This window comes from Anoplopoma fimbria, chromosome 18, assembly GCF_027596085.1.
Source record: "Anoplopoma fimbria isolate UVic2021 breed Golden Eagle Sablefish chromosome 18, Afim_UVic_2022, whole genome shotgun sequence".
NCBI lineage: Eukaryota > Metazoa > Chordata > Actinopteri > Perciformes > Anoplopomatidae > Anoplopoma > Anoplopoma fimbria.
Window position 1 is genome coordinate 8118768 of NC_072466.1, and position 121896 is coordinate 8240663.

The 121896-nt window shown below is 38.8% G+C and overlaps 3 protein-coding genes and 1 non-coding gene across 4 annotated transcripts; 3 read left to right on the forward strand and 1 right to left on the reverse strand.

The window, feature by feature from the left end:
* Window positions 1-8102: 8102 nt before the first annotated feature.
* trnal-cag (transfer RNA leucine (anticodon CAG)) lies at window positions 8103-8185 on the forward strand. The gene has a single exon. It is a non-coding gene; the product is annotated as a tRNA-Leu (tRNA).
* A 32238-nt stretch (window positions 8186-40423) lies between these two features.
* blk (BLK proto-oncogene, Src family tyrosine kinase) lies at window positions 40424-47851 on the forward strand. Its single transcript, XM_054619140.1, has 14 exons — window positions 40424-40516; window positions 41641-41727; window positions 41908-42007; window positions 42162-42192; window positions 42757-42847; window positions 42961-43059; window positions 43172-43275; window positions 43393-43539; window positions 43952-44104; window positions 44207-44386; window positions 45194-45270; window positions 46093-46243; window positions 46909-47040; window positions 47238-47851. The coding sequence occupies exons 3-14, from the start codon at window positions 41909-41911 to the stop codon at window positions 47438-47440; spliced, it is 1467 nt and encodes a 488-aa protein (XP_054475115.1). The 5' UTR covers window positions 40424-40516; window positions 41641-41727; window position 41908; the 3' UTR covers window positions 47441-47851.
* Window positions 47852-58100: 10249 nt separating this feature from the next.
* fndc4a (fibronectin type III domain containing 4a) lies at window positions 58101-75148 on the forward strand. The gene is made up of 6 exons (XM_054618913.1): window positions 58101-58176; window positions 63749-63864; window positions 65798-66002; window positions 71337-71426; window positions 73555-73688; window positions 75107-75148. The coding sequence occupies exons 1-6, from the start codon at window positions 58101-58103 to the stop codon at window positions 75146-75148; spliced, it is 663 nt and encodes a 220-aa protein (XP_054474888.1).
* Window positions 75149-82658: 7510 nt separating this feature from the next.
* On the reverse strand, window positions 82659-121026 carry si:dkey-71h2.2 (low density lipoprotein receptor adapter protein 1). The gene is made up of 10 exons (XM_054619074.1): window positions 120942-121026; window positions 101378-101520; window positions 98999-99111; window positions 91941-92055; window positions 91441-91513; window positions 90463-90549; window positions 87963-88090; window positions 86758-86792; window positions 84192-84220; window positions 82659-83534 (listed from the first exon to the last, which is right to left on the reverse strand). The coding sequence occupies exons 1-10, from the start codon at window positions 121024-121026 to the stop codon at window positions 83488-83490; spliced, it is 855 nt and encodes a 284-aa protein (XP_054475049.1). The 3' UTR covers window positions 82659-83487.
* Between the last annotated feature and the right edge of the window lie 870 nt (window positions 121027-121896).

Here is a 121896-nt window from a genome sequence, read left to right on the forward strand (position 1 = left end):
CTTTTATTGGGCCCACAAACTGACATCATGAGTCTGGACCCGTTGTCCTGCACCAGCAGAGTTTACTCAGCGTGCATCCTGAAAAGCAGACGCACTAATGATTTAGATGAGTGATGTTAAAAGTTCAGCGTTGTGAGAGAGCCCCTTTTAACAGCCACTGTGGAGCATAGACAAAGCAAACCAAGCTGTCTGATGACAGCTAGTGAGACAAGTCATAGTATAGTATGTTGAAAAAAGTGATTGAAAAAGTCAAAGTATAGTATGTTGAAAAATGTGATGAAAAAAAGTCATAGTAAACTATGTCGAAAAATGTGAAAAAAGTCATAGTATAGTATGTCGAAAAATGTGAAAAAAAGTCATAGTATAGTTAGTCGGAAAATTCATGGGAAAGATCACAGTAAAGTATGTGAAAAAATGTGATAAAATAGGTCATAGTATAGCATTTTGTGATTGTAAAGTTGGCTGGATCATAAAAAATGTCATGAAAAGCCATTGTATGGTGTGTTAAAAAATGTCATTGTATTGTATGGTATATTAAAAAAGATAGTATTTGATGTCATGAAAAGACACTGTTAAATATTGAATGTGTAATAAAAAATTCTATTGCAACCCAGAATGTTGTCAAGAGTCATTATATTAGGCCACAAATCTGTAAACAATCTTTGTCCTTGGTAAGGATCGAACGTGAGATCTGATGTGGTCCAACCAGGTTTCTGAGGGACTGAGTTAAAGCATCACACAGTGCTAGTTAGTTGCACGAAGTATGTCAGTTGTTCGGAAATAGCTGATCCTTTATGGGAGTAGAGGCACACAGGATCAAAAGATTTTACAGCTGTCCTTTAACAGCCTGAGCAATAGTATGTTATGCAAAAAAAATAGTATAGTATGTCGAAAAATGTGAAAAAAAGAAATAGTATAGTATGTTGAAAAAAGTGATTGAAAAAGTCATAGTATAGTATGTCGAAAAATTGAAAAAAAGTCATAGTATAGTATGTTGAAAAATGTGATGAAAAAAAGTCATAGTATAGTATGTTGAAAAATGTGATGAAAAAAAGTCATAGTATAGTATGTTGAAAAATTTGGTAAAGTCATCGTATAGTATGTCAGAAAATTTGAAAAAAAGTCATATTATAGTATGTCGAAAAATGTGAAAACAAGTCATAGTATAGTATGTTGAAAAATGTGATGAAAAAAAGTCATAGTATAGTATGTTGAAAAATGTGATGAAAAAAAGTCATAGTAAACTATGTCAAAAAATGTGAAAAAAAAGTCATAGTATAGTATGTCGGAAAATTCATGGGAAAAATCACAGTAAAGTATGTGAAAAAATGTGATAAAATAGGTCATAGTATAGCATTTTGTGATTGTAAAGTTGGCTGGATCATAAAAAATGTCATGAAAAGCCATTGTATGGTGTGTTAAAAATGACATTGTATTGTATTTATATTAAAAAAGATAATATTTGATGTCATGAAAAGACACTGTTAAATATTGAATAAAAGTGTCATAAAAAACTTTAATTGCAACACAGAACTTTGTCAAGTGTCATTATATTAGGCCACAAATCTGTAAACAATCTTTGTCCTTGGTAAGGATCGAACGTGAGATCTGATGTGGCCCAACCAGGTTTCTGAGGGACTGAGTTAAAGCATCACACAGTGCTAGTTAGTTGCACGAAGTATGTCAGTTGTTCGGAAATAGCTGATCCTTTATGGGAGTAGAGGCACACAGGATCAAAAGATTTTACAGCTGTCCTTTAACAGCCTGAGCAATAGTATGTTATGCAAAAAAAATAGTATAGTATGTCGAAAAATGTGAAAAAAAGAAATAGTATAGTATGTCGAGAAATGTGAAAAAAAAGTCATAGTATTGTATGTTGAAAAATTTGAAAAAAAGTCATAGTATAGTATGTCAGAAAATTTGAAAACAAGCCATAGTATAGTATGTTGAAAAATGTGATGAAAACAAGCCATAGTATAGTATGTTGAAAAAAGTGATTGAAAAAGTCAAAGTAAAGTATGTTGAAAAATGTAAAAAAAAAAGTCATAGTATAGTATGTCGAAGAATGTGAAAAAAAGTCATAGTATTGTATGTTGAAAAAATTGAAAAAAAGTCATAGTATAGTATGTCAGAAAATTTGAAAAAAAGTCATAGTATAGTATGTCGAAAAATGTGAAAACAAGTCATAGTATAGTATGTTGAAAAATGTGATGAAAAAAAGTCATACTCTAGTATGTTGAAAAAAGTGATTGAAAAAGTCAAAGTAAAGTATGTTGAAAAATGTGATGAAAAAACGTCATAGTATAGTATGTCGAAAAATGTGAAAAAAAAGTCATAGTATAGTATGTTGAAAAATGTGATGAAAAAAAGTCATAATAAACTATGTCAAAAAATGTGAAAAAAAGTCATAGTATAGTATGTCGGAAAATTCATGGGAAAAATCACAGTAAAGTATGTGAAAAAATGTGATAAAATAGGTCATAGTATAGCATTTTGTGATTGTAAAGTTGGCTGGATCATAAAAAATGTCATGAAAAGCCATTGTATGGTGTGTTAAAAAATGACATTGTATTGTATTTATATTAAAAAAGATAATATTTTATGTCATGAAAAGTCACTGTTAAATATTGAATAAAAGTGTCATAAAAAACTTCTATTGTAACCCAGAATGTTGTCAAGAGTCATTATATTAGGCCACAAATCTGTAAACAATCTTTGTCCTTGGTAAGGATCGAACGTGAGATCTGATGTGGTCCAACCAGGTTTCTGAGGGACTGAGTTAAAGCATCACACAGTCCTAGTTAGTTGCACGAAGTATGTCAGTTGTTCGGAAATAGCTGATCCTTTATGGGAGTAGAGGCACACAGGATCAAAAGATTTTACAGCTGTCCTTTAACAGCCTGAGCAATAGTATGTTATGCAAAAAAAATAGTATAGTATGTCGAAAAATGTGAAAAAAAGAAATAGTATAGTATGTTGAAAAAAGTGATTGAAAAAGTCATAGTATTGTATGTTGAAAAATTGAAAAAAAAGTCATAGTATAGTATGTCAGAAAATTTGAAAAAAGTCATAGTATAGTATGTTGAAAAATGTGATGAAAAAAGTCATAGTATGGTATGTTGAAAAATTTGAAAAAAAGTCATATTCTAGTATGTTGAAAAAGTTTGAAAAAAAGTCATAGTATAGTATGTTGAAAAATGTGATGAAAAAAAGTCATAGTATAGTATGTCGAAAAATGTGAAAAAAAAGTCATAGTATAGTATGTTGAAAAATGTGATGAAAAAAAGTCATAATAAACTATGTCAAAAAATGTGAAAAAAAGTCATAGTATAGTATGTCGGAAAATTCATGGGAAAAATCACAGTAAAGTATGTGAAAAAATGTGATAAAATAGGTCATAGTATAGCATTTTGTGATTGTAAAGTTGGCTGGATCATAAAAAATGTCATGAAAAGCCATTGTATGGTGTGTTAAAAAATGACATTGTATTGTATTTATATTAAAAAAGATAATATTTTATGTCATGAAAAGTCACTGTTAAATATTGAATAAAAGTGTCATAAAAAACTTTAATTGCAACACAGAACTTTGTCAAGTGTTATTATATAAGGCCACTTACTTATAAACAATCTTTGTCCTAGGTAAGAATTGAACCTGAGACCTTAAAAAGTCATAATATAAAAAAAAAAATCAGAGTAAATAATGACTAAAAATATGATTAAAAAATTCATAAAGAATTCATTCGTATGTTGATGTTTTTTAATAAAAAAATAGTCATAGTGAATTATGTCAAAAAAATTAATTAAAAAAGCATATAAGGTATCTTTAAATAAATTATTGATAAAAAGTCCTAGTATGACCAAAAATATGATCGAAAAATTCAAAGCATAGTATGTCGAAATTTTTTATAAAAAAAAGGCAGATTATAGTTTGTCAAAAAAAGTGATAAAAGAAGTCACAGTATAGTATGATGAAACATTTTATGAAAATAATTCATAGTATAGTATGTAAAAAATAAAAAAATCATGGTAAAGTATGAGGAGAAATATGATCAATAAATTCATAGTATAGTATGTTGACATTTTTTTATGAAAATTATTCATAGTATAGTATGTCTAAAATTTCATGAAAAAAGTCATAGTATAGTATGTCAAAAAATGTAATAAAAAAATGAACATTCAATTATTTTGAAAATAATTCTTGAAAAGAAGTCGTAGTATAGTAAGATCAAATAGATGATAAAAAAGTATAGTATGTTGAAAATATATTCATAGAAGTAAAGCTTTAGTATAGTATGTCGATTTAATTAAAAAGTCAATGTTCAGTATGTTTGAAAATGTCTTGAAAAAAGGATTTGTATGTCGAAAAAGGTGAGAAAAAGTCAGAATAGTATGACGAAATGATGATGAAAAACAGCCAAAGTATAGTAAGTCAAAAAATTTGATAAGAAAGTAATTGTAAAGAAGGTTAGGCCATAAAAAAATGTAATGCAAAGTCATAGTACGTTGTGTAAAACAAATGTCATTGTATCATATGTTATATTAAAAATATATATATTTTATGTCATGAAAGGTCACTCTACAGTATGTCGAAAATTTTTATGAAAAAGAGTAATTTTGAAGAAGGCTATGTCATTAAAAAATGTCATACAAAATCCTAGTATGATGTGGAAATTATTGTATACTATTTTATAGTAAAAAAGATAACATTTTATGTCAGGAAAAGTCAGTGTGTACTATGCCATTAAAATGTCCCATTATAGTGTGCCAAAAATCACTCTAATTATATGTCACAAAAATTAAGTGTTGTAAGAAATTGTCATAAAACATGCGATTGCAACACAGAACATGTTCAAGTGTTAATATATGTCCACCATTCACAATAGAATTTCCACTCTGGACACATATTAGTCTTCCTCTGGGACACTTATCTGGAAATCATCCAGGGACTGAGCTACAGCATCACACAGTCCTGCCAGTTGCTCTGAGGATTTCACTTGATCGAAATCACTGCTCCTTGATGAAGATCGAACACATTAACTGAAAGATCTCTGGGCTGCCTGCCTGGGCTGTAGCATGTTGTGCATATATTATGACTATTTTACCACGTTTTTTGACTTACTATACTATGACTATTTTATGCGAATTTTTGGACAAACTAAACAATTTTTTGAATAATGTGATGAAAAAAGTCATAGTATAGTATTTCAAAACATTTCATGAAAAAATTACAGTATTGTAAGTCCCAAAATTTCATGAAAAAATTATAGTATTGTAAGTCCCAAAATGTCATGAAAAAAAGTCATAGTATCGTATAGCAAAAAAATGTGAAGTAAGGGTCATAAAAAAGCATATTGAAAAATGTAATGGAGAAAACATCAAAGTATTATATTTCAAAAATTGTCGTGAAAAAGTCATAGTATAATATGTTGCAAAAATGTATGAAAAAAAGTCATAACATAGTGTTGGTACTGTTGGTCAGACAAATAAAGCAGTTTGAAGAAGCCACATTTGATGCTCAAGGAAATTGTGATTGGTATTATTTTCTGTCCTTTTACCTAAATCATTCTCGATTGTTAACAGGTCAAATGCTTGTTAAAATAATTGTAATCCCTAATTAATATTTATTAGTATTCATCAGCACAGAAAAAAAAAATGCCCTGAAAACTGTGTAAATTTCATGTAAGATGACTGATCGGTGATGCAAGTTCCTACATAGGCTACAGGGAAAACAAACCCCATTATAGCTGCTTATTCACGGATAAAGTGCGTCAGTCATGACACACAGCATTTCCGCTACCTTGATGTGCACTGTTTACTCTCAGAATGTCTGGGTGAGAGCGCTTCTGACTGACCTTGGCAATGGGTCACTCTGGCATCATTTCCACGCTCACTCCCATTCCTCAGACCTTTACGTTGCGGGTCTAATATTCGGGATGTTGTTGATGTCTGAGCTCGGAGGAATCCCTTCCTGCTGGGTGCTCAGCCCTGTTTCCTTAAAGACTCAACATCAAAAATGAGATACATGGAAATGACTCACACAGTCGTCCCAAGAGTTCAGACACTTCAACTAAAGTACCATGTTGACAGGTTCAAAACAGGATATGAGCTGGATAGGTCTATGTTTATTACAGATGGCGGACTACTTAAAAGCATTGATAGCTGAAAGCTCTGATAAGCAAATAAAGCAGCTACAGTCACGTATCCACAAGCCTAGACTCACCCACCATTGGTCTGAACTTACAGCGCTTTTCATTTACCAAAACCAAAGCTACCATATTACATAAGACTACTATTGATTCAAACATATAGGCTCCACTTATTTCATGTTTAGGCTACCTGGACACTTCAAATACTTATTCACAGCGAAAACAAAAGTACATGTTGGTAAGTTTATATCAAAACATTTTCCAGAATCACAACTCTTTTTAAGCACAATTTGCTAACTGCAAGACTTTACCTGTAGTTTGATAAATTGTGCTTACACAGCTTGCCCTTCCATAAGGCAGTTTTCCCAAGGTGTTTGGAACTAAGAATCTATAAAAACCCATTAATTACAATAGCCCATGACCTTATAGGCTAACTTGTGCCATCTATAAACTGACCAATTTCTGCTTAGTAGTAGGATAATAGGTATAGAGGAAAAAGTGCCTCTCAGACATATAAATCAAAGATTAGAACAAAATATGTCTGCTACGCTATTACATTATTGTACAACCACCATCAGTTGAATGTGTATATTTAAGTTAAAAATGAGTTTGAACCATCATTTATTTAGATGCAATTATTCTCTTAATTGGCTATAGCTGTGTGTAATCATAACCAACCTCAGATAAATAAAGAAAACTTAAGATAAGGGTAGAGTGAGATCAATAGAAGTCTTAATTCATTAAACAATTTGTCTTGTTTTTCTGCAGAACATGTCCTGCAATGCTGCTCTTTGCTCAGATTTTGCTCAATTACTTAAATTGATTGACTGCTTGCAAATGTTACATTAATCTTAGTTGCAAATTGATTTGCCAGACTTTTGAACAAAACTAAATATTAGTTCATTTGGTTTGACTCCTGGATAATCCCTGTCAAGCAGCACCATTTCGTTCCATCCACCTGGAGCCGTTCCCAGCTGACATTGGGCGAAGGCAAAGTGCACCCTGGATACAGACAACCATTCACATTCACACCTACGGGCAATTTAGAGTCTTCAATTAACCTAAGCTGCCTGTGTTTGGGCAGTGGGAGAAAGCCTTAGAGCCCAGAGGGAACCCATGCTGACACGGGGAGAACATGCAAACTCCACACAAAAAGGCTAACCCACTTCTTAAAAATGGTCTAAATTGAATTGTAGTCACTCTTTTTTTTTTAAGTCTAGAAACTACTAACAGGCTGATGAATACGGTAAAATAAAAACAAAAAAACTGCAGGCTTAGTTATTCCTAATAAAGAAATATAATCAGAGGGTTTAACATTGTTTATGAAATAATTAAAGTAAGTTTTGGGTAGTTCATACTTTAATGGCACTGAGCATGTGTACCAAAAATAAGCTCAGTAAAGTACATAAAAGTATTTTAATTTGCATATTTCTGTGTTTTTGTAATTATGTACATCTGAAGGAAGCTCAATAATTGAAGCCTTTCATAATGCACGTTTTAAAAGAGATGTGAGGAAGACATTCATGGGGATACAAATGTTGCACAACAACTTGACAATGGTCTACCTGTCCCTAGACTTGAGAAAGAAGTTGGAGGTTTTCTGTGAGTTAGCATCTAGTGGCCATGAGAGACGCTGCAGCCTACAGAGCTTCTGCATGATCTCACCACTACGCCGAGCTGGGTACTGTATGTTTCCTATCATTGCACCGGAATAACGAGATTTGACATTCAGGCTATCATTAGATGATCGCTTCCTCAATGCTAGTTATGATACTAGTCAGTAAAACTTTTTTAACATCTTTATTAAATGTATATCTTTTCACATATATATCATATAAATAATATATCATTATCATTTGTGGATATATATCATATATCGATCCATTTTCGTTCATTGTTGTTGCCACAAGTTACTTCAGGTTCATTACCTAAATATGTGCTAGTAATGCACAACGTCAGGATGGCCGAGCGGTCTAAGGCGCTGCGTTCAGGTCGCAGTCTCCCCTGGAGGCGTGGGTTCGAATCCCACTTCTGACAGACTTTTCTTTTTTGTGCTGAATAGGTTTACACACGTTGATAGTTATTACTTTAGTAGTAAAGATAATTAATGTAAGCGTTTGACTGGCGTATAGATTCTTTAAGAAAGACATGGTACAGAATTGGGCGCACACACATATCCAGATGCACATACACATTGATACCAAGCATTATAATACATATTAACATGTTGTTCTTTTTTGATATGGTAGTGGTATAACACATATGGATCAAAAACATGCAACTCTGTTAAGGGGTTCAAATAGTGATTTTTTATTATCAATAAATCTGCCGATTAATTTCTATATTAATTTATTGATCATTAGGTCTATAAAATGTTTTTAATGTCTTTAAAAATATTTTTTTGTCAGTCCAAAATCACAAAGATATTGAGTTTAATATGATAAATCAAAGAAAAGCAGAAAATCTCAATATTTGAGAGGCTGAAATCAGTCTTTTCTGCTATTTTTGCATGAACATTTTCTTTAACAATTAATTGATTAAAAAAATGATTTAGTCAACTTATTGATGCAGCTCTAAATCTGTTACATCTGTTTGGCTAAACCCCAAACATACAGATATGTGCATCTTAGAAATAATAAAACAAAACAGCGAATGAAAAACATTTTTTTAAGGAGTTTTCCGCAGGAGTTCTCTTTAAGTATTATAGGATTTGTCTAGAGCTTGGGCCTGCTACTGCCGGATAGTGTAAATGGGCTTTGTGTTTAAATGTGTGGTCAAGGCTCCTTCTCTTAGTTATATTTACATTCCCTGCACGTGATCCTCACTGTGACCTCACTGCGACCTTACTGTGTGGCAGGAGGCAAAGGTTAGAGTAACATGGGTAAAGCCTGTCTGGGCACGCATTACCATGAGACATGCACAGCTTCTTAATCGAAAATTTGAGGTTTAGCTGAACAACGGATTAACGGACAGCTTTTATACTGGCAAGTGGCACGTTTTTTTCTAAACAGTATTTTTAAATCACGCTTAAGATAGGCACCTGCATTTAACATTGAAAAAACACTTTATTATCTTCTCTTTTTTTGCTGTAACAATCATTAACTTTTATGCATAATGATTATTTAATATCTCATCATAGGAGTTCATTGTAATTACTTTTGAAGTGCCTTTTTTTGGCCTAAATTAATGCATTTACATAACAATGTAAGTTTTTGTGAGCATCATGTGCCTTTTAAGTGAGAATATTTATCACATCCTATAATCAACCTTGAACTTGGGCTTAAGTCCAACCCTTTAACTCGGGGCCAGTTATCAAGGCTTCAACTTCCTGGGTGTAGAGCTTTAGCAGGTCTGTGACTAAAATTTCCGGAGTGCAGCTGCACAGCAGGTTGCACACTAATTAGCCCTGATATTTGGAGCTGCAGCCAAGAGGGTGGGGGGGGAGTGCTAAGCCTGAGAATCAGTACTCACGTGTGAGCTTGACAGATGATGAGCTCCAGGGCTCCCCGCTGTGACTGTGATCCAAACTGCATTGCCATGATGGGACTAGACAGCTGACTGCAGACAGGAAGGCCTGCTAATCATATTTAATTCAATTTAATGCAGACTATATGTTCTGGGAAATTCTTTCTTTGTGGCACTTTTAAGCTTTGCCAGTCAGGTGTTGGATTGAGGAGTTTGATTGATTGATCACAGAAGACTGAAAGCCCTTGTATCAGAAAAGTATTTCAGAATTCAAACATTTAATAAAAAGATAAACCGTCTCTCCATGATGACCTAATTCAGCTGAGTCAAACTGATGGTGACCTCTTTCACTTGACTCGAAGGAGTGAGGGGAGGTGCCTTCCTCACACAGGAAAGCCCACAGAGAACAAAACCACCTTCTCGGCATTTACTTACATGACTCAGCAGAGGGGTCTTACTGCTATTTTCTTCCCATGAGTCAGGATACAATAAATCTGCCCTCCTCGAGTCAACTCCACCCAAACATGACACATCAAGCTCCTTAGGACTGAAGACAGATGGCAGCATGGGGGCTTGTCTCACTGTGCGTGTTTGTATAGGCTTTGAGGGGGGTGGGTGCTCCTGTGATGAAGCACTTCTTGAAACTCCCGGCATCATAGGGAGGGGATCAGCATGCCTTCCTCTGAGCCTCTGATAAGGGTAACCCTTCATGTTTTCTGTGGCAGTTCCTTTGTCCTTGTAAAAAGCGAGCTGACTCCGATTGATATTAAGATGAGGAAAGTAAAGTCTCAAAAAAAAAGCTTACAAATACAGGTGAAACATGTTTTGGGCCTTGTGACTTTGAGCCTTGTATGCATTCCACAGCAAACTGTCTGAAGAGACTTTGCCAAACAGGCAGCTATCTTGATGTTGGCCATTTAGCCAGGGGCCTCTCTCATAAGTATCACAGTGCAATGGAAAATAAAAAGGTAATTTAAATGCTGCCATTTTCCCCCATTTATCTTGATATGACCCTTGAGACAACTCTTTGTTTTCTGTTTGTTAAATGTAAATTTGTATCTGCTTTGGTGACATGGTGATGATTACATGGCATGACGCAATAATAAGGAGAGCTGGTGCGAAATGGGCAATGGACATTTTGGCTAAATATCACTTGAAAACGTCTTCTAACTGACACAGGCTCCGCCCTCTTCTGGACTCTCTCCTCCAATTAAGAGCATGAATTTCGTCCACTGAAAATTTGCAAAAATGTAGCCGGCCTATCAGGATGTTACATTTGTGATGCTTCAATGTGATGCTTCGCTGTAATGAGAGCGAGCCGTAGGCTCAAGATCCACAATGTTAAGGTCCCCGGATTCTTCTAAAGATGATGAATACGACAATATCTCATCAGCCGCAGCTGTTAACAATTTGAGTGTGCTGTGTGATGTCTCTAGTCACTGGAGGTTCTCACACCGATTCTGGGGAAGGACAGGGATGATCACATGGGTGCCCCAATGTCCATGGAAAGTCTCTGCGGATAAGCTTCGATCTGCTCCTCTCTCACCCTAAAGGACGGCTGAGACAACATGAGAGGCACTGCAGCATCACCCTCCTCACAGCCGAGGTTAATAGGGTGCACTAACAGAAGGCTCTACGGAAACGACTATCTACTACACTACATTACATTACATTACAGTCATTTAGCAGACGCTTTTATCCAAAGCGACTTACAGGAAGTGTATTCAACATAGGTATTCAAGAGAACTACTAGTCACCAGAAGTCATAAGTGCATCTCCTTTCTTAAACAAGCATCTAAGAGCATAAACCAGAGCAAAAGTATAGTGCAGAGGCAAATTACTACGAAAACAATAATTGCAACAGACTAATACGAATATAATAAGTGCAACAAACTACTACGAATAGGATAAGTGCAGTAAACGAATACGAATTCAATAAGTGCAGCGAACTGATACGAATACAATAAGTGCTAAGAGGAAGGCTCAGGGTAGTACTTCTTGAAGAGGTGAGTTTTCAGCCTGCGCCGAAAGATGGGCAGCGACTCTGCTGTCCTGACGTCAGTGGGGAGTTCATTCCACCACTGAGGGGCCAGGACAGAAAAAAGCTGTGACCGGGTGGATCGGCCTCAGGGACCTCTGAGCGACGGGGCAACCAATCGCCCCGAGGCCGCAGAGCGAAGTGGTCGGGCGGGGGTGTAGGGCTTGACCAAGGCCTGGAGATAGGAAGGAGCTGTTCCTTTCACTGCCCTGTAGGCTAGCACCAGAGTCTTAAACTGGATGCGAGCTCTTACAGGGAGCCATACTTGGTATGGGAGGGAGCGTTGGTTCCAATGAAGCAGGAGAGCCTATTATGGATCTATTTTGGATCTCTGCGTACTAAACCGATGCACTGTCTGCAAGATGTTCCGTCAGCCGGGCGATTGGTTCACCACCATCAACTTAAAGGACATACACTTGCACATGTCAAGATGGCCCGAAAACACAGGAAATGATTGAATTCCGCCTTCCAGGGGATAGCCAAAGAGTACAACAGGCTGCTGTTCCGGGAACAGCAGCCTGTTGAGGGTGTGTACAGATTGTAAAGCCGTATGAGGCAAATTTGTAATTTGTGATTCTGGGCTATACAAAATAAACTGAATTGGATTGAATTGAATTGTTTGGCTATTTCCTTGCCACACGCATCTTCAGCAAACTTGTGGACACGGCGCTGCAGCCATTGTGCATCTTTTCACGAGGGTCTTCTTTAATCTTAACGACCTCATCAACATGGTCAAGGCCAGATAATGGGCTACGTTCCACATGGCCCAATTGATCTCGCACCTAACAAAGCTGGGGTTCACAATCAACTGGAAGAAGGTCCTATAGCACACCAAAAGGTAGAGTAATGTTGTGCTCAACGCATGAAGGCTGAGGGCCACTCTAACGGGACATAGACGGATGGCCCTGCAACAGGCAGTTGGCAAACTGCGGAAGGGTGCTTGAGTGACTGTATTGACCGTCATGCAGGTCCATGGCATGACGGTCAATACAGTGGGGAACAGATGCATGACAGGATGGCCAGTTTTGACCTGGAGAAAATGTGATGCAGAACTAAGGTTTTGATGTCAGAATCTTTTTCATGGCAGTAGGAAAACCGATTGTGCTTTCACAAAAGCAATGTTGCTTATTCAGAAAGAAAGTATGTTCGTTTACAGAATGAACAGATATAGGGACGTAAAGAAAAACAGACTTCCTAAACAGGCTTCCGAAACAAACAAAACAATGTGTGCATCTGACAGTAATCAAAAGAAAATATAATGAAGCAGTACCCCTAGAAATTTTTCATAGGGGTGGCAAGAACGGGCCACTAAAAGTCTTGAGTTGGCAAACCAAAACCGAAAGCCCTTACTGAATTTCCCAAATGTTATGCTGTTGTAGTATATAGGCTAGTTGAAAACTATGTCAATATGAGATTCAAAGAAGCTCATACTGATGTACTTATGTTTCTTATTTGACAGTTAAATATATCTGATATTCAACAACTATTTTAGACTTATATTTGTACAGTTAACATTTTATGGGTAGGGGAGAATTGTTGTTGATCATAAAACATATTTTAAGTTGTATTATATTACAACACAAGTTATTGTTCTAAGAACAATTCCCACTATAATAAGGTAAATTGGTATATTAAAAAAAAAATGTCATATGTTTTTTTCATGTGTTCTCATACTCTAGTATAACATATAAACAGGTAGTATAACCAATTCAGTTTTGGATACAAAACCCAGCAGAAACTGCAGCCGTATAAGGTGGCAGATAAAAGAAGCACCATTATGCCTAGTCATAGAGTGTCACTGAGCCTTCAACTGCTTTCTAAAAGTGTTTAACTCCCTTTATGCAATGCTGAAGTCCTAGTCATGTGTCCAAAGCCTCAGCAGATTTCAGTCCAATCTCAGAGTGATTAGCAGGGCTTTTCATTCTATCCTTAGCTTCCCATGTACGTGATTAGCAGGAAGGCCCGCTTCTGGAGGGAGGCTTTTGAACTGATTTCTTGCTTGTCAGCTTGCAATACCTCTGGTGCTTCTTTGGGAGTTAGCGGTGTACATGGTGTGGCTTGGGACTTATTATTTTCACTTTGGTTCTTTTATGGTTTTGAATCATGTAAGTATACTTACTTAGTCTATTCGTTGTACATTTTGGCTAAACTGCATTATCTTGTGTATACTAATTGTTATTTGCATGACAGCAGAAATATGCACTAATAACTAAAATAACAACACTGGAAACTGCTCTTGCAAATGGTCAAATTAAGTTACGGTTAAAGTCATGTAGGGGAGTAGTTTGTTTGTGTGATTCCCACAAAGAAAGGATGCAATAATCCATGTTAAACTGGATGAACTCAGGCTGGCCTGTATGCAGGATGTGCTTTTTATTTTCCTTGTTTGAAGTTTTTTATTTGCCTCGGTTGGCAAACATGACACCTTAGGGATAAATAGCATTATTCTAGGGATCCAAGGCCACATATGTTTCCTGGTCATGGTGGATAAAGAAAAAGAAAAATACTTTTTGCATCTGCAATCCGCTGAGTATCAGTTAGTTTGCAGAATAATTTTCTCTGCCTTTAAGTAACTACATTATGCAATCTGTAGTCGACATTACTGCCTTACAGTACGGTTAGTTTTCTTTTACATACAAGTGTAACATTTTCCTGCAGCTTTTCTATTATGATCACAAACCATCCTGTGGCAGCTTTAATGTTGGCAACCTGCAAAAAGCATCTTAAAAGAAAAATTTGTATTATTAGCCATGTATGTTTGTGATTTCAAATTGGATGTTAGGCTTCGCTTGTTCCTGAGATCATGAAACATTTGACGGACAATGTCAGCGTCTAGTGTCAGAGATTAAATTATAACTGGCTATGCAGGTCTTCTTTACAAATATCAGAATTTAATTAACCAAGGACAAAATATTCTACTCAACGACAATGAAAAAGCTGCAGTATCCATTTATAGCCTGCAAAAAATTAACAGGTTATGAATGGATATTGTAGGTCCAACCTCAAGATTTAAAGGCTGAGGTTGGTAACATGTATTTACAGCAATCAATAATCTTCTACTCGCTGCCAAAATTTTCAACTAGAGTAAACACTTGCTGCTTTACTTGTCTACAACATTGCTAATACAAAAAACAAGGACAACAACAGCCAAACCTGTTCTTTATATGTGTCAGTCAAGCTTAGCCTATTTTATAGCCACAGAATTTGACTCTTTTTTTATTTGCATTTCATAGTGAGCTTGTTTGCCTTTCCATCAGGCAACAAATGAATTATCTTTACCTCCTAGCATTGTCACAGTAAGAATGCATTGTGCTCAGTGCAGATATTGCTGCTTTTTATAGGTAATCCTTGTGTTATTGATTGCAGGAAAATCTGGCTCAGGATGTATTTTCTTCAGTGACAGGGACAATCACCGAGGTAATGTCCACTTTCACTGCTAGCAAGGGCCTTAAGCTTGTTATTTAAAATCACTTGGAGGATTTATTTGCGGCTGTATCCTCATTATCCCTGTCTTCATTTACTCTTTGATCTTCTCAGCAGTCTGTACATACAGTATGTTACAGCCCTGTCATGTGTATCCCCATTTAAAATGTAGTAGATATTTACAATGGTGAGGGATTTCAACAGCTGCCCAACCGTGAAGAAATCTATATTTTGAATCTGGATCTATTTATTTTTTTTGTTTCAAATATAATAGAGTACATAAAAAAGTATATATTAAGTATGATGAGAATTTCCTAAGAAGAAAATTTAAGTTGCCTTCGACTTAATACCTCTAGATAGAAGTTTATCTTAGGGCAATGTTGTGCTAATTACACCTACAGCCTTAAAGATGTCTCTTTCTAAGGATTTTCTTTTTTTTTAGACGAGCCTTATGTCAGCCCTCAAACATGCTTGGGTGCTAATTTAGACTTAAGTACCCAGGAGCCCTACTTGGTTATCAGGAAAAGCTCAAATGCATGTGCAAGTTCACTGTCTGCACACAGGAGAAAAGGTCAAAGGACATAGGAATTCTCCTTCAATCAGTTTTTTAAAACTTTTGTTTTAATTTCTCTTCCAGCCTGGGATGAGTGGGAGCCACACAGAGGTGTGGTGCAACCCCTTCCCATGCACTGGAGAAACATGACTACCCCCTGACATCCAGCCCTCTTCTTCTGCTCACCTGAGACGACCCTTCAGCCTTGAGCTGAGAGACTACCACCCAAAATGTCCTCCCACAAACGCAACTTCCAGTGCTTCAATGCTGTAGGTGGTGAAGGCTCACACAAGTCCTCTCTCCCCTTCAAGCATTGCATCAGCCGGCTCCCCAGGATCCACCACCATGGCATGGTGGCCCATCATGAACCGCTTGAGGAATGCTACCTTTGCTCTCAGTATAGACATACCCAGGCCCTCGAAGCGTTGGACACTCAGGTCACACCTTTGTGTCACGCTCAAACCCCATATCACCACCAGTATGTTCTCAGGGGACCGACCAGGCCTGAGGAGCACCCTGTGGCACATTCAGGCCACATCCATCATCACAGGTACAATAAGAGGGTGGTGCTGGTGAAGAACAGCGACCCCTCATCCAGGAAGACCATCGTCTTGCACCGAAGCGGTCTTCAAAGTTTCGGGCTTTTCTTAGAGGAAGCTTCTGAGCTCATGCAGTACCATGTCAGGAAGTTGTGCACTCTGGAGGGCCGCAAGGTAAGGTCATCAACACCTGGAACTAGAAGGTTATGAAAAGATATGTTTAGTTTTGAAGTTCTTTTTGCCTTGAGATTCTCTCACATAACATGCTGAGTTTGGAAGTACAGGGGTTGTATGAGATTTTATTTGATTGCGTGACCAGGAAACTTGTTTTTTTCAAAAGGAAGTTTCTGTGTTTGACACTAGATTAATACAGTTCATTGTGTTTTACTGAATTGAAAAGGATGGCTGATTTTGAAATTAACCATAAATATATCAGTTGGGTTTGGCTCTAACAAAGTACTCTCTGAATATGTTTGTTTAAAGTGCTGCTACACATTACTGTTATTCATGCCTGAGAGTGGAAACCAGAGTGAAAGAGAGGCCTCTAGTGACCAGAGTGATTCCCTGCTAAATCCCAGCTGAGAGCTTTGTAAACTATCACTGCAAACACACAATTTTTAAAAAAAGACTATTTGGCAACATTCCATAAAAATAAACATATCTCTAAACTGCATTTTTATATCTTGGGTGTTTAAAAAAAATAAACATAGCGCCATCATATCAAAAGTATTCTACATATTTCCTTATTGGCTTTGTATTTAAAAAAAACACTCTCCCTCTGGACACTATATCAAACTACTACAATTATTGCCATGGAAATAAATAATGAGATTGTTTGATTAAGTCTTTCAAAAAGGTGCACGCCCCTTTATTTTTGATTTTTGATTTATAGGAAGCAGTTATGATTAATGGAAGAATATTCAGTTCCTTGTACCAGTATGATAATTTCCTCTCGGAAAAATACCGCTGTAACTAGATAATGTGCAACAGATATACTACAATATCAGTTTATGTTGCATTGGATTTAGTAGTTTGTTATAATCTAAGTCTATAGGGATACATATTTTGAGTGTGTGCCGGAGAGAATGAAACGAGGATATTCCCTCACACATACATATATCAGATTGTGGGTATCTCGCCAGACCTCATTAATCTTGGTCACATCAGAGCTATTTTTGAGAGAGGGAGGAAAAACAGGTCAATGATGAAACTCCTCTCCCCTACTTTGAAACCAAAGGTGTCTAAGAAATGTATCTTCCACAGTGGCAATTAATTATCTTCACCTGGCTTTGTGTGACCACGGATGAAGCCATTCATCTGCCTTCACCAACATTGGATTTCAAATTCAAAAATGCACTTTCATCAAAGCTGACTGTTTACTAGCAAAAATAAAAATCAACAAAACTCTCAATATTTCAGTCTATGTTTCTCTGAGTGACATGGCTGTCAGCAGTGAACAGAAGCAGCGGTATTCAATATTGTGTGTCATGAAAACGCAAAAGCAACCTTCCATAAGTTACAAAAAACTAATAGGAATGCATTTTTTTATACAATCTATTTGCTACTTCAACACATGATAAATATACATATGCAATAGATATTAAACATACATGTACATACTGATTTAATATAGTATTATCTGTGTTTCCTTGTTATTTTAGATGTAGAATACGATGAATAAGTCTGTCTTTTTAACCTCAGCGCAGTTTTTAAACAAACCAGTGTGGTTTGAAAGTGTTTCATTAGCAATTTGTGAGTAAAAAGTAGCAAAAAAAGGTGTAATCCTAAGGGACAATATGTGTTTATCAGTATGGAAACAAAATCCAGTAGCTTCTTTTATTAGGCCTTTGCAAGGAAAGACTCAGAAAAACAGGTCAGTACATACATACCCACCCCCTAGATTAGCAATTAGCCATTCAGGCTGATCACCTGAGAAGAGACTCATATTTGAATTCACCCCACTGTCATGATGAAGATGATTAGCATCCATGATGTCAGCCATCCACTTTTCTCAATCACCTCGCAATACCAGCGAGCATAAAGAGAGGCTAAGTGGTTCTGTTGCATTATACATTTAAGGAGTAGGATGTGTCCTAAAGCAAAATAAATCAAATTAATGATGTTGTGTTCATTAATTACAAAGCACAGACCCCTGTTCTGCTTGTCTATATCATTTTGTCTACTACTTTATCACACCCAGCCAGCTTGAATTACTGCTCAGCATTACTTGTGGATCCTAAAAGTCACACAGTAGCTCACCATGCAATAATACAGCGTCATTGTGACGTTTCCCTGAGATCATCCTGGATTAGGATGTTCATCTTGTCTTTGACTCACAGACTCTGCAAGGATTAAGAGCACTCAGTTGCACGAAATAGAGGGAAATGCATAGATTATAATAGTATCATCATAACACTTTTTTCTAAAAATGATTCCCTCTAGATATTTTTCTATTTGCTGTAGTCCTATATTTTAGTAAAAGAACAGACATTCACTAAAATCAGGACTACAAACTATCATCAGACACATTAACGTTACTGGACCCTTTTGATATTAAACTATATAAAAAGTAAAAAAACATACTCAATGTTATTTGAGTAATAAAAAAGTTAAAGATAAAGTAGCAACAGAACCTTAAATCTTGGTCAAATAAGAGCTACATTAAAGGATAAGTTCTGCGGGTCAGTGGGTAGAACATAACACCAACCCTGTAGTGTTTAACCCCCACTATTACCACAGTCTCATAAATAAGCTCTCAGTTGCAGGGTTACAAATGTCCACCCAATGGCATATGTTATATTATGTAAGAAACACAAGGTAACAGTAAGCCTGTGGTCCTGGTAATGCCTCTTTACAGGTACAATAGTGGCTGCTAAAGTTGTAAAACACTGAACTAGACACGCTTCATTATACTCTCTTAAGTGTACTGCATTTAGTTTCCTCACACCTACCAGGACTGATAGCCAAAAGAAAAATAAATATTTATCTTCAGCCTTTAATCTACCTGGTGAAATTCTACATCTACTTCAAGTTATGGTTTATCTATGTCATTTAATCCAAACTGTTTCAAATCAACAATCTTTGTAATCCCTCTGCTATTAGTACTTTTTATTTTTGCTATAATATTCATTCAGTAAACAGGCCCACTCTCAACAAGTACTTTCTGTTCTTCTGTTTTAGATTGACAATGTTCAGAGTCTTATGCAGTGCCCCAGTGTGCTTGTCTGTGTGGGACGTGAGCCTTCTGACCAGTCCATTGCAGAGAATTTTCTGAAAACATCTGATGACAAACCTTCGAGTGTGAGGTCACGCTACAGCAGCTGCAATGAAGAACATGGCGGTAGGAGAAACAGTTAATTATCACAGACTTCAGTTCTTAATTATGCTTTTAAAGGAATTACAAATGACAGTCTTAGCAGTGCTTCACTGGTAAAGGATCTGCAATATACACTACAATTGTATTGCACACAATGAGCTATGTCTTTTTTCTTTTTTCTTTTTTGTGTCTTGATTGTAAACCAAGGATTTCCAACAAAGAAAAGTTCCACCAATCCTCAACTGGAAACTGACAACAGCTCTACCAGGAAGTCAGTGTCATCTGACAAGTCATTACCAGATGGAACCGACTCTCCGGATAATGTAGACTCATGCCCGCACACTGGTGATGGAATGAGAGATGATGATGTAGAGAAACGGGTTCGCGTCAATAAAGATGGAAGTTTGTCTATGGAAATGAAAGTGCGCTTCCGGCTTCAAAATGACCAAACACTACATTGGTCGACCAAAGTAAGAAAGACAACAGGCGGGACCTATGAGTTCCCAAGAAGAAACAACAACCCCTGTTTTGCACAGGTCAGTGATGGAAGCTATTCAGAATCTGAAAACAATTGTGCTGGTGAGCAAGATGAAGCTTACATCACAAGGAGCTATCAAAGACATACAGAGGAGCCTCACTGTCCTCACTGCTGCCGTCACTGCCAGGATTACGACATCTGGAAAAACGTCCCAGAGACACAAGGGGCAACTCGACGCATTCGAACTTCCAGCTCAAGTGCATCGTCACATACTGTGGTCTCTAGAAAGACAACGGTTGAAAGGCAAACTAGTGAAGAGCATACAAATGAGCATATAGAACAAGTAGTGCAGAGAGAAACATGTGTGGAGCAGACTGTTGAGGCAGCTGAAATTGTAGAGTACTGCACCATCAGGAGTGGTTCCTGCTCACCCAAGTGCAAGGTGCAATCCTCCACAGCGGACAACTGTGAGGTGTGTGTCGACAGTTCCCCGAATGATCAGGTCAATGTTAAAACTGCTCAAATACCAGAGCAAAAAGAACTAACAGAATATACTTCTAGTGCATCCTCTGAGCTTCTAACAGACGATGAGGAGGATCAGGAGGATGATGTCCCACTGAGTGCTTCAAGGGCATCTTCCCTGAATAGTAAACCTGAAAGGGAAAAGACCACTGGAGGTGCAGAGCTAGATACAGCATCACCTATGCAACATTCATCCATGAGCCCTAGAACATCCAATGCTTCAGGGCACTCAAGCAAGTCAAGAAAATCCACAAAATCCCACATTTGTAATTGCAGAGTGACTAAAGATCTTGAAGGTGACTCAAAACAACAAATCAATGCCCAATCTGATGAGGAAGGTTGGAAACAGAGAGATCCACCAAGTGCCATGTCTGTCAAATCAAATTCCTCTGGCAGATCAAATGAATCTGAAGAAATACAGAATACAGAGACTGAAGAGGTAGAGGAGAAAAGATCCAAAAGTGCCATGTCAGTTCATTCAAATGCCTCTACAAAATCGGATGTTTTAGAAATCCCAGCTGAAGAAATGCAAGCACACAAGGACAAAGAATCCCAAGAAAGACCGCTAAGCAGCGTGTCTGTTAAATCCTCTAAAACTGAAAAATCAATGATATCAGAAGTGGCAGCTGAACAACATAAATCAGAGGCGGATGTTGATGAAGAACGGGCATTTAGTTCCATGTCATCAAAATCCAAAGCCTCTATTAGATCAAAGGGATCAAGTGTATCTTATCTCATAGATAAAGAACAAGATGGGGAGGAAACTGAGCAAAGGAAGACAAAAAAGGCTAACGCTAATTTTGAGGAAGAGGAGGAAGCTGAAGAGGCTGGAGAAGATCAGGAGAGAGTTCCGAGTGTCACGTCAACCAAATCAAAGACGTCTGCAAGATCTACACATTCAAAAGCATCTAAGCTTCAAGATGAAGAAAATGCTGTGGAAGATATTCAAGAGGGAGCATCTAGTGCTATGTCAGAAGAATCTGCAAGTTGTGAAACCTCTGAAATTGAGAATGCTGAGGAAGTTCAAGATACAGATGCAAGAACAGCTAGTACATTGTCAGGAATGTCGTCAAATAAAGCTGATAGTGAGGAGGAGGAGGTGGTGGAAAATGTGGAGAGATCTCCAAGTACCATGTCAGTGAAATCCATAAGGTCAAATGCATCCGCGAGGTCCAGAAACTCCAATGCATCTGAACAATCAGAAGTGTCTGATATTTCACCTGGCGATAGAGCATCGAGTGCAATGTCAGCCAGGTCTTTCAAGTCAAATGTATCAGCGACATCTAGAAAGTCAAAAGGCTGTCAAGAAATGAAAAGAGTAAATGCTGAAGAGCTAATGGAGAGAGCAACGAGTGCTATATCCGCTAAGTCTAATGCTGAAGAGGAAAGTGAAGGGAGACCACAAAGCACAATGTCGGTGAAGTCAAACATTTCCGCAAAATCTAACAAATCGAAATCATCTGAAGTTCCTAATAAAGAAAGTGATGACAATCATGAGAATGAAGATGATGGAGAGCTAACTGAAAATGATGAAGCTGAAACAAGAGCACCAAGTGCAATGTCAGCAAAATCTGCCAAGTCAAATGCCTCAGCAGTATCTACAAAATCATATATGTCAGCCAAATCAGCCAAATCAGCACAGTCAAATATGACTGCCAAATCTTATATGTCAGAACATGGAGAGAGAGCTCCAAGCCATTTGTCAACTACATCTGCTAAATCTGCTAAATCAAGTTCTTCAGCAATGTCTAAGAAATCAAAAGGTTATGCAGTTCTGTCTGAAAACTGTGGTGAGGATCCAAAAGAAATTACTGTTGAAGAGGAGAATGAAGGGAGATCAGTGACCTCAATGTCAGCACAGTCAGTTGAGTCAAGCATTTCTACAAGATCAAACAAGTCAAAATGTTCTGCTCATGTTCCAGCTGATGAAGGCTCTGAGTCCTCTGAGGATGTAAATGACGAAGAGCAAACTGCAGAAAGAGCAGCAAGCAGCATGTCAGCCAAAACAGTCCAGTCACACGTGTCTGAAATATCTATAAAGTCTAGAGAGAGAGCATCAAGTGCTTTATCAGCTAAATCAGCAAAGACACATGTTTCTACAACATCTACTAAATCAAAAGCTTCTGAGGTTCACTCTGGAAAAACTACTGGCACTCCTGATGAAGGTGATGATGAAGAGGAAGCTCCAGAGAGAGCACAGAGTGCCCTGTCAACAAAAACTGCAAAGTCAACTATTTCCACAAAATCTACTCAGTCAAAAGGACTTCATGATCCAGCTGAGGAAAATATATCTGATCATGAGGAACATGCAGAGAGAGCTCCGAGCAATATATCAGTCAGATCAGCAAAATCAGCAAAGTCCAATGTTTCTGCAAAATCTAGAGGATCAAAAGTTTCTGAAGTTCCCTTAGATGACTGTGCTGACAATCCTGAGGAAAGAGTTGGTGAAGTGGAGAGTGAAGGAAGAGCAATGAGCTCAATGTCAGCACAATCTGATGAATCAAATATTTCTGCAAGATCAAATAGGTCAAAATGTTCTGCTTATGTTTTAGCTGATGTAAGCTTTGAGAGCCCTGACGAAGTAAATGACCAAGAGCAAACTGAAGAAAGAGCAGCAAGCAGCATGTCAGCTGAATCAGTCCAGTCACTTGTTTCTGAAATATCTATAAAGTATGCAGAGAGAGCACCAAGTGCTTTGTCAGCTAAATCAGCAAAGTCTCATGTTTCTACAAAATCTATCAAATCAAATGCTTCTGAGATTCAGTCAGTCAAAACTGATGGCATTAATGATGAAAGTGATGATGAAGAGGAAGCTCAAGAGAGAGCACAGAGTGCCCTGTCAACAAAAACTGCTAAGTCAACTATTTCCGCAAAATCTACTAAGTCAAAAGGACTTCATGATCCAGCTGATGAAAATATATCTGATCATGAGGAACATGCAGAGAGAGCTCCAAGCAATATATCAGTCAGATCAGCAAAATCAGCAAAGTCCAATGTTTCTGCAAAATCTAGAGGATCAAAAGTTTCTGAGATTAAGTCAGTCAAGACTGATGACATTACTGATGAGGAAGATGATGAAGAGGAAGCTCAAGAAAGAGCACAGAGTGCCCTGTCAACAAAAACTGCTAAGTCAACTATTTCCGCAAAATCTACTAAGTCAAAAGGACTTCATGATCCAGCTGATGAAAATATATCTGATCATGAGGAACATGCAGAGAGAGCGCCAAGCAATATATCAGTCAGATCAGCAAAATCAGCAAAGTCCAATGTTTCTGCAAAATCTAGAGGATCAAAAGTTTCTGAAGTTCCCTTGGAAGACGATGCTGACAATACTGAGGAAAGAGATGTTGAAGAGGAGAGTGAAGGAAGAGCAATGAGCTCAATGTCAGCACAATCTGTTCAATCAAGTATTTCTGCAAGATCAAATAGATCAAAATGTTCTGCTCGTGTTCCAGCTGATGAAGAAAATGACACAGAGCAAACTGAAGAAAGAGCAGCAAGCAGCATGTCAGCCGAATCAGTCCAGTCACAGGTGTCTGAAATATCTATAAAGTATGCAGAGAGAGCACCAAGTGCTTTGTCAGCTAAATCAGCAAAGTCACATGTTTCTACAAAATCTATCAAATCAAAAGCTTCTGAGATTCAGTCAGTCAAAACTGATGGCATTAATGATGAAGGTGATGATGAAGAGGAAGCTCAAGAAAGAGCACAGAGTGCCCTGTCAACAAAAACTGCTAAGTCAACTATTTCCACAAAATCTACTAAGTCAAAAGGACTTCATGATCCAGCTGAGGAAAATATATCTGATCATGAGGAACATGCAGAGAGAGCTCCGAGCAATATATCAGTCAGATCAGCAAAATCAGCAAAGTCCAATGTTTCTTCAAAATCTAGAGGATCAAAAGTTTCTGAGATTAAGTCAGTCAAGACTGATGACATTACTGATGAGGAAGATGATGAAGAGGAAGCTCAAGAAAGAGCACAGAGTGCCCTGTCAACAAAAACTGCTAAGTCAACTATTTCTGCAAAATCTACTAAGTCAAAAGGACTTCATGATCCAGCTGAGGAAAATACATCTGATCATGAGGAACATGAAGAGAGAGCTCCAAGCAATATATCAGTCAGATCAGCAAAATCAGCAAAGTCAAATGTTTCTGCAAAATCTAGAGGATCAAAAGTTTCTGAAGTTCCCTTGGAAGACGATGCTGACAATACTGAGGAAAGAGATGGTGAAGAGGAGAGTGAAGGAAGAGCAATGAGCTCAATGTCAGCACAATCTGTTCAATCAAGTATTTCTGCAAGATCAAATAGATCAAAATGTTCTGCTCGTGTTCCAGCTGATGAAGAAAATGACACAGAGCAAACTGAAGAAAGAGCAGCAAGCAGCATGTCAGCCGAATCAGTCCAGTCACAGGTGTCTGAAATATCTATAAAGTATGCAGAGAGAGCACCAAGTGCTTTGTCAGCTAAATCAGCAAAGTCACATGTTTCTACAAAATCTATCAAATCAAAAGCTTCTGAGATTCAGTCAGTCAAAACTGATGGCATTAATGATGAAAGTGATGATGAAGAGGAAGCTCAAGAGAGAGCACAGAGTGCCCTGTCAACAAAAACTGCTAAGTCAACTATTTCCACAAAATCTACTAAGTCAAAAGGACTTCATGATCCAGCTGAGGAAAATACATCTGATCATGAGGAACATGCAGAGAGAGCTCCAAGCAATATATCAGTCAGATCAGCAAAATCAGCAAAGTCTAATGTTTCTGCAAAATCTAGAGGATCAAAAGTTTCTGAGATTAAGTCTGTCAAAACTGATGACATTACTGATGAAGGTGATGATGAAGAGGAAGCTCAAATGAGAGCACAGAGTGCCCTGTCGACAAAAACTGCAAAGTCAACTATTTCCACGAAATCTACTAAGTCAAAAGGACTTCATGATCCAGCTGAGGAAAATACATCTGATCATGAGGAACATGCAGAGAGAGCTCCAAGCAATATATCAGTCAGATCAGCAAAATCAGCAAAGTCAAATGTTTCTGCAAAATCTAGAGGATCAAAAGTTTCTGAAGTTCCCTTGGAAGACGATGCTGACAATACTGAGGAAAGAGATGGTGAAGAGGAGAGTGAAGGAAGAGCAATGAGCTCAATGTCAGCACAATCTGTTCAATCAAGTATTTCTGCAAGATCAAATAGATCAAAATGTTCTGCTTGTGTTCCAGCTGATGAAGAAAATGACACAGAGCAAACTGAAGAAAGAGCAGCAAGCAGCATGTCAGTCGAATCAGTCCAGTCACAGGTGTCTGAAATATCTATAAAGTCTGCAGAGAGAGCACCAAGTGCTTTGTCAGCTAAATCAGCAAAGTCACATGTTTCTACAAAATCTATCAAATCAAATGCTTCTGAGATTCAGTCAGTCAAAACTGATGGCATTAATGATGAAAGTGATGATGAAGAGGAAGCTCCAGAGAGAGGACAGAGTGCCCTGTCAACAAAAACTGCTAAGTCAACTATTTCCACAAAATCTACTAAGTCAAAAGGACTTCATGATCCAGCTGAGGAAAATACATCTGATCATGAGGAACATGCAGAGAGAGCTCCAAGCAATATATCAGTCAGATCAGCAAAATCAGCAAAGTCCAATGTTTCTGCAAAATCTAGAGGATCAAAAGTTTCTGAGATTAAGTCAGTCAAGACTGATGACATTACTGATGAGGAAGATGATGAAGAGGAAGCTCAAGAAAGAGCACAGAGTGCCCTGTCAACAAAAACTGCTAAGTCAACTATTTCTGCAAAATCTACTAAGTCAAAAGGACTTCATGATCCAGCTGAGGAAAATACATCTGATCATGAGGAACATGCAGAGAGAGCTCCGAGCAATATATCAGTCAGATCAGCAAAATCAGCAAAGTCAAATGTTTCTGCAAAATCTAGAGGATCAAAAGTTTCTGAAGTTCCCTTGGAAGACGATGCTGACAATACTGAGGAAAGAGATGGTGAAGAGGAGAGTGAAGGAAGAGCAATGAGCTCAATGTCAGCACAATCTGTTCAATCAAGTATTTCTGCAAGATCAAATAGATCAAAATGTTCTGCTTGTGTTCCAGCTGATGAAGAAAATGACACAGAGCAAACTGAAGAAAGAGCAGCAAGCAGCATGTCAGCCGAATCAGTCCAGTCACAGGTGTCTGAAATATCTATAAAGTATGCAGAGAGAGCACCAAGTGCTTTGTCAGCTAAATCAGCAAAGTCACATGTTTCTACAAAATCTATCAAATCAAAAGCTTCTGAGATTCAGTCAGTCAAAACTGATGGCATTAATGATGAAAGTGATGATGAAGAGGAAGCTCCAGAGAGAGGACAGAGTGCCCTGTCAACAAAAACTGCTAAGTCAACTATTTCCACAAAATCTACTAAGTCAAAAGGACGTGATGGTCAAGCTGATGAAGATCTATCTGATCATGAGGAACATGCAGAGAGAGCTCCAAGCAATATATCAGTCAGATCAGCCAAATCAGCAAAGTCAAATGTTTCAGTAGTATCTATGATATCAAAAGCTTCTGACATTCCTGCTGATCACATTGCTGTTTCTCCTGAAAAGGCAAATGAGGAGGAGCTCGAAGAAAGTACATCAGTAATTTCAGTCGAGTCAAATGTTTCTGAAAGAACAAGTAGGTCAAAATGCTCAGCTGTTGTTCCAGTTCAAGAACGCATTGCCAGACCTAAGTCACATATTTCGACAGTATCTATGAAATCAAATGCTTCTAAATCTCCTCCTGGTACTAATACTCCTGAGGGGAGCAATGATGAGGAAGACAGTGCAGAGAGAGCAATGTCTGCAAAGTCAACTATTTCTGAAGACTTGGATGCCCCAGCTAAAGGAAACCCTTATGATTATGTGGAAAGAGCTTCAAGTAATATGTCCATCAAATCAGCCAAGTCAGCAAAGTCACTCAAGTCAAATATTTCTTCAAGATCAAAAGAATCAAAATGTTCTGATGTTACAGCTGAAGAAAGCTTTGCGAACTCCTATACAGAGAACGACAGAGAGCAAAATAAAGAAAGGGCAGCAAGCTGCATTTCAGTCAGAACAGTTCAGTCTCATGTTTCTGAAAGATCTAAATCACGTGCCTCGGCAAAATCTACGATATCGAATGCTTCTGAAGTCTGTTCTGTCAGAACTACTGGCATTTCTGATGAAGGGAATGGTGAAGAGGAAGCTCAAGAGAGAACGCAGAGTGCCATGTCAGCCAAGACGACACAGTCAACCATGTCTGTAAGATCAAGTAGGTCAAAAGTCCGTGAAGTTCCTCCAGAAGAAAATACGTCAACTGATGAAGAAACTTTACAAAGACCACCAAGCACCCTGTCAGCTATATCAACAAGATCTGCCAAAACAACACAGTCAAATATTTCTGCAAAGTCTAGTAAGTCAAAAGCCTCTAATACTCAAGGGGAAGAGAATCACGAGGAGACTATGGAGCGAGCACCAAGCAGTACCTCCATCAAATCAACAAAATCAAGAAATTCAAATGCCTCAGCAGTGTCCAAAAAATCCAAAGCTGCTGAAGATGGCGCTAACATTGCTGATGAAAGCACTGAAGAAGATACTGAGGCGAGAGTAAAGAGCTCTATGTCAGCCAAATCAGCAAAGACAAATGTAACATCAGTATCTACAAAATCAAAAGCTTCTAATGCTCTTCAAAATGGTGAAGACGATGGTGGAACGGAAGCTGAAGAGAGAACTCCAAGTCCCATGTCAATTAAAACATCAAAGTCAGATCTGTCCCTGAGGTCAAGTAGGTCAAACGTTTCGCAACAGACAGCTGAGACACATGCTGAAGAGGTAGATCGAACAGAGAGGACTCCAAGTGTTTTGTCAATGAAGTCAACTGTTTCTGCAAGAACCACAAAGTCCAACGTATCTGAAATGACCCATATTGAAATGACTGCCCATGATGAAGATACTGAAGAAAGAGCACATAGTGTTAAGTCAAGTAAATCAGCAAAATCCAATAAATCAAAAAAGCTGATAACTTCTGAAGTTCCTACTATAGAAGGTTTGGACACTTCTCATGAAGGAAATGCTAAAGAGAAATCTGAAAGAGCTCCAAGTGCCATGTCAGCAAAGTCAAATATGTCAGTGAGATCAAGAAAATCAAAAGTATCTGATGTTCCTGCTGATGAAAATAATCTTGAAACGGAAGAGAGAACACTTAGCCCTGTGTCTGCAAAATCCACTTCTTCTGAAATGTTAGGCACATCTGAAATACCTGTTTTGACCATTGAGGAAAGTGAAGACAGAGCACCTACATCCATGTCATCAAAGTCTAAGGTTTCAGGACGTACAAATAAGTCAACAGCATCTGAGCTTCATGAAAAGAAAAGTGAAGGGCGGCCAAAAAGTGCTTTATCTGTTAAGTCAAATCTCTCTGTGAAATCTCGAAAATCCCCCAAAAATGATATATTAAAAGTTGGATTTGTGGAAAATAAGGAGGGGTCTGTTCATGTTCCTGCTGATAAGAAGACCAGCATTTCTCCAATAACTGCAGGGGAAGATGTGAATCCTGAAGACAAGAGTAAGCCCCCATCTAGTTTGCATGAGGAGGAGAAACAAGATACACTTGATAAAAGGAGTTGTAATTCTAAGACAAGCAAATCAAGCAGGCTAGACACAAAACATGAAACTGCAGAGGTTACGGCCAAATCAAAGGGTAATTCACAATCTGCTGTGTCAGAAACCTGTCAAAGTGCACAACAAACAATAGGAAATAAACATCCAGTGATGTCTCACTCAGAGTCGAAAGAAAGCGATTTGTCCCAAACTCTGTCCAGTTCAGATATCATCAAGGAGACATGTGAAACTTCAGCAACTGGAGAATCAAAATCCCATACGTCTAAGAGGACGACAAATGGTCCAATGGAAGCCACAGGCGTTGGGAGTGTCAAGGATAACAGAAGTGACAAAAGCAAGAAAAGCAACAAACGCAAACCCAACAACACAAATGCTGATGACTTTGAGCTGGTCCCATCTAGCCTTCCAAATACATCTCCTACTGAGGTAGTGAATGAATGGCTGAATTCAATACCAGCAGATGGTGATACGTGTATGTATGACATGGAGGAACTTAATGAAAACTGTGAAGGACAAAAAAATGGCCACACAACAGAGGAAATTAAAAATATGGACGATAATGAAAACAATGACTCTGCAACTGCAAAAACAACAGACACAAATGAAGGAGTTATGATGAACAGTGTCCCGAATGATGACAGCCAAACAAGCCCAGAGGCACCAAATGCAGATAATATCGGCACTCAGAGAGATAATGGCACAACAATATTCAACTCCTCGGTACAGGTGATGAAAGTACTTTTAAATCCAAAGCTCGACAGATGTAACAGTTTGCCCGAAATTTCTCCAGTGTGTGGACGTAAACTAAGCACTTCAGCTAGAGGTCTTCTGGATTGCCTTGTGAAGTTGCAGTTAATAGACCATACTCCTGAAAATGCAAACGAAAAGAATGAAAGATACCAAGAGCTCATGAATATTCTTAAATCTCTCTGGCTTTGTGATATTCCAGAAAATAAACAGAACATTTTAAAGAAAGGTGATCACCATTCTGTGGACGATGAATTCAACCATACCTCATCTTCTGGTGTGGATGTCAACAGTGGCTCTACCGGCTCCGGGAATAGTAGTGACGGTGTAAATGCTAATGTACGTCAACCACATACAACAACAGATATGGTTGAGAAAGTACAAGAAGTCTGTGAAGATGAAGCAGAAGCAGAAGCTCAGTGGACAGCTGAGAAAGATGTAGAAGGAATACATGAGGAAAAACAAAAGGAAGATGATCCAGCAACAGATGAAACAATTAGAAGCGATGATAGTCCAAGAGAACTTTCTGAAACACCACCCTCCTCGAACAACAGTTCAGGAAATGACAGTGAAAGGGTTTCTCAAAATCCTGATCCTGTTTGGGTCTTAGCCTTATTAACTAAAATAGAAAAGCAGTTCATGACACATTATATTGATGCAATGAGAGAGTTCAAGGTAAGATGGAGCCTGGACAATAATGAACAGCTTGACACGATGATAAGTGAGCTTAAACACGAGGTCCAAAAAAGAATCCAAACAAGTATAAGAAGGGAACTGAGAAAAATTCAAGGTCAAGCAGGCCTACCAAGACCCCCTAAAGAAGGGATGTCCCGTGCCTCAACCACACAAACAGAAGAGAGAAGACGGAAACTGAAGATTATGCTCGAACAATCAGTTGATCCCCAAGCAGAAAAAAGTGATGATTCAGCAACAGGCACATCTTACAGTGATCAACGCAATGAGAATGACGATGAATATTGTCCATGTGAAACATGCATTGAGAAAAAATTACATCTATGCCATCACTTCCTGCAGAAGTTATGAATGTTGCACCTGTCATTATGGACTTTGACCTGAGGAGGATTCTGGTGATGAAGAATGCTGATCCTGGCAATACACCTGCAATCACCTGTACATCTTACTATAAAAATGATACTGAAACTAAAGCAGCAGAAACATTTGTACAAAAGGTGATTGGGAACGCTCTAAGAGAAGTGGAAGAAGACGAGGTACATCGTGATACTGAAGATGACTTTTTGTGTAAAGATGCAGGTCAAGAAGATGAGTCTGAAAACATTGAAGCAGAAGATGCAGTCAAAGAATTAACTGAACAGACGGTCGCTGAGGTAGGGAAAGGCTCTCCTTTTGATAACAATGAGGAAATAAGCAAAACAGAAGATGAAGGTGCAGAAAATGAGACTGATGACATAGGCACAGTTGAAGATGAATCCTTTGTAGAGAAAGTGGGCACAGCTGAAGAAGAAATTTCAATTGAAGAGTCTATTGTTGCAGCCACAACTAAAGTAGCAGCAAATCAGGGATGGTTGTCAATAAAGAAGAGATTGCTGCCAACAATGCAGATCATTCTGCAAAGCAAGATGAGGACACAGCAGCTTATGAAGGCAGATGAGGTAGAAGCCACATCCTCAGCTGAGGAACTGTCAAAAGGAGAAGCTGAAACTGAGGATGAGATTGATGTAGAACAAGAGATTGCAGCGGACGAGTCGAAGGAAGAGACTGCTGAAGCCACCACTGCTGAAGATAAAAATGCAGAAGGGGATGATGTGGCAGCCACAACTGAAAATGAATCTGATAAAGATGAGGCTGTGGAAGTAGAGATGGTTGATCATGATGAGGAGATTCCTGCCACAAGTGCAGATGAGTCTGAAGATGAGAACGATGCAATAACTGATGAATCTTCAAAAGAACTCGCTGAAAAAGCAACAACTGAAGATGAGCTTGTTGTAGAAAAGGAGATTGCTGTTACGAGTGAGGACGAATTTAAGGAAGAGGCTGCTGAAGCTGCCACAGCTGAAGATGAAAATGAAGAAGAGGAATATCTGGCAGCCACAAGTGAACATGAATCTGACAAAGATGAGGCGGTGGAAGAAGGGACAGTCGATGATGACGAGGAGATTGCTTCGGACGAGAACAATGACACAGCCACAGCTGATGAATTGTCAAACGAACCGGCTGAAGAAGCAGAAACTGAAGATGAGATGGCAGCAGAAGAGACTGCTCTGGCCGCAACTGAAAATGATTGACAATTGGAGAAGAAGACATTCTGAAATGAGTCTGAGATTAAAACTGGCATGAATCTGACAATGAAGAAGCTGGAGAAGAAGACATTCTGGCCACCACTGCTGATGAGTCTGCAGATGAAAACAATGATACGGCCACAGCTGATAATGAATCGTCAAAGGAAACTGAAAAAGCAGAAACTGAAGGTGAGATTTTGGTTGAAAAGGAGGTTACTGGCACAAGTGAAGATGAATCAAATGAAGAGGCTGCTGAAGCCACTGAGGCTGAAGATGAAAATGCAGCAGAAGATGCGTCAGAACCAATTGCATGTGAATCTGAACATGAGGAGGCTGTGGAAGTAGGGACAATTGAAGATGTTAAAGAGACTGCTAACACCAGTGATGATGATTCTGCAGAGAGTGTATATGCCACCACAAATGAAGATGAAACTGCAGAGGAGAATGATGCAACAAGGGATGAATTGGCAAAGGAACCTGCTGAAGAACCAACGACTGAAGATGAGCTTGTTGTAGAAAAGGAGATTGCTGTTACGAGTGAGGATGAATTTGAGGAAGAGGCTGCTGAAGCCGCCACAGCTGAAGATGAAAATGAAGAAGAGACCACTATGGCAACCCCAGGTGAACATGAATCTGACATAGACAAGGTTGTGGAAGACGGGGCAGTTGATGGTGATGATGATAAGGATATTGCTGCCAAGAGTGCAGATGAGTCTGGAGATGAGAACGATGACACAACTGATGAATCTGCAAAAGAGCCAGCTGAAGAAGCTGAAAGTGAAGACGAGACGGCTGTAGAAAAGGAGATCACAAGTGAAGATGAATCAAAGGAGGAGATCACTGAAGATGAAATTACAGCAGAAGAGACTTCTGTGGCAGCCACAACCGAAAAGGAATCTGAAAGTGAGGAACATGTAGAAGAAGAGTCAAAGATAGAGCCTGCAGAAGATGAAAATACTGCTGAAGACTCTTATGTGGCAGCCACAACTGAAAATGAATCTGGCAATGAGGAAGATGTGGAAGAAGAAAAGGAGATCACAAGTGAAGATGAATCAAAGGAGGATATCGCTGAAGATGAAATTACAGCAGAAGAGACTTCTGTGGCAGCCACAACCGAAAAGGAATCTGGCAATGAGGAAGATGTGGAAGAAGAGTCAAAGACAGAGCTTGCAGAAGACTCTCATGTGGCAGCCACAACTGAAAATGAATCTGGCAATGAGGAAGATGTGGAAGAAGAGTCAAAGGAAGAGCCTGCAGAAGACTCTCATGTGGCAGCCACAACTGAAAATGAATCTGGCAATGAGGAAGATGTGGAAGAAGAAAAGGAGATCACAAGTGAAGATGAATCAAAGGAGGATATCGCTGAAGATGAAATTACAGCAGAAGAGACTTCTGTGGCAGCCACAACCGAAAAGGAATCTGGCAATGAGGAAGATGTGGAAGAAGAGTCAAAGACAGAGCTTGCAGAAGACTCTCATGTGGCAGCCACAACTGAAAATGAATCTGGCAATGAGGAAGATGTGGAAGAAGAGTCAAAGGAAGAGCCTGCAGAAGACTCTCATGTGGCAGCCACAACTGAAAACGAATCTGGCAATGAGGAAGGTGTGGAGGAAGAGTCAAAGGAAGAGCTTGAAGAAGACTCTCATGTGGCAGCCACAACTGAAGATGAACCTGACGAGGATGAACCTGCCACAAACGATGAAGATGAAAGTGCAGTAACTGGAGATGAAAGTGCTGTAGAAAAAGATGATAATGTCACAAGTGATGCTGAAGATAACAGTGCGGCAGAACAGGCAGATGTTGAAGCTACAACTGAACATGAATCTGACAAAGACGCAGCTGTGGAAGCCACCAGTGCGGATGAGTCTGGGTCAGATGATAAGGAAAATGCTGACAAAGCAACAAGTGAAGATGAGATTGCTGAAGAAGAAGAGATTGCTGTCACAAGTGAAGATGACATGAAGGAAGAAGCTGGTGAGGCCATGACATCCGAAGAGGAAAATGCAGCAGAAGATGTGTCTGTCACAAGTGAACATGAATCTGACAAAGAAGAGGATGTGGAAACAGGGACACTTGAAGATGTAGAAGAAACTGTTGCTGAAGAAGATTCTGCAGAAGGTATGGATGCCACCACAGATGATGATGAAACTACAGAGGAGCGTGATAACACAGTCAAAGCTGACGGACTGACAAAAGAACCATCCGAAGCAGCAAGTGAAGATGAGGTTGCTATGGAAAAAGAAGGTCCTACCACAGATGAAGATGACACCAGGGAGGAGACTGCTGAAGTAGTCACAGCCACAGATAAAGACAATTCGGGTGAAGAGGAAATCAATGAAGCTGATAATGAATCAAATGAAGAGGAGGTGGAAGAAACCACAGAGCTTGTGGAAAAGGATGATGATGCGGAAGCTGAATCTGCAATAGAAGAAAGCTTGAAAGCTGTGACTGAAAATGAATCAGAAGAAGACTGCAATGAATCAGCCACAGATGAAAGTGAATCAGTCAACAACACAACAACAGATGCCAATGAGACTGCAGGAGAAGAAGATTGTTCAAAAGTTACAAATGACAATACATCAAGAGAGGAACATTCAGAAACCAAGCCTGAGAATGAGACTGAAGATGTGAGTCCAGGAGAAGATGCAAATGCAGAAGAGGATAAAGAGGCTAGAGATGAAGATGAGACTCTAAGTGAGGCAGAACATGCTGAAGTGGCATCAGCTGAAGAGCTCAATGACACAGTGTCATCTGAAGAAATTGCAGAAAGCAATGCCATTGAAGATTTTGTTCAAGAAGAAGAAAAAGGTGAAGAGGGCGACAATGGCGAAAACACACGAGTGGACGATGTAAATGACGAAAATGAGGAACAAGAAACACATGCAACACAATGTGAATGCGTTGACTTTACAAATGGAAGCAATGATAATGATGAAGATGTCGGGGCCTCTGAAAAAGAGCAGGAGGAAGCTAAGGCAAACAATGAAGACTGGAGAGGAAACCAGGGAGATTCAGCTGACGGAGAAGATGAAGCAGAGGAAGATTCAGACGAATCGGACGAAGAAACTGATGGTGAAGAGCAAGATTTTGTTCCAAGCAAGACAGATAGTCAAGAGGCAGATACAAGAGCAGCTGAGAAAATGACATTAATCACACTTGATACTTTGACCAGAGTGAATGCAGAATCTGAGGATGGCGCTTATGCTGATGTTGAAGATTCTGAGACTGACATAAACAGTCAAGAAGACGTAAGAAGCCTCGAGTCAGATACTATGAAAACTATTTCATCATGAGCTGACTTAGGGATTAGTTTGCAAAGGCTAAGGGGTACTGATAGAGAGTAAATACAGTAGTAAAACTACAGTAGAACATAACAAGTAGACAGCTATTAATATTCACACACTGAGCAGTCGGAGGTCATTCTGTTTATTGTTAATCAGTCCAGAGACGACCCAACAAGAACTGTAAAGTGAAGAAAGCTAAAGGATCGTTCTAGATTATTCCAATTTTATCTTCTTGTTTTTCTTGTTTAACAAGCACTAAAGAATAAAGCACTTTGTTCCAGCATATCTCATGCTGCGACTGAACACATGCACAACAAGTACTTATCATGCAGGTGTATGAAAAAGGGAATCATTAATACTTGAATGTATGTATTACACTGTATATATGTAGGATGTTTGTATAGTTTTAATGCAAAACTAAATGCACATATGCACATATACTGTAGTTTTTCTTCAAATTACTGCAGTATATTTACACAATGTTTGCTGCTAAACATTTATTTGCAGGATTAAGCAAGTCTCTGAATGTATTTTATCTAACCTAAAGTATTCTTTGAAGATGTTTGAAAGTTAAGATTTAAAGTTATATATTTTTCTAGTTAATATTTCTGGAAAGCCAGAAAATGCTGATAATATTAATTTTGAATGTATAGAGAGCAAAACTGGATGATGATTAACATCAGTGTAAGCCATCTTCACAATCCCATCAGGTAGCCGTGTTAAAGCTTTAATTGGCTTCTATAGCAAATTAACTGGAACATCTGGAAAGAAGCAAAAGTCATGGATGGGATTTATGCATCATGACAGGCTCTCCTATTGTTCTGTATTGTAGACCATTCATCAGTGTTTATCAGTAATAAATACATTATTATTTGTGGTACAGAGGTTACTACCTTTGCTGAATGTACTGTACTTATTGTCTCTTAAATAAAAAAATACATTAAGGTCATTTTTGTTATTCGTTTGTATGACACAATTTCAAAACAAAAATCGAAAATTGGACAGACACTCTTCACAAACTCAAGCATCATACTTCTTCATTTTAAAGTTTTAAGAAAAAAAATGACATTATACAAATCACTTACCTGGTACATGAAAATGTGCCACTATCCATGTAACATCCTTGTAAAAAATATATTTATGTATTGAGTTTATACACAGTCACTGAGTTTTAGTACAACATGTCAGTGTTTTAATATTTGGAAAGATCATATTGAATGCTTCTTAAAAACAACTCAGTGTAGTATGGTGAGTGATATACAAAATGATATCTACATCCAAATGGTTGGTTTTCAGAGAATACTTGATGCTTATTTTATAGCACATGTGCCATAATTTAAAATAACACACAACAATCACAAATATTTCCATACATTGTGTAAAATTCCATAAAATTCAAATGATAAATAACTGCTGCAGAGCTGACACTGTACAACACAATTGCTGATCAACAGTGTCATCCAGATGGACTTTCTTTGCTCTATGTTACTGACAATCAGTGAAAACTAACTTTGTGGGTACGGGTTATTTTATGTGCTATAAGATACTTGAAAACATAATATATATTCAACACAAGTATAATCATCTTCTGTGGAAAGGTATGGTGAATGAGTGTGTGAGGCTGTCTACTGAGACTCCATTCACTCTCCTTCTGCTGTGAGCGCCGTTAGACAAGGCTGATAGATGTGCCTCTCTCAGAGTTTCCATTTGCAGTCTCTTGTGGTCATGTGACATACATAATTGGTGTCACTCTGATTGACTGCATACCACCACAGTCAGGGGCATGTAAAGATCTTTTTTTTTTTGCCAGCTCTAATGTGTTTACCAGCTATTAAAATGTCAACAAATAAATGAAATTGTTCCTCAGAAGGAACTGTGAAAGTAACAGTAACAGTGAGGCGTGTGTTAAATGTAAATAATGAAAAAAACACATCAGTTTCTTAATTAAATGCAATGATACCATTTCTCTCTTCAACATTTATCATGACCTCTTTCATATATCAATGCTGCACTAATGTTTGACTTGATGTGATGAAACCAATCTTCAAATCTTCTGGAAAAGCAGAGTTTTTCTTTTTTGAGGAAGCACCTGCTTGCTGGCACAGAACTATTTCCACGGTAAACACTAGAAGAGTGAGGAACGTCATCCGGAGCACAATAATAAGGGGCTTTCCCTCAGCCATAATTACCTCAGAGCAACTTGCCCCTGGAACAGCTGCACAGACCTGCTCCCAACTGCAGATGTGTCTTTTGAACTAAATGGTGTGACAGGTACTGGGAACACTGAGTTTATGCTACATACAATATGATAGCAATCGGTCATTTTATTGTACATATGAAAGTTAACAATAATAAGAAACGAAAATAATTTATTATATATATATATATATAATAAGTTTAGCAAACAAACTCAGTATGTACAGTACTTAAATGCCTTTAAATTTGCAAATAAAGCTACAAAGCAGTATCACCTTGGTGCTTGATGTCTGTTGACTAACGGAGGAAAAACAATAGTAAAAGTGAATCGCTCCCTAAACTCATGGACATCCGAGAGGAACAGCAGAAGTGCCTGGTAAATGCATGATGGAGTTCAATTGTTCCTTGTTTATTGACAATCACTTTGTCTTTTAAAGGCAAATGCAGGAGCGAGACCTTCTCTCACTGCAAGTGTGACAGAGGACAGAAACGGTTCCCACACAGACAGGAAGTCAAAGAGGGCCTCTTGTGATATAGAGGGGGATTAAAATCGAGAAACATGTGTTTTTGTGTGTTGATTTCTGTGCGTGTGTGTGTATGTGTGTGCGTGTGTTAATAAATCAAAGCTTGATAAACACAGACTGATAACTCACTGATAATATTCTAGTATATATTCAATTTACAATCAATATTTTATGTCATGAATGTGCAGTTTGACCAAACACTATCATCCACATCTGCATGTAGACACACTTTCAGACACATGCAGTGCACACTCACATTTATGACGCGAATTGAAATGGTCGTTGGCAGCATTTATGCTTTTGGCCAGGACTGCGCGATAGTAAAGGAGACCCACGCTCCCTTTCTTTCCCACCGTTGTTCAGGTTATCCTGTGGGGCCACTTATGACCCTTCTGCAGGCAGGATGCAATGTCTGGGGACCCCAGCAGGACTGTACACAAGCATCCGCCAAGCCCTGGGAAGAAAACAAGGGCTGATGGAAAACCAGAAGAAGTTAGTAACCAGGACGCACTCAATAACACTCGCCATGCACCTGCAGCATGTGTGTGTGTGTGTGTGTGTGTGTGTGGGTGTGTGTCGTTCCTTCAGAGAACTACAGCACAGCACAGTCCCCACACACAGCACAGGTGGTCCAAACAAAAACCTGTGAAGTGTTGCCCAGAGAGTAATATCCCCACATTGCGTGTTGTATAAAGCCCCCCATAGGAAACAAACACTTCCGGTGCTGTAAGATTTATTGTTCCCCGCACTTATAGGTCACAACATACTCTGAATGATATCTTCCTCACAAGGCTCTTTGATTCGTCCTTAATACCATTTAATAGTCATTTAGCATGCAAACCAGAAACGGAAGGGTCTTAATTACTGCTAGATCACTCAAGGACATAGTGTTTTGTGTTTATTGTTTCCATCGCTGAAAAAGAGGGGTGAATTTCCTCTTCAGTGCATTGTGTGGTGAGAATAGGAAAGACCTGGTTAACAGTGCTGTATGGTGTGAAAACCCAAAGCATTGTTACACTTTGATAGATTGACCGCACATCAGTTTGCAACCCCCCCCATGTCACTGACTTTGCATCTGTATTCACATCCGCACACCTTCCTCTGCACCAGATACAGATATACAAGCATTACACAACAGAAATCCCCAAAGTTCAACACTCTATTGAATGATTTCTACAGAGGAGGACAATGTAAGGGTTATCTATTAATAGAAATGGCATCAATGTAGGGAAAAGCTGGGAAAATTGTCTTGAAATGGACCAACTTTAGTAGAGTCAGGGTTTTAAACAAGACTATCTATGCCCTCTAGTGTCAACATGGGGCTCATCAACAAGCAAAAAACAAAGTATGGTGAACCTCAGCGGAATGGTTTTGTACTTCTTCCTGCTTTTTGCCTCAGCTGCTGTTATGTTCATGCACATGCAAACACATCACCTCATTATTAGCGCACAGAAGTCACTCCAAAAAAACCCGTTATTTAGCAGCTGTCTTGTATTTTCACATGCATTTGACTAACAGAGTAACTAACAGAAAATAGTTACAAGCAATAAAAATAAGAAATAAATAAAATGGTAGTAAAAATGTATTAAGAAGTAGCCTATTCACAATGTCCTTCCCTTAGAATGTCTGTCCTCTACCTGACAGTACATTATTCAATAGTGGCAAAATTATTGTTGTAAGGAGAGAAGAAAAATATATTTTAAAATGTGTGCAGATATTCCGATATTGTTACTCCATTAGAGGGTTTCAATACCAGTTCACCAGTCCATCTTGTGGCAAGAATGTGTACTGCTTTATAAAAGTACATGTATTTGCTAAGTATTAAGAAATAAACAATGCAGTGGATTAAATAAACATGTCATATGTCAGTATGTTATATAAAAATATAACTGTTACATATTACACATTTTGATGTACAACTTTAAACTTCCATCTCTTTGTAATTTGACCTTGGTTGTGCTGCATTCGTGAGTCTGAAGACTGAGAAGGAATTGCATGCATCCACTTAATTCATTTACACTTTAAAGGTTTGATCAAAGTGAACTAATTGGAGTTTAATCAGCAGGTGAGGTGATCGTTGTACTGTTTTGTTAGCTGATTTGCTGCAGATACAAGGGAGGGAATTATGGGACAAAAATAAATACACAAACTGCTATCTATTTACGGTAAACACCAAGTAGTCCCCCAGGGGAGGCCCTGGTCTTCACTGAGAGGGAGAGAGAAAGTAAAAAAAGCAGAGAGAGAGAAAGAGCACAAGAGAGAGAGAGAGAGCCGTATAGACACAGACAAGTGAGTGAGAGTGACACACTGACATGCAGTTGGTTTTCAATAAGGAAATTGAAGCCATTTTGCATCTGAAGTACTTTTGAAGACACCAGCCGGGGGACAAGTTCAAGGTATTTATCTTCTATATGTTTATCTCACGATACAGAATGCTCACAAAAGTGCAGGCAATGAACAATCATATCCAAAAGTGTCAAATTTAGTATTGAAATCAGCTGTTATAAAGTGTTAAATGGAAGAAAATTAAAAAACTTGGACAGTTGAACACTAATACAGTTTTATTGGTAGGCCGTTAAGTTATATGATAATCATAATAGAACAGCTATCATTTGGGGACAAAAATATATCATTAATCACAAAAGCAGTTACAAACTATATTGTGACATCCTACATGAAATTAAATTTATACTGAGAAAAAAATACCATTCCTTGTATGTTTGGAAAATGATGCTCAAAGTATTCATATGGTAGGGAAATGTTGAAAATGTCATTAAATATAAAGCAAATTTTCCTTTAACTTATCACATAAAAACAGATACGGGATGTATACTTAAGCTTTAAAATAACGCTTAAATAGAAATAAAGATTTTACAAAGTTTGTGTAAAAATACCGCCCCAGTTTTAATTACACCTCATTGGATATTCTAAGGGGATAAAACCTCTTTGATTGTCACCATGACAGTTCATTTATAAACGTAAGTTTTATGGGGATTTTATGACATAATTAAGTTATATAGTTCCAATGCTGACGCAAACATGCTGAAATCAAAAGCCATTCAATTAATAGCAAGACAGATAATGTGTGACTATAAGTCCAAGCCTCCTATACACATTGTAACTTTGAATTCTGGGATAAGCATTATTCCATATTCAAATAAAATGGGCTTCAATTGGCTCTTAGAACTATCCTTGTATGTGTTTGGTTGAAGTGATGTATAACAATCTTTTTTTATTTTTTAACTGCTGTTTTTTAACTGCTGCAGTTATAAGTGCACCATAAATGTAAAGCATGATGCTTTCACATTGACACAAATATTCACTGTCATCTTCTGCATGGGCCTGTAACCAGTTGTTTTTAGCAAGTTTATTTTTTATTTGTAACTATTTTTAACTCAGATATGTTCCTATGACCTTGTGATAAACTGTAAATGCAAATGATAGCACATGAAATCCACTTCCTCTTATGAGAATCGTTTTGTTTCAAGTGCATTTGTGTGAGACTTGATTCATTTTTCAGCACTGGGAATGAACTCACACAGCGGGCCCGGCAGTGGGAGAAGAGGAGTTTAAAAACAGTTCCAAAAAAGCTCACCTGCTTTATCAGGTAAGAGCTCATAAATGAACATGCTGGCACTATCTGGAGGCTCGTAGCAGCAACTGGTGGTATTTGATCATGTTATATGAACTGTGCGGCATTATGTTTCATTGTATTGTTCTATTACGCTGAGTAAATATTGTTTGTAGTATGCCGTATATCTGAATAAGATTGTCTTCATAAATACAGGATGGGCTGCGCTTGCAGTGGCCAGAAACAAGTAAAAGATGACAATTTCTACATAGGAAAAAAACTCAACTCTCAGGGCGCCAACTCGTCGAATCACATCGTAAGTAGACAACTTAAAAGAAGAAAAGCTTAACTAACTTGAACTCAGATCAAGTATAGTAATTTACTGTGATTTGACATGAACCAATCTTAATTACCTTGATGTTATTTGCGTGTGTTTTTCATTGACTGAAATGTATTTTTCTGTTCTTTAGGCACGAAGTAAAAACACCTCTTTGGATAATGGTAAACCCTGAACACAAAAGCATATAACAAACTTTCTATAAAAAAAAAAAATGGCCTGCGTTTATGCAGTCAACTGTGCAGAGAGACATTACTTGAGTTAAAGGCGGCTACATTTAGAGATTGAAATCTTGGTTGTGTTTCCTCTGTTCTCTTCTGGGGGAAAGATGAGATTGTCTTTTACTTTTCAAAGACATGCAATGTAAAAACTATGCTGTACTAATGCTTGCGCTGTATGCGTCAACTATATTTACTTATATATCAAAAGTATCAGCCACATAAAAGCAAAACATAGCTCACATTCACAATAAAAAGAGTAAATGTGCTGTTTTATTAGCATATTACTTTCGTCCACAATACCGAACAAGACACTGTCCTTTACACTTGCATTCAGAGATATTTTATAATAATGTTACTAACTTTATGACAGTCTATCAACTATAACATGGGAATGCAAGTGATAAGGGGACAGTGTGTGTGAGTCTTGTTCTTCTATATTGTTTACCATAGGTATTCTCCTTTTTCAGATCACTTTCTCTGAATTAACTTTGCTTAACTTGTCTTTAGATTACGTGTTTTTGGCACAACATGACTTCAAAGGGACCAACGACAACGATCTACCTTTCAAAAAGGGAGACAAACTTAAGGTTTTGCAAGAGTAAGTAGCCTCGTCCTACTGTCCCTAGAATGCAATGTGTATCCAGCAGCAGTGAAACAAATCACCTAGTGCTGCGAACCTGAAGAAATGTAAATGATGTGCTGTGTTTGCAGAAACGGAGAATGGTGGGTGGCCAAATCGGTGGCGACTGGAAAGGAGGGCTTAATACCATGTAATTATGTAGTTAGAGAAGATACACTGAAGTCGGAAAAGTAAGAGACAATTTCATACATACTATCAAAAATCTAAATGTTATGGAATGTACATTTGTATAGGTTTTTAATTTGTTACATAAAGTTTGACTGGTGGTTATCTCTTCTGCAGATGGTTTTTCAGGGACATGAGTAGGAGAGAGACTGAACGACTGCTTTTAGCCCCTGGAAATAAACCGGGTGCCTTTCTAGTTCGAGAGAGTGAGACCGCTAAAGGTGACTGTCATCAGCCTTTTTTTTGTGAACACACATCAGACTTTCATCGGCAAATAGAAAAACATGTGAATGTGTCAAGTTTCTTAACAACCTGTTACCTATTTTTTTCCTGCTTAGGGTCCTTCTCACTGTCAGTCAGAGATTGTGCACCAGAAGGAGATGTGGTAAAACACTACAAGATCCGCTGTTTGGACAAAGGTGGATACTACATCTCTCCCTCCAACACGTTTCCGACCCTACAGGAACTGGTCAATTATTACAGTCGTGAGTAAAAGACTTTGATCAAAGCCTGCATCATTTAAAAAGAAGCAGATCTGTGTACGTATAGGTTTCCAAATGTTTTCTTATTCGTAATGATAAAACATACATCATTGTGTTGATTTGCATTCAGATTAAGGTCACTGCTGAGAATCACAAGAAGTATGTATTGACTTTGAATTGAAGGAGGAAGTTAGACCCTTGTGATGCATGGTGCATTTCCTGTGTGAGAGGAGTGATACTGTTTCCACTCTGACTAAACCACAAGATAAAAAAGGCCTAATTATTAGAATGGCTGCCACAGCAACTTCTGAGAAAGTAGTACACACATTCAAGCTTTCTAGTTAACTTAAAGAAACATGAGTGAAACAACAGCGAAGAAAGTAAGACCAAAATATTGTTTCACGTTTTGGTGCAGGTACAGCAGACGGTTTGTGTCAGCGGCTGTATGCTCCCTGTAAGACTTTGGCGCCCGAGCAGCCGTGGGCACAAGACGAATGGGAGATTCCCAGAGACACCCTGAAATTGGTGAAGAAACTGGGGGCCGGGCAGTTTGGAGAAGTGTGGATGGGTGAGAGAAAGCGAACCAGTTCATTCTGTCATTGGCAACTTTTTAGAAGCCACGACGGTAGAGAACAGTGAGTTAAGAGCCCCGTTTTCTTTTACACTGCAGGTTATTATAAGAACACCCAGAAGGTTGCTGTTAAGACCTTGAAGGAGGGAACGATGGAGCCGGGGGCCTTCCTGCAGGAGGCCAACCTGATGAAGCAGCTGCAGCATGAACGACTGGTGCGCCTCCACGCTGTGGTCACCAGGGAGCCCATTCTTATTGTCACTGAGTTCATGATTAATGGTAAGACAAAGAGGAAGAGGGGAGATTTTTGAAGGGTGATGAATTGTGCTACAAAATATTTGATGATAGTGGTGATGATGATGATGATCAAATAATACAAAAGAAAGAAATTCTCACATTTGAGAAGCTGTGACCAGAGAAAATATATGTATTTTTGCTTGAACTTGTAATTGATCGTCATGATATTGCAATTCTGACGATAGGCCAATTCATTTTATTTATTAATCCTTGCGGCTCTACCTTCATTTCAATTTAAAAAACGTGAGCAAACCATTTACTCAACACTTGTCAGTCTTTGTTTAAGACTTCTCTAGTGAAAAAAACACGTACATGGAGTCACCACAATAAAATCAACGATTGCAATCAAATCCAAGGAATAAAAAAAAAATGTGGAGCTTAAAATATTCAATTTATTGGACTGTGTATGAGACTGTATTAGTTATATGGTCATTTTGAGTACATAACAGGTATTAGATTACACTATGCAGTAAGGTTTGTTGTGGAGAAAACTAAAAAACTATAGACATAAAAATCTAATCTAAAAATTGCAGGGTTGTTGTATTGAACCATCTTCGGCTGGTGTTTGCATTAGAGTATATAAAAGCAATAATTATACCCTTATCACTTACTAATCAATTACAGCATCACACACATATGGTTGCTTCCAGTTTAAGACACCGCATCTCTTCCTGTGTGACCTGTTTTGAGTTCTGAGTTTCTTCAAAACTAAAATTTGTCTTTGAAAATGTTGTCTTTAATTTAAGATTTATGGTGATAAAATTATCCTTCTCCTTTTCACATTTGCAGGATGTCTTCTGGACTTTCTGAAATCAGACGAAGGACAAAAGCTAAAGCTAAATAAGCTGATAGACATGTCAGCGCAGGTGGGAAACTTCACAATTTCAACAATTTGATCTCTGCAGACTTGTATCTTGTATGTGGCCTTTTCATCACATTGCCAACCCACACCTTTCAGTGATTTTTCATTTTGCCGTGGAGTGCTTTCGTATATTTAATTTCTGAACATTTTATTTACTGCTGCTGCTGTTGTTTGACGATAGGATATTAGTATTTAATAAACAGATTTTTTGCATTCTCTGCCAACCAAAAACACTACCCTTCTTCCTGACCTCAAGGGCTATTTATACACAAGCTTCCCACACATAAGCTTCCCTTTTTGACGTCTGTCATAGCACAGTGCTTTGACAACAGCTATGATGTGAATACACTTGGAAACTGCAGTAGCTGTGTGGTTTCTGTGGTGGAACTTTTGCTCGTCTGGCTTGAAAGCCTCACCCTACGTCAATTATTAACATCCGGACAGGAAAGCGTGTTATTTTTCCATTTACAGTGAGCTCCCTCAGAACTCTTTTGCCCCTACAAAAAAAGCCCCTTGACTTTGAAAGTTGGCACATCCTGTTAAACGGTCTTTGCTTCATTAAGATACATGCAAACACAACTATTCACACACACACATAGACACGCGTGCTATTGCTGCACAATTGCACCGTACACACTGATAAAAGGTGTAAAAAATCTCCATTAATTATATTGGTGCAGTGTGCTGTAAAACAGATATGGTTCAAATTGTTATTCGATCGGACAAATTAATGACCTACAGCTTAATTTCCTGACTTTGCATTTGATCTGATAATTCCTTTAAGAAACTTTTTTCCAATATTTCTCTTTTCCTCTCTATATGACAGATAGCTGAAGGCATGGCTTACATCGAAAAGAAGAACTACATCCACCGAGACGTGCGTGCAGCCAACATTCTGGTCAACGAGACCCTGCACTGCAAGATAGCAGACTTTGGCCTGGCCAGGATCATCGAGTCAGAATACACAGCTCAAGAAGGTGCAGTATGTGCAGTGTTTTCCCACATAGGACAATAAATGTATCCAGTGCCGAAGACAAGCGTTTTAGAAGTACTGAGGTCATGAGCTTAAGCCCACAATGCACCCCTCACTCCACTGAAATTAGTCAGACACCAAAAAGAAAAAAAATGAGTTTTTTTTTGCATTCTTTATAGAGTTTTTGATTAAATTAAAAAAAATTATAAAGTTAGCCCTATCCTGGAACATGAAGGTCTGAATTACATCACACAACATTAATTTGGCAGACAGTTTTGTTCAAAGAGACTTACAATAGGTGAAGAAAATAGATTTATATGCTGGAAGGGAAACCCTCTTGAATGAACAGCTAAAAGGCCTTTTTTTTCTCCTAAAAAGCAAGTTGGAAGAGCTAGCATGTGGCATAAACGTGAAATACTTAAAGGCTTTTTCTAGACTGCCTGAAATAAATCCTTTTTGTCTTAAAAGTACTTCTACGAGCCCAAACACTTAACATTTTTGCTAATCCCTTGAATTCTTGCAATCATATTACGCCACGATAAGAGGAATAATCCCCCCCCACACACACACACACACACACACACACACACACACACACACCACACATATTCTCTACAGTTCAGTAACCCAATATCTTTTGCTTTTTTTTACCCTCTTTCTGGCAACTAGGCGCCAAATTTCCCATCAAATGGACGGCTCCGGAGGCCATAAATTTTGGCACATTCAGCATCAAATCCGATGTGTGGTCCTTTGGCATCCTGCTCACAGAGATAGTCACCTATGGAAGAATACCCTACCCAGGTACGAAAAATATGATTTTCATTTCTTTCTTTTTTTCTTTTAGCAAAATGTACTTGAGCTGAAATTACATTTTCATTATATTGTTCAGAAATGCAAATGCTGCATTGTAACTTTGCAGCAAAGGAAATAGTTCAATATGATGAAAAGAAAAAAAATATATATTATATGATATTCTAAATATTATTATTTTTAATCAGGGATGACCAACCCAGAGGTGATCAGGAGCCTGGACAAGTCGTACAGGATGCCGTGTCCGGAAGGCTGCCCAAAGGAACTCTATGATATTATGCATATGTGCTGGAAGCAGAGGCCTGAGGAGCGACCGACTTTTGAATTTCTGCAGAACATTCTCAACGACTTCTTTATTGCCACGGAGGGACAATATGAGATGCAGCCATGATTAAAGAAAAGGTTTCCTGTTGATAATCTAAAGACATCAAGATGTTCTAAACAGAGACGTGGGACTTGAATGGAAAGTGGATGAGGACCAACCAAACACAATTTTTAAAAACTGACACAGTTTTTTAAATGTACGCTGATGTACGATGGTATGGAATATGGAAGTACAATATCAGTACATGCATGATGTAAAACAACCTTTGGACCTGAAGAAGTCAAGTCGGCACAGGTAACGTTACAGATGAAACATTCGCTTGGTACAGAAAGAAGCATCCTGAGATAAAATGCACAATACTTTGCACTTTTTTTTTATTCATCAGTCATCCAGCGGATACATAAAAAAGGAAGAAGCTTTTTAATGAGAATTTATACTCGCACACATTTTCTTTGTAAATAAAAATATTTACTTTACTTAAAACTTTGGTTTGTTATTGTGTTTCATGTCACATTTTATTTAATTAAAGTGCTTCAAAACATTTTCCACGTATTTCCATTTAAAGTTTTAGAAGTTACAATAAGTTTTTTCCTGAAATACTCTATCATGCACTTAGTACGCTTAACATAAAAGCTTTATAAGGAGATAAATGTTTAAAGGCTTCTATATTTTCAGCAGTGTCACATTATAAAGAAGACGGAACTCTGAGTGAGGCTATGCATTCACAGGATGTCGCAGACAAACACAATTATCACACATTAGAATCACTTCTGCAAGCAAAATGAAAGCTTGGGATTTTAATGTTTGATGATTTCACAAGTTTGACTTGTGTTCAAAAACTAGTGAATGGCAGAAAATACAACGGATGAGCGATAGCAACTCAAAGGTAAAACACTAACTTCATGACAAGTTTGTGTGAGATAGGAGTCTGCTGCCAACAGGAAGTCTTTAAAAGCAACAAACTCTAAATTACAGTAGTTTTGATCCTCTAGCTAAACCATCCGTTGGGGCCCCGGAGAGTATCTTGTAGATAAGACATAAGTGGAATGGTCGCAGAAGCCAGGAGTAAAACCCTGCCATTTCCTGAGTGGACAGGAAACAGGAAGTGTGAGTCAGCATTCCTTAAATGCCACAAAACTAGAACACCCTCACACGCCACATTGGTTGACGCACCATCATCACAGTAAGTGTTATCTGCCATAAGTCTAGAAATATTATTACTTATACTAATTATTATTGTGAAGTGACTTCATATTTCCACAACACTGGCCAGCTTTCCTGTTCAATCATCAAAACAGTCTGTAACAGCAGTTGCAAAGGTTTTTATTTTAATGAGATAAGGCTTTTAAAAATGATATATAAACTTTGGAGGGTTTCCAACTGACACAACAATAGGAGAGCTCTGAATCAACAGCATCAATTCAAAATACTGCATTCCAGCATCATATAGCTGCCACATTGGCAGTCTATTTAATATCAATCTTTCTTATGGATGCCAGAAAAGACAGTTTAATGGCAGTTTGGGCTTTTTTACACCAGCAGTGTCTTGGATGTTTACCTTCATCACTTATAGAAATGAACAATTCCACATAGTCATGTGGTTATTTTTATTTTCCTGATAAATAAAAAAATATAAATCCATACAGATTATTAATATAAAGTGTGAAATTGATATGCAGAAAGTTAGAGTCATTACTATGCTCTTGTCCTCCTGCAGAGGTCAGTGTCACACAGTTTAACATGGTGTACTCTGCTGTGAACTGCAAAGACATTGTTGTGCAACTAAAGATGTATGAAGACTTTACTTCATTTAAAACAATCTGTAAAATGATATTCCAAATTATATGTCAGCACTGTGTCAGAAGGGCTGCAGCTGCGGCAGTTGCTGAGGCAAAAACCCGGGTGTGGGAGGAGTTCGGCGAGGCCATGGAGAAGGACTTTCGAATGGCCTCAAGGAAGTTCTGGCAAACCGTGAGGCGACTCAGAAAGGGGAAGCAGGGCTTTTCTCAGGCTGTGCTCAGCAGGGGGGGAGAACTGCAGACCCGGACTGGGGATATTGTCGAGCGGTGGAAAGAACACTTTGAGGAACTCCTGAACCCAACCAACACGTCCTCTGTGGAAGAGGCAGAGTCTGAAGACTCGTCCATATGCCTGGCGGGGGTCGTTGAGGTAGTTAAAAAGCTCTTCAGCGGCAAAGCGCCAGGAGTGGATGAGATTCGACCGGAGATGCTAAAGGCTCTGGACATTGTTGGGCTGTCTTGGTTGACACGTCTCTTCACTGTCGCGTGGAAGTCGGGTACAGTGCCTGTGGAGTGGCAGACCGGGGTGGTGGTTCCCATTTTCAAAAAGGGGGACCGGAGAGTGTGCTCCAATTATAGGGGCATCACACTGCTCAGCCTCCCCGGGAAAGTTTACTCTAGGGTGCTGGAAAGGAGGCTCCGTCCGATTGTCGAACCTCAGATTCAGGAGGAGCAATGCGGATTCCGTCCTGGCCGTGGAACAGCGGACCAGCTCTTTACCCTTGCAGGTCTGTTGGAGGGTGCATGGGAGTTTGCTCATCCAGTCTACATGTCTTTTGTGGACTTGGAGAAGGCCTTCGACAACTTGTCCCTCGGGGAGTCCTGTGGGGGGTACTGCGGGAATATGGGGTACCTGGTTCGTTACTACGAGCCATTCGGCCCTTGTATGACCAAAGTGAGAGCTGTGTCCGGATACTCGGCACAAAGTCGAGCTTGTTCCCAGTGCATGTTGGCCTCCGCCAGGGCTGCCCATTGTCACCAATCCTGTTTGTGATTTTCATGGACAGGATTTCAAGGCGCAGCCGGGGGAGGAGAGTTTCCGGTTTGGGGACCAGAGAATCAAATCCCTGCTTTTTGCAGATGATGTGGTTCTGTTGGCTTCTTCAGAACGTGACCTTCAGCACGCACTGGGGCGGTTCACAGCCGAGTGTGAAGCGGTCGGGATGAGAGTCAGTACCTCCAAGTCTGAGGCCATGGTTCTCTTCCGGAAAACGGTGGATTGCACCCTCTGGGTTGGGAGTGAGTCACTGCCCCAAGCGAGGGAGTTCAAGTATCTCAGGCTCTTATTCACGAGTGAGGGTAAAATGGAGCGGGAGATGGACAGGCGGTTCGGTGCAGCGTCAGCAGTGATGCGGGCGTTGTACCGGACCGTTTTGGTGAAGAAGGAGCTGAGCCGTAAGGCAAAGCTCTCGATACCGCTTACGCCAAAAGTTCAATCTTGGTCTCATCACCAGTCCATCTACGTTCCAACCCTCACCTATAGTCATGAGCTTTGGGTAGTGACCGAAAGAATGAGATTGCGAATACAAGCGGCCGAAATGAGCTTCCTTCGTAGGGTGGCTGGGCTCAGCCTTAGAGATAGGGTGAGGAGCTCAGACATCCGGAGGGAGCTCGGAGTAGAGCCGCTGCTCCTTCGCGTCGAAAGGGGCCAGCTGAGGTGGCTCGGGCATCTGATCAGGATGCCTCCTGGACGCCTCCCTTTAGAGGTTTTCCAGGCACGTCCAACTGGTAAGAGGCCCCGGGGTAGACCCAGAACACGCTGGAGAGATTATATATCTCGTCTGGCCTGGGAACGCCTCGGGGTTCCCCAGGAGGAGCTGGAAAGTGTTGCTGGGGAGAAGGACGTCTGGAGGACCCTCCTTAGCTTGCTGCCCCCGCGACCCGGCCCCGGATAAGCGGAAGGAAATGGATGGATGGATGTGTCTTATATTTTTAATCCTTCTTTTATTTTAATCATTTTTTGAATGTTTTTATAAATGTCTATGACAGGAAATGAGAAGAGAGAGAGCGATGTAAATGACACGCAATCAAGCCCCCCAGTCAGATGAAAACTATTTTTTCTTAAATGCAGTGTTTGAATTGACTACTGAAGATGCAACATACATGCATCAAAATGCATCCTCAAAACATATGGCACGTCCTCCAACTAGCTATATTTACACATTTCTTGGTCACAGCTATTGTCACACATTCCTCATAAATCGTATTTTGATATCAAACCGTTCACTTGTGCTAAAAGTGTTTAACTGTGTACAACCTCACATATTCTATCCTGCATCGCGGTCTGATTCATTACCACTCAAGTTTCTAACTAATGGACCACCGTGCTAGCACTGTTTCTATTACAGCTATCTATATTCATTAAGTCTTTATTTGTGTTTTTTAAGTCGAGTAGATGATCTTAAACTTAAAATTCAGTTAACCTGGAAGGCTCAAAAGGAACAATTATAATAATATAGGCAATATAGGTCTTTCTTAGTGTAGAACAATTGCATTAATTGCATTTTTCTTTGCTAATTCTACTGTTTAACTAAATATAACAGTGGTGGATTATCCAATAAATATGCCAAGAATCCATCTTTTAAACTGAAATATTTTCATTCATTGCAAAATGCTGTAGACATGGGTTATGGGACGCAGCTTCTATTTGTTCATAGTGTTTAAAAAGTCACCCCACAGGCCCAGATCATTACAACATCGGTCTGTCAGCTGATGAACCGAGGAAACTACCATTAATCACGACTCAAGCTGCCGTATGATTGATAAGCAGCCTCATCTTGAAATGAGCCATAATGTTAACCCAAGATGACAAGACATGTTGGGTAAAGGTTGGGGGGCCAAATCACCCTCTCCCCTCCTTCTGTTCATCACCGCTGCCTGAGAGGAATAATGACGGGAAAGCGGCGGCTCATACATAGATTGATGAGTGATCCCTGCAGAAGGCAACACGTCATTAGCGTCCTCTGAGGGCAACCCGGCGCCGCCCTCTGGGATAAAGACGAGCACATCGCCACAGATGAAAAGAGATTTGCTTTCATCTTCTTCAATAATGGTGCTGTTCTCAATGACGTTCAATTGGGATTATGCTCCTCATAAACATGTTTTCTCTGCTGGGCTTTGATGTCATTATATTAATGGAGTCCATCAATCAAGAGTGTTTGGTCCAATAGATGCGAGGACTCTTGAAATGATGACAGAAGATGTATACCAAACAATTTGCAAAATGAGCATTTGTAACAGAACACAAAGAGATGGATTTGGAGAGGGAAACTAGAGCTTATTAACTCATGTACAAAACTTTTAAGTTTCACACGATTCACAGATTTTGTTTATTACTGAAAGTTTTGTGTATACAAAATTAAATAACCTGTTCTCGGACTTAGACTTAGAAAAAATAAATAAACCAATTACTGTTGTAACACACTTTTCAACAAATAGCCAACTTTAGGGGCTCATTTGCTCCAAATATAAAGTTTTGTTTTCCTTAAATTTAAAAACAAAATATTAAAACAAATGTTATTTGTGCACCTCATCTGTTAAGACTAGCTTCAAACAGGAAAATAGCTCTTTGGAGCAAAAACACTCTGTAAAACTAGTCAGTAGTGAGCGCTCAATGCTAAACATAAAACAAAAGAAAATGATGAAGAGGGCACTCTTTACTTGGCCTATGTTGTACAGAAATGTACAGTATACTGACTATATTCTCTTCTTTTCTCACCAAAATGAAGTATTGTTGAAGTTATCGTGCTAATGGAATTTACTTTGGTGAGGCCAAAACAAAAGCAGACACTGGCACAATTTATGGAGCATTGCCTCCTTTTCGTCCGGCTGATGGGGAAAGATTTAGGAAACCATCTTCTAGATTGATATTTCTTTTGATATATGAGTCTATGTCAACTCATTTATTGTAGGAAGCCTTAAAGCTATGAGGTAGCAGGAACCCCACCACCCCCTCAAATGTATCTGGTAATTGACCACCGACGTTTGGCTCAATGATAAACCAAGGGCACCGGTAACTATAAGGAGATTTAATTATATGTGTGCTGGTGCAGTGAAAAGTACTGAAGGATATTGCTGGCCTACACTATGTGGGCTGAAATGTTACCATTTAATTGTCTATTATACGTTCTGTCTCCACTGTTTAGCCTTTAAGGGAAGATGAAGTATCAGACTATTAAATTAATTTTGGTTTAAGTGCGAGCATCTATCTCTCAGCTAAATCAAATCTATAAAACCACATAAACCTTTCACTGGAACAAACACTCAGCTACATTTCACACAGCTGCAGACTTACATACCACTTGGTACCCTGTGTCATGAACATATGAGTCTACAGTAAGCTCACCAACGAAACAGCTCATCATCCCTTATCAGTATGCATCACTGTGCTCCTGATCATTTTAAAGATCCCCGCTGTCACCATCTCCCTTCAGCCGGTGGTTTGTGTACCAAATGTCAACGTAAATATTCATGTATGTGGCTTTGACCTTGGGTGGCTGTCTCTCTGCCTGTTTTTACATTAAATATCAAAAAGAGTAAAAATCAAGAAGAATACGTCGTAAAAGTGGAGTTGAGATGTTTTGTCAATGTGATCTGGAAATTTTCACTGATTTGCATTTTGTAAATTGTGTTTCATTCTTCTTTTTGTCCTCTTTAAAGCTGCTCTCTTCATCATTCTGAGCATATCTATTGCCTCCACATGGCTCTGAACAGCTGTAACTGACTCGAGCTAGGCAATGGTGCACATCTGGAAACATGCACTATGTTGTCGATGTGTCCTTGGGCAAGACACTTAACCCTGAATTGCTGCCACAGGCTGTCTATTGAGTGTATGCATGGGTGTGAATGGATAGTAAGAGTCCTGTTGGGTGGCACCTTGCGTGGTAGCCCCTGCCATCAGTGTATGAATGGGTGAATGATGACATGTGACATGACAAAGCGCTTTGTGGTCGGAAGACTAGAGAAGCGCTTTACAATTTACCATTTACCATCCAGCATAATGATTCAAATATTAGTCTGTAAATACCTGAGGGTCATCAGGAGAATGGACAAAATGACCTATAAACAGTCAAAGTCTGCAGTCACTTATTAAATCCCTGTCATCTTTCTGCTTTCTCATTACTTATGAAGTTCTTTTAGTGGGCACTGACCACCAAGCAATTAACATTGTGGGTCACTCCTCCTGCCAGGTGAAGTTATTTTTGGTATTTTTAAACCTTTCCTCATAACACCCTGTTAGGACGTTTTTTAAATGAAATTTAAAGAGGTTTGAAGGTGAGCCTTCTGTATTTTTAAAAGGACTCCTGCACTTTTACTTGCATAATTTATTCATTAAAGGCAAGCTCTTTAAGACCCCACCTGCATGAAATCATTCTCACGTTAAAGTGTTTGAGATTAATTCAACACTCCAGTAATGGGAAGGTAATAATTCATTAAGGTAAAGTTGTGTGTCTTAAACATGTTTTAACACACACACATAATCACTATATATTCTCTGTTTAAATCATTTCTATTATCATACACCCCCACTTATATAGTACAATAAAGGCCTTTAATGCTGAGGTGGTAGCAAACTGCTATCATGATAAAACTCCACCACGTCTACTTTTAAAGAACTTGACAGCAACGAGATTTACATCCACAAACTGCTGCATTTCTCTATGCAATCTGTAAAAAAGAAAATTAATTGCAAAAGCACTCGACATTCGAGTCTGAAAGGGAAGATATTACATACATTTTGATAAATATAACAGCGCAAGCGTAAACTTGAGTGCAACTAAAACATCAGCATTTACGTCCATTGCCTTTAGGACACAGTGTCCATACTTTCTTAATTTTTATACAATACAGAACCACACAGTCTATTTTAAAGAAATTCTCAGTTTTAAAACCTGCATGGTGTATGTGTTTCCAGGAGTGTAAGTCTGATACGGTACCACACATATAGTCATTCACAAAAGATGCTCCCCCACAGAGAGTGAAAATCCACCAATCGTGGAGAATTGTGTGTTTTTGCCCAGGGCCTGAATTCAATTTGCAGGACTCTGCGTTTCACCCAAATTACACATAACATGAAGGAGAACTCTCCCTTAATGCAGTAAACAGCTGAGCAACAGGGGCTACTGGTGCAGCCAAGCAATTATGACGAAAAACAAAACAACTCAACCCAAAATTAGAATGAAGCACAACTGAAGTGCAGGACGTGTTGAGGGCTGCTGTGCAGAACTAAAGAGCCATAAGCCTGAGTGCTGCTTGTATGGATCGCTTTGGCTCCGTTGTAAGCCGTTCATTAAATCCCTAAAAGCACACTCTCCAGTGTGATTGAAGCTTTTGTTATCGTTCCAACACCCTCCTGTTTCTTTTATTGCTGCTATAAATCATTCCCAATGATTATCTACCACTTTGATCGATTATGAAATACTTTTACTTCAAATATTATTAGGTACCTGTGTGAACTCAACCTCTGATTCCCACTTACTTCCATAGACTAGCAGCTCTTTCTTCTGACTGCCTTTAGATTACAGTGGACTCTGATGCAAATGTAGATAAAGGTATCTTCTGGCTGAATGATTTATTTTGATAAATAGAAATAATCTTAACTGATAGAGTTGTTTTTTGATTTGATAAAAGCTTTCCATAGGTTGTATTAAAATAAGTCAGTAACTTAGGGCCCATTTACATCCTCTAATACTTTCCCCTGGACTCGCTTGAACCAGTGATTAAAGTAATACAAGCAATGCTGCCCAGACTTTGCTTACACTTTGGCTGACATTACTGATAAAGATGTTGGGGCTTGTGCTGCATCAATCTGAGGTATGTTTGCTTAATGTGGGATCCGAGGATGGCTAACATCTTACAGGACACAAAAGAGACTGCAAGAGGATTTTTTGGGGGGAGGGGTGAAGAATATAAATTTCCAGCATAGTATAGTCAGCCAAAAACCCTCTCTCATCTGACAATCAGCATCATTTACTTGAAAGAATTAAGTTACTGTAGAATCAAGCACAAATCACACGTCACAGGAAAATTATTTTATCCTGAATGTTAAGCCATAATTAACCAATTTTTGAAAGGCAGTTCTTTTTTCGATTAACTGAAAACCTCTAAACTGTAAGATGACATTTACATCAAGAAAATTCAATAGATTTTGTATTACAGAGGAACTCAATACATAACTGGAAGGAGGATAAATATGCTTAATAAATAAGGTGAAACAAAACAGAAGAGATTTCCATAAGCTGACTTCTTGTATTCTTGGAAAAAACACAACTTAAAAGAACACAATCAACAAAGTGCGTGCTAACAACAATAACCCTTACGTTCCAGTGCCTCATTTTTGAGTTATACGTCAAAGAAATTGTCAGCTGTCATGGCAATGCCATTATCTAATATCTGGCTTTAACGCTTTAACAAAAGCAAAAATGTGTCTGCTCAAGCTCACAGAGGACTGGTGAGCACATAGAAACCATGGCAACGCCACACAGAGGAGGAAACAATATTTTCCTGACCACTAAAAGGTTTTGAGTGGTGAACGGACAAAGAAAGTGGCAACACATTTCTGTTTTTTTTTGTTTTTTTTAATTAACTTTGCTTATTCTTTTTTATTACAGTCATAAAATCATATTTGCATGATGGGATTCACATACCCACTCATCTTCTGATTCATCATTCTTCCATAAGTCTCCAACTCATTTGATGACTTCTTCATGATGTCATTAATAAAGACTGCAGTGAGCCTGCATGTGCTGTGAGAATCCCCGTAGACAAGCTTGTCCTATGAGGCAATGCACTCAGCTTATCAACATGATTCATCTTCTTGATAACATGGTGTGTTTCAGTAAGGGGGTGGGGGTGGGGGGGTTGCGCAGTGTGATGATGGGTGAGAAGCACAGCGACCTGCTGCTGCCTAGGGTTGTATACAAAACACACAGGCGGAAAAAAAAAGAAAATGGGCTGAATATAAAAACACTTCATGCTCATGACATTTCTCATTTCCCATTTCTCAGGTTAAATGAAGCAGAGCAATACTACAATGCCACTACACCACTACTTTTATGTTTAAATGGTCTTTTTTTTTTTTTTCTGGTAGCCAAATACATTCTGTCGTGGGAATGTCCCTTAAATGTTACAGTCATTCCACACAGCATTAAAAAAACCAAAAAAAAACCCATTCTCTAATATCAACACGTCATCTTGTGAGATAAACATAAGCTCCAGGTTTCGCTATAGTAGAATATTAAAGCAGCTGTATTCCAGGTAGGCGTGAACTGCTGCTGACACGTGGAACATTAATCATGGAAGACTGCGCCTGCACTTGAGGTGAAACGCAAAAGTGTTGGAAACCTGAAGGTCTGATGGGAGAAAAAAAAAAAAAGGACTGCGGGAATGACCAACCCCTTGCGTGCGTGAATAAACAGCCGTAAAACAGTGAGCTGCGGAGCGCCAGGGCAGACTGGAAACTTAGGCGCTGTCCGTGGTGCTGAATCGCCCCGCAGCGTCCTCACTGGGAGTCCGTGAGGGGACCCACGACCCTGTGAGCATCATTTTTTTCTCTCTCTCTCCCCCCCACCCCCACCACGACCTGTTCATACCTGAGCTCTCCGATGATGGACGTCTACAGTCACAGCCACCGCAATTAACTCGGACAACGGAGGATGAAGGACTTGTGGATTTACTGAATGAAGAATGCGAAAAATGTTTGTGAAGACATCATTTGTCACGTACTTTCAGTGGTTATCTATTTACTGACCAGCTCGAGATTTGGAGATTCAGCCAGCAGCCGTTCCTTCATTCATTCATTCATTCATTCATGCATCAACATGTTATAAAGATGACCTGCTGTGATCTAGTTGCCCTTCAAGCATAAGAGAGAGATCTGTGGTTATAATCTAAGAGGAGCAACGATCCCCCCCCCCCTCCACCGAGACATGGCTCGCCTGCTTGTTTTGGTCAACTCCGTGGTCCTGTTGCTTTTTGGCAGTGACATGTTCTTGGTAGCAGCAAGTGAGTATGAGCCTCGATTAGCAGAGGAGTCAAATCAATTATTGTTCATTTTGTAGGCTTGTAAAATTCAACACTAGCCATGCTCAGAGTATTACAAAGCTGTTTATGTTTGATAGTCTAACGAGGTTTTTTGTTGGATTTTAATCTGCACCTGGTGATGCACTTAATTCCACCTTTTAATGCGTAAACATCAAACAAGACATAATACATGTTTTTTTTTTTGTTGCTCAGGTCTACTCAGCTACTATAGCGTATCCAGTAACACCCTTTGAAAAGGATTGCAATCATGTTTAGGTTCAAGATGGGCTGTTATAGCTTTACTTTCTTTGAATGGTTTACAAAAAAAGACATGGTGTCTATTTCAAAATACCCTGTATGTTTTACATTTGGATTCATATCTATGCAATAACTGCTAGAATAACCTTGGCAGTTTGCCCTACGTATGCATTGAATTAAAAAACAATGTAAGCACGTTTACAGCTAGAAAGCTGCCATTCATATTTCCAAAAAAGAGAATCTGCACTAAAGTCACATCGAGCCTTTTCTCATTGTGTCAGCTCACTTTAGAGGCACTTGCTCTCAATCTTGTTTGAACAAAGAAAGAACATTTCATTCTTAAATCATGGCATTTTGAATAATGTGAAAATATGGAAAAGCTCTCGTAGGTGACCAGTATATATGCGGATATTCACTTTTCTTTACTATTGTACCATCGAGAGATTGATTAATCTGTAGGTGGTCTCATTTTTCCACGCTGTATATACTCCAATAATAATTTTGCATTCTTTCCATTGCCTGCTCAGCTTCAGGCTTGATGTGAATTAATCTTTCCTATTTCTGTAGCAGAAATATTCTCTCTCTGCCTCTGCATCTACAGTATCTCTGTCTTTTTATCAGCATGTCTACCTCTATCACTTCTCCCCCTCTCCTCCCAAGGGAACCGAGTCTTACATGAGATAGCGCCTCGTGAAAATCAGATTGGCACCTCACTGTATCTGTGGGTGTGTGCACTGTCGGCCTGATTCAAATTTATTCAGAGCTTTTGTCATGTTCTGCCCTGACATGTGGAACGCAAAAGCATCTATGATCTCAGGAGAGTTCTGCATGGAGCTGTCAAGAGCAGGAAAAGTCAATTAAAATAATAAACACGACTATATATTTAAATGTGGCCGTTACAAATGAGCTTCAAAGTAAATTAAAATAAATGTTGAATGCATTACTGCCAGCTTCATGCACACTATTAGACTGTGGGATTCACAGTGACATTCAGATGCAGCTCTAAATAAATTGTAAGCTTCATTGGTTCATAGTGAGGTTGTTCATTAAACGTGATAACGAAAGCAGGAAAAGAAAACATTCCAGTCAAGTCTCGCTTTGCTTACTCAATAAGTGCAATTTGCTTTAATATTTTGAGACTGTTACTAAACTGCACAATGGTGGAGGATTTGTTCTTGAAGCGTTTCATTCATCCATTAAGATTCCTTTACAACATGACATTTGCTCCAGATGATCATGTATTTAAGTCAGAATTTAGCTTCCGTTATGTAGATGTCATTGAGAAAGATTCTAGTATGATGCGATCTGCCCAAGAAAAACAATGTAAACTCACACAAAGTTTATTTTTTCTTCAAATCAGACAAGAAATACTTGACTGTGGGTGACAATATTTACACTGAGACAGTCTGAAAACAAGCATGCTTGAAAAATTATTCCCAACAACCAGAGCTTCAGGCACACGTGAACGGATTTATTGGATTTATTTGGCTGGCCAGGCTCATATCATTCTTCAAATTGGCAATCTGCTCTTGATAAACCTTGTGACACATTCTTGACAAATAGACCTTCTGCATTAGAGCGGAATCCATCAGAGTGAGGGCCAATGTTTGCTCAAGTTTGTCATTATTTTATCTGCTGTCACATGGCACACACTTTACACATTAACAGAAAATACAAACCACAGTGTGGAGGGACACACACACACACACACACACACACACACACACACACACACACACACACACACACACACACACACACACACACACACACACACACACACACACACACACACAACAGGATTTAGTTCATCCCAGATTTTACATCAGTGTTTTAGCATCATAAAGAAACATACCACTGTAGCCAATAAAATGAAAGGTACAAACTCTGTAAACAACTTGTTCATAAATTTGCTCCTACATGCTGGCCTTAATAGTCTTAGTATGAAGTAATGTTAGCTTGCTGATGAAAAGCCTTGGGGTTTGGCCAGTGATTACATTAACCTTAGACTTGCACCTGGTCCCATCTGGTCCCTCTGCCGTCAGTGAGAAAGAAGACAAAGTGCACCTTAAGGGAGGGACAGTAAGTTATTTTACTGTAGAGAAGCTCTAAAATGTAATAAAAAGTATAGACGTTAGCCACGACTGGCTGAACAAGTCCTGCCATCTTTATCCATCTACACAGCTACTTCATACTGTTGTTGCTGCACAAGATAAATACCAGTGAAGTTGAATAAGAGATGTAATCGCAGATCATATGAAGTCACTGCTCCCACATGACTTAAAAATGTGAAAGAAAGACAGGATCTCAGAAGGGATGGGAGTTTGGTGATGAAACAAGAAAAAAATGGTCTTGAAAGGCAATATGGGGGCAGACAGTGCTGCGGCTGTGATAAAACCAGCACGACATTGCTTAAGAGCTCTGCTACCAGGTGATTTGCAACACTTTGGGCCTGCGAGCAGCTGTGAGACAATGTCCCGCTGTGCAGATGATAACATTTAGACTTCCAACGACAGATGAAGCTGTTTGAAGATTGACTGGGCAACCCATCAAAATTCACGACACCTGTTATGAGTTATTGCCTTTATTTATAAGGTGTCAGTGAATATATTATCTCTCAAGGGACGAAGGCATTATACTGTTCAGAAAAGGAATTACATTACAAGCAGCTTCAAACTGTCACCAGCTTAGAGGTAATTGAGATTGAAATATGATCAATACAACAGTCCACAACCTTGGTAAACAAGTGTTTTACATTTTAAAAGGGTTAGAAGCAATATGAATTATGCACCTTTTGGAGTTTATTATGCACTCAATCATTTGGAACATTTAACATTTATTGCAGAATAATGAGCTGAGCACTAATTTATGTCATTGGCATTGTTTGTAAAATGAAGAAGCAGCTTCTTCTCTCAATCTGGAATATGCCACAGAGTACATGAGCTCTTTGGAAAAATCATTCAAAAGAAATAACTGGATTCAATCTGCAGAAGATTTATGGAGTCAAACTGGAGTCAGAATAGGTCGCTGGCTGTGCTATCACACCTTCTAGAATAAATGCATTGAATTACGATGTGTGCTTAGCATCCAGAAATAGTGAAGAGATTTAAGGGCATCATTACAGAAAGTTATACTGGACCTCCCTAGGTGCAAATGTGTATTTGCTCATGAGTGCCATAATTTAATATCTCACATCAGATGCCAAAGCAAACACAAAAAGGCAGATTTATTGCTTTTTCCATTGGCCATGCATTTCCACCTTAATGTTTTTCTAAAATAAATATATAAAATATTTGACCATAAAAAAAGCAATCTCTTCTCTTATGCTGTGAATATATAGTATAAACAACCAATAAACTAACCATGTATACTGTAAATCTGTAATTGTGATTTCGCAAGCAAATATAGAGGGCAAAATATGAGATACGTCGCTGTAACAAATCAAACTGGGCTCCTTTCCACCTGGCTCGTCAGCCGTTCAGAGATACACCAGCAATAGCTAATGTGCTGGGCTTTGGGAATACGCGATGATTCATCCTGGCAGTGCACCCACATCCCAAGAGGGTCTTACCATTTGTTTGAACAGACACACGCCTCGGCTGCTGTGACCTATTGCTGTTTTGGTCTTAGATTTAACATGACGCAGTAGCCACAAGGGCAGAGGCAGGGAGACTGAAAGCCTCGTCTGACCAGAGGGTCTTCAGATCTGCCTCAAGGTCACCCTTTGCACCAAACGCAGAGGCCATAATCGATTGTCTCCGAGATAAAAACCGACACAAGTGCAAGAAGCGTAAGAGAGAGAGAGGGAGAGATAAAAGGGGAGGCGTTGGGAGATAAGAGGAGAGCAATGTGAGAGGGACCTAGAGGGACCTAGAGCTACGCAACGGCAAATCATTTGAAATAGCTCCCTTCTTTCTCAGGTGATGTTTTGGGATGAATTTTTGTGTAAAGCACATGCCTTTGGCAGTCATCTCGAGATAACTGTGTTAAAGGTTATTACGCTCATGCTTCATGAGTTAATGAAAGCGGTTGAAATACATATTGACTAGACATTTGTCAATTAACACTTCCTTTGTACGGAACTGCAAAAGAAAGCTGCAACTAAAGATCTTACCGCCGATGAGCAGCTGTGACACTGTAGTTGCATCGCATTAGGAAGTGTGTTTTATTATGTAGCAAGTATTGTTTTCTCTAATGCCATCCTTACAGGAAACTATTATTTTTGTCATTATTTTTTACACAATAGCTGAAAATATTTTCACACACTCAGTTACTGTTTGCAACAACACATGAAGTCCATTTCAGCCACGTTAACGGCAAAAAGCCCTGGCCTCTAGGTCCCCAAATACCCGGCCAGTCCCATCCTACCCGAGCCATTGCTTGGAGACTGAAGCTGTACTGTGCCCTCTATTAGATCTGTCACACTCTGTTTCTCCTGCCCTTTGCTTTCTCGGGCTTTTGTCCCACTTTGCAATCAACGCTTCCACCGGCATCCAAATCATGATAGATGGCTGCAAAGCGACAGGGTGAAGAAAGGTAACCCTGTCCGGGGGAGATGGAGGTGAAATAGACACTGGTTACTGTGTGGCCAGGTTGACAGACAAGGCTGTTGAGAGGGGATGAGGAAATAGATACAGATACATATCTGATGTTTACGTATTGTAACATATGTGATTTTTTACTAATCACAATAAAATGCAAACATGCAGTTTATTTAAACACATAGTAACTAGATCACTTAACTGTTGTTTACTTTTAATATACTCATTTTAAATCTAATTGTTTGCCAGAGGAGTTGATACAGTTATATGTTGTTATCAGTGGCTGGCCTTTCCTTAAAAATACATGTTACAAATATTGGCCTATTTCCAAACAGTTCGAATAATTTGTTTTTCACTAAGGCTGCCTTGGAAAACAGTTGTGTTTATGACAGTTTGTCTGTTTGTTTGAATGTGAGAGCTAGTTGCTCTAAGTAATCCAATGGTTAAGAAAGTAATATCAGTGACACTACTGCACATACGCACGAAATCCAACAGTTTACTCTATTGAGATGACACAACCAGCCTGCTTTCCCAGAGTGCTGCTGTATTTCCTGTTTCCTAATTCTTCTACAAACATGACCACATAAGTTTAAAGACTGAACTTTTAATTAAAAAAGAGACACCTGTGGTGAGCTCAGAGTGCCGAAACAATGCTTGAGACTTTCCAGGTGCACTGTGGACCCATATTGTTTGGATAATTTAATATCTGGTGGGTGGATTAACAGACCCCCCTATTTCTGTTTCCGTTCCTTCAGACCGGCCACCTGCTCCCGTCAATGTGTCCGTCATGCACCTGCGGGCCGACTCGGCAACTGTTTCCTGGGAAGTTCCGGAGGGAGATATAATAATTGGTTTCTCAATCTTGCAACAGGTAAGTCCTGAACTTCTAATCAAAACTTAGGGAGATTATGTAAAGGTTGGCAGGACAACATACCCGGAAAAAAAAATGGTTTACACTGTCTAGGACATCCATGAATATAATGCAAAAAAATCTTCTTATAGCGCTGTATAATAAAAGTTATAAACATTAATGGCAGTAATCATAACAAATTAATAAGCATTTTATTATGACTTATAAGGTCACCTATCAAAATACTTCATAATTACTGGTCTTTTTGGAAGTATCACTATATATTGTAAATCCCATTGTCTTTTCAATCTTTTTACATGCATTCTAATCACGGTTATACTGCATTATAATGTATTTTAAGTTACTCATATGTTCCCTTTTTGCTTTTTTTTTTGCAAAAATATAATTAAAACTACCAGAACACACAAAACCAGAACACAGAACACACAAAACATTGTACCATTAACTTTTTACTTCATACTTGCATTATGGAAATATTATAATGTATTACAACTATGAAAGTTATAATACAGAATGATCTTTGCAAAAATAGAGTCAGTGAGTGACCAAAAATGTATTGATACTTGACCTTATAAGTGTTATGATTATTTTTATAATGTGCTTATAACTGTTATTATACAGCACTATAAAGCAGCTTATAATGTCGTTATAAGTGTATTAATAATGTATAACAGACATGGGAATCATGGAAAGTGTTACAGAAAAGTGCATTTGTTTTATTTTGGGCTATAGCGATTTGTGGTTTTGGCATTAAGCCTTTGTCATTTCATGTTGAAATTGTGTTGGCGCACCACAAAGCCAGTCTGAAGGAAGTGCACCTGGAATCCATTTTCTACCTTGTCACACGGTTGTGATGGCCTGTGGAACCCGTTAGGACAAAATGGGTGTAGAAGAGTGAAACTGATTTTTCGGGCAGCGAAAAGATAATACATCCACTGAATGAAGTCCATAGAGGTGTTTTTTTTTTGTCAGCAAATGCCTCAGTACATATCATGAGTTTGTCCAACCTATTGAGTAAGTACTGTATGCACAAGATCCTGGGTGAATAAAGATGTGTTTTTGTCTTAATGCATACTCTTAGGAACCCCTTCAAGCTTTGCTTGGCATGCAGAAAGGCAGACTAAATATTGCCTTCAAGCCTGGAGTCAGAATAAAACTTCACGACACGGTGAAATTGTCAAGGGAAAAACAAGGGGTGCAGCGGGACTATGTGAAGCTGCCAAACAGCATTTTTTTAGGCTAAAAAGATTTCAAAGGCTTAAAATAGTAAAACCAATGAATGCTAACGCTAAATGGCATATGTTGCCAAATTTGATTTCATGCTTTATGTAACTCAAAACATCATGCAAGCATTTAAGTGCGACTGATGGACTATTTGCGACACATAAACCGTCTGTTACTCATGATATGGAGCCGAGTCTGAACATGTTTGGTATGCCGGTTTAAGGATTACAGTATTCAATGCTCACGGAGAAATATCAATTAAGCAGGACCGTAAAACATAGACATCTGTCCCAAAGCCAATTCTAGTGCAGATAAGGTAGAAAGCTCACTAAGAGGAGAGCTCTGCATGCAAGCAGGAGAACAAATTATCTCAGCTTTGGGACTTTATTGCTCCAATAACATTCTGAAAGGTCAAAGACAATGTCTGAGTCTCTGAAAGCTTGAGATTCAAGGCACTTGCAGTTTAAATGAATCACAATATTGACTCCACAGTCATACTCCATATGGTGAGACAAAATTGCCAAGTGTCTTTCTCCAACGCCCTGAATATTTTCTGGTTGGCCACCTCTGTCGCACATTATTACGGCCCAAAAAAAGGGAGGCTACATGATTGTAGCATTACAGAAGATAATGTGTTCCTTAGGGACTCATTGCAGGGCGATCACCCCATTGATCAATGTATGGATTATTGTTTCCCTCTTTAAATCAGAGGCAGGAAGGACACATGCAGCGATTCATCCGGGAAGTCAACACCACCAGCCGCTCTTGTGTCCTTTGGGACCTGGAAGAAGAGACAGACTACATCATCCAGGTCCAGTCAATCGGCCTCTATGGGGAAAGCCAAGCCAGCAAGAAGGTCCATTTTCGCACCCTCAAGAAGACAGACCGCTTCCCCTCCAACAGCTCCAATCAAGGTAAGCTGCTCTGAGGTACAGGTAACGAAAATGACCTATGTAGAAGTTAATTTGAAAAAATGTGTCACTGTTTGTGTTCAAGGACAAAAATGAAGCGTGATTCAAAGAGTAGGGGCTCCTGTTTCCTCGAATACTAATAATCTAGTAAACTTTTTATGATTTTATCCAGGCCTTTAACAATACTAAAACCAACAATCAATCTATCCTGCTAACATTGTTTGTACAGTCAGAGATGTGGTTTATAGCTACTTGCCATGGTACCCAGCAGGGCTTTGAGTTACATACTAATGTTAGCTTGCTAGCATGCTTACAACGGCAATTCTAACATGCTAATGTTTGTAGTGGATTATTAACTGCCTGTTCGCCATCCATTTGGTCATTTGCACTAAACACAAAACAGCTGAGGCTGATGGGAATGTCACAAAATATTGAGCAAATTAAAACGATAATGGCGCTACATAAATGAAAAGTAAAGAGATCACGAAGGCTATTATGATTCATCCACTGGTGACCATGAATGTCAGTAGCCAGATAAATGGCGATCCATTAAATAGTTGTTGAGATATATTTGTTAGGATATTTTGAGATATGCCGCTATTATGGCCAAAAACGATTTAAACACAGAAAATACACATAAAACTGCACTGCGTGACATTTATTATTAGCACTTGAAAATATGATGGGGAATGTTAATTTTAATGAAGAAAAACATATTTGACCTAGTGCATTGGTGTGGCTTGGTTATGTGTTTTTATTAGTGTCTTTAATGGTAATTTATAGTTTCATAGCGCAGAGGTAAAAGCTACATCAGGCTTGAGATACACCGACAGTAATTCTTAGTAGGATAAATTAATTTTGTGTTTTGGTGTGTTTATGATATTTATTAATATTAACAAAATGGTAACATTTTTGGTTCGTTAGTTGTTTTTTCAACTAACAAACGAGTCTCTCCTCAAGTCAACTAGATGCTACGAAATTTGTCAAAATACAGTATGACTGATAAGGTCACAAATTGGTGACTGCATCAATCTTTTCACAGTGTTGCATCTCAGTGTGTTGTGTCTTCTTGCTGTTGAATGCTTTTAAGCACGCTGACATTGAAAATGAGGTTCAGGAAAGGCTAGGGCAGGTAACCTGAAGCCTCCTTTTACAGCGTCTCTCTGAGGGGCCTATATGCAAGTTTATTTTCTCCTGGAAACCAATTCATTATTGTCATACTCTTCAAGCATGGCCGCAAGCAAGCTCCTCTGAATTTATGCAACTCTATTTCACTACGGGTGCCTAATCAGAATTTGGATACACTCTGAAGCACTTTGGATTCAGTGTTTATGCTTATGAGCTGGAGGAAATATGGAGACCATCAACAATAGAGGATAGGTTCAGTAACTCTCAATTTCTCCCAGCACAGATGAGGATAGAATGAGAAAACGCTATTTGCTTTGTATTGTAAGTAGATGGGAAGAGACTGAATTTCTGAAAGAAACTCTTTGCAAATCTTCTCTGCTTTGGCCATGATTATGGGATTAGCCTAATACATCAACTCTTACAATAATGGCACATGCATTCGACATTGGTCTAGAAACAGGCCTGATACTTCAATTTTTTTTGTTATTATCATATGGTGTAGTTGAGGTTATGATTACAGGAAGTGCTATTGCAAGTGAATCATGTGACGTTTCTCTGCAGCTGACTCAGGTTTGGTACCAGTAGTTAAGTTGGCAAGATCGGCGAATGGGGAAAGAAACTAATTCAGGCTCAAGTTCAACACAGGAGCCTTTACACTGCCCATTAAGCTAATACAGACACCGATATTACACTCTTTTCCTGTTGCTTTATATTAATTACTCTAGAAATGTTTCTGTACTTGTATTTTAATTTAAAAGCAATGGACTTTAGAAACCTAACCAACCATCAACATTGGTACAATCCTGATCAATGTTGCAGAGTGAATCTTGAATAAGTAGGAAGGAAATGGCCATACGACTTTTGACTTATGGCCAAGACTCTTGGAAAAGAACCAGTGTGCAACATTAATCAGGATTTGACCGAGTCATCCAAGTGGGTCAGAAAAACAGCCCACTCAGTGGAAGAGCATCATTTGTAGGAGTTTGTTTTTGTAGGAGTAGAAACAATCAGTGTCAGCTTTCCATAAATCTAAGTCCAGCTCTGCTGACTTCTCATGCCCCAGTTTCAAAGTCCAATCACATTTTCTTTACGTAACTCTTCTCGTCAAGTTTAGTACTCAACCTAATTAATGATGTAAAATTACCCCACTGGTGCAATCAGTAAAAGAACATAAAGACGTAACATGCAGTGAGTAGATCACAACAACACCAGTAACACATAACTGACCACACAGGTAGAGACGTGAGCTTAAACAAAGCAGATATAAATTTAGAAATATGCTATTACTACATCAATTACACAAATTAAATTATCCTACATACTGGTTGAGACATCTCTTTTAGCCACAATATTGATTCACAGCCCCTAAGCGAATTTTCGTTATTTTATGAAAATTAAATTAGTTCCTTAACAAGCTTTTGCACTTTCTGAGAGGATGTTTGAAGAGTTTCCTTCTAAAAGAAGCAAACAACTTGATGCACCTTAATGTAATATGGTATTTTTTTGTTCAGGATCTTGCTGTTGACCATTGTTCCTTAAAAGGCTTTTTTAATCTAGTTGGCTGCGACATCACAAAGCCATTTCAGAAAACCTTTGTCACAGCCAAGTGCCTTCGATTGAAACTAAATTGATTTGCGGGATATTCCAGGCATTCCCAAGAGCTAGTGCTATGATACCCATGAATCAATAATGCTTTTATTTTTTTTCTTCAATGCAATTCTCTTTGATAATGTGATTACATATTAGTGCATCTTATATGTCACTGAATACACCTGGCCTGAACTACATTCAGAACCAATCTATTTCATATGAGGTATTTCCTGGCAAGGCATACACCAGATGTTGCTGGGGAATTTAAATTTAAATAAGCTGCTGTGATTATTTTTTTACAAAGATCAATATGTATTTCAGAAGTCTACTTTAATTTAATTAGTTCCACAGAAAGCTTTTAATTAGAGTACAAAAGTGAGGTATGTTGTGCTGCTGTCAGAGGAGCAGTGCTTATTTAAGATAAATGTTTGTTGTATGTCAGCAGTTCATTACTTTTCCGCAAATTTAAGCAATGACGTTATTATTACACTTGCAAACTAAACATATTTTAAAGAACTCAAATAGAATTCATTTAATTGAGGTATGATTCCAGCATAATGAAGGGACTTTTTGAAATATAAGCAATTTACAATGTTAGATTCATTAAACTGAAAGTGATTCTCTTTTGCTTACAGATGGAGATCTGTGATTAAAGGGGGTGCAGCTGTGATCATTAGCAGGAATAGTGGTGCCACAGTCAATACAAAAAAAATATCCAGATACCTATTTAAATGATTCCCAAATAAAAGACAGAAAGATGCTCAAAAATGCTACCTGCTGCCATTGAGCTGTCAAAGGGTTTCACATAGGAGGGCAAATAAATAAAAAGAACGCTTTGAAAGGATGGATGCCTTGAGCAGTCAAATCTAACTAGGTAGGTGGTCCCTTTAGACACAATTACTGTGTGATACTTCAAAGAGATGCAAAGCTGTCTTTGCTGAGTCAGAAGCTACACCTCGGCTCTCCCATTAACAGCAGTGACACAAAATGTATGCTGCACACGGTTTTCTTTTGACTTTGACTGATGCTCACATTTTTCCATCTGTTGTGCGTGTTTTATAAACATATACATACGAACTCCACTGTTTTCAACTGTAGTTTAAATCCCATGTTTTTAAATTACTCAGTTTGTAGGAGATATAATGCAAAAGGAAATCTCGTTTTTGTGACACCAGTACAGCACCCTTGGTGGGTTGTTTCAGGGTTTCCCGACACAGTTCCCAGCCACAAACAACACCGTGGGATTTGGGGAGAGCAGAAGGAAGGTTGACTAATTATCTCAAACACAAACTCTTTGGTGCACCGGTGGCAGCACAATCTGCTCGTCCTCCACTACAGCAGAGAATCACACGGCATATGTGAATGAAACATAACATGAAATATGTAGGATACAGCAGCAGGACATGTTATTCAGGTCATCGGGAAATTCTGTTCACTCAGTCTGTGGTATGAAACCTATTGCATCAATTACGCACATACTGAATATCAGCATGCTACACACAGTCCACATGTACATAAGCGTTTATTTTTTTCCAAATTAAGTAGGGTTATTGGCTCAACTAGAAAATGAGCAAGTAGTTCAGTTGTAGAGTGTTGCAGAATACAGAAGCCCCAATGAGTAAATTCCTTACTGAAACAGCCTCCTACCAGTAGTTTATCTAAGCAAACTCTTTTTTTCATACATGCAGAACTATTTTATTTTTCAGTTGGTTAGGTTTAGACAGATATAAGAGATGTAGGATTAATAAAGCGGAGAGCAACTTGTAAGAAGCACCAGTTGTACTTATTGTGACCTGAGTTCTGACCTTGCATTTAAGTGTAATGCACAGTCTGACTTCAACTCTGGAGAACAATGTGCAACTGGAAGGTACAATCAATATTTTGTCCTGACCTAAAGATAAAATATTTTCAAGTGAAATGATTCATGTAAAACAAAAGTCTTTGTACTTTTCTGTAATTTGAAGCTGTTTTCCACTGTGATGAACTTCTTCCCTCTCTCCACTCACATTCCCATACACACAACTACCAAGACTTATAAAAAACGTGAAAGTATTGACCACAATCCGTAATAGCTGTTATGTGAAGAGAGCTGAGTCTGGCATATGAGGCCAGTTTCTTGACAGCTTGATTCACTAAAAGAGGCAATTGGGAAGAGTGGCACTCTGGAGGAGTTCCATACAGAAGAGATATTAAGAGATAGTTTGGTGGAGTGGAAAAAGGCCCATAGTCAATCCACTTAAAGGAGGATTAATGCTACAGGACTGATTTGTGGTAATGCCCACCACATTTTCTGACTTCTATTGTTTTTGTTAAATGGCATAATAGTCATAAGAGATAAAGGAGTGTCCACTTTTGCCAGTCATTACCGACAGAATGAGGGTTAATGATCTTACATTATTAGGAAATCCAGTAAAGAGTTCTGACACTAATACTACTTTTGTGATGTTCAGTTTTTACTGACAGTATTTTAGGGTGTTATTTCAATTCTTGTTCAACTGGTATGCATATCAATGTATTTCATAAGTTGTCCCTTCCACGTAAAAAAGGTTATGACAAAATGTTCTCAGTAGTATTTAAGAGTTTGTTGACTGTACCTGTCCTGTCTGTGCTCTCTCATAGATGACCCCACTGTGCAGGGCCTGGACAAGTCCCGTCATCTACAAACAGGAGAGATGATCATAATTGTGGTGGTCTTGGTCATGTGGGCAGGTAAGTTTGCACACTGTGAGTGTGGTTGATATCAATTTAGTCTTAGGAGAAAGAAATCAAAGTGAAAGACACTTTTTTTTACAAGATAAAAAGTATGATAAACAGCAATTTACAACCTTGAATAGGATAAGCTGTTACAGATAATGGATGGACATGTATGTTTAAGGTCTTCATATTCAAGTAAATTTCCCAAACTTACTGATGTAACTAACATGAGCTTTCAAATTAATGACCTGAAGAGTATAATACAATTAAACAAATCAATAACTAATAAGTTAAATATATAGTTTAGCCCCTAAAATGTTATTCTAGGGGGTAACAGCTTGAGGTGTTGCAATAACTTCCTGTTTACATAAGTAATTGCTTCTGACTGGACGGCGCTACAGAAGTTTACTAGCCACCATTTAACACATTGCTAAGGTCTTACTGTACTAGCGTATTACATTTCTTAACATTTAATGGTTCCATGCAATTTAGTAAATCACTACTTTAATATATATTCAGCAAAATACTGTCTCTATAATAAGCTCATAGTCCTGTGTGTTATTAATGGCTTGATTGGAGATTCAATATGGTTATCTATAAATCTGACGCACAGCTTGAAATGTTATTGATCAGTTGTCGTCAATGAAGAAATTACATTAAAATCCTGCTCAATAGGCCAAAAGATAATTGGATTTTTGCCACTGGAACTGCTACTTTGTATTTATTGTCAGGCTCAATGATATATACTAATGGTGCACATCTGACAGAGCTTTCACACTGTAGATTTTCTTGTAGTTACATCAATACATTGACATACCAATCAATAAGATGCGAAGTAATGGACAGTCATCCAGAACAAGACCTATAGGATCCATGTTAAATGGAAGTTAAAGTCCGAAACCGGAAAAATAAGTCTGCCAACATTGCATTTAGGGCTTTTTTTTGTGAATGCAATGTCAAAACAACATCACACTTTTCTGAGCCTTCTCTGCAACCAAGCTCTTCATCCATGTATGACATTTCTACTCCTTTGAGGAAGTGCTGATTAATGAAGTGTTGGGGAACAATGAGAAGTGGCATATCTGACAGGCTGCCAGGAGCGGGGGATTCCCACCCCCGAGCGCCAGAGTGAGATGTTAAATAATACTAATGAGGGTAACCAAAGTAACATGGAGGCTGTGAAGAGTGGGAGTATAAGAATAAAACCACCTCATGTGGCACATTCATAATGGACTGCTCATTTGCAGGCAGTCCAGTTTAAAGCCCCCTTATTCCCCTGCAATTTATGAGGCATCAAGCACCTTCTAACATTCACAATCTACAAAAGAGAGTTGTTTACTTCTGCATTTATTCATGTATTTGTTCATTCCTGTTCTCATTAAATGTATTAGCCCTTTCTGTGTCCTTTAATCTTTTTTGTAACCTTTCACTGGTATAGAATAATAAAGTAGTTAGCAAATTAAAAATATGCAAAGACGTGTTCTGTCGGTTTCTAAAAGTGCTTAAAAATGTTGGGAAGTCTTTATAAAACATCCCCAAATTTGCAGAGCAGCTGAAATCCTGAAGAAAGTGTCACATGAAAACAGTGTTGTAATAAACTGCAATGTAAACTTGTAATTTAACCACCAAACAAACCAGTTGAAATGTGGCGATGCCTACCATGAGTCTCTCACAATGACATGTAGCTGCAATATTGCAGATCGCTCACACGCGTGAATAATAATGTGTTAAATCAATAACTTTTACTTCTCACAGCTCCCTAGTTTTCATTACCATAACCCCATATCAATCCTTTAATAATTAATGATAGCCTTCTAATAGAAATGCATAACCTCAGTGAAGCAAGGAAGTTAATTGTGAGCACACAATTGGAGGCAGAAGTGCATCTGGCGGATTGCATATAGTAGCAAAGCGAACTCCATGGAGCATTACTGCCTTCCAAGCTCTCAGATAAAGGCCGAGCCATCACACTCCCTCGGGAGCAGAATTCCATTATCCACACAGCCTTTCAACGTGCTAAGATAGAATAAGTGGTGACATGTCTGTGAGTGACAATTGCCGACCCACCACTGAATTCCTATCCTCATTTATGTGTGTGTGTGTGTGTGTTGCATGTGTGTGCCCCTCCCTCTCCTCCCCGCAGCCGTCATTGCCCTGTTTTGCCGGCAGTATGACATCATCAAGGATAACGACTCCAGCAACAATAAGGAGAAGGCCAAGCCGTCGTCAGAGAGGAGCACGCCGGAGCACCACAGTGGAGGGCTGCTGAGGAGCAAGGTGAGCGTCACTCCTCTGAATGAAGGCCCACATAAAAGGCTCTTTCAAGCAGCTGTATATGTACACACACAGCGGCTTTTCTCTGAGTGACAGTGAGCCGGCAATTCACAAACACCTCGACCTTGAAACTGAAGCAGCTCAATGGAATCCAGCCATCATTTACTTTTTTTTCTTTTTTTTTACTGGGACATGTCAAAATGTCTTCGTTTTCTGTTCTGTGTTGTGCTTTATATGAAGCACCTTCCTGCAGAAACAATTTCCTCCAGTGAGTAACATTAATGTAATCTATTATTTGTGCTCAGCCAACTCCCACTGCTGATAAGTGTCCACCTCTTTGCTACTTCACAACTGCAAAATTTGGTTATGCTGGATATTAACATGATTACTGTAGTTTTGTAGGATGCAGGTACATCTGGTTCTACCGTACAGGCTGGAACACAAAGAGCTCCAATATGCCATGATTATTGGTGGATTTATTGGGAGATGGTGCTTGATTAATAACTAAATATTTTGCCCTGTGATGGTGTTTGTAGCAGGTCCACATATACTTCTGTTGGCTTACAACGACCCAACTAGAACCTTCTCTCTCGGGCTTTACTCGTCTAGACATTCTCACATTAAATAGATTAACAGCAAGCAGCCAGCTGTTCCCGTGATTAAAATGCAAGACATGAATTGACATTTGATTAGCAAATGCAATTTGCATGTGGAGGCACGTGGAGAATACTTGTGTATGTTTAATTAGGAAATAGGTTATCCTTTAAAGGAAAAACGAATCGTATATCAAAGCAAGGAAAGTTAATGGTAACTATTTTCATGAGTAGAAATAAAATAACTTTATCTTTCCTTTTTATAAAAAATATATTTCAAATTTTATTCGCAGTGACAGAAATCTGTTCTCAATATGTAAATACTTATTACTTTATGGTATATTACTTAAACATTAACATTACAGTTAACGTTTGCATATAGTAGCAAAGCACCCTTAACTTGAATGTTAAACTACTTATCATGAACGGTTGAAAAAAATACGTGGCCAAGGGATACACATATCTACTGCTAATATGATGTATTTCTGACATAAATTTGAATGTTCTTCAATTCATACAAAACTAGGCTGTAAAAAAAAAAGAATGAAAAGAAAGATTTGGGGAAAAAGACATCACTTAATGTGTGAAATGCAACAATAAAAACACCTTTTTACTTTGAATATGCCAAAGTCTTGCAGCAGTTAAAGTGGAAATGTAGATTATTAGAAGTCTTCAAGCATTTCCAATAATATTACCTGGGTTCACGGCTCCTCTGCCAGATATAGTTTACTGTAAAAGTGTATTTGTCTTGTATGTTCAAAGTATGTCTTTATTGTAAAGGAGAAAGTAAAATAATAATTATGATTTAATTTATCTTGTCTGTTGCAGTTTCATCCTTCTGTGCCGTCTATCAACATCATCGAAGTTTGAGAAGAAGGAAGCCACATTCCTTTCTCTGTTCTACCATCAACGCATGTACCACCTTTCTCACTGATGAGGGAAAAAAGCTGGAATAAATGTGTTGTTTCTGTGGGTCATCATCAGTGATTAAGGTCGGCTGCAGCTGTCTTTGCAAAAGACATACATGCATGTACCTAGTATTTGTAGGAAAACTCTAAAGTACAGGTACACACCCACATCCACATGACCCAACACACACACATCTACACACCCTAACACACACGCACGCACACACAGTACAGTAAAGTAGCTAACAGAAACCTATTCCTGCAGGTTGATAGAACATAAACTAATGTAACCCATGGTGCAGTTAACATTGATAACTTTGCCAGGTGCTTAGTATGTTGTTGCAATACAAAACATGCAATCATCTCTGGGAAGCCGGTCTTCACGACTTTAAATTCACAGTGTATTTTTGATATTGGCATGTGCAATTAGACACCACGTCCACTGGCTATAGGCAACTCAGCTCTGAATAAACAAAACATTTTTCTTTAAAAAAACAGTATATATTATATGACTGCTGTTGGCAGATTGTTAATATGGAGAGAAAGCAAATACATGTGTTCATTTGTTAGACCCGCCACAGCGACATTTCTTAATTTTTTCTATTAATATTAAAGTGTGGATAACATTGTATTTTTTCATATTTCATAAATAACAAACATTATGTCTGTACATAAATCATTCATTTACTAAAGTTGCATGCAGGTCCTTTGCCTGTAGAAAAGCATTTGATGTGCATTCTGAGTTAGATGCCAAAAAATGGAGAAATAAACATGATTGCAGTCCTGTGAAGCTGTTCATGTTTCCTTCTATTCTGCCTGCTGTTAGAACAGGGCGTTGTCTTTTATCATCCAGCGTTTGATATCAGATCTTGCACATTTCCAGACAATTGTATTTCTTGAAGTGTAAAATAAAGCTTCTTTTGAATGTCCCATCACAAAGTTGCAGCTAATGTAATTGGCATGTGCATAACTCATTTCAAGTGCATACAAAATGCCCTTCCACACACACACACACACACTGCTCATCAACTGTCACAAATATACATTTGGTGCATTTAATGCTGGCCAGAGACTTACATTAAAGTAGTTAACTTTACTTCATGGACAAAATGCTGTCCAAGTAGAGTCACAAAAAGGGGTTGTAACGAAGGTAATACCTTAGAGTGGTACAAAATGAATTTGGTAATAATATAGTAGTTCAAATTCTCACTACTTTCATTCTGATGAACAAAATGCATATAGTGCAGAGAAGTGACACATTAGATCCTGACGGCCGAAATATTACAAACACAAAATTGTTTAGTAGAATTGAGGATCATATCATGTCTTGTTACAGATATTCAATTCAAGTGTCGGCTCTCCAGTCGAAAAGTTGCCTTGATGCTCTCAGCTCTCACTGGAGAACCCTGAGAGAACCCTATCTGACACAGGGAGAACATGCAAACTCCAAACAGAAGGCCCGTCTAGCCCGGGGAATCAAACCCGGGCTGTCTGCTGCAGTACTAATTCATTAAGCCATTTAACCTGGCCTTTAAATTAGAACATTCCTAATCAAAAATGCAATTACAGGTACCTAAGAATACAGGTCATCCTAAAACAGAGAGTGATTGCAGCCTCCTGGGGATTTATAGGTAATGTTGTACACCCTCTCTTTTTTCCCAGCCTAATTTTATCGCTGCAGACTTCTTTCCATTAGTTGTTCAGGTGATTTATGGGCTATCACTATGGCTGAGATAAGCTACGGTTAGAAGTGATCAAGAGATCCAAGTATATATTTTCATTATTGTTCTTGGTCCCATGTCTCCATGTGCAGCAATATTAGCAGCCTCCTCTGTTCTCCATATGTACTTTATTTCACCTGGAACAGAATTGGATGAACAAGAAGTATTGGTTAAATAGGTGTCAATGTTAACATTCTTCAAAATTTGCTAAAAAAACAACTTATTACTGTTGATGTTTAATGAGTTTCAGAAGTAAAGGGTTTGTTTAAGTTCAAAACACTAATGTGAAAAATATTTCATAGCATTTTTATACTGAAAATATATCATACAAATAGCAGAAAGAAGACGGATGCTTAACTCTTATGCACTAAATAACCAACAGTCGTACATCTAACTGCAACAGGAACACTTGCTAGTTATTTCCTTCCATATTGCACTTTCTCAGATGAAGTGGTTAAGGCTTTGGCGTATCTGACCTCCACAATGATTTGGCCATTTCAAAATAGTATTTGATAATTAGCAATTCATTAGTTATTAATACTAAATGAGCTGTTAATTCGCAGATCCCAGGACACAGACAAATTCACATTAGTAATGAACAGATTGCCCCAAATTTAAACAAAAGATCCTAAAATAGAATCTAATGAATTATTAATCGTTTGGATTGTGAGAATAGTTACCAAACGGTGACAGTGCTGCTTTTAACTGCAGAGTGACATAAGCGATAAAAACGTATAGTCATCCTATTCATTACACTTCATCATTACAGCAATATTCATTAAATGACACTACAGTTTGTGCATCGAAACAAGATTTGACTGGCCGCTTTAGAGTCTGATGACATGACATGCAGTATCCTGTTTGCAGAGAGCTCAGATTTGCGAAAGTATCAGGAAGACATCAGTAAGCAGTTGAAAAGCATGGAAGCAGATGGGCTCGTCATTGACTCGCCATCTCCAGTCATTCTTGTGTACTGGTCACAACAAAGCCAAACATCAAAAGCATTCTAAAAACCTAAAATTGTGAATTGTTGTCACCACACAAATGTAATTTCGCCACAGCGAATAGAAGAAGCGAACAAGCAGCAACGACGCTGTGGTTGTCAATGCAGCACATGAAGTAACACCAAGTAGTTTCTCAGTCTCCAGTGAGTTATCTCTGAAATATCAAAAGTGCCCTTTTTCTACAGCTTTTATTTGGTGCTCCCTGCAGACTGATCTCCCTCCTGAAGACAGGACTGTTTCTCCACAAAGCCTTTGTTCAACCACAAGACACGCGATCACATTGAGTTATCTGGACAGTCCAGTCCTCCAGGAGTAGAAATTGTTAAGGGAAGAGTCCTGCAGAGGCTGCAACAAGTCCGACTCATAAAAGTGGACTGGTTGATAAATGTGAAATAAATAATGTACTTTTTAAAACATATATATTTGATTAGTCATTTGAATTTACCACAAGTGATCTCTGTTGGTGCTGCATAGTCTGACAACCAGATTGAAGGCTTGCTATGATTCAGCCTCCATGTCTTTAAAAATTAATACACTATTTGCATTCCTCGCCAAACATTAATCAGACTAAACAAACACTCTAAGATCACTGGCGTCTCAGAGAACACGCACACACAAATTTGATTTGAGGAAAAAAGCCTTTATCTAAACCAAGCAGCAACCTTCGGCTCTGCCGAGTAAAGCCAATGCCGGTGTCCCAAACTTGCATTATCTCTACTGACCAGCAGGGGGCGACTCCTCTAGTTGCCAAAAAGATTCCGACTGTATAGCAGTCTATGAGAAAATGAGCCGACTTCTCACTTGATTTATTACTACAGTTAACACTATAAACATGGGTTAATGATCTGAATCCCTAGTTTCAAGTCTTCTTCAATACAGCATGATGTTCATTTAGAAAATGTTGGTCCCATTTAAAATAAGAGAGACCATAAACCAGGTTATGCTTCAGGGAGGGCTTACTGTGATCGACAGGTCGCTGCCACTACCAGAGCAGTGTACGATGTCTCCACGCCTTTCCTCCGCAGTCCAAATAAGGTAACTTCTGTTCACTGGTTGCTAAAAGGCCAGAAAGTGAAGGCCAAATAGCACAACTCAAGGCTTCAAAACTGCAGTCCAGTTTTTCAGGTAAACAAAAATATCCATTCATGTTCATTCTTAATACCTTTGGAAAATTCAGTTTAAAAAAAAGCATTTTACTTGTGAAAAAAAACAACAAGCTCCTTTTCTTCATGTTTTTTTGTCTATATAATTAGTTTAAAAGATTGATCAGTTAAAAAGTTATAGTTATACAAATAGTTCTACCTGAAATGTAATTGACTGTGTTAGGAATCAAAGTTCATGTGAACATTTTTTTTTATTTGATTGAGAGAACAGACAAGATATTGTTTCTTTGCACCTGGTATGCATTGTTTGATTTTTCCATTATGAGCAGTGGGCTGAATGAAGACACATCGATGTAATTGTGTCAGTCAGACGGACAAACAAGAGGTTCTGCTTGCTTTGGATCGACCACAGTGAGCCAGGAAAGTGTTTGAGGGAAAAAACAGTATGGATTCATACTCTTTGTTTAAACTAAAATGTTCTGGATAAATCAACCATCACAATAAAGAGAGTGCTCGTCTGCACAGCGAGCTGTGATCTTTAATTGGTTCTTTTTGAAGCTGACTGGTTGAATCTCATTATTGATCAAATTATAAAGCAATTCTGTGATCAAATCGATTGCTACAAAAACACATTGCAATCATATTGTCTGGCACTTTTGAAGGCCAAACTATCTTTGCAACTATACTGTAAATAAGAGAAGAAGGTTCTTTACAAAAGACCGGCTCCTTTAAATGGTTTTCTAGGTTTGAAAAATCACAGTTGAGTGCAATGAAATATTTGTACAAAGTATTTTATTGTGCATAAATATGTAACAAACCATAACAGTGTCCAACATTTGTACACTTATTTATTTTTAATTTTTTTACACAGTTTAGGACAACTGCTTGTGGTTTATAGACAAACTGCTGTTATCATAATAACACAACACTGTTGAAAACCCACTAATTGCATAGATAGAAAATAAGCACCTTCTTTGAAAAGTAAACTGATACTGTAAACATCAGTGGTTAATTTGGGAAAGAATAGCTTATCTGAAATTACTGAAAGCCTCAAATGTTTTCAGGCCTCAAACCCCAACAGGCTGATTTGTATTCAGTGCACTCCGGACTCAAATTGGCATGTTATACCTCCATCAGCAGGTCGGTCTGCACCCCCACCTCCCGCATGGAAAATTCTCGGCTACGACAAAAAAAACACATCCATTCACGATTTGCTGGGTATCAGTGTGCTGTACAGAGAATACTGGCTACACGAAAGAAAACTCTTCAGTTCAGCAGATCAATTCACGCCATGATACAATTTATACAGGGATTTATCCATTCTACATAATAACCCAGAGGGATTTGGCTGCAATAATAAAATCATATCACACTGCTTCTTTTTCTATGAAAATCAATTTAAAAGGGCAAAGTCTGGGTGAAGACTATATCCAAGTTTAATATCCAACAGAGACCATTATAGGTCTGTGCTTCGAATAAGAATGCAGCTTGTGGTGAAGCTGTGCAGAAGCAACTCCAGCTTTTATCCTTTCAGTAAACGTACTTCAAAACTCTGTTTGTTGGTTGTTGTTATTGAAAACCATTATTGAGCCGTAGAGCTGCTGGACAAAAGCCCATCTCCAAATATCACTCAATAGCACTGATTCAGCTGATACTGAAGCATCCACACATGAATCAGTCAATGATGGAGATGAAAAGAGTGAGAAAATTGGCAAAAATTATTTCTATACGTGAGGAAAGATGAGAAAGGTAAGGCAAAAAATGAGGACTTTGCATTTTGACAGTGCACTCTGCTAAACGGTCAATACTAAAGTGCAAACATGGCTCGATAGATTTCCATAGACGAGCTGGAGGCAATTAATGACACCCCAAAAACAGTAAAGATCTTACTATCAAAGATGCAATGGAGGCGGTATTTCAGCCAGACAGGAACAAAACAATGCAATTAAGCTTCATGGCGTAACCTGATAAAGCCATCCAATTATTCTGCAGCGGGTGTCATGACAACGACACCGAGCCCCCGCTACCTCCGCCTCAGTCATGATGCCATGAATACAGAGAGAAAGGACCACTTCAGACAGACTGGGGCAAAACATAATATCCTCCTGACAGAGAATGTCATCTGAGAGTCATCTAAAAATAATTTGCTGAGTCTTAGCAGAGCAATAATTCATATATAATAAGATTTGGGACAAAGGACGTGTTTCGTGGGACAGACTGCAGTTAAGGGAGGAAAATGTGAACCGTGTCGATCAATGTAACAAGTGATGACGGACTTGAGAACAGGATTTTGACTTAATAACTGAATACTGTACATGGGGAACTGATGGCTATGTTACAACATAAAGCAATTCCTGCAGTGATTAAAACCACATACGATTATATTTGTACAAATTGTCTAACCTAATGCAAAACATACTGGCATCTACACATTCACATCTCAACAAGAGTGATAATTTGTTTTTAAAAACAACTTTTGTGAAGCCCTGAATCCATTCATCCTACTTATTTTATAATGATACAATATGCATACATAAATTACACATAAATTGAAAAAATACAGAATAAGGAAATATGTTTCTTTTTCTCTAATAATGTGGCCTTGCCATACACTTAACTTTCCTCCTCTTAACATTACAGCATCGCTATTCTTTAACAGTAAGATCCTCTTTATGTACAGTGGCAGCTGACTGAATGAGGAAATGGCAGAATGTATAATATGTAGTCATTGTATGTTGGTTACATAAGTAATATTCATATAGAAAGTGTTGAAACTGATTGTTACAGGAATATCAGCGGGATTCTGAGGGAGAAAGGTCAACTGTTGTGTTGTCTTTACATTTGCAAACACAATCCATTGACATTGTTAACATGAAGCAAGCAAGCACATGGGTTATCAATGGAATATCAATTTTCATCACTGATAATCTAAATTTTTCGCAATATTAATGTTGTTGATGTTAATGTGTTTTGGTGGATTCAAAATTTCAAATAATAATAATATTATAATAATAATATTAAGCTATGTCTACCTTTAAGGGGCACTCCATCAATTTAACACACCAAGTTCAGTTGGTTCATCATAAATTGATACTGTGAAAACATTTGTATTATGTCTTAGCTCTCAAGTCTGGGAAAATAACCCTGATGATGTCATAGTGATGTCATCAGGATCATCTTAACTCCGCTGTCTTACAAACTGGGATCGTGAGGCTAGCTGTATGTTGTAGGAGTTTAACAGGCAGGTAGGGTCTAATAAAAGCCGCTACCGGATTGCATTATGGGATATGTTTTTGGAGCTTGAATGCACTGCTGAGACTGTGTCTGATATTCTGAAGCAAAACTAAGCTTGAAGGTTCATTCTTGACCTTCTAAGCAACATCTCATAGCCTTTGTCAGCAGATAAAGTTGCTCTGTTGTCATGGTGATTGTTCAACCTAATAGATCATTTATTTCTTATTTATTTCTCCATTATTTATTTTATTTGATGGTTTAAAGTCTTGGATACACAAAGTAAGTAGCAGTCCTTTTATCCAAGAAAAAATAAACTGTGTTTGATTTGATGGTAATGAGATATGTACACTGTGCCACATTCTGTAAATGTTTCATGTATGCTTCTAATTTCCAAGATGGATTCTGGCTTTTTCTTTAAGACACATGTTATGTTCCAATATATGAAAAGACGACATACGGGTATAGTTTGCTTGTGTCAAATTACTTTATCACACGCCGTTGCATTATTCAAAGGACTGCTTGAATCAGCACAACAAGCTGAATGATGAACGCATAATTCATAAAATATCATGACTGAAGATTTGTACCAGCTTTGCTGATGATCTCTAACGCTGTACTTCTTCCAGTGATGGCTGAGACTGGCAGCTGTTACTCTGTTAAGCAAACGGCGAGATCACAGAAAGAGATGACAGCCTTTTATGTACACACATCTCTAAACTACTTGATGCTGAGAATATCCAAATGCGTGTTATCTAAGTGGAAGGGGAAAGTGTTTTTTACAAGTTTGGATTAAAAGAAGGAGAATCCCTTTGATGAATCTTCTGTGGAACTTCTTTGAGTAGAACTATTGAATTTATGCCCATCTTGCAGTTCTGTGTAGTACATTGTGTGCACAGTCTTTCATCTGGCAGTTTGTGAGAATAAGAATATGGTGGAAGATGGCTGTTTACACTGAGTGGAGTGTTGACTGGCAGGCAGAGCAGTTTATAATATCAGGGCATCCATTCTGTCTTCTCCGCAGCAGCCGAGGAAAATCAAGCAGAGCCTCCCTGACTCAGGTTGTGCACCAGGAAGCATGATATGTTTTCTGTCGGCTCAACTGACGTATGCTGCTTTTGTGTTTTCATTCCCAATCTATTTTTCTGTGGTGCTCCAAGTTGGGCAACTATGTCGGCGTGTGTTATTTAAACTCATTGTTTCAGACGGACAACAGATTCTCGTAGGAGACATCCCCGGGACTCAGAGCTGCATCGTCAGAGACGGGTTCGGAGCAGGACTCGGCCAGTCTGCCAGAGACAGAAAGAGAGGAAGAGAGAAAAGTAATATTGCTACAGAGGTCAAAAGCAGGATATATTTATTCATCCAAGGGGTTCACAGGATATGCTTGGCTTAAAAATGTGAGAAGAAGAAAGGTTAGAATGTAGAATGACTGGAATGACTGTAAATGAGCCATCAGTGGCAGACAAGGGGAGAATACATACAAGGTCACACACAGAATTAAACTAAGCCATTTTACTATTAAAACTAGAACTTTGTGAGATATCAAAATAAATATTGATAAGTTCTAAACAAAACCCTACAACGGACACCTCAAAATAACTTATCAATAGTTGAAGATTGCAGGTAGAAAAAGTCTGTCTTTTCTTTATGTATATTCCCGATGTATTCAACAAGCTAAATAACTTGGAAGTGTACTTCCTTCAGTACAGTGTACTTTTGATGTACATGTGGAGTCCCAAATGAGCAGATGCCAGTAGTTCCCCCCCATGGAGGTCCTTAAGACATGTCAGCTCATCACAGAAGTTCCACCAAAGATGTAAACTACTTATTTAGATGATTTGCTTATTTCTGGACCATCGGATAATTAGTAGTATTCTAAACGCAAGGCCTCATGCAACATGCAATATCAAGCATGCAAATAACATGCCAGTCACATCACTTACCGGTGTCCATCTCCTCTACTTCCATGTTGCTGCATGCCAGATAGAAGAGGTTAAATTATGTTATAACACTCAGAATGTCTCTAATGAAATAGAGAAACAGTCAAGAAGCCTACAATTACATAAAATTGTAATAACCCATCACATTTAGATGAGGTTAAATAATTAATTTCCCTCATTCCCAAGCCACAAGTCAGGGTTAAGGCCAAGGTCGCAAATGAATGAAACATCTTAAATAGAAATGAAAGCATTTAAATAAACCTATTTGAACAGAAGTGTAGGTCAATAGTGTAGGTCAATAGTTTAATATACTTGAATAACTATCTACTATTACACAATTAACCCCTACCTGTGCTGATACGGTTAATTAAAAAGGGGTGGAAGTGGTTTGAAAAGTTAAAGGACTATATGGCACTGCTACTGACCCCTAAAGGATGTGCTGCTACATACAAATAAAGTGGAATAAGGTGGTTTAAAGTGGCCTCCAATGCCATCTTTATTGAAGAGGCTAAGTAGGACATTAGCACAAGAGGCCTTAAGGTAAGGGTTTTCTTTACAGGAGAGATAGCCCACAAAAACGAAAGATAAAGGATAAAAATGACACCTCTTTAATTCTCCTATCTGAAGGACTTATGTTCAAAGCTACACAAAGCTCTTAAAAGGACAGAGCAGTTTAGAACCAAACAGTTCACGGCTGTGGGAACAAAATGTAGACGAGATAGGCAATGACAATCTGTTGAATCTTTTAGTGTGCATGCTTTTCTTTGTAACCAGAGCAACATCTATTGTTTGTCCGTTGGCTGGAGCAGTTTTTAAAAGTGTGATCCCTGAACATTCGTAAAGGCGCCCAGAGAGAATAAAGACCACCACCCTCCTCTGCTGATCTAAAGGCACTCTACAAGTCACATGTCACACTGAGGAGAAGTGACAGCCGTGACAACTGAATGCGATCCAGAGTCTTCCACATTTCAGGGCAGATCTCATCCACCATTCGTGCTCCACCACAGCAGAGCCCGACATCCCTGTTGACCTCTGCAGAGGGGGTTAGCTCTAATATTCCCACAATCCTTCAGTATTTCCTGTAGGATGTAAAAAAATCTAGATCCAAGTGTCACACCTTCCTCCATTTGGAATCCACACTTCCTTTTCCCTGCTAAGAACAGCCTCAGGGATGACCTTCCTCTTCTGATCTCTCTCCACACCTGGCCACCCTTCTGTATATAATCTCTGCCTCTCATTTACCCATTTGTTTGAAACAAAGCGTTGCATGCTCCAACACAACAAACATATATTAGCCACAGGCAACACGACTTAATGAGTTGCGGTCTCTTTAATGTGTGAAGCACCATCCCTCTGCTGCTATTCTCTCTTTATGGATGGACAAAACAGCACTGCAGGACACACACACACACACACACACATATCAGCTGGTAATATGAGGAAATGGAAAGCTATGCAGAGAGTCTGGCCTATATGCCTAACAGTTTGTAGTGCATGGAGGCTCATTATCAAAGTGCACGATATTGTAAGTGTTAATATAGAACATGTTTTGTGTCTTTGTATGTCTCAGAAGCAGGATTTTTATTACACAAACAAGTTTTACCAGTCTGACTCACATTTCACCTTTTAGTCTGCAGCCTGAAGTTACCAAAACTAACTACATTCATTCTCTAATTAAGTTTTGACTTATTCTTTCTAATGGTAACACAGGTTTTTTTCCTGCAGAGAGAATTAGGAGGCAGCAGCCTCTGTCAAATTTCGTCCTGCCTCCGGCTCCCCACAAAACTCTGCCCAGTATCCTCATCGAAAACACCATTTTCTAGTGTTTTCGAGTGTTGGACTCCGTTTCATTTATGTCTTTGGTCAGGGCAGCAGCATTACGCTGATGTAGTGGCACTGTATCGTAATCAGCATAGTGAACAGGGAAGGGCGCTGCCAAGACTGCCAAAGAGGAACGAAAACAAAAGTCTGTTTGTGGCTGGACGGCAGCAAAGCAGGAACCAACCCTTTAAAATTACACAATCGCTCATTACACTTTCAAATTGAATATGTGCTTCAGCGTTTCCCACGGTAACGTCTTTGCCACCACACAAAAAAAATCATAATTTACAATACCTCAACAGTCAATGATCACTTGTACAAATACGTTTTAGCACACCACATTAAGTTACCACTCATTTATCATGTGCATCCTTTCTACTTCAGCTCATTGCCATGGATGTAATGTCATCTTTAATGCAGAGTTACCTGAGAAAAGGAGACTTTTGCTTATCCCTGTCTGTGTCTGTGAATTTCAATAAATAGCAGTCAATGTCAGTCAATGTGTCAAATTAAGTTTTTCTTATTCAAAAGAGTCAGATAGGTTACTGACAGCTGACCATCACTCTCAGTGCAACTGTCAAAATTGCTCGACAGCATTCAAAAGGTCTGTATAGAACTGGATTCAACATAAATGTGGTTTTCAAGGGGAAAACATTTAAATATTTTGTGTGCGAGAACAATACCATCTCCTTTCCTAAATAAAAGAATAAATTCCCAGTGTTGAGCAGTTGTCATAAGCAAAGGTTACCTTGAGAACGCATCATCGAGGCCATCCTCCACGTCCTGTTGAGACAAGAACAATATGAATCAATACACATGGAGAATTACTTCAAATAACAATCCTGATGCAGCTGTGGCTCTTCAATGAGTCAGCTGTTTGTCGTAACGTATTTCATCAAAGTGACACACAAATTCATTTATTAGCTGAAGAATCAAATAATGCACAACACAGGTTTTTGTTCCAATCAATGAATGAATGGCAATATTGCATGACTAATATAATATATAAACCTGGAAACATATGGATAAGGATATTTTTTGCTCTACACTCTCTGCACAAGGTTTGGGAAGGCAAGAGATCCAGCCAATTTAAATCACCTTGCATTGTTTAAATGAATGATATACTGAAAGATATCATGACATAAATATAATTCTATCCAATTTACACTAAGTAAGAGAGGAGTTAAGATCAAGACGGACTAGCTGATAAAATCTGACTCGATTAATTCTACCAATGAGAGAAAAACCCCATAAAGGGAGAATATGCAACAATGAACACAAATGGATTTGTAATATCAGCCTGTAGTGAGACATTCTAATGAATATGGTGCCACCTAGTGTTCAGAATCTGTAAGTGAACACCAGTACGGTGAATAATGGTGAGCCTCTGCAGCATAACAATTTAAAAGTTTTACAATAACTACATTTTACAGCTCAAAATCAGTGTCAGAAATAATCTATAACTCTAGGTATTTTCCCCATAAAACACAATAAAGGGGGCAAAAGAGTTGTATGTGTGAGAGTGTGTGTGTGTGATTGAATCTGGAAATGCTTAATATATATTTTATTTTCTACAGATTTTTTTTTTTTTACTGGATTACATAGAAAATAATTGCATTTCAAATATTATGAAAACAATAGAGGGAAAATTAGCTCAAAGGCACCAACTAAGTACCCTTTGACAAGAGTATATTTTATCATTTGCTGAAAAAAATCCATTTATCAAAATGTTTGTCAAATTAACTTTAAAAATGAAGAAATTCAATTTAGTAAAATTGCATTGTAACCGTATTATGGTCATGTTTAGTATATTACTTTACTGTGCTCTATCAGCCTGGCCAAAACTTGGGATAGGTGCCTCCATATCCGTCACCTAAGCATATAACCAATTTAACCATTATTTTTGGCCCAATCAAACCAATCAGCAGTTTGGAGGCGGCTGGTGTGACCTACCCAAGAGTCGTGTTTGATTGGTCGCCTTCGAGTGGGGTTACTGCGAGGCGAGGGTGAGCTGAGTGAAGCAGAGAAGAACGGCCTCCTGATCTTTTCCTCCAACCCAACAGGCTTGCGTGCCTCTGGATCTGGTGGAGGTGGCAGGTGTGGACGAGAGGTCGACAGGGACACAGGAGGTGAGACAGAGGGGGACAGAAAAAAAAAAAAAAAGGAAAAAGGACAGGATACATCCAGACACACGACAGAGAAGAGAGAAAGTGGGACTCGTCAGCTTGTACTATCTCTTTAAATCTCTCAACATCTCCTGCCTGTGGCATTCACAGCTTTCTCTTCAACAGGCATAATTTAATTATCTCTAAAACTTTCATACGCCTCTCTGTGCCGAGTTACTCCCAAAGTCCTTGGGGCTTTCACATCACATTTTCTCTCTGTCCTCGAGCCACTACCACTGGAAGTAGAGGCAATTTTAATCGAAAGAAGCTGGAAAAGCCAGCCCTTATCTAGCAACAAACTGAATAGATGATTAGGCCTCATTTAGCAGACCCCTTTAACCCCCTGAGGAGTGGAAAACATTTTGACCTATAAATGTCACGGCTATTGGGTAGTACTTAAAATCTCCAGTCCCCTAAATGACTTAATGAGTGGCGAATAATTAGGTGATTTGTACTAAGTGTGAAGTGATTGACAGCAGATAAACTGTTAGTATACTGTCTTCTGGAGGTTGTAGCAGGCTCAGTTCAATATGTAGCTAGAAGATGCTGTCATGTAAATTGAACTGAAAACCCCTAAGGAATTGACTGCTACCAACCCTGTCATGCTAGCTTGCCAAATAACTTTTGGCGAGGAAAAAACTGGAATGTCAATTTTCAAAAATGTCCCTTGACTCTAATGGGTGAATGGGAAATGGATTATATGGCTATCCACGAGTTTCTTCACAGACATTTCCACTTTATGCTAATCCCATGCAGTTCGGGCAAAAAAACAAGCTGTTTTTTTGCAGGCATTACAGAGTTTGAGGGTAAGAAATGTTAAATGTGTGTGTGAGAGGGTTCACTACAAAATTACATCGCTCATCGTTGTGTTCCAACTTGCACTAGAAAGATAATTTCAAAGTCATTATGCCACTGTCTACAAAAGCATTTACTCTACCATGTTCACCGGAAACTGATTATGAAAAGCCTCAAATCTGGAGGAATTTGTTCTTGACTCACTCTAAATCTGCATCTACCTACTGTCTCACTTTAGTGACTGCAATATATTATAGTTGTAATTTTTACAGTCAGAGTAATCTTGTCAGTGACAGGCAGTTTTGTTTCTCACCAGGCTTATACAGTAGGTTGAAATAACACAATCTTTATCCTCATCTTCCTAGAAATACAACACATGAATTCTTCAAGGCCAGTTGCAAATGTAACATCAACCTCCGCAGCACCAAAAACTTACCAAGAAGTGTGTCAAATATGAATGATCTTTTTAAAGTATTAAATATTCATAACTAAATGAACAACAATTAAAGTTAAAGTTGATTAAAAAAAACAGTGTGATGTGCAAGCACAAGGGCGGGTAGAATAAAAAACTAACTAGAATGACTGGCAGCTGATGAAGAGATAAACATGTGAGGTTGTTATTGTGCCTCAAAACTAAATGGATAAAAAATGTCCATCACTAAAAGAAGCACACCTCTCAGTAAGCTCAGTGTGGATAATTAGCTCTAGCAATCTGGTCAGAGTCAACGGTTTCTTGTGAGTGAAGCTTTGCCTGTATATACTGTCATTTAATGTGTTTACACATCTGGAAAATACAGTATCGGGGCATAATTTAAGGAAACAGCTTGAGGAAACTCAAGTGGAAACTCTAATGTCTGTGTTGTAAATTAAAAAGTAAAGACAACACATTGTGTTGAGCGGAGGATTAAATGCCAGCCGACGTCATTACAATTTCCCTGTCCTTCATGTGATGCAAAAGGGCCCAAAAACACTTCTTCCTATAGACTGACAGTGGGAAATAGACGTCTTTAACTCAGCAGATACTTTATTTGAATTAACTTACAAGTGTAAAAACTTGAACAGCTCTTATCTCAATCATTTAGTCCTAAAAGTTGTAAAATGCATCAATAGCTGAATCCAGAGTTATTTACCTTCCTCCACTCATCTGAATGTGCCTGAGAATGAGGCTGGACCAAGGGCTGTGAGGCGGGGTTACATTTATTTGCTAGTTCTCTTCCTCTTTGGGCCAAAGGATCTGGGTAAATTTATCTGGATTTTATATATTTAGAAGTCAATCATTTTTTTGTTTCATGTGCCACCGATGAACTTTCATAAGAATGAACAGGGTAGTAAATAAGTGTATTTCACAAAAATGTTCCCATCAAATCACCTGAAGAATGATGAAGTCAAGGTTAATCCTTTTACAATACAATCCCATCTCTTGTATTAGCTGTTGAGCTTTATGTGATCTGCAGAAATGCACTTTGGATGAGGACAAAATCAAATGAACTCACCTGCAGGAACACACTGAGTGTCTGTTGTCTCTGTCTGCCCTTTGCTCGCTGCACAAGAACAGCAGGTCCTGGCTTTTTTGTTTTTGTCTGCAGACAGAAAAAAAAAAAGGGGTTGTCAAAACTAAACCTAAAGAAAACTACGTGATGTTTGAAATGTATTGGTATTTTAACTTTCGGTTGTTAACAATTAAAGTTTAGTGGCAATTTCACATTCAGGAAGTGCAGTGGTGTGACATTCAAATAGCTCAGTGGAGATTGTGGAGGTTAGAAGAGTGTAGCAGCGATGAGGTACTTTTGTAGATGAACCCAAAAGTTAACATCACACTGGTTCCTTGAGATAAGCTCTGTGGCACACACAAGTTTATGATGCACACGCGTTTTGATAAAGCTGATATAATCACAAATGAACGGCAATTTTTTAAAAGCATGAGCAGAATCGGTAAAAAGCTATTGTAGCCTCAAAACAAACAACACCATGAGCGCCAGTTTCCACGACGAGACTGTGAAGGCCAACTAGTCAGAGCGATGACGTTTTGCAGTCTCGTTTATCCATTCCTTAGCAACCACCTTTTTTAAAACATGTAAAAGCATCAGAATTCAAAAGAGCGGTATTTCCTCATGAATTTTAGAGATGTAGAACAACATTTTAAATCTCTTAAGCTTGTGTTAACCACAGACCGTATTTCAGGCATCTAACCAGAGATGAGAGAACAAGAAGTGCTAAAACTCTGACTCATCTCTGGGTTTAAGGACTCATAGCTGCTACACTCTGACATTTCCCTCGGTTCTTTTGAATGTTAAACATATTCAATAACTGCCCTCCCAACTTTGCTTGAAAACCAAAAGGATTCTTTGTTAGATTAGTCACAGATTGGATGTACAAACTTTCCTTACTCATATTCTTTTCAAAACAGTTCAAGAGAAAAACCTTTTATTGATCCGTCTCAGTGTCGTCTTTCTCCTGTTCAGTGAACTTACCTTCCTGAGCAATCTCCCACAGATCGAGGGCGACTTTAAAGGCCTGGGCTACCGTTAATGTCACAGCCTGAGCCTGAAAAGAAAAGGGCAAGAATACAAAAATTCATAGTGAAATATAAAACATATGGAAAAGTTTTGATTAAATTTGGTGCTCAAGAAAATGTTTTGCTTTGACATCTTTAATCTGATTATTTAAACTGTGATAATATGCTTTGAAATTAAAATGTAATTCTTTTTTCTGCAACTACTTCTATATCTAATCTTATAAATATCTCTACATACAGACTGATGAGTTGTGAGGTGTGTTGCCACCAGATGGAGCCATACACTGTCTAGATTTAAGCCTCTTGATTCCCCAAGTATATTGCATATAAACTCAATCCTCAAACAAACTGACCGTAAGACCTGCTACAGTCCAACAGCATGTATTATATACTGTACATCAAGCTCAATACAGACACAGGTAAACACAAACAAAATCGTAAGTGATGCACACTCACAATCTTCTTCTTTTGGCAGAGAAACGCATGGCACTCCAGGGTCTCATTAAACTGACTCTGAGAGACGTATGCGAAGACCTTGTCCTGAGTTTTATCTGCTGTGCAGTACGAGATTCTGGAAGAGAAGAAAATGTTGTTCCTATTTACTAACACTATCAATTCTCCTGACATAAGTGCATTTATGAGGATAAATGAGCAACTGACCAAGAGGAACCCATTTATGAGATGAATGAATGGAATAATGGCAGATTTTTAACCCTTTGGCCTTACACACAAAGGCAGCTAAAGTGAGTTGCATGTCTGTGTGAAAGGGTAAGGGTTTTTTTTTATCTTTATTGTCATTATCCTCTACCCAAGATATTCCTCATGTCAATGTTTTGGTTTATTTTGTAAAAAGAAAAAAGGAGCTTTTATGAATTAAAGAGGTAAAATAAAACATAATGCACTACCTTGTCATTTTCCAAGTGCCTTCATCATTTCAGCTGTTAGTTAGAAAAAGAAATGTGATTTCACAGAAAAAAAAAAAATGTAAACAGAGTTGTGGGTTTTACCCTTCTATATTTGGTTTCGGGTAAGCATGGACAGCCTAGACAAAGGTCAGAATGTGCAGACAATCTACTGTGTTTTTATTCAAAGACACCTGCTAAGGGTGAGAACTGAGGACGTTTGTACAAGTACTGGTTTCTGAACTTCTTTTCTCCATCTCTCACTCTTCCAAGCACATGTAACCTTATTTATTGCAATGAAACCCAGAAAAGATGGCTGCTCTCAGTGTATTCAAAATGCATATTTTGTTAAGAGAATAGTTTTCCCCAAATGAAGCAAACATCCATTTTAATCACAGAACACACATATATACCAAATGACATTATATATAGTGTATAGGCTGCAAAGTCCACAACTTTGCTTTTTCTCTCAACCTTTTCTGTATTCATGAGCAAACCAATCATAGCAGGACGAGAGCACTGTTTTTGAATATTATGCTGATTAAGTCCCACAGCTGGGAATGGTAGAGCAGAGACGAATGAGCAGCAGTGTCATCCGTGAGAGATGCTTGGAGCTGTGAATGAGCTCTTCAATGCTTCATATTTTCACAGTAATTGTGAAGCACATTTCGTGTTTTATGCACAAAAATCTACCTAAATCCTGATACAATATTGCTTTGTGGATGCAAGGCTCAGATGGTTAAATGACCCTGAAATAAGCTGCAGGGGCATCTTAAAGAGTATGAGGTTTTTGTTGAATTCACTGTATTCATTTGTATATGCCTATATTCCTCAGAGTTTTGTCTTTTTTGTCTCTTGAGGACATCAACCAATATAGAAAGGCATGTAAAACTGCCAAAAATCTGAAATCTGTATATTGCAACTTCTGTTGAAATATCAGAATTTCTACTGTCGGTAAAGTCGTGGATTACGAATTGATCTCTGCTGTGACTATATTCCGCTTGAGACCTCATTCCCAACAGTCACACTGAATCTCTCCTTCATCTTATATCTGGTTTTCAAGAAATCCAATTGCCTGCAAATCCAGTGACAGCCATGGCCAGTTATTTTCAATGGAAATCTAAAACCAATCTAGACAAAGCAGCTCGTATAGGTCTACTGAAGCGACAGACACAAAACCGATAAATTTGTTTTTGTCCGATCTTATGCAGGCTATTAGAAGCCGTATCGATCTGGAGGTTTGTTAGCTAAACCAGCAGAGTGTGTCATGTTTGTTGCTTTAAATAGATGTGTAAATGAGCCACAGTGAGTGATGCACTTGAACTTTGACACTATAATTAAATATACATTCTACATCATGAGCTGCACAAGATCCAGATTGGATTATTTTACTTTTAGAATGCAGAAACAGAACTCTACAGGCCAAAGTTTTTGTTTTTCTCTGAATAAACCACAATTCATACGTTCTCAATCAGATTTAGATACTCAGAGTCGCTCAATGCGTGTCATCATCATCGGTATGGAGGACCAAATAAACCTGCAGTCAGGCCTGTGTCCATTTCTATACAATCTGCCGTCACTACAGTAGCTTGTAAGCCGTAAACAAAGAGGGATCTGCAGCTATTAGCCGCTCATTTTGCTGCACCACTTCAAGAGAAGCACTAAAAATAAAGTAATTTATTCGGTCAAACAACAAGCATGAAAATCACCAGCGCTCGGATCTCCCTCTCAGATTGTTTGCTGGCTTGCTCCGCTGATGCATGACCCACATTGCAATGCCCATGACACCCGGCTCAGTATTTCCCCCTCTCCCACGTCCTGTAACTTATATTTGGGCCGTAATTGCATAAAAATAAAAGGGGGGGAAAGAGTTGAAAGGGTTGACCTATTTAAGATTGGTTTCCAAACTGCTAAATATACAACTTAATGATCATCTTATTGAGACATTATCTACTTTCTGCCTAGAATATTAGGCGCAACCTGGTTTCACTGATTTCTGGTGACTTTTATAGTTTGAGCTTCCACAAATTTGCATCTTGCTGTTTGTGAACTTTCTGAATTTCAATTTGTTGTTCAATAATATTTATAACTTTATACATTATTGATAAGAAAGTAATGCATTATATACAGCACATTGGTGCAAACTAAGTAGCAGAAACTATCAAAATCCATTACTTTTAGAAACAGTAACCGTGGTAATGGTAAAGCAGTGTTCTTGTCATTCAAGCAATCAGTGTTTCAGGGCTAAACAGACAATATAAAAAACAACAAAAAAAAAAGAAAAAGTTTTTTTAATAGCTGCCATTGATTATATTATCTTTGTATTACTATATCTAAGTTCAACTTTAAAGGCACCACACTGAGCATGCTCTTAAAAGTTTAAATAAAGGTTCCACAAATGTTCCAAATCATCATTGACAGTCAGATGAGGACTGAAGTCTGAAGATACAAAGTCTTCAAACACAGCCAATGCCTGGAACTCATCCCTACTCTCTCTTATATCCAATTCTGTGTGTAGATACCCACTTCTGAGATATTTACAAATGCACTGCAACAAGACATGCTGTTTGTTGTCAATAACATGTTGTTAAAATATTGAGCAGTAAACAAACGCAACATGAGCAAATAGATTAGTGGACATACAGGGTCCGCCTGAGGAACCAAGATCCCCAAATAAGTATCAGCAAGAATCTATGACTGTAATTTGAGAAATAAAATGACACAATGGTGGTGGACATCTCCTCTCATCAATAGCAACAGTTCAACAACTAGGAATGTATCATGCAGTATGGCAAACAAAGAAAATTGTTCATTATAATATACCATCCATGTGCAAATACTGGAATCTCTTAGAAATCTCATTGGAGTGAATGCACATTTAAGATTTCATATTTTTTTTCCAAAGACACACAAGCCTGTTCCATTTACGGTCACTTCTACAGAGTGTGATGAAACAAAGGTCTCTAAAGAAATCCTTATGCTTGCACATTTCACTCGTAAAAAATAAATAAATGCTTTAATTACTGCCACCAATGTGACAAACAATGTATCGTATTCACAGAACAAGCCTTCAGCTCGAAACAACAACACCAGGAAAGAAAAATAATTGACAGCATCACAGAATTCTCACTAAGCTGGAAGAACAGAAGCTGAGCTGTCAGTCTGCATCATATCTCCAACGGGGCTCTGCGGACGGCGAGCCTTTGATCTGCTCACTGTGTAGAGCACCGCTGTTTGTGAGGCAGAGAGGGAACATCAATAGAAATATTTAAATATTTACGGTACAAAGCGTGAATGGAACTTCAAACAACAAACCCGCAAATTTTCTATGTAAACTGAATAAAGCAGATATGCCGTTTAACACAACGATGGACTACTTTTGTTCAACTTTTTAACTGGACATAAGTTTATTAATAAAAAAGACAGCATTGTTCTGAAAGAAATACATGCAAAATACATTCAAGAATGGTAGAGAAAAGACAGAACGTTGTTTAGGGGGTCCGACAGACACCTCTCACAAATCTAATGGTGTGTCAGAACAGCGTGCATCATTAACAGGTGGAGTGTCAGTTATGGTTTCAGCTCTTCGTTTCTGACCCGTATGGTGTTGCTGATTGATATGCTGCTGGTCGATCTCTGAGAGCTCCTGTCAGAATATGAATCAGTAACACCAGTGCATGGAATCTGAACACCTCAACACGTTCTGCTCATTTGGAGATGCCAGTTATACTGTCTGTATCTTGTTGATTTTTTTATTTAGAAATAAAAAATACCAGAAATAAATAAGATAGCAAGATTGTGAAAAGTTTTCAGTAACAAAAAACATGTTTAGATTCATATAAATTACTTGGATTCACAATTGAGAGATGTGTTCTCTATTTATGACTTAAAAGAATAGTTTTGCAATTTGGGAACTACACTGAAACGAGAGTCAGATGGGAAAAAAGACAACACACTCATGTCTATGCATTATGGAGCTAGTTCCAGGAGATGGTTAGCTTAGCATAAAGAGTGGAAGCAGGGGGAACCACTAGCCTGGCTCGCTCAAAAACCAATACCTCTAAAGCTCAGATATTAACTTATATCTTGTTTGTTTCATTTGCACAACAAATAATTTCAACAATTTATGTCCTTATGCAGATCTTTGTTCTTTATTTTTAATTTTTTTACCCTAACAGAGCCAGGTAAAACGTTTCCGCCTGCTTTCAATCTTTATGCTAAGCTTTATGCTAAGCTGACTCTGGTATTATAAACTTTCTATATTATTACATGAGATAAGATATCCCTGGGGACTTTGGCCATCCTAATGTAAAATAGTGTTTTACTTGTTAGAGCTGAACGTAAATTTAAACTTTATTGATTGTTGTGAGAAAACGCTCCAGTGGCAGTTTGTAAAATATTGTCATATTTATTTTGATACCTCTATTTGGTAAAGAAAAAAATACTGTATTACTTCCTATTCTCAAAAAAAACCCAACCCAGCTCTACTATTGTATAATATCATTAAACCTCCTGTGTGGTTTAGTCCTTGACATAATCCCTGCCTGCAGCAGCACTGAGAGGCAGACTTGATCATGTTAGAAGATCAAGCTCATGATAATGTAATCCGAGTGGCTGATACTGCAAAGTGGATGCACCTTAAAACGGGCTGCCAGGAAGTGAGTGACTGTCAAAGCTGCTGAATTCAATATCAGTTTGTAAAAACTTAAATGCTACTGATACAGGATGATATTCATTGTTTGTGTGGGTGTGGGTTCTGTGTGTGTTTGTGTATGTGTATGCGTGTGGGTGGATTGGGTGGGAGGGTGGGTCATGGCTGCGAGTATCTTATTTCCAATGCGATGGCATGATGCCTTCCTGTCTGTTTTCTATTCCTCACTAAGCTTCGCCTGAGGGAAACAGCCCGACCTCCAGTAAGTGTGAATACACAATTAGCTACACGAATACACACACATTTACGTACACACTCGCTGTGTGAGTTCTATACTCATATGCTCATGTGTCCATCTATGGCCACATACACACACCCCTTTTTTATTAACTTTTTCTTCCTTACTTGTTATGCACAATAAACAGACATTTGATCCATTCCCTTACATCTACACTTTCTTTCACCCTTGACTTGCTGTCTTGGCCAATAAGTGGATTATGTGCAACTAAAATAAGACACAAGATAGGAGGGGGAAGAGGAGGAATGGGGCTGTAAGAAGGTGGGGTGGGGGTGGGGTCTCATAACGGGGATAAATCAATCCTCAGTCATCCAAAGCTCTGCATGTGGCCTTTCTCTCCTGTATCATTACCCGGGAGCATTGGCAAAGACTGACAGCGCAAGTTTCAAAGTGGGCAATTAGTCGTGGGGTATTCCTGCGTTCAGAGCTCTGTTTATGTTAATATGTGCAGAAAAGAAAAAGATTCCTTTCAAGACATTTAAAAAAAATGAAAGGCGAGGAGGAGAGGAGGGGGGGGGAGATAAGGAGGGAAGGAGATCAAAGACGAGGCTGATTCCCCTGGCCTGTGGTCTGTTACCACTGATAAGGTGGATCGGGAACGGATGCAGACAGACACACACGAACACACACCAACCACATGTATCATCACACACACACACACACACATACACGCACACACACACGCACACACACATACACACACATACAGCCCTTGTCTTTATCACAGGCCGTTTTGTAATCACAATCCAGCCATATGATATTTAGACTGTAAGCCTCAATGTCAGAAGGCCCGATCTATATTACAGGATGCTATCCAGAGAGGGGAAGCCAGCCAGCAAATCACACACACACAAACACGCACAAACACGCACACACACACTGTTCACTGATTTGGTAGACTGAAAGAGGTTAGTTTTTATTGACACAGAGAGACAGTATCAGACTCCCCCCAGGCGACCCCCGCCTGCCCTTCCATTATTGGCTTCCCGGTGAATTGATCAAACATGAGACTCACAACCGGCTCGGAGCAGAAAACGGCTTTGTTCAACCCTGCAAAAGGAGTCCGAGCAATGAACAGACAGCAAAGTGACCCTAGATAGAGGATATCAGGTTCTTCATGTATCAGATGAAGCCACTTCTTTGTTTTTAGGACTCAACTTGAAGGATTATCAGCATCGTTATGATTAGATGATGAGCAATAAATCAATAAGGAATAGCAATACTTTAGTTAATTAACCATCCATTAAATGAACCAATGATAATTTATTATGTATCAAGTCATATTGGCCATCCTTATAAAGTCAGGCATTTTGCCTTTGAGGTAACTCTTTGAATATGTAAATTGACACTTTGCATGCAGTGCCTTGAATTCTTAATGCTTTGCATGACGTTTCCAATTATTTGCATCAGAGTAATAGTCCTAAATGAGGTGACTGCCACTTGTAACATGTAAAAGCACACACTTATTACATTACATAAGAATTCTATAAAACAGTAAATGGCTTTACATAACCACAATCTAAAAGTACTGGTACTGAATGGGGATCAAAACGAGTCATGAACTGTACAAATGTGCACTTTGCTCGATTGTTTGAGTCAATCAGCTCAGACACTGAGCAGGTTTCCCTTTCAAATCTATTTGAATTGAGTATTTTGTATTTACCTGTATATGGAGACGTTCTCTATGAGGTCTGTAGTCTCTGTGTCTGTCATGATGATGCCCTTCGGTGAGACCGTCAATGTTACTTTACGAAACTTCTTAGCGCTGGCCCTTGCCTGTGAACATGAAATATGAAAAACACATTTACATCAAATAGAGAACATCTCGTCGCAGAGCTACCCTGTCACTCTGACATAAATATAAGATGATCTTACTTCTGATTAAACACCCAAAAACCCCTCAAATGCTTCAGTGGCTGCCGAGCAAAATTAGGTAGCCTGCAAGAGTTGTCCCAGAAAAGTGGGGAATTTCTAAAAAGGTGACAGAGCTTTGGGGGAGGAAAGCTGCAATGTGTAGCCCAGAATGAAGGCCACACTTTGCAACTCGAGGTCGGGTTGGCAGCCGCTCACTCCCCCTGCCGCTCTGCTCCATCTGGAGTTTCAGAAAACACGGGCATTGTGCTGAGCTTGCAGTCTTTGAGGACGCCTTTCGACAATGACAATGACCTCCTTAACATGCAATTAGCTAGCAAATGAGAGCAGTTTAGTTTCACATCCAAATGGTATCGGCTTTAGAATCAGTAGAGTGACCGTGAAGGAATACAGAAGGGAAAGAAGAAAGAAATGATTTCATCGTTATACTGCACATTTTTCTACATTCACCCTGCGAGAGAACTCTTTCATTTCTGCAGAAGGGGAAACAAAGGTGACAGCGAAGAGAAGCTGTGGATGAAAAGAGGTGGGATCTTTGCTTAAACAGAAAACAAGGACTTCTGAAGGACATCGGGATCGTTGCCGTGGCTTGCTGTGGGAGCCTAAATACCCCGGAGATGTAGACAAGGAGCAGCATGTTCTGCTTAAAACCACGGCACTTACAATATGGGAAACTTAAAATAGAGAGAGAACGAGTGCCGTGGCTGACTGTGGCAGCTCCTTCATGTAGGAAGTGCTAACAACCCAATTCTGCGGTCATGTTACTCATGTCGTGCCACGAGGCAAAAACCAATCTGTCAGCTTCAGATACGCCAAGTTCAGCCTCTCTCTGGTCCCTCTGTCTTGTCTTATCATGCCTGAATGAAGCATGTAGCAAATGGAAAAGTCACCAAATGTATTCAGTAATCCCATTCAGGTTGATTGGTTTCCAAGGGAACAGACAGAGACAACCGAGTTGCTTTTCCTGTCCTGGTATAAATCAATTGAATCTTAATCCTGCCATTAGGTTCGGTTCAGTCTCTAATTGAGAAGCGGGGGGTTTATGATAATGCTGCCTGTGCCAAGCTTTTCTTTCTGCAGAGAAAGCCTTCCGGCAGATTAGACATTCGTATTGTTGGCAGCACTCATTGAAAAGGTGTGCATGTGTGTGAGCATTGAAGGGAAAATGAAAAGAGGGAATAAGAAGTATGCAAGTTTCTGTTCAGAAAAACATGCAAATAGTTTTTTATGTCTGGATAGTCACCGGTTACAATTCAACAGTTGGTTCACAGTTTTCAAAATAGTATTGTGAAAACGGACAGGGTTCTGAATTGATGCAGAAAACACACAAATCTCCCATGTGGCTCAGTGTTGTTAAGTAAACATCATATAACTCATTTGACTGCTGCACACGTGCGACCACTGATAATCCTGGATTAGCCGCTATGTTGCTGACCTTGATATATAAACATGACTCAACTATGACTACACGCCAAGAGAATTACAGAAAGTTATAGGTTATTGACACTGATTGATCAGTTTCAAAGTCATTCTGCTGGTCTATTCAATATTTTAAGAACATTTAAATTTGGACTGTTTATTTTACATGCTAATTTGAAAGACAAAACTGAATACTGAATTGAATGATTATTAGAGTGTTCACAATGTTTTTTTGACATTAGAATATATTTGCTGAGGTGGTAATGACTTAATTGCTGACATAAAGAACCTTTTATATTCTAATTATGTTGTAGTGGTGCCCCAAGTTGCATTATACTGTAGATATGGTGCAACAATTTACCAATTTATCATACCTGACCATCCTGAAAAAACATTGTCCTGCATAATCAGAATAACATGTTTAAAAATCTACATTTGACAAGTATTCGTACGGCACTTCAGTTTGAGGCTGCAATTTCACCAATCCCCAAGAGAATTTCTATAAAAAGCATCACCGTAATTGAAATCTTCACAATGTCACTCATGAAATTTCACCTTGCTATTGAGGATCCTGACCTTGTCTACAGATTTATATGCAACACTGTTTGCAAATATCATAATCAGCACTTTCATGTGTACTATATTATGTATTTAGAATTAAATCAAAGTATAGTGTGCAAGATTTGCATGTAAGCGTCAATATGACTTCCATTATAGGGTTGTATGAGTCAGAAAGAGACCAGTGACTCACGGTGGAAACAATTCTGCGAATGGCAGCCGAGGCCATCTCCTCTCCTTTGGGTTGGCCCACCAGAGTCATACCCAGGTACTTCACATTGAACACCATCCCCTCCAGCAGAGTCTCCTTGGTGTCCGTCCAGTTCTCTGGCAGCTCTGGTTGGACAAAAACACAAAAGGACACAAGAAATCAACCAAAATGCTCTGATCTGGCTAAACAAGGTTATATAATTGGAATCATTTTGCTGAATATAAAATCCAGAAAAATATCCAGAACAAGTATCAGCTCAAATAGTTGTGGATGGATGTTTGCTAATTATATATGAACATGTGGTATAATACACTTTGTCATATGACTCCGTGCATTAGATTAAATTTAAAGTTATTTTGAAAAGGGATTTACATGTTAGGAAAGAACACTCTGAAAAGAAAAAAACATCTAAAAGCCTGTCAGAAAACATTTTCAAGTCAGTGTCTACATTTCATTGTTTGTTGAGCAGTCTGTTTACAGTACTCAGCGCAGACAGCATGAGTGTTAGTAGAGTAACGTCTCAGCTGATCAGACAGTGGTGTGTGGATATACTGACTTTTGCAAAAACTATATGTGACATAATCATTTTAAAATGTAATTGTTTTTGTTGCAGCGCTTGAAATGTTGTTTTCTATTACACTTGTAGAAGTACAAAATCATGTGTGCAATGGAAGATAAGAATACAATAACAGCAGAACTCTACTGAGAGCATAAACAGATGGCTTATGGTTTACTTTCTCTAGGAAACCATCCATAAGTGATCCTGGCATTCCACACTATGCTTACAGTTTCTGAATTTGATTACATCCTATTCCACTGACGTCTGTTATCAAACCCAGTATCTGCTCTGGTAGACGGAATGGCTGCAACGTCTTGCTGTTGCTGTGACTTCCAACAGGTAGCACAAAGCAAGCTGTCCTCTAGACATGGAGGGAGACTGTGCTCATGCAGAGAGCTTAAAATACCTCTCAAAGACACCTGGACACCCCGCAGTGGAGCATCAGGAGACCGATAGCTTACAAAACTATGCAACAGACCCCATTCTGTGATAAACTTCTTGGGGCGATAGTGAAACATTATCCACATTTAAAAAGTATTTTAACACCAAAGTTGCTGCGATAAAGACAAGCACAAAACGCATGCAAAACCATCTGATAAATAGATATATTATAGATATTATAGATATATTAATATAGAATCTATGATGTATTTCTGCTCAAACACACACAGATATGATTCTGAGATTGACAAAGAGGGAGAAAGAAAGATAAAGAGACACAAACACAATGGTTGTCTAACACTCTACTGGGCTATACTGGCACCAAATTCTCCAAACGGGCTGAGCCATCTGTCACTGGCAGGCCCCATGCAGCTGTGAAGGCGAACAGCAGAGAACACCGTCCCCTAACAACGCTTCCAACAGCTCTGAATTATTAACTAATCTTCAATCATACTACGGGGGCCGCTTCAAAACCAGAGAGCGCATTTCATGTTATTAAACGGTATTGCTTAGATGGTGGGCAGCATCGTTGGTTGTCTTCGACCTGTTCAGGATAAGAGGTGTGTGATGATTAAAAGTCTCTTTTTTTGTCTAATAGAAGTTGTGAGACTAATACTTAAAGCAATTCATGGTCCTGAGCCTGAAGGTTCACACCATTTATGAATGGTTCTTTAATGTGTTATGGATCCATGAGGGAGGAATTCATCCTTTGTCTTTTTGCCATCTCCACAGGAGCTCAGAGGTCAGGGTCAGTTACTGAACACAGGGGGGGTTTTAGTTACTGCCCTATGATTTACGCAATGCGGAAAATACTGACAGGATCGTTGAAACTGTTGATTAAAATGGAATCAGCTGGGAAACACGGAATATCTTGTACTTTGCTGATAGTTTTTGGAGCTTCCTAACAAAAGCCAAAGAACAGAAGCAAATTGGGCGCTGGCTATTCAAGGACACGAGCCGAGAGTCTTGCATATGTATCAACCAGCAGGCTAAATATCTGACCTGTCGGGGAGCTGCAGCCAATGAGAGCGCAAGATACGTGTTGGAGGAAACTTGAGGGTCATCAGATACTCATCCAAGAGTCTGAGGTCTTCGACACACAGCTGAAGAGCACTTTGTTTTACAAAAGGACGGAATATTATGCATTGAAGCACTATCTTTGGTAAAGAATATATATATATATTGTTGCAATCAAATGAATTAATATTCAATTTTGATATGTTCTAATAATTGTAGAAATGTCCTTCTTCCGCCACATGATAAGACATTTCTTTCTGACTACAAAATGCGCTTCTATTGTAAAACACAGAATTCAGAAATATTTAAAAGGAAAACCAAAAAATTGTCTATATCAGAGTTTGGAGTAACAATAGCAGTTTTCCTTTGACGTTTATTTGGTTTAGGAAAGTTTATTGAAAGCAACCTCACTCTACGTCATTGGTTGTTCCTCATCATAATGCAGTATTTTGTATTTAAGACCCTTTTACATTATAATTGTTTAAAACGAGTCAAATGGAAACATCCAAAAGTCAGCTGTTTGATGCTGTTTTGTGTACTTCTGTGAGAGATGCGAAACCTATTATTAAAAAAATGACGCTGCTAGAATGGAAAGCATGACAGGCGTGGTAACAGTACCTAAGGATGGGACTTCCAATTCCCAAAAATTTAAATATTTCTCACCTCGATTAACTCCAATTTCAATTCTTCTGTATGGTTTGGGTCAGCCTAAGTTGTGATACAGCAATTCTTGGTCAAAAGATTTATTGCATGGTTGCGTTCTTCAAATTGTCACATCACTACAATGCTAAAGTGCTACAGTCCATGTTGTGTCTTCAGCAGGCTACACACATGAATTATTAAAAGGGCTGCATGTTGATGCTGCAGGGTTTCCAATATATCATCCCCCTAAAAGAGGAGCGCTTAAATTTTTAATAAATCCTGTGTGAGTCTACAGAGGGACTGCTGATAAGAGTGACAGGCGCAAGCACAGGGAGGCTAATTGGATTTTAACATGTTCAAGAAAACACTGAGGAGGACGGAACATGTGCGCAATTTGAACTTTTTATTTTTCTATATGCTACATTTGTCATCTGTGGGAGTGTGGGTTAGTGTGAGAGTGTTGGTCCATGTGATCTAATTTAAAAGAGCACAAAACAAGATTAGGGTGGGCGAGGCCACGCTGGGGCACTGATGACGTTTGCATCTTTATTAAACTGATGCCTGGCAACACTTTCACACCCAGGCTGTTGCAGCAAGTGCACTGAATCCATTATGTTCGCACAAGAGCCTCACAGTTAGGACACCCACAACAGGAATCAATGCATTACAATGAAGGCACAGAGCGATCTGTTGACATTTTGCTGCACTCAGCCTCAAGTGTATTCACATAAAAGTTATAATACAAGTTATAAAACCATTGCCCGGAGATGTTGAATGCTGTAAATAATATAAGTATTGCCATTTCAAAGTAGCTGATTCGACTGTTGTAGTATAATAATAATAATAGGCACCATGTGCTCTGCACGCCTTCAGCTACATGCGGTGATCACCAGCTGTCTCCATGAGCGCCACGCTCGGTAATTTAATTTCCACTGAAAAGTAAAAATCGTACCCGGGTGAATTCTGCTCTGGATGAACACACTGATGGTTAATTAGAAACACAAACAGGAGCGCACAGATAATCACACAGGCACAAAATAGCAAGTAAAGGCAAATGCACTGGCATGCTACAGGCACACACACACTTTACTGAAGATACCATCATTTAACTATAAAGCAAGGAATATCTGTCTGTCTGTGGGTATGTCCTTTGCATAGCTCAAGAATCCGTCACACATGGCTGGACGTGTGGTGAGGACTTTGGACACGTTCAATATTTATAACCTTTGGAAGGGTTTCAGGTCACTGCGGACCAAGAGTTGAGCACGTCACCTGCAGCGTGCAGACCACGGTTCATTGACCCCAGCTCACTTTTGCTGCTGGATGCTGGATTTACTAACATTACAACCAGACTCTTCTTCTCTTCCCCGGAGTCAACGAGCGATGAGCAGTTCATGACAACGCTGCAGCAATCAGTTCACTCCGATTTGGGACTGTTCTAAAGGGCCACGCTCTCCAAACATCCACGCCCGATTCAGAGTTAATTGCAAAAACTGTTGGAATAACTGTGTGCTCCAGGGTCAAATCATTTCCCTACAGGTCAGTAAGTAGGCCATTTTTCCTCCAGCATCTTGGCTAAATCTAATGGAATAAGCACAATATCAATATGTGAGAAAGGAAACATTCAGCTTCCTTTTTAGACCCAAGTGACAGCCCCCATCCTCCACATCCTTGTAATATAATCTCTTTGCCTTACTGTTTTACTCATCCGATAGAACTTTGAATCTAGGACACCACCTTGACAGGGAAAATAGGCCGTACATTCAGGGAAGATGGTGGGCTGAGAGGGTGTGTGTATGTGTGTGTGTGTGTGTGTGTGTGTGTGTGTGTGTGTGTGTGTGTGTGTGTGTGTGTGTGTGTGTGTGTGTGTGTGTGTGTGTGTGTGTGTGTGTGGGAGGGGGGTGTAACTGGTTTTCCTGATTCTGCCTTGAGGGGGAACCGAGTAAAGCTTAGTCCTTTCTTTCATACTCTCGCTCTTCTCACCATTTTCTTAATTCTATCCCTCCACTCACCTTTCTCACCTACCGCCTCTTATTCTTCACTTCCTCTGGCTCTATTTCAATCCACACTTTAGAAAAAAATCCCCCTCGCTACATATAAGAGACTAATTGGGAATATGTATTAATATTTCACGTTATCAATCAGAGCTACGGTACAAACCACTCATCAAACGTCATCAACAACAAAGATGGAGTCATGGGATCAAACAGCCCATGTTGCTAAGCAACCGCTGATTCTATCACTAACAGCCCAGCAGCAGCATGGAGGAGGTACCTGCCCATTACATTACTGAACACCTTGGCTAGGCATCAAAGGAAGTGTACAAACCACATTAAAGTGATCAGATGAAGGGGAAGTACCTCACGCTTCAAACTGGAGCAGTACAACAATCTCCTATCTCGTAAATTGAATATTACACATCCAATTGGCCCAAAAACAAAACCTCATGCCAAGCTATTTCAAAATCTTTCCACCTCAACTTTGACTCCCTTCAATTCACCTCTATAAAATGTCATACAATAGTGAAAAATCCCACCCATTTTGAATGGTATCAGCCCATGAATTGGCCATTATCAGTTGTTATCACTACCAATATGATTGGGGCCAGACGTGGCTGTGAAATGGCTGTTGTTTTAGACACGTGGTTAACGTTTTTAATTCAAACAAAACTACTTGGTTAGGTTTACAGCATGGTTTGGTTAAAATAAGTACATTTATTACGTATATAAGTTTTAAAAAGTGAACTTGTTTACTTTTGTTTTCACACCGGTTGAGGACTTGAACAACGGTCTACTGGGTTAAAGTCGTGGTTTTTTGACCCCTTCAATCCACCCCGACCCTCCTCCATACACAGTCTTTGTTGCTCTTTATACTACGTCACCTAAAAAAAAAACATGTTTGGACCTCTTGTCAGCAGTCAGTGTTTTATCAATAGGTGATAACGGCCTACTGAGCCAATTAGGAGCTGGGCCATACCACCTTAAATCTATGCTCCCAATGACAACTGATTACTGTGATTTAATGGGCTGAAAATAGAAGCGGGTGAAAATGCCCATTCAAATTTAAGATATGAAATTGTAATTTGACATCTTCCTACTGCTTGTTTTGTATGACCAACACTTCAAAAAAAACAAAGATTTTCCATTTACTGAAGTACAAAAAGAAAAGTAGCAAATGATTAACTGGAATTGAGGACGGTTAAGGATTTTACAAAAACTTTTTGACAAGCAACTAACAGATTAATCTATTTATAATCTACAGCGGACTGCAAATATTCTAAAATAATTGACTACTTTACTCAATGGCGTACTATTTTTGTTTTTCAGAGATTTGACAGAACACTCATGCTATTGTGAGACTTTTCATTTTCTGCTGACAAAAGCTGCTGCACAAAGGCAAATGTAAGCAAAACTAATAAAACAGATGATTCCAATCCTTGAAGACTATAAAGAGATTTTCTTTTGTTTGTGTATATTTGTAAACGAACACAGTGAAGTCATGCAACTTCTGTCAAGCTTTTATTTAATTTTCACTGACAAAAAAGGAAAAAAAAAAATCACTGGGGTAAAATAAGGCAGGTTCATGAATCAAATAGTGGCCCCTGAGGTCCTTGAATAAATTGGTGCTGGAGTGGATCTTTCAACGTAATCCCCTTTTCCCCGATTAATTGCTTCACTCCACACACCCTATCCGTTGTTAATCATAATGATGATACGAGTTATCTAGTATATGCATGCCTGAGCAAACAGAGCTACTGCAAAGTGGGAGTTGTTCAGGACAGACTGGGAATATGACGGAAGAAATGTGAATTTGTTGAGTAACTGGCATCATGTAGCAAAAACTGAGACATCAAACTTGACCAGTAGCACAAATACCTGCACCTGTTATGAAATAAAAGGTGAATTAAGCATTATCTTTACCATTTTATAAGCTATCATAGGTGTTTCATGCAACAGATTTGGTGAAATAAACTATTTGCTTTCTTGGCAAAAGTTACATGAGAGGATTGATACCACTTTCATGTCTGTACGGTAATACACAGCTAGCTTGGCTCTGTCAAAGGTAACAAAGTGTACTACCTCCGAATCTCACTAAATAACATGTTACATGTCGTTTATTTCATCTGTACAAAGTGTGAAAACAACATGTGTTGATTTTATTTAGGGTCTAGATTGAGCTAGGCTAACGCTGTTGTCCCCCATTTCTAGTCTGCTAACCTCAGCTAACTGGCTGCTAGCTGTAGTTTAATATTTAGCATAATTACAAGGTTTTTCTTAAAGTACAGCAAAAAATGGAGGTAAACTAAACAGAGCTGTGTCGTTTTTTCATTTAAAAATTCAACTGTTAACTGTGCCTGGAAGCATGTAAGACAAGATGTGATAATAAAGTTATTAAATGATAAAAAACACAATCACAACTTTATTGAAGACTTTCAGACTTTCCTATTATGTCTTTAATGTCTCCCTAAAGGCTTAAATCCCCCATCAAGAACTGTCCTCCACAAGATCTGTATATAATTAATTAGACAGGATCAGACCAATGATCAAGACGCACCTTCTTTAATCTAACAAGCATGTTTTGTCTTCAGAAGCATAGAACCCATTACCTTCACTCCAATTTCAGACGCAGCAGCACCCTCACTCCAGAGAAATAGACTTCTTAAATGATAAGATTGATACAAGAACTCTTTTATTCCTTAAACCTGTATCAGCCTGTAGAAAAATGCACCTTCAACAACAGGTCACATAGCAGGTCACTTTTGCATTTTATATCATATTTGAAGTGGAATGGATATTTTATTTTTTTGTCTTTGTTTATTTTGTCTCATAGTCATGGTCAAATGGTTTTATTTTTATATTGAAATGTTGTCCTGTATGTTATTCTATTGGTTTTATTAACAAAATGTTGTCCTAATGTCTGGAGTTAAACTGAATATGAAACCAGTTTATGTTTTCCTGGCAAGCGACCTCTTGTGCACACATTGCACCACGTTCGTTTCCTTTCAACTATCCTCTATCTAAATGTATTGTATATCTTTATACTTTAACCGTTTTAATTTACAGAGTGGGGGGCACTCCTCCACCTGGTGACCTGTTTCTCTGGGACCTGAGGGGCTTCTCCCGAGGGGCTCCATGGCTCACAATTCCCTTTGGTTAACCCCTCCCCCACCAGTACCATCATTTTGACCATTCTCCTTCACTTGCCTCAACCCGAAAACACCCCTTCATCCGTATTCTACTCTAACCTCTAACCTACCTCTACCCCCTACCTAATCCTAACCAGCTTCACCCCTATACCTGATCTATGTTTAATTATTCTCCTATTCACCATCATATGGGACCAGCAGCTCACCAGCAATGAATATGACTCTAGCAAAAAACCTAAGCATTGTTGTGACTCGGCACAACCTCAGGATAATTGTAACAACTACTTCCTAGGCAGTGCACATACATACACACACACACACACACACACACACACACACACACACACACACACACACACACACACACACACACACACACACACACACACACACACACACACACACACACACACACACACACACACACACACACACACACTCTTATACAGAAATGACAGCTATTTTTTTATTTTTTATTACAACTAATCCCAAGGGAAACATCAAACTAATTCTGTTAAAGCAGGAAAATTACTTTTAGCAGGTCAACATAAGGGCTTCATACATAAAACCTTGTGTAAAGCCATTTAAATGCTCATTTGTCTGCTTCACCATGAGCCAATTAATCAAACACAACACTGCCAGAGGACAGATTGTTCATTACACAGACTGTTTACCATCTCCTGACAGTTATAGTTTATCATTGACCAAAGGGCATTACATAGGGAAGTGATGCACACAGTAAATGTCTATTGAAAGTACCTTGGATCATTTTATATTGAGTGACTCAGCTGTTACTGTTTGTCTACGTCCAACATAGAATGCTGCTCTCTGTTAAATTATTACTTTTGAGATTTCCATATAGACCTTTTAAGTGTCATTCTGTTGCTAGGGCAACAGCTTTGGTCCAAGTTTACTTCCTGTCAGCAGCTGCAACAACAACACTGCAACAGGAAATACAAAGGGGCCCATTTAAGTTTTGGTTGTCAAGTTTAAAACCGTCTAGGTATGAAGCACCAAGTTCAATGTATCTACCCAATGAAATGTATGCATATTTCATTATATAGTTTTTACTTTAACATTTCAAAGCTGTTTCTATACGTAGAAATGGGAATTTTAGACACTGAAATACTTAGGAGAAAATAAAAAATAAATTGTAATGTATGAAAAGAAAACAGGGTCCTATCGACAGCTACATTATGAGGTATAGTTCAGTAGAGTACAAGTTCAATAAAGAAAAGTAAAAATCATACCAAAATAAGATAACCACATTACCAATGCAGATACTGAAGGTCTTTCCTCGCAGCTATTTATTCATAAAGCATAATTGTTCCGCACCGTGGAAGGATTGTTTTCATTAGCAATTCAAACAGGGCGTGATTCTCTCTTTGCTGATACAGATCTTTTCCCCCTGGAGTCTGCTGGCTCCCATTTCAACATCTTGATCAACTATAAATAGCTCCCTCGACAGATTCATGGAACAATAGGCTTATATTTGATATATTTTGTTTTCTATTCAAGGGTAGGGCTGCGACTTGTAAAAGAAAAAAAATGAATCCCAAGGTTTCTCAAGCCTGATCTCATGCTGAGTGCTAGGAAAACACCACTTTGCCAATGCAATCATTAGCGCTCCTATCCATTATCACAGCAAACCAAAACAAGCTGCTAATCTCATTTGAGACAGTTCATCTGTGCCCCTTTCACAGATGATGGCTTCCCACAGGAATCCCCTCTAATGCCGTACATCACATTAGACCCTTCCAGCTGAGTGATGGATGCTGGTCACAGACGGATACCTCATGGAGTATCAAGGGTGTTAAAGGGGTAATCAATGTGAGTGTTTTAGCTGTGCCGTACAGTTTGGATTGGGCCCATTCAAAATAATGTACACATATTTTCTTTGTATATTTTTGCCTTTACTTACAAGATGCATCATATGAGGTAAGGAGCATTTAGATCTCTCAATAGCTCTCAACATGGCTAATTAGTAGTTGTGGAGAAATTCAGTCTCGACCAATATGGTGGACAGACTGACCAATAAACTGACACTGCCATCCTGGCTAATATATGTAAGCAAGTAAAATGATGTTTAGTTGACAGAGAGCTGATATTCCATCTTGCCTTTCATGGGCACTGGGCTATTTCTAGCATCCTTTTAGGAAAGCATAACGAATTAAAACAAAAAAAACAGGCACAAAAGGTAAAAGTGCTTGTATCAGCTCTCTCAGCCTGTCAGACGTTGCCTGACAGGTGATACCCAGGGCAAAAAAACTGTCTGCAAATCACCCCAGCATTCCCAGTGGAAATTAAACCCTTGTATGAATGGTATGACCTTATCGAACTGAGCCAAGGGCAGTTTAAAATCCTTTTTATGTAAAATAGAAAATAATATAATATTCATAATTCATTAAGGCAACTAAAGAGCAGCAGCAATTTGCTAACATTTTTAAGTCCATCATCATCAGCAGCAGCAGCAGCCTCATAATTCATGTTTAATTAATCATATAAATATTCCAAGGAAACCATTAAAGGGTTATTCACTAGGCTCAGCTGGTTTGAACATGAAGAGCTGTATATCAACCAGTACATCAAGATAACTTCAACTGGGCTTTTTGTGCTCTGTTTTAAACAAAATAGCACGCACACTATGTTTCTATACGGCACTACAAAAGTTTTCCATTTTCACTTTGGTACAAAGTTATATTTAGGAGTGGGTACCTCCGCTCTCGGTGCTGAGCTCAGATGGGGACGTGTCAGGAATGGTGAAGGGAGTTTGAATTTTTCAGAGGAACAGAACACGGAGATGGGATTTAGCTCTCCAGTGGAGAAGCAGGTTCAGCTGAGATGTGCACACACACACACACACACACACACACACACACACACACACACACACACACACACATTCACTCACGCACCGACAGAATGACAATAGAAAACATGCTCAAAGACTCTTACATCAGAGTGACAGCATATCCCACTTCACAGACAGCTGCCACGGACATCAAACAGACAGAGGAAGCTGGTATTAGGACTTTACTCTACACACTGAACAGGAAGCCGGATGGTGCATGTGTGTGTGTGTGTGTGTGTGTGTGTGTGTGTGTGTGTGTGTGTGTGTGTGTGTGTGTGTGTGTGTGTGTGTGTGTGTGTGTGTTGTGTTTGCAGCAGCTCTCCCAAGATAGGGTCTCTCAGTTTCCTTGTGTTGCATAATTCACTTTACTTCGGGCAGGGAAACCTTGTTGGTGCTAAAAACACTCCAGAGAGACTGCACGGAGCAGAATAATAATCAGCTGCATATAAGACACTAAAGCTGTGGTTTGATTACAGGTGTTTGTGTTTATGGAGGTGAAACTAGGAGCCAGACATGTACTTAATCTGTGTTTGGACTTTAGGAGTGAAGGATGCCCTCAGCTGTCAATGTTAAACTGGTTAAGTGAAAAATGTAGTCTTAGATAACCTAGAAGACTTTAAAAGAAAAACATATTAGTTACCAAACATAACCACTTACAGCACATAATATATATACACTGGGGGCCTTGACAAAATGTTATACACTTGCCATAACACAGCTCTCAAGGGTCTCGCAAAGAAAATCAATAAAGAATATGATGTGGAGCAGTTTTTAATAACATGAGGCCGAGGCTTTAAAAATCAATATTTGTGGACTGCAACAGTGGAGAGAAAATAAACTTGCCGCTTCAAATGTAACAGGCGCAAGCATGTGATGGAGTGAAAACCAACCTCACATCTTACAAAATTGTTAGGCTGAAAATTATTCTCCAATAACTCAATTTCGACTAAGATTCAACAAAATCAATATGGCAGTTGTTGTTCTGAGAGACACATTTTAAGTAACATTTGCAGTGACCTTTCAAACAAAATGAAAAATAGGTTTTTAAAAGATTTAACCAAAACCCCTGATAATATAGTCACAGCCGCAGAAACACACGCACATCTTGCTAGAGTCTTCTACATCCTCATTTCAAAGCGTCCTGTTATCCTTAAACCACAAAGAAGAATTAAGGTGACTCTCCTCGGCACACTGGGGATTTAAGGCATTAATACAGAAATGATACTTGTGGAATAAAGCTCAGAAGGACTCCCACTAAGCTTTGATTAAACCCAGACATGACAGAAAAAAAGAATGAGACATTATTACATTTAAAAAAACACCCAACGCGACCGCAAGATCAAAACATGAGGAGACAAGTGTGAAAGGAGGCGCATTAAGTGTGGTGAAGGACCTGTCAGCACAGTGTCAAGTTAAAAAGCCTTGTTCTCACCTGCCCAAAACAAATAAGAGATTCATTTGACTTGATCCAAGTATGTTTAATGCGACAAAATCCTAAATCAATTGAATGCTGAATCTCCTCTTGACAACCCAAAAGCACCTTTGTAATGAGATTCATAAGAGGATGATGGAAACAACACATTTAACATGTGTTAAAGAGACACAAAATATTAGCTTAAGTAAGAGAAACGTAAAGTAGTCCACTGACCGGGAACACAAAAAAATACAGGCCAACAAGACTAAGAGTCTATATGCTAGCAGCCCTGTGAGGTTGTATTTAGGGATCGCAGTGTTTTTAGCTAAATGCTAACATCAGCATGCTAACAGGCTTGAAATAACTATGCTAACATGCTAATGTTTAGCCGATAAAAATGCTACCATGTTCGTCATCTTAGTTTAGCGTGTTGCCATGGTAATATTTGCACAGTGAAACGGTGACCTGATGATGAGGTTGGATAAAATATCTGGGTCTCAGTAAAGTTATTACAATTATTTCTGAGAGAGACGGGAATGTTTTAACAAAATGTTTAAACATCTGATAGTTGTTGAGATATTTCAGTCTGGACCATGTAGACACACATTGACATCCTGAGAGTCCAACTGCTGAAATGTGCAATGTTGTAAGCATAAAAATGATTTTTTTTTTTTCCCTATAATGTCTGAAACACATGATAAGAAATAATGAAGAAAGACTGTCACTTAAAATGTGCATTACAAGTTCCACAAAAATTTAAAACCAAGTGCAGATAAAAACATAGTCAAGCAGGAAGCGGACAAAGTCTGAGCAGAGCTGTCACCGAGGTAGCTGTGCTTTTGACAATAATCCAACTAATCACACTGTTGGGGGGATTTAGCTCGTGCAGTTCTCTTCCGACCAAAGTGGAGAGAGTCAAAAAGGTCATGCACTTACATAAAATCCTCCATGCTATTATTCATACAACTAAATAGAACTGCATTTGAACATCATGTCTACTGAGTCATCAGATTTATAGAGACTTTTTGAAGGGAAAATGTTTATTAAATCTATTAAAGACCACATTTTGATTATCTTGTGCTAATTGTGAGCTTTTTGAGTGATGAATTCAAAAAGGACCTTGGGGATTACACTATGGGTTTAAATAACTTAAATCTTCAATGATAACCTGTTTAATTGATTTCATATTTCAAAGCCCGTTCCGTGAAAACCCATTAGCAGGCCTCTATCGTCTTATCTTTCCTCAGTCTGTGACTGGTGAGACTGATGAGTGTGCCAGCATGAATTATGCAAGCGTATAGGTGGGAAATCTGCTCAGTTAAATCGCCGTCTGATACACTGGAGCTAAGCTAAGAGCACATATTGACTTTAACTGGGCTTATAAATGACTGAATGTTTATATGCTGTATAGATCCTGGTGATGCAAGATGCCATTAACTGGAAATGTGTGTCCATCAGGTTATAAAAACATCTCAGCTATGAACCAATATCCTCTTAAGAATCTAGTTCAGTTTACAAAAACATCTCAAACTATCATAGGAAATCCTGCACTATGACAAATATGGTAAAAACATCCAATTTCACTGTTTTAGCCTCTCAGTTGCATGGAATATTCTGCAAAGCCACTTATAAATGAAAAGAAGAAACCAGCATACTCTCTGTAACTCTGTAACTTTAATCATGCTTTTTGTTTCTTATTATTTTCTGTTTGTCTGCTCTTGGTACATTTTGTGTGCGTAACTGTAAACAGGGCCTTGCTGTAAAAGGTCATGTACTGTATGCAAATGCAACCTTTCCTGTAGACATGATGTTAAATAAATCCCAGAACCAGACACTGAAAGCATAGCATTCAGGACATACAAAGATAATGCAAATTAGTTCCCACTGTAAACATTTTCATAGCAAAGTTTAAATATTTTTCAGGTTAAACTAGGACAAAGATTTTTTCAGTAGTTTAGGCAAGTAAGGCTGAAACAATTAGTTGAGTGATTGATTAGTGGATCAGCATAAAAAATAATCTGCAATTATTTGGATAATTGACTAAACAGTTTAGTCATTTTTAAAGCAAAAATAAGGAGAAATACCCAACATTCTCTGTGGAAAGTTTCTTCTATGTGACCTGAATCTTGGGTTTAGGACAAAACATCACATAAAATAAAGTCACCTTGGACATTTTCTCATTACTTTTGACATTTTATCAGTTATACAATCAATTAATTGAAAAACATAGTTGGCAGGTAGATCAATAATGAAAATAATTGTTTCAGCTCTATTGGCAACACAAACAAAATTGCATCTCCCTGTATTGTATTGTGATGTCAGTGGAAAACTGAGAAAATGTACGTCTTAGAGAAAAACAGATAATGGGCAGATAAAAACTAAGCCATCCGCTTTTTCTATCTACTGGGAGTGGTGGGAATATATGTTTTCTGTGATTTGGGCAAAATCTCTTTTTAAATTAGTTTTCCTGTCTCCACAGAAATATTATACTGTATTTGGTACCCAAAGAAGCATTGATGACTCTTTAACTCTGCAACATAACACCAATCAAAATGCTCCATCAGCCCCCAATAATCAACAAATCTTTTTTTTTTAAAATCACATTAAAAGCAGAGGCATCCGCTTTAACTTGCTACACACTAACCCCAACATTCATCCCTCTCATTCCTAAAGTAATGCTGACATTCCCTCTATCGCTATCCTGTATATTCCCACCATTCCCTCCCATTACTTCTTCTCTTTCTATCCTCTTCACAGTGTGTCCCGGACTGACAGGTTACTGAGTCTTAACGAGCCATAGAGAGATAATTGCTCCACGAGGGTCAGTGCCTACTGACACCGCTGACTCCTGCATGTCATTCAGTCAAGCCACTGTCAGCTTTATTAGAACTGCAGGCTGTATTTGCTGCCAGAGTTTCCAACCAGTCGAAACAAACCACTGTTGAGTCCACTACTTTCAGATCAAGCTCTTCTCTGGACTGCACATCACAGCATTACAAACTGCAAACAGATTTTCCTCTCTGCAATACAACACATTTCAAATATGTATTCAAGAACTAAAAAGCTACTTGTTTTTGTTGTTTTTCCTCTGATATTGATTACACAAATCCGCAGCAGAAGCAAGCTTTGATATTTACACCACTAAAAGAATTACAAGAAACGATCCTAGACCAAAGAAAACAGCCTAACTGGATTACACTCGGTCTGTCCCACAGCTACACGGTTTTAATGATGCGGACTGTACAGCACATACATCCTTGGTGCCAAGGGCAAGTGTGTATGTATGTGTGTGTGTGTGTGTGTGTGTGTATCCTGAGATACAGAGAGGTCTGCACTGCTTTTACATGATGTGATCCAAAGGGAAGGCTTGTACTCCGGGCACATGCTGTGTCCTCTTCCCTCCCGCCAGTGGCTTTGACCTCAACAGATGACAACGGACGGCCACGAGGGGCGATGGGGAAGTGTGGTACGTGTCAGTTTTACTGCTGGCGAAAAGAACTGAAGACTGGCTGCATGCAGGTCCATAAATAGATCTTTTAGTGTTAGTAAGGTGGGGCGAGAATTTAATTATTCAGCCTGTTTTTTTTTTACTTGTGAAAAGAGTGCCTCTTTACATGGCTAGTGTAACTTAATATAGTCACGGATCATAAAGGATTTGACTTATTGCTCATGACTCATCCTGAGGTTGTACAAATACAGAAAAGAAGAGATTTGGGTGTAATATTTGTCACAGGTGCAAGTGATTAGTGAGACTTGCACACTGTCAGCAGAATGCAGTATTTAAAATGCACATTAGGAATGCCACAGCTAAGAGTAAAGTACTTCAGAACCTTACATGACATTTCAATCCTCTTTCAATCTTAGCTCTTTACAGACAGGAAATAAGTAACATTACCGGCCTTACCTTTACGTTAGTCATTAAGTCATATGTGGCTGTTACGTTAATGATCCTTATAGCTTTATATGGGCTTGCAGGACCCTCATAAAGAGAAACAATGCTTGCATAATGGTTGTCACCTACTGCATGAGAGAAAGCTGTGACACTGCAGAAATAGAAAAGTAAGTATTTTCTGTTTAATCACAGCCTTCATCAGCGTTGCATTTCAAAAGTAATTTTCCTGTTCAAGCCTTCAATGAAGACCGTTGTGTGCGTGACAGACACTAACCTGAAAAGATGTTCTCAGCAATTTCACTATTTAATCCATAGCACATCCTGTTGCCTATGTCCAAGAATACCAGAGCATAAACAATATATTAAGTTGGGACTTTAATTTCCATTTGGTCAAATGATGTTTGTAAAGCAATTTGCTGGATATTCATAGTTTTCTTACATGCTGTTGCAGAATGAAAATCTAAGTTGTAGGGAGGGAGTGCTGATCTGATTATTACTGCGGTTGGAGCCTATTTTGCTCCACAAAGGGATATTAATAATTTTTTTAAGACTCCTTTGACTTTAGAGGATCCTGCTCAACAACATAAAATTGGCTCATTTGCATTGTCAACCCACTTTTTTTTTTTCTTTGTGCATAAGGTCTGATAGTTAAGTGATGGATTCATTATACTGCTCTTAATGAGGTAAACAAGACGTGGATTTAGTTTCTATACACTTTTAACTTGCTGCTGCAGCCTTTAAGTTAACCTCTCTGCATTTAATGCAGTCGTGTATTGGATGTGTAACTTGGTCCGATCTAGTAAGATTGTTATCATTCCTTTAACATGCTCATTCAGACATTACTCAGATATTAGACTGACATATAAATTGTCCATTAACCTAATGAGGTGCGCGTCTGAAAAGGGGCTTTTGAGACCCAGCTGTCAAGGTGAAGTTTGTTCCTTACAGTGTTCTCAGCAGAAAGGTCAGGTGGCATCTAAATTATTAATGCTGGTATATTTAGTAAAAGCTTTTTCCATGACTTTGGAGTGGCGCTACCCCCCTAAAAATACAATACCCAAGTCATCATGTCTCAACTCACCTTTGGACGACAGTGTCATTTAAAGTAAAGCACATTTACTAATGCTTTACTCCGTGAACTTTCAACAGAAACTCAAACGCCCTGATGGCAGTCAAAAATGTATTGTGATTTTCATTTTCTATCATATGACTTAGCGAGCCCATTAAGTCTCTACATTATGTCTCTATTATACAACTTAACAAGGCACAGTAACTGTCAGAATTTCCCACAAATGAGCTGTGTATTTTCATTAAGATGTTGTTATTTAACTAAGGTGACCGCTGCTCCCATTCCATAGACAGGACACAAATAATTCATCCTTTTTCCCCCCCCAACTTTAATCACACCTAATTTGCGTGGATGTGCCAAGCAGCTGCACTGTTGCCTCATTTGCATTCCGACAGGCAGCTTTGACGCATCGCCACATGCTGGCATTCAGACGCTGTCCTCTCGCCAAATTGCCTGCTAAGTAGCTCCTGGACATCAGCCGTCAACCTGTCTGTCTGTCAGTCTGTACTGTACTGTTTGTGACTGCTATGTTCACATTTTTCCAGCCCGATTCCTCCGATGACTCTTAAGACACAAACTGCTTCTGTCATCAGCCGCTGCAATACAGTTGGATTCTGCTCCGACAACATAATTCATCTTTTCTTCCCCTCACCCCCTCTGACTAAAAACAACAATAAGAGAAGAAAAGCACAATGCAGAGAAACCTCCTAATAATGTGACACCGACAATGTCTTTCAGTATTAGATGTTGATGGCTTGTTTGTCAGCTTTTGTAATCATAAAGTCACCATGGCAATGATGAGGAATATGGTGGTGTTCAGGGGAATAATAACAACTCCCATCCATCAATGTTTGCACAAAAACTAAGATCAGAAGTTTTAGTCCAACAGCCATCAACAGCCAACATCTTAACCATGTAAGACAGCCCCATTCAAGCCCCAATCCAATGAGAAAACTTTTAAATCCCAAGGACTTAACCTTTATACTCACTACTTAATAATTTATGTAGAACATGGAGAGTAAAGATACCAAGCCCATCTTTCCAGGATGTGAAATTAATCAGCCACATTTAATTAAGGCTGGGTTGGCCTGCTGATTATTCACAATGCACGAAATCCAAGATAAGGCAAGAAAGCAACAGCATGCTAGCATTTATGGCAGCGAGAAGCTCACAGACGACGTGGCTGCAGGGAGGAAAGCATTCAAGACAACACTTCACACATCGGGGAGACAGCCGAGCTGCAGGCAGCAAAGCAGCCCCTCAATCTGCCCGTCACCGATGGTGTGAGGAGGTTTGTTGCTCTAAGCCTTCACTCAGCACTCGCCACCTCCTGTTTCCTTCACACTGTAGTGACTGAGGGGCAACCTCCAACATGAATAATCTCTGAGTCATTTGAAAAAGTGTTGTTTAACTACATGTAGACGATTTGTTTTTAAAGTGGCACAATGTGAACTGCATCTTTATTGCGTAATAGGGAGATAAAGAAAGTAAAAACCAAACAAATAAATCACTGTAGACTCATGTCCAAACTATATTCCTTAAATTTAATCAGTAGTGAGTCTAAAGCTCAGTTTTTATCTATTGTTGTAGGATTTGATTGTACACATTCCCAGAATATTAGTATTTATACCAAAGATCTTCCTCGTTGCCAGTATTTTGGTACATTTTGTAAAAAGAAAATGAAAAAAGTTTAATGAAATCTTAAGTAAAGAGGTAAAAAATGAAACACCAAAGTATGGTTTACATTTTGTACTACCTCGTCATTTGCAAGTGCCTTCATCATTCCAAGTGCTGATTGTAAAAATAAATGTTTTATATAAAGATTCATCTATTTATTTGATTTATGTTTTCTGTATAAAAAAAGGTGTAAATAGAGAGACAAATGCCAATCACGTGTTTTAAGATGATGCGTTCAAATGTCTAAGCTTTCCGACCAAAAGTCCAAACCCCAGAAATAATAATTTAAAAAAATGACATAACAAAAACACTCACACCTTAGGAAGCTGGAACCAGAAAATATTATGCATTTCTGAGCTTGATAAACAAAACGAATGATCAAAATATAAAAAAAAACTTTTGTTTCTGTGGATCGACCATGGAATCGACCCACTCGATTAATCATCAAATTTCCAGTATCAGTTCGAATTAACCTAGTCGTTTTTTTGGGTACAGGACAGGTTGGCAGTGGGACTATAGCCAGCTCACTAACAAGGAAGTAAAGCAATTACACCTGAGACTGAACTACACAGTAACCCACAGCCTGAGATCCATCAGCCACAACTGGCAACAAGACACACAAAAGCTCTCCATTACGCAAAGACAACAGTCCATTACTACAGCCAGGCGCACACACACACACACACACACACACACACACACACACACACACACACACACACACACACACACACACCGTCCTTCTTCCTCCTCCTCCTCCTCCTCCTCCTCTCTTGGTTACATTTTACTGCCTTTGCTACGTCGCCAACATTGTACCAAACCATCCTTTTTTACTCACTCTCGTGTTTGGAAGTTCCCCATGTGTGCCGCGGAACTCCGGGGCTCTTGATAATCGCTCTACCGGCGGATTTCAGGGCATCCATCCTGAGGCGTGTCTGATCTCCGGCAGGTGGATTTCCCCCTTAAGTCTCCGAGTCCCGGATCCACAGGGGGAGGTGAATACGGCAGGCTGGTTCACGACGGAGAGAGGATGCGCCAAAGAGGAGGAAAAAAGGCAAAGAGAGATAGAGAGAGATAGAGAGAGAGGGAGAGAGAGAGGCTGCTGGATGAAGTTCCCACCCTGATCCGGCTCTTGTCCTCTTCTCTCCACAGAGACTGGAGCAACCAGCTGAGCACCTACTGCACCGTCTCCAAAGTTCAGGGCGTGTCCCACTAACCCCGATGAGCTGACGGTCCAAAGTGATCCAGACTAAAGGAGCGACCTTAAGAGACGATATTAGCGCAGTGTGGTTGCAGGGATGAAGGACTCATACTAATGAGTTTATGAGCTTATTATTGCACTTTTTTTTTTTTTTTTTTTTTTTTTTAATCTTAAAGTACTTACTGTGGTTTATTGACATGTGATGGATGCACTGTTGCTGAGGTTGGTTCTGAAAGAAAGCTTGTTATTATTTCAACATGTATTATGAAGAAACAAAACGGTGTTGTTGTTTTAAATAGTTTTGAACTCAAAATATAGGATCAATTCGTGTTGGACTATGTCAGATTTCTCCTATTACTCGCTTCTGCCAGGCTTGGTCACATGTATGTTAATTGCTAAAGACAATGTTTGAATACCTAAATACATTTTGGTACAAATGATAAACCAATAACTAAAAAAACTAGGCTTCTTTTTAGGGAAATGCTTGAATTTCTTTTGTATGTTGGCGCCCTCTTTTGATTACAACCAGTTATTACAGCGTGGTTGACACCTATCTTTGGGGATGGTTATATTTGGTAATATCAGTAGCACT

What these genes read in the sequence shown, in the direction of transcription:
- fndc4a (XM_054618913.1), top strand. Translation starts at nt 58,101, where the DNA reads ATGGCTCGCCTGCTTGTTTTGGTCAACTCCGTGGTCCTGTTGCTTTTT. An exon ending in CTCCAACAGCTCCAATCAAG is followed by an intron (nt 66,003 to 71,336) that starts GTAAGCTGCTCT and finishes GCTCTCTCATAG; the next exon opens with ATGACCCCACTGTGCAGGGC. An exon ending in GGTCTTGGTCATGTGGGCAG is followed by an intron (nt 71,427 to 73,554) that starts GTAAGTTTGCAC and finishes TCCTCCCCGCAG; the next exon opens with CCGTCATTGCCCTGTTTTGC.
- si:dkey-71h2.2 (XM_054619074.1), bottom strand. Translation starts at nt 121,026, where the DNA reads ATGGATGCCCTGAAATCCGCCGGTAGAGCGATTATCAAGAGCCCCGGA. An exon ending in GGGAACTTCCAAACACGAGA is followed by an intron (nt 101,521 to 120,941) that starts GTGAGTAAAAAA and finishes TTGTCCAACCAG; the next exon opens with AGCTGCCAGAGAACTGGACG. An exon ending in CTCGATGATGCGTTCTCAAG is followed by an intron (nt 84,221 to 86,757) that starts GTAACCTTTGCT and finishes TCTGGCATGCAG; the next exon opens with CAACATGGAAGTAGAGGAGA.
- blk (XM_054619140.1), top strand. Translation starts at nt 41,909, where the DNA reads ATGGGCTGCGCTTGCAGTGGCCAGAAACAAGTAAAAGATGACAATTTC. An exon ending in ACTGGTCAATTATTACAGTC is followed by an intron (nt 43,540 to 43,951) that starts GTGAGTAAAAGA and finishes GTTTTGGTGCAG; the next exon opens with GTACAGCAGACGGTTTGTGT. An exon ending in TGATAGACATGTCAGCGCAG is followed by an intron (nt 45,271 to 46,092) that starts GTGGGAAACTTC and finishes TCTATATGACAG; the next exon opens with ATAGCTGAAGGCATGGCTTA.